General features: G+C 44.6%; 3 protein-coding genes, 1 long non-coding RNA gene and 2 other non-coding genes across 12 annotated transcripts; 4 read left to right on the top strand and 2 right to left on the bottom strand.

Moving 5' to 3' along the window:
• Positions 1–9784: 9784 nt before the first annotated feature.
• On the top strand, positions 9785–27810 carry LOC139182124 (uncharacterized). The gene is made up of 2 exons (XR_011565689.1): positions 9785–10226; positions 22288–27810. It is a non-coding gene; the product is annotated as an uncharacterized lncRNA (long non-coding RNA).
• A 15906-nt stretch (positions 27811–43716) lies between these two features.
• CGN (cingulin) lies at positions 43717–68981 on the top strand. 2 transcript variants are annotated; one of them, XM_070785681.1, is made up of 21 exons: positions 43717–43817; positions 50334–51208; positions 51950–52050; positions 52194–52263; positions 52367–52456; positions 54133–54260; positions 54887–55019; positions 55583–55795; positions 56230–56378; positions 56617–56749; positions 59814–60014; positions 60346–60552; positions 61311–61568; positions 62576–62746; positions 63829–63990; positions 65332–65421; positions 65894–65977; positions 66091–66209; positions 66540–66648; positions 67033–67196; positions 67476–68981. In XM_070785681.1, the coding sequence occupies exons 2-21, from the start codon at positions 50348–50350 to the stop codon at positions 67615–67617; spliced, it is 3585 nt and encodes a 1194-aa protein (XP_070641782.1). In that variant the 5' UTR covers positions 43717–43817; positions 50334–50347; the 3' UTR covers positions 67618–68981. The 2 variants fall into 2 exon arrangements, with proteins under 2 accessions (XP_070641782.1, XP_070641783.1); XM_070785682.1 differs by lacking the exon at positions 43717–43817 and adding an exon at positions 46155–46460.
• Positions 68982–70319: 1338 nt separating this feature from the next.
• Positions 70320–121424, top strand: TUFT1 (tuftelin 1). 6 transcript variants are annotated; one of them, XM_019955508.2, is made up of 13 exons: positions 70320–70466; positions 95134–95208; positions 95619–95720; positions 102705–102791; positions 103346–103435; positions 105350–105415; positions 109825–109938; positions 113955–114083; positions 114837–114931; positions 117019–117124; positions 117965–118048; positions 118973–119073; positions 119893–121424. In XM_019955508.2, the coding sequence occupies exons 1-13, from the start codon at positions 70407–70409 to the stop codon at positions 119954–119956; spliced, it is 1173 nt and encodes a 390-aa protein (XP_019811067.2). In that variant the 5' UTR covers positions 70320–70406; the 3' UTR covers positions 119957–121424. The 6 variants fall into 6 exon arrangements, with proteins under 6 accessions (XP_019811067.2, XP_019811076.2, XP_019811081.2 ...); XM_019955517.2 differs by lacking the exon at positions 95134–95208; XM_019955522.2 differs by lacking the exon at positions 103346–103435.
• Positions 72700–72830, top strand: LOC139182398 (small nucleolar RNA SNORA11). Its single transcript, XR_011566062.1, has one exon. It is a non-coding gene; the product is annotated as a small nucleolar RNA SNORA11 (small nucleolar RNA).
• LOC109554962 (calponin-3) lies at positions 98886–100372 on the bottom strand. The gene has a single exon (XM_019955530.2). It carries the CDS (start codon positions 100181–100183, stop codon positions 99194–99196), a length of 990 nt encoding a protein of 329 aa, XP_019811089.2. The 5' UTR covers positions 100184–100372; the 3' UTR covers positions 98886–99193.
• Positions 108417–108488, bottom strand: TRNAG-CCC (transfer RNA glycine (anticodon CCC)). Its single transcript has one exon. It is a non-coding gene; the product is annotated as a tRNA-Gly (tRNA).
• Positions 121425–121977: the final 553 nt, after the last annotated feature.

The raw sequence follows: 121977 nt of genomic DNA, 5'->3' as shown, positions 1-121977 counted from the left end.
GCAGATTGTACCCTCTCCCACTGATCAGTAACCATTAGAGCACCTTACTGAAAATGCATCTATGCATCCATTCATTTATTCAGCAAATATTTATTGAGTACCTGCTATATGCCAGGCACTGTTCTAGGTGCTGGGAATGCAATAACAAAGAAAATCCTTGAATTCATGAAACTTTAGTGAGGAGAGACATACAATATACATGTAAATTGTTCCAATATCTATTATAGAATAACAAATGGTTGCAAAACTTGGTGGCTTAGCACAACAGTTTTATTATTATCCCTCACAGTTCTGGGAGGTCATTAGACTAAGCTAAACAGTTCTCACTTGGAGTCTCATGCAGTGGCTGAGGCTGAAGTCATCCCAAAAGCTTCCTCAAAAGTTCAGAAGTTGATAATGACTGTTGGCTTGGACTGCATGTAGGGCTGTTGGTCAGAACAGTCACCAGTTGGCCTCTCCACGTGGCCTAGGCTTCCTCATATCATAATGGCTGAGTTCCAAGATTGAGGGTCCCAAGAGGACCAGGCAGAAGGTGTATGGGTTTTTGTGACCTAGCCTCAGAGGTCACTGAGGCTAGCATCACTTCCATCACGGTTACAGACCCACCTTGGTTCAAGAGGGATGGGAAACATCTCTCAAAGGAAGTAGTAGAAGCATCACATTGTAAGAAAAGTGTGTGGAATGTGAAATCTTGTTGTGGTCATCTTGAAGAATACAATCTACCACACAAATAAATGAATATATAATAGTGATATGGTGTAAGTGCTAGGGGTGAGGAAAAAGGAAGACAAGGAACTGGGGGTGTAGTGCAACGGTAGGGGTGGTTGGAGGAGGCTTCGTCATTAAAGTGACATTTGAGCACAGACCTGAAGAAGGTGAATTCAAGTTCAGGTTTTATTCTTAGTGAAAGTGAAGTCATGGGAGGATTTTTAGCCAAGGAGTGACATGGCCTGACTAACATTTTTAAAGGACCACTCTGGCCACTTGGAGAGAATAACTGGTAGGGGCAAGGTTAGCGAGCTATTGCAATTTGCAGGTAAGAGATGATGGTGGCCTGGATCAGGGTGGAACTGTGGAGCTGTGCTTCAGTTGAGTAAGTTCTGGAGTATGTTGTTTACTTCTCAGTGACCTATTTTTCTGTAATTTAGTTTGCGCCCTGGGAGACAGTTTTGACCCATAATGGCTAACAAAATGTGTGTGAGTGATGGTACTATGCCTGCCACAAAGAAATAAAGGAAGAACATTCTGCTGAATGATAAAATGGGAGTTTTGCAGGGGCTGGGGACACCTTTGAGGAAAGAATTCAGGAAACAAGGATAAAGATCAACAGATCATCACAGGATGGAGTAAGTTCTTTGACACCGGAAAAGATATTCTAGCTCTGCCACAGCCTGGGGGGATTGATCAACAGTTGAATTACTTATAGTTGGAAGAAATCAGAGGTAGAGGCATCTATAACCTCAGAGCATTTGAAGAAAACTCTAAACCTTGCAACAGCAGAGCAGCATCTTGAAAAAAACTATATAGTTAGCATTTCCATTTCCAGAAATGTATTCCCCTAGCTAAAGAGGGAAAACCTGTATTAATTTGGACAGTCTTGGAACATTGTGTCATCAGCTAACACACAAGTTTCTAGAGTGAAATATTAATAATATAATTGATACTTATCATTCTCCTATATTTGAACTATCTTGATGATTACGGGAAAAACCAAAGCAGCAGAACAAATAGCCTGGATCAAATCCTTAAGAATGAATTCACATAGGCCTCTATAACATATTGGGGATGGGTCTGAAAGCCAGCCCAGTTTTCTGTATTGAAGAAATTGGGACCCTAATACTGCTGCTAAAAAGCTATCCCAGTCTTCAGTAACCAACTTAGAAAAATTGAATCCTCTCCATATGGGTTTCTAAGAAAGAAGGTCAAAAGTTAATGGAAGTCCCAAGTTGGGCATTTCACAGTTAGGTAGCAGGAGGGTGTTTCTTTTCAACAGTTTTTGGAAACACTTATTTGCTTCCTTGGCTTATGGTTTCTGCCACGAGTTGAAAATTGGAAACACCTGTAACTTGGAGCGTGTCAAGGCAGAGATACAAATGATTTCAACATGTCTTCAGAAGTAGTGAGCCTTGGGTGCCCCTCTGCTGTCATTCTGTTAATGTACTGACTGCTCAGGTTCAGTGTGTGGGTGACCGGTACGTGTCAGGGTGGGGATTGGAGAGAACTGTGAGGTCAGTCCAGGCAGAAGGCAGCTTCGTGGGGACCAATGCTAGTTTCCTTAAAAATGCGCATCCCATTCTTATAGAACACACTCAGGGTCGTCAAAGCCAAGAACTCAAAGGGAGCGCCTCATTTTGGAAAACAGTAGCAACATTTTTCACCATCTGAGCATCTCCCTGGAGAAGGCAATGGCACCCCACTCCAGTACTCTTGCTTGGAAAATCCCATGGACGGAGGAGCCTGGTAGGCTGCCATCTATGGGGTCGCACAGAATCGGACACGACTGAAGCGACTTAGCAGCAGCAGCAGAGCATCTCCCGGCTTGAAAAGATTGACAACTGATTGCACTGAACCTGGAAGTCTAAAGAAGTCAACATGTAGGAGGAGAAGGAGACACGAAATGTCTAGCTTGACAGGGAAATCATCGTGAAATAAAGGGCAAGTGAAGAGCTATATCTGACCGGTGTCAAATAAAAAATGGGGAACTTGGAGGCTGCTATAGATTGTACTTATGAATATTGTTTGGTAATTTCCTTATGTTTATAGGCTCTGAGGTCTTTCCTAGGGGCTCAGAAAATTCTCAGGAGGTGAGAAATAGCTGGAGGAAGTTTTCATATTGGGTTTCTCAAAGCAGAATTCCTCATTCTCTTCCAACAAGAAGCAATGGAATGTCTCTGTCTTCAAAATATAGTTCTCAAGACATGCATGAGCAGTAACTGCATCAGTCATGAAGACTTCTCTGTGAGCTGCTATATGATTTCATGGAAGATAATAACTTAGTTAAATTTAGAATTAAATTAACATTAGTTAAGAGATACCAAGAAGCAAAGCTATACTTGTTGCATCTAGGTTGTTGCTATGGAGGTGAGCAGGTCTAAGAATTGAGTAATTAAACTGATTCTATAAAACTTCATGGCAAAATGAATTGGATTACTTTATGGACACACTTGGTTTTTTTTGTTTGTTTTTTTAGTTTTACCAGTTTATTGCTACCAACCCATCTCCCTCCACCCTCATGCACACATGCTCAGTCATGTAACCCCATGGACTGCAACCCGCCAGGCTCCTCTGTCCGTGGACTTTCCCAGGCAAGAATACTGGAGTGGGTTGCCATCTCCTTCTCCACTTTATGGACACACTTGTTATGTGGCTTGTTCATTATAAAAGGTTGCAAAGCAAAATTTAATTTAAAAATGTTTTTGGTCTAAGATACATTATTTTTCTAATTTAGCAGTGTATGTTTTTTATTATAGTTGTAATAATTTCCAGACACAACTGTGGATGTTAAAAAAAAAACTTGAGTCATCCTTTTGAAGGACATGAGGATTTTTTTTTTTTTGACATGAGGATTAAAATAATTGTTTTACAGTTGAGGAGACTGAGGTAGCCTCCAGAATTAAGTTTAAAAATTTTCTGGTGTAGATAAGTGGTCAGATTTTTTTGGGTATCTTCTAGTTGTTGGTTATATACAGTAAGAGTTAGAGATAGCAAGGAGACCATCTCCTGTGATAGCCAAAGAGGCATTTTTAATGCCTTTCCCATTGCCTGAAACATAAAGGTAATAAAATTTGAAAATGTGAAAGTGCCAAGATTCACCAATTTAAAATCATTTTAAAGGAGGAAAATTATTTAACCTTCATTCAGCCAGGAAATAATTCTCACTTCTAGGTTTGCATGTAAATGCATTGGTGTGTTAGTACTATGAGTCAGGTGGGAATATGAATTTCCTCTTTCCTATGCACCTGCTTCCTGACAGCCTCTGATCTCTGCTTCTCCTATTTAGAAATCCTATTCCTAGTCTAGAAAAGTAAATGTTAATGTTTTATGTATTATGAAACTATTGAAAATCTCTATGAAAGCTATGGATAATCTCTACCAGAAAAACACACATTTGTGCATATACACAAAATTCTGCAAACACTTTGAGGTTTAAAGCCCATTCCCATGTCTGTACATGGTCCCCAGGGAAAGCACCTCAGGTCCAGGGTTCGTTGGACAAGATGCTTCACGTCCTATCTTCCCAGAGAAATGATAGCCTCTCGATAATTATATGAACACGTGTGCCCAAAGAACTATTATATAGTTCCTTCTTATTCTAAGTGGCTTATTATTATTGTTGTTGTTACTGTGATTTTATGTCTTCCTTTACCTTTGCCCCAAATGTTCTTCTGTATCTGTGAAAGTCCAAGCACCTCTAAAACCTGAAAGATGATCAGATAGTCTAACTACCTCAGCCAGCTGAACTTGATACCACTGGAACTGAGGAGGTTATCTCTGATTCACCAATCCCACAAATAAAGTGACCCTCTTGGTATGCCTGGCCCCACTCCACCTGATTCACTGGCTGTGGCTTATTGAATATTCATGTTCTCTCTGCATTTCTCAGGCTCCCTTGCAAGTGTTAGGTAGGGCCTCGAGATTGAGTCCTGGCAAATGGGAATACAGGTGTCAGGTGATGGGTGACTCCCAGCCCACTTAAAGACTGGTGTGGCTCTCCTCTTCCTACTTAGAGGAATGGTAGAAACATAATATAGAAACAGCCAGGATTCCTAAGTCACCCCAGGGAGAAGACCTGAACTACTGAGCTTTTCAAAATACATTGAGTTTTACCAGAACAACCACAAACCTTTATTGTGCTTAGCCTTTGCGATTCGATTAATTTGCTAATTCAGCATGGCCTAACTATACTGATAAATACATTGGTATAAAGAAATTGGATTAAAAAAAGAAGAAAGAAATTACCCCAGAACATTTTTATGGAATGGAAATAAGTATGGTTAACTTGATAGAGCTTGATATTCCCTACATCGCAGGGTTATTGTATTGTAGATATGACAGTATATAGAATGCCTAGGATGGCATCTGGGTTATGTTAGTTACTCTATAAATGGTGGCTTTTATTGTTAGTTCTTAAGATATCCTATCCCATAAGTATTTAATGGGACATGATAAAACTTGACTACACTCATGGATGATAGGCTCCATATTCTGATTCTTTCTCAGATTTCTTCCCTTTAGGGTATCTCTCCTAACTAGTTTGGGTGTGGGGCTCAAGCATCTTTTATAAGATTACTGCAAATCATAACTTCCAAGAAATAAACTGTATACTGTCTTTAATCCAATAAAAATAGAGTCAAATCCTGTTATTTCTTCCACATGTTAACTAACAAAACAGCATAACAGGCAAAATAATATCTCTAGGTGCTACTTCTTGTAGTCCAGACAATGAAAGAATATGACGTATAAAATAATGCTACATGAGGGACTTTCTTGGTGGTCCAGTGGCTAAGGCTCCATACTCTCAATGCAGGGGGCCCAGGTTTGATCCCTGGTCAGGGGACTAGATCCTGCATGCTGCAACTAAGACACGGCACAGCCTAAATAAATAATTTTTAAAAAATAAAGTAATGCTGCCGGAGACAGACAGTACACTCTGGGTTGGCAGGGAGGATAGCTCTATGCAGGCTCAAGTCTTCAGTGAAAACTTGAAAGAATTAGGGCTCAGATCTTGTCTTAAAGCATAGGTAGGATGTAGATAAGTGAAGGAAAGGAAAAACATTCCAAGTGGGCAATAGAATGATCAAGGTACTGATCAAACTCATGAAGGTTAAATATCAGGTTAAATCATATAAAATTATTGGGTTTTTTGGAAGGTAAAAAACAGTCAAATATGGGCAATTTCATATTGTTCAACCTAATAAAAGTGACATTTGTGGAGTGGTATACTGGAAGTTTCAACTGTATTGGTAATGTTTCTGTCTTTTGTACTGAGTGGTAGTAGATATATAATAAGTTCTTTACATGATTTCTTCTTTCTTAAATATTTCACAATTATTAAAATAATTAAAAGAAAAGCAAAAAAAAAGGAAAGTCTCATCAAATAATTTAAATAATTCCTTTAGGTAACACTTATTCTCTGGATGAAAATAACATTTCTCAGCAATCTCACATTTTTCTCAGCATTCTCACACCTTCACCCTCTTTCCCAGCATTTCTCCAAATGTACCAGCAGGGCTTATCAACCATATGACAAAGGAGAGAACCCGGAGAGCCCTCAAGCGTAGTGTCCATTGACTCCTCTGGCCTTGGGGGCCACGTCCCCCCTCCGCCTGGCCACACCTTGCCCTGTTGGTGTTTGCAGCTGAAATTCGTGGTTGGAGACCATACGGCTATGATCTGTGAGGTGGCCTTCCTCGGGGTGCTCAGGCCCTGTGGCCCTCCCTCAACCTTTTCTTAGCTCTCTGACTGTGGGTCTATGAGGCCCATGGCACCCTGGCCCAGGGTAGCGGAAGGGGGTGGTTCCCTCTGCAGTGTCCACTCCAGGGTCACCTTGCCCCGAAAGTTCACCCCTCCAGCCACCAGCCAGATAGTCAGTCACTGTGGCTTTCCCAGGAAAGCTAGATCTCCAGGCCTCCTGCCTGACCACACTTCTCCACGGTGTGACAGAGGGGAACAGGGCATCCTGGGCCTCCTGACGAGGGCCCAAGTAGGACCAGTCTCGGCCATTCCCTCCGATTCTATGATGCGCCCCTGCCATCTCTACACAGAAGCCTGGAGGGGAGAAATTGGGACACACATCTGACAGTTCCCCCCTTGTGCTTATTTCTTGTTCCCATCTTTCCACCATTCCCCCAGGATCAAAAGCATAGGCCTGCCTGCCTTCCTTGGCTTCATGTCCTTCTGCCACTGAGCAGCAGGCACTGGGCCTGGCAGTCATACCCTCTGGGAGAACTTCCTGAATTAAGTTCCCCAAGCGGGGCTCTTCAAGGAGGCACAGGAATTCTCTTTTTAAAAGGGAATTTAGGAAATCCTCTTTCAAGCCACTAACCTGGCTTATAAAGTTCTTGTCTTGCTATAAAATCCCATGTTGACTGTCAGAAGCCAAATATCTCAGTTATTTCCCCCTCATGCCTTCTGTAACAAATCCTTATTTCCCCTAGGCAGATGAATGTCAAGGGCCAACTGAGGATCAAGTCATTTTCTCAGAAAGGGAAAAAGGAAAGCATGTTATTCTTCAAAAGATTACTTTTCTAATTGCACAAAAATTCTCCCCATCCCCTGTTGCTCTCCCTCAAAGAGCTCCAACAACTCTCATGACCCTTAAATTTCAAACACCAAGATTTACTGGCAGGATTGGCCTCAAAATGTTGAACAACTAGCTGAATAGCAACCCTGACCCATGACGAACATGTACAGGAAATAAAACCAGTTAAGTAAGTTCACAGTGTTTGCTTTTCTTCTCTCCCAAAACACATCTGTGTACAGCTTTGTAAACAATTTACCCAGGGGCTCCCCTTCCTCCATCCACATTTGCAATGACCCTTTCTTGCCTGGTAAATAAAATCTGTGGTGCACTTCAGATGCCAGTTAACAAGGCCTGACTTACATAATCTATCTCATTGGTATCACAATTGCCTTTTAGGCAAGAGGTCTTTGGAGGAAAACACTCAGATTCCGTATTCAGTCAGTGAAAAAAAAATGAGAGACCAGGTAAGGAGTCCTGCCAATCACAAAGCAGCACATTACTTACCCTCATCTAAGCTCAGTTTCTTCAATTATGAGATAGGGTTATTAGGAGAATTCACTGACCCAATGCACGTAATTTGCTTAGCACAGCAAAGTGTTGAGAAATATGTGTTAATGATAATCATCATTATTATTTTATTGTTATTATTGGGCCAGTGGCCGACTATTGATGATGGAAGTGTTTCCCTGCCTTCAGCACCTTTACCCACACATACATGTGAGCCTTTTGATCCAAACGTTGAACTAATGAAAATGGCAGGAATGAAGTGAGTGTGTGTAATGCGGGCAAAAACAGAAATTTCAGTCGGAGACCATAGTCCTGATTAGCACAAAAGCAAGCTTCCCCCACTGAGAAGGGACAAAGTCAAATTCAAGCACTTCAGGCTCTCATATGACTTATATAGAGCAATAAAAATATTTTAATAAACAATGAGGGAAAAGAGAAAAATGTTTAAAGCAAACATATATTAAAAAACAGACCCACAGGAGTACGTGACCACACGATATTCTAGTAACCCAGGCTTTCAGCTCTGCACTTCCGACAGTGCTTCCCGACGTGGAACGTGTCCATGGCCCCGGGGTCACACGGTAATAGAAGAGCCACAGAGAAAAGAGGAGCTTGGCAGAATTCCCTTCATATTTTAAGCTACAGCTTTCTTTACTGAAATAATAGCTTTCAAGACACAAATTGTTCACAAACCATTAATAGTATATATTGAGATGGGAGGATAAGCAAGAAGAATAACTAAGTCTGGTCTATTCTTTAAATGGGGACTTCCCTGGTGGCTCAGACAGTGAAGAATATGCCTGCAATGCAAGAGACCCAGGTTCCATCCCTTGAAGATTCCCTGGAGAGGGGAATGGCAACCCACTCCAGTATTCTTGCCTGGAGAATTCCATGGACAGAGGAGCCTGGCAGGCTACAGACCATGGGGTCTCAAAGAGTTGGATAGGACTAAGCGACTAACACACACATTCTTCAAATGAAACACTGCCTAAGTATAGAGGAATGAAGTAGAGGACTTTTCAAACCTTTCTAGGTCTCTTAAAATAATTCCATTGTCTATTGCAGTGGTTTTTCAGACATTTTTTTGGCCACAACACACGGCAAGAAATATATTCTACTTCTTGATCCCGTACATGCAAACATGACACTGGTTTCATGAAAGAATACTGACTCTTAGTATGTAATGTTTTTCTATTCTTTTACTCCGGCTCCTTCCTTCCTTTCCCTTTGTTTCTCCCTCCCTTCCTTTCTAAAACTCCTTGCCAAACTGATTTTTGCCACTTATAATCTGAAAAAATACAGGCCTAGTGGGTTTTTCTAATCACTATATATTTCTGCAGGTGAGTTTACCCATCCAGAATATGGATAGAATTCAGCCAACTTCCCAGGACAGCCGTTTCTAGGTTTGACTTTTTTGTCTCTAGGATTTAAGAAGTCATTCCCAGGGGATCTTGTTTTCTCTATAGCTGAAGGTAAGGATTTAGGAGCCTGGGGGAAGAAGGGGTTCAGATGAGAATCAACAGAAAGAACTGCAAGGTCTGAAGACAAGAACCATTTATCTGGTGCAATATATTTTATGTTAATTTAAGAAAAACTCTTATCTTAAATATTTAGCATCATCAAGCACCTTTTACAGTTAACCCAGCAAACAAAGCTCTGGCTCGGAGGCCCAATCATTTATTTTCACGGCAGAGACCTCTTTTCTAAAAGCCAGGTCCCATCCCCCGCCCCCAGAGCCCCGACCCCTCCCAGGCCTCGGGTAACTTTTCCCTCCAGTTTGGTGGAAGGTTACATTAGAAGAAAATAGTCCCTACCGTCTAGAAACTTTTCAGGGGAAAAGAGGGCGTTTGACGTGTGGGTGGGTGTGCGGAAAGCGCCAGCAAGAGCAGCGGGAGCGGCGAACGCCGGGGGCTGGGCTGCAGAAGAGTGCGGAGGCGCCAGCGGCGGGGGCGGGACGGGGCGGGGGTAGCGGGGCGGGGGTAGCGGGGCGGGGGTAGCGGGGCGGGGGTAGCGGGGCGGGGCGCAGGGGAGAAGATAGCCCTGAAGTCTCCCAAAGGGCAGTGGCTGCCGGCTCTCCTCGGTTGAGCAGCTGCTGCCCGTGAGGGGGCGCTGGCGGCCGGGGAGTTAAGGATGGGGCCTTGGTCTCCCGAACCCAGTGAGTGGCTTGGGTTGTCAAGCCACTCGTCTTTTTTTTTTGATAATTTCTTTTTTGTCATGATGCTGTTTTGGCCTCCGACTCCGTGAAGGGAGCCATATTAAGAGTGCAGAAGAGGTGACCCGGAGGAAAAATTAAAAGGCGACTTTTAAACATAGAGTTTTTCTTTCTTTTCTCTCTCTCAAATTAATTTAGATGTAAATTACATTTGGAAAGATCAGGCTCGAAGGCTCTCATTTACCCTCACCAGATACTTAGAATAAGATTTCGGTGCGATAGTAATTTTGCCAATGGAGGCCGACTCTCTAAAACATCACCCTGGTAAGTAATGAACATTTCCATGGGTTATGACTTTGAGGTTTTGTTTTACTTCATTCTAATACATGGCCCTTCTAAAAGTGGTACGATCATAACTCAGCCCAGGTTTAATTAAGATTATTTTTGAAAAATCTCGATGGGTAGGTAATTTACCTAGTTTCTCATTCAGATTTAGGAAATTTTGCTTTATTGCTGCATGCATTTCTAATTATCTTTTCCCATGCTGTTCTTAGTATGGATGGAACACAGTCTCTCTCTTTCCTGCTTGGTATGTCAGCAAACATTTGAGGAGTGTTTAGTTCAGAATACTGTTGGGTATTATGGATTAAATAATCTGATATACCTGTCAATTTCATCAGAAACAGCATTTATGTATATACACATAGTCTATATCGGGCTTCCCAAGTGGCATAGTGGTAAAGAATCCGTCTGCCAGTCCAGGAGATGCAAGAGATGCAAGTTTGATACTTGGGTCAGGAAGATCCCTGGAGAAGGAAATGGCAACCCACTCCAGTATTCTTGCCTGGAAAATTACATGCACAAAGGAGCCTGGAAGACTACAGTCCTTGAGGTCAAAAAGAGTCAGATGCAACTGAGTACACACACACTCACACATCTATACCACGTTATACACCAGAACACACACACACACGCCTATACCATGCTATGCACCAGAAATCTTTGTGAAATGTAAACTCAAATTAGAGACCTTGTTTTATTTTGCAGTGAAATGGAGTTAATCTCATGGCAGTGTTGTGTATTTTAAGATACCTAGATTACAATAGGGACTCATTAACTGATAACTATTTATTATTTATCTAGATATGCTCCAAAGTGCTTTGCTCATGGCAAACAGTAAATACTGGTTGAATGAATGAACATGGCGTGTTCCTTACTATACACGTAGGGAAAACGCCAGGATGGGGATCCAGTAGCGCAATGACGTCATCAATGACGCTTAGCGTGGAGGTGTCTGCCCTAAACCTTTCACCAGATGCAGGCTCTCTCTTGACCTTGGAATGTGGATTACTTAAAATTTTAGGGGGAAAAAAATGTGTACCTAGTAGGCCCTCGCCTCTTGTTAGTATGGAGCTTGAGCAGTTTTCTTAAATGTGGAAAAGCTAAGCTTACTTGACACAAATCAGGGGGAAAAAAGGTTTCTACAAGTTATTCAAGTTATTCATGTCAAAAGCGATTAGTGGGCCCCAGCTTCCATTACATCATTCATTGGGAGAGGCTGGGAGCTCTGCAAGTCATATGATTCCATGGAGGAATTAAGGCTGAATTTTCTTTTGTGTTTCTGCCCTTAGCTATATTCAGTAGTAAGCATGTTTGGAAAAGGTTAAAACAGAACATGGAGCTCTAGTTTATTTTAATGCTGTCAGACTGCTAAGCAGTGGAAACTTGCTGAAGATATTTACCAAGCTGTTTCCTTAAAGACTTTAGTGAATTAATTAAAAGGGTTCTGAGAGATACAACATGCCAGACCCCTACTGGCTCATAAAATTGTTCTTTCTGATTGATGTGACTTGACAGCTAAGCACAGCGCATGTAAAGCTGCAGGGGAATAAAACAAGAGTAGTGCTGATGTGTTCAAAAGACATGTAAGTGTTCCACTTGAATTGGCTGTGACCGCAGAGTCAGCTGGACACTGTGCTCATTTCCTTTGGCTCAAGTACCCGAGCTCTGTAGAAGCACAGATTTGGCAAGGTGCTCAACTACTGAGTGAAAATGAAGTCACAGCTTCAGAAGAGATTCACAGATGGCGATGTGTAGGTATTCTGTTTCGCGTTTGCGTCATTGCCTTTAGAATGCCTGCTTTAAGATGGTCCTCAGTTATGGAACCATGCCTGTGCCACACGGTCTCCAGAGGGACTGAGCCACAAGTGAACTGTGTTCTTTAGTAGACAAATATCTAAGACAAGCAGATAGCTCGCAGAAGTATTCTAAAATTTTTAACCAAATTCTGGGCAATGTTGGGTCTAACTGATTTAGAAAACATACTCTTTTTCAGCCAACAGTGAAGCCGACATTGTTAACGATATGAACCAACACTGAAAGCCTTCATCAGTAATACATACCTGCAGTCAGAATTTGAATGTGACCTGGCCAAATGTATTTACTCATTCAATGCTTATTTAAATAAGTGGTAGGCCTTGGAGATACCTCAGTTCTTATATTCTTTCATAGTGCTGTTCAGTAGGAACATAAGGTGAGCCATATATGTAATTTAAAATTTTCTGGTAGCCCCATAAAGACATTCAAAAGAAACCAATAACATTAATTTTAATAATGTATTTTATGTCCACCAAATATATATATATACATTTTAATATGCAGCAATATAGAAATTATTAATATTTGCATTTTTTATTTTGAATTGTTATAATTCAGTGTGTATTTTACACTTAGAGCTCATCTCACATTGCACTGCTCAGATTCCACATATGACTAGTGATGTTGGGCAGCCCAAGTCTAGAAGGAAACACAGATGAGTAAAAAGGTAATTTCAGTAAGACGTAATAAAGGCAACGATGAGAGAAGTGTAAGGTACAATGAGAACACATAGAAGGGCTTAGTTCATTTATTCTTCCACCTGAAATTTCCATACTTCTCTCTGCTCCTCTATATTCTTCCTGCCTCCATGCTAATCCAAGCTGGCATCATCTCTCTCCTTGATTTCCACAACAGCCTCCAAAATTGTCTGCCTGCATTCACCCATGGCCCTCCCTGCAGCTACAGTGGTCTTTTAAAAATGACCATGTGGGACTTTCCTGGTGGTCCAGTGGCTAAGAATCTGACCGCCAATGCAGGAGACATGTGTTCGATCCCTGGTCCGGGAAGATACCACGTGCTGCAGAGCGACTAAGCCCATGCACTGCAACTGTTGAAGCCTGCTCGCCTACAGCCTGTGCTCTGCAATGAAGAGTAGCTCCTGCTCACAGCTAGAGAAAGCCTATGCACAGCAGGAAAGACCCAGCGTGGGCAAAAATAAATAAGTACCTTTTAAAAATGTCCATCTGATAATATCATTCCCCTGCTTCAAACCTTAACTGTATGATGAAGGCACATTGAACAAGTGTGGAATGATGCATATAAAACGCCTGGCACAAGGCTTCTGCTCACTCTTTGGTTCTCCCCACATCTCTCTTTCCCTGTCTTGTTTCTGTCATTTTCCTCTCTGGCTCTGGAAAAACCATCTGCCTCTCACTTCCTTCTTCCTCTTATTACTTCTTAGTCTCTTATCATCTGAATTTTCTTTTTTCTTTCTTGCTTTCCTCTTTCCTTTTCTCTCTCTCATGCTTTAGTTTATTACAATATAGAATTTAAACAGGCTTAAATTTTAGTGCTGTAGTGAGTTCCCTGGTGACCTAGTGGTTAGGATTCTGGTCGTGATTCTGGACTTTCACTACCGTGGCTTGGGATCAGTCCCTGGTCAGAGAACTGAGATCCTATCACGCAAGCGTCACAGCACAACTGACAAAAACAAACAAAAAAATGTGTGCTGTAGTTATGTACTTCAAGTTCTTCATTTTCTTTGTTTATTTGCTACTCGGCATGCGAGATCTTGGGCTTCCCGGGTGGCACTAGTGGTAAAGAACCCGCCTGCCAGTGCAGGAGACATAAGAGACACAGGTTCAATCCCTGGGTCAGGAAGGTCCCTTGGAGGAGGGCATGGCAACCCACTCCTATATTCCTCCCTGGAGAATCCCATGGACAGAGGAGCCTGGCAGGGTACAGTCCATAGGGTCACAAAAAGCTGGACATGACTGAAGTGACTTAGCACAAACGTACTCATGTGAGGTCTTAGTTCCCTGACCAGGCAATGAACCTACGCCCCTGCTCTGGAAGTAGAGTTTTAACCACTAGACCATCAAGGAAGTCCCAAGTTCTTCATTTTAAAACTTAGAAGAGATTGACCTTGTATCAGGATTAAATTGATATGCTTTTTATTTCAGCATGGCCTTCAGTTAACTCTTCTTATAGAGAACTTCTGTAGAAGCAAACGTATTCTCTCCTGGGAGGAAAGCAATCCCCTTTCATGTTTTGTAGAGGAGAAATGATGCAGCTATATACACAGTATCCTCCTCTAGTGATTTGAAACAAGTCAGAAGGAGAACCCAGGTACCTGCCCATAGCTGTGCCTTTCTTAGGTAGATTGCTGCTGCCTTCTGGCAGTAGGGCAGTGAGGCAAGTTAATTATTCAGTGTCAGAGGAGGTAAATAAATAAATGAATTACCTAATTAAATAAACCTTCGGGGTGCTAAAAGCTGGCAGTTTCCTCAACCACACACTTTTTTTTGAGAACTAGTCCTCTTGTATGAAGGAACAGCCAACCCAGGCATATGGGCTCTTCCCTTTTACCTCTGAGAAAGTGGATTTATGACCGTCTGTGTACTCATCTCTCTGTTTATGTCTCTGACATAGACCACTCTGCCAGTTGCCAGCACTCTTTCTACCTCCACTGAGAACATGGAGAGATTCTGCCACTACAGAAGGAGGAAAGAAAGTTATAATTCAAGAAGGACTTCCTGGGCTTCCCTGGTGGTCCAGTGGTTAAGAAGTTGCCTAGCAATGCAGGGGACAAGGGCTCGATCGCTGGTCCGGGAGGACCCCACACGACGCAATTACTAAAGCCCACCCGCCCTAGAGCCTGTGCTCCACAATGAGAAGCCACAGCAACGAGAAGTTCACACACCACAGCTGGAGAGTAGCCCTCACTCGCCACAACTAGTGAAACCCACATGGAGCAACAAAAACTCAGAGCAGGCATAAATAAACAGATATTAAAATGTAAAAAAAAGAAAGGACTTCCTGCTGTCAAGGCATGACAGACACCACCACAAAACAAGTGAGGGAGAATCTTAGCTGAGAAAAGATGTTTCTGTTATAGAAAATACCCCACCTCACCCCCTCCCCCATCCCAAGCCTCGCTTGAGGGAGGCTCTACTCTCGGAAGGGCTTGGGCGGTCGGAGTCAGAATCAGCAAGCTTTTGTTGAATAGACAGATACTGCATACAAGGCAGCTCCATGTACTTCTTTCTACTACACCCTTTTAATATTTGAACTTAAGAGAAACCCTCCAACTTTTTCCTAAGTGGAATTTTATTTTGAAATGAGATCCTGCAGCGTGAGGACCAACTACAGAAACACTTTAGTGTTAAGGGACCTCCACAGCCTGAAACATTTTTCCTAACTTGGACCACTGTTCCATGCGCATCCAGAGGCTATACTACATCCTACATTAACAGCTTGTTCTTAACCTCCCACTCCAAAGATTTACTGAGAATTTCTTTCTGAGCAGAGCTACTCTCGTAAAAGAAATAGTAGAAGCATGTTGTGTTAGGATAATTGCTATAATAGAAAGATCCAAGTAAAGAACATAGCTCACATACAGTAGTTTATTTCTTGCTTCTAGGGTTGTATAACTTTTGAACTGTGGTGTTGGAGACAACTCTTGAGAGTCCCTTGGACTCCAAGGAGATCAAATCCGTCAATCCTTAAGGAAATCAGTCCTGAATATTCATTGGAAGGTCTGATGCTGAAGCTGAAACTCCAATACTTTGGCCACCTGATGCGAAGAACTGGCTCATTGGAAAAGACCCTGATGCTAGGAGATATTGAAGGCAGGAGAAGGAGACAACAGAGGATGAGATGGTTGGATGGCATCACCGACTTGATGGACATGACTTTGAGCAAGCTCTGGGAGTTGGTGATGGACAGGGAAGCCTGGCATGCTGCAGTCCATGGGGTCTCGGTCAGACACGACTGAGCGACTGAACTGAGGGTTGCAGAGCAGCACTCCTCCATGTAGCCATTTAGGAACCCAGGTTAATGAAAGCCTGCAAAAGGCATGGAGGAAACAGGAGGTTTTTGTGAATCTAGAAGTAGGGCTGTTGTCATTTTTTGTGCTAAGTCATGTCTGACTTGGTGACCCCATGGACTGTAGCCCACCAGGCTCTTCTTGTCCACAGGATTTCCGAGGCAAGAATACTGGAGTGGGTTGCCAAAGAAAATTTTCATATATAGAGAGGACTGGGCCCCCAGGATGAGGGTGAGCATGTGGAGCGTATCCATCCTACTTTCATCAGTCTGGAGACCGCTGACGGCCATTGGCATTAGTTACCATCCAGAAGGATTTGACTGCTAAGGCCTGAAGGAAAAATGTTGTGTTTATTGACTGTGTTCATCTCTCACACTCAAACTTTTCTTTCCATTCTCCCAACTATGTCTTAATTCATCATTTCCTTTTTAAAAAAAAAAAATGCATGTATTTGGGGGCACTTGGTCTCAGCCACCGCTCACAGGATCTCTGATCTTTGTTGTAGCAATTGGGATCTTCAGCTGCAGCACGCTCAATCTTTTAGTTGTGGCATGCAAACTCTTAATTGCGACATGTGGAATCTAGTTCTTGACCAGGAATTGAACCCAGGCTCCCTGCATTAAGAGCTTGGAGTCTTAACCACTGGACCACCAGAGAAGTCCCCAGTTCATCATTTCTTAAACTATGTAAATAGCCTCCTAACAGAGGCCCCTACCTCTGTCCTCTCGCACCCTCAACCCCATCTAACATGTGACTCACCGTGTTATGCTTCAATGGTTCCTCGTCACTCACAGGCTTGAGTCAACTTTCGTGATAAAAAAACTGAATTCACATTCCAGTCCCTTCCTACCTCTTAGACCTCATCTCCTGGCATTGCACCCTGGGCATTCTGTGTCCAGCTTTGTCTTCCCCGCATACTCTATGTACTGACATGCCTCCTTGCCTGGGATGTGCCATCCTTCCTGGGCCCACTCCCACCTGTCCATCAGTTTTCTCTTTAATGTCACTCCATTGGTGAAACCTTTCTTGATTCTCCTCGGCTTGGTGATGCACCCCTTCTTCAAGAGAATCATAATTGATTGGTAAAGAATAGTTATCTCTCTAAACAATGTATTTTTCTCCTTTAGACTCTAAGCTAAATGAGGCCCTAGAACATGTGTTTTCATTGTGTATCTCAAGTGCTTCATATGGTTTCTGATGAAGAGCTGGTATTCAGTGAAGATTCGTCAAGTGAATGAATGAATGGTTTTTAACCCTTGGATCATTTAAGGATGAAGATGCTCTTTCTTGTCTGTCACCCACCTAAGAATAAAGGGTTTGGAACTTCCCTGATGATTCAGTGAGTAAGACTTCGTGCTCTCAATGCAGGGGACTCTGGTTCAGTCCCTGGTCAGGGACATCCCATATGCCACAGGTGAAAATCACACATGCCACAACAAAGACCTGGCACAGCCAAAAGAAGAAGAAAAAAAAAAAAAGAATAAAGGGTTTGAAGAAGACAGGACAGGAAGTTGACACAAAAGCAGAAGAAATGAAAGTTGGATCTCAGAAGACTGTTGAATGAGAGGTCTCTGACATGTCAGTGTGTAGGGTTGGATGGGGCATCTTAATGCTGTGAGAGAGGAGACTGGTCGTCAGTACCCAATCTTTCATGGCTCCTTACTGACAGAGAGCCCTTATATTATTCGAAGTGTCAATGCTGCTGCTAAGTCACTTCAGTCATGTCTGACTCTGTGTGACCCCATAGACGTCAGCCCACCAGGCTCCCCCACCCCTGGGATTCTCCAGGCAAGAACACTGGAGTGGGTTGCCATTTCCTAGCTTATTGGAGGGGGTTTCTTAGAACAACCTTTAAAGATGGTTGACTTCACTGGGAGGTCTCCCCTTTGCCTCAGCCTCATTGCTGCTGCTTAGAATGGATGTGGTATCTGCAGCTGCAAATCTTGTTACCAGGAGACAACCCTGAGGATGGAAGCCATGGGCTAAGGAGAGCGGAATAGAGATGTAGAAGGAGCCTGAGTCCCTAATAGGATGGAGTCACCCTACCAGGCCTGCTGTGCCTATTTTGAACTTCCCCATAAGAGAGAACTAAAGTTTCAATTTGTTTAAATCACTCTTACTCACATTTCCTGTTTTATGTGAAAGTGAAGTGAAAGTGTTACTCGCTCAGTTGTGTCTGACTCTTTGTGACCCTATGGATTGTAGCCTGCCAGGCTCCTCTGTCCACAGATTTTCCAGGCAAGAATACTGGAGTGGGTTGCCATTCCCTTCTCCAGGGGATCTTCCCCACCCAGGGATCAAACCTGAGTCTCCTGCATTGCAGGCAGATTCTTTACCATCTGAGCCACCAGGGAAGCCCAAACTAATCCCAGCTGATACAGAGGAGATATTTACAGAGTCCTCATACATCAGATGGAGAAGGCAATGGCAACCCACTCCAGTACTCTTGCCTGGAAAATCCCATGGATGGAGGAGCCTGGTGGGCTGCAGTCCATGGGGTCGCGACTGAGCGACTTTGGTTTCACTTTTCACTTTCACACATTGGAGAAGGAAAAGGCAACCCACTCCAGTGTTCTTGCCTGGAGAATCCCAGGGATGGTGGAGCCTGGTGGGCTGCCGTCTACGGGGTTGCACAGAGTCGGACACGACTGAAGTGACGCAGCAGCAGCAGCAGCATACATCAGATATTTCATGCATGTTACCTCTTCATAGCTTCATGATAGTGCTATAAAGGTTGGTCAGCCTGCTCCTTGTCTAGCTGTATGTTATTGGGAAAGTTACTTCACCTCTCTGCGCCTCTGTTTCCTCATCTGTAAGATGAAGACAACACAATAATAGCACCTCCTCATAGAGTTATGAAGATCGACAGTTCCTGTATGTAAAACGCTTAGAATTGTGCTTGGCGTGTAGTCAGTGCCTACTCTTGCATGCATGCTCAATCACATCCGACTCTGTGACCCTATGGACTGTAGCCCACCAGGCTTCTCTGTCCATGGGATTTTCCAGGTAAGAATACTGAATTGGGTTGCCATTTCCTTCTCCAGGGGAACTTCCTGACCCAGGGATAAAACCTGCGTCTCCTGTGTTGGCAGGCGTCTTTATCACTGAGCCACCAGGGAAGGTGGTGCCTACTCTTAGCAATTGCCATATTAGCAATAACATAATCACATTCAGATGCCTGACTATAGCTCAGAAAACTTCAGTAACTTGTCTAAGGTGACACAGTAAGTGGTAGAGCCAAGTTGCAAACACAGGCCTACATGAATCTTAAAACTATGCATTTCTCCATGCACTTTGGAAGGACCCAATGTGGGTAGGCTGCAGGGTGGAGGGCAGGAGATGGTCATGATCATGGCATCCAGTCCCATCACTTCTGGCAAATAGATGGGGAAAAGTGGAAGCAGTGACAGAGTTTATTTTCTTGGGCTCCAAAATCACTGCAAACAGTGACTGCAACCATGAAATTAAAAGATGCTTGCTCCTTGGAACGAAAACTATGACAAACATAGACAGTGTATTAAAAAGCAAAGATATCATTTTGCCGACAAAAGTCCATATAGTCATGGCTTTTCCAGTAGTCATGTATGGCTGTAAAAGTTGGACTATAAAGAAAGGCTGAGCACTGAACTGATGACTTCGAATTGTGGTGCTGGAGAAGACTCTTGAGAATCCCTTGGATAGCAAGGAGATCAAACCAGTCAATCCTAAAGGAAATCAACCCTGAATATTCACTGGAAGGACTATGCTGAAGCTGAAGCTCCAATACTTTGGCCACATGATGCAAAGAGCCCACTCATTGGAAAAGACTCTGATGCTGGGAAAGATTGAAGGCAAAAGGAGAAGAGGGCAGCAAAAGATGAGATGGTTAGTACCACCACCTCAATGGACATGAATCTGAGCAAACTCCAGGAGATAGTGAAGGACAGGGAAGCTTGTGTACTGTAGTTGCAGAATCAAGACACAATTTAGCAACTGAACAATAATACCACCTGGGCTTCCTAGGTGGTGCTAGTGGTAAAGAATCCTCTTGCAATGCAGTTGGCCAGGTTGGATCCCTAGGTCAGGAAGATCCCCTGGAGGAAGAAATTCAACCCACTCCAGTATTCTTGCCTGAAAAATTCCAGAAACAGTGGAGCCTGGCGGGCTACAGTCCAGGTGGCCACGAGGAACACACACGCATAATACCACCTACTTTATGAGATCATCGTGAAGATTAAATGAGGTAATATATGTAAAAGAATAGTGTCTGACATATAGAATAAATGCATAGTGTGAAAGTCACTCAGTTGTGTCCGACTCTTTATGACCCCATGGACTACACAGTCCATGGAATTGTCCAGGTCAGAATACTGAAGTGGGAAGCTGTTTCCTTCTCCAGGAGATCTTCCCAACCCAGGGATCAAACCCAGGTCTCTCACATTGTGGGAGGATTCTTTACCAGTTGAGCCACCAGGGAAGTCCATAAACACATGTGTTGTTTAAATAAATATATACAATTCGAGAGTTATAGATAACATATAAATGAAACACTCCTTTTGTAGTTTAGTGCCATAAAAATTCAAAAACAGGAAAAATCATAGGAGAAAAGAAATTTCACTTATTTTAGTAGAACCAAATAATGGACAGAGATGTGGGCTGGATCCAGGCAAAAGTATGGAGGATTCTTTACCAGTTGAGCCACCAGGGAAGTCCATAAACACATGTGTTGTTTAAATAAATATATACAATTCGAGAGTTATAGATAACATATAAATGAAACACTCCTTTTGTAGTTTAGTGCCATAAAAATTCAAAAACAGGAAAAATCATAGGAGAAAAGAAATTTCACTTATTTTAGTAGAACCAAATAATGGACAGAGATGTGGGCTGGATCCAGGCAAAAGTATGTGGCATGGTCAGTGCTACAGAAGAGGTGGGGGTGAGAAGGGATGGTCAGACAGTAGAACTGGGGAATAGGGAGAGATAAGGTTGAGGTCTGATTACATAAGACTCTGAAAGCTAGATTTGCTTTAATGGGCAATGACGAATGGTTGGAACATTTCATGATGAATGTGGCCTATTTGGAAGATTCATCTGGCAGATGAAGATTGGAGAAGAGAAAATTAGAAGGAAGGACAATTAGGAGGCAGTTACAAAAATTCTGGCTTGAGGCAGTGAGAACCTAATTTAATATTACATTAGACATGGAGGAGATGAGGGGAAATTTTGAGATATATGGTTTTATTTATTCTTTTAATTTTTATTTTATATTGAAGCATAGTTGATTAACAATGTTGTGTTAGTTTCAGGTATATATCAAAGTGATTCAGTTATACATGTATCTATTCCTTTTCAATTTTTTTCCCATTTAGGTTATTATAGAATATTCAGTGGAGTTCCTGTGCTATATGGTCAGTCTTTGTTGGTTGAGATATATGGTTTTTAATTTATTTTCAAAAAAATAAAGGTAAGATATACTTAAAGTTGAGCTTCCCTGGTAGCTCAGCTGGTAAAGAATCTGCCTGAGACCCCGGTTCAATGCAGGAGACCCCGGTTCAATTCCTGGGTAGGCAAGTTCCCTTGGAGAAGGGATAGGCTACCCACTCCAGTATTCTTGGGCTTCCCTGGTGGCTCAGATGGTAAAGAATCTGCTGCAATGCAGGAGACCTGGGTTTGATCCCTGGGTTGGGAAGGTTTCCTGGAGGAGGGCATGGCACTCCAGTATTCTTGCCTGGAGAATCCCCATGGGGAGAGGAGCCTGGTGGGTTACAGTCCATGGGATCACAAAGATTCACACATGACTGAGCGACTATGCACAGCACAGAACAGCATACTTAGAGTTAAAAAAATCGAATAGTACATAAAGGCATAAAATGAAAAACAAAATCTCCCGTCTCTTCCTCACCTCAAGTCTAGTTTCACAAAGGCAACCACTCTTTAACAGTTTCTTGTGTATCTCAGATGAGTTTTAAGCACATAGCTATCAATAAACAGTTGACTCTCTTTTATTTCAAGGAGGTTGCTTTCTATAATGTTGCCTCCAACGTTGAATTAGCAAATACCATTGCTCCTGGGGGGAAATACAGGGTAGGTTCTTGCAAGCCTATGATCAGAACATTTTCAACTAATAAATTCATAACTTTGTTTTGTGTTTCTGTCAAAAGACACCTTCTTTAATAACTGTTGTTTCATTAACTTGTGACTAACAGCCTTCTAAATCCTGCCTGAAGGAAGCTTATTTAACACCTGTTTTCTCTGTAGGGCACAGCTCAGCCTTCTTGCACCTGGAAGCACGTAAGCACTACCATTGGGGGCCGCTGAAAACAGTGAAATCACCCGCAAAAACAAACCTGAAAAACAGCACTAAGTAGACCGTGAATGGGACACTTGGCAGGATGAGAGCTGAAACAAGAGGCGGAGTGTTGCTGCTGGGCCTCAGCTGGGAACGTAACTGTCCCATGACTCAGATTGGTTGTTGCTCTGGATTTGTCTGGGATTGACCATGAAAACCTTATGAGTACTGATTGGGGAATTACAGATAAATTTTAGTAAGTAGGCAAATTGACAAATACAGAACTTGCAAATCATGAGGATGAACCAAATGTAGAGAGAGGACCAGTTTCTCAACTGTGTGACTTGTCCAGTCACAGATTGCATTCAGAAGGGCCTTGAGCTTGGTTTAATGCTCTGCTGTTGTTACTGTCCTGAAATTCCTAACTTAAAAAAAAAATTATAGTTGATTTATAATATTGTGTTAGTTTCAAATGTACAGCAAACTGATTGGGTTATATATATACTATACATAATTTTATATAAAATAAAATTAATAAAATGTTTATTTTATATAAAAATACAGATTATTTTCCATTATAGGTTATTATTAGATATAAAATATAGTTCCCTGTGCTATACAGTAAACCCTTGTTGCTTGTTTTTATCTATTTTATATATAGTAATGTGTATCTGTTAATCCCATACTCCTAATTTATCCCTTCCCCCCACCTTGAAATTCTTAACTTTTAAACAAGAGGCCTCATGTCATTTTCACTTTGCTGGTCTTGTAGCTGGTCTTGTCGCTGGTCGTGTCTTTATGTTTGTGTATGCATATTTAATTGCATAAATGAGATCATATTATAAATACCCTTCCTTTTTTCCTTCTTATAGTTTCCTTTTTTAAAAATTCAATCTTTGGTGGTATTTTTATATAGACATATATAAATCTACTTTCATCCTTTTAACGTCTGTGGTATAGATGTATCATGATTTATTTTTCAAGTCTCCAATTACTCTGGACAATACTTTGTTTATGAATTTTTACTTTTAGGAATTATGCCAAAAGAACTACCCTTGTTACACACACACACACACGCTTTGGCATATCATCCAATTATATTCATACACTACACTAGCAGTAGAATTGCTGCTACATTGAAGTATATTTGTATTTCAAATAATGATCATTATTGCCTTGTTGCTCTCTAAAAAGTTTGTACCAGTTCTCACTCATACCAAGAAAATTTGAGAATTTATGTTCTTAAATATAGCTTGCCAACTTCACAAATTTCCAAACTTAAAAAAAGTTGTCAATCTGGGCTTTCCTGGTGGCTCAGTGGTAAAGAATGGAAGATCCCCTGGAGAAGGAAATGGCAACCCACTCCAGTATTCTTGCCTGGGAAATCCCATGGACAGAGAAGCCTGTTGGGTTACAGTCCATGGAGTCGCAAAAGAGTTGGATACAACTTATTGACCAAACAACAACAATATCATTCTAAAAAAAAAATAGTGGAAAAAATATTTGCCAATCTGATCAGCTGAAGAGGTATTTTGAGCTTCCCTGGTGGCTCAGTGGTAAAGAATCTGCCTGCAATGCAGGAGACCTGGGTTCAATCCCTGGGTTGAGAAGATCTCCTGGAGAAGGAAATGGCAACCCACTCCAGTATTCTTGCCTGGAGAATTCCATGAACAGAGGAGCCTGGCTGGCTACAGTCCGTGGGGTTGCAAAGAGACATGACCAAGCAGCTAACATACTAAAGAGGTGTTTTGTAGTTATTTTAATTTGCATGTATTTAATCATGTGTGAAGCTGAACATTTTTTCTCATGTTTATTTATTAACCATTTTTTCTCTGTTTTTGCATCTCCTGTTGCTACCCTTTGTTCATTTTCCTATTCGGTTGTCTTTGTACTTTATATAAATTAAAGAAATTAACCCTTTGCTTGTTATATGAATTATAAATAATCCTGACTTATGAGTCTTTTGCTTTTATTTGCAGCATTGTTTTTTCCAAAACAGAAATGAAGATTTTTGTGTTATACACTGAAACTTCTAGATGAGAGATATTTTAAATTTCAAACAGCGAATTCCGTGGTGGTCCACTGATTAGGACTCTGTGCTTTCACTGCTGGGGTCTGGAGGGAGCTAAGATCCTGCAAGCTGAGTGGTGTAACCAAAAACAAACCTTTCTTAATCAATATTACTTGATGATAGCTCAGATGTAAAGGGCCTGGGAGAGGAAGACATCAAAGACAACAGCAGTGTTCCTAGGTTTGGGGAATAATAATAGTGTCTTTACCAGGTTTCTCCGACAGGGATTCTCTCAGTGATAGGTCCTTCACCATGAGCTTAGGGAGCTGAACTTTCAAAATCAAGAGTTCATTAGAGTTTACTGCTTTTATTTTTTAATAAATGATTTAGGATTAATTTTAGATTTACAGAAAAGTTGCAAAGATAGTAAGAGATGGTTCTCAGATACCTTATGCCCAATTTTTCCTATTATTAACGTATTACATTAACATGGCGTATTTATAGCAATTAATGAGCCAATATTGACATATTGCTATTGACAAAGTCCGTACTCTCTTCAGATTTCCTTGGTTTTTAGTTTCATATCTTTTTTCTATTCCAGGATAATGTCTTTTTTAGCTTCTTATTGGCTGTGACAATTGAGTTTCCTGATTTTTGTCACTGTCATTCCACATCAATTCACTAATGGGAGCAAAATCCTATCTGAGCTAGCCGTCCCAGGTTAGAGGATCAGCAGATAACCGACTCTAGATTCCTATCTTGCCTCTCTTCCTGCTTTAAATCCCCCTTTTCTGAGGCTGTGAGCCACCCTCCACTTCCTCTCCATTCACTCCCGTACCCTGCACATTCCTTCTTTGTCCTCTGACTTCAACCTAGTATTGGTTGTCTTCATTTGAAATCAAAGACTGTTTTCTAGATTCCTTTGCTAAGATTAGGATTAACCCCCACATCTTCCCATGAATTTGCTTTATTTATTTATATAATGGTTTGTTTATCCCCTGAATCAGGGTAGCTGGCTAGTTTTCTTAGCAGCTAGTCTCTAGTACAGTTCTAAGCCTGGAGTTGCTCCTGATACTGGAGAGAAGGAGGACTATAATTAGCAGAGGCAGGGAAGTTGGGAAGGAGAACTGTTTACTAAGGAATTTAGTGCACCTGGTTTGTATGTGTCCTAAGCAAAGGTGAGATGCACAAGTGCAGAAATCCTGGAGCAAGTTAGAAGTACAGATTTCGTACGCTGATGAGAGGTCAGTGTTTAAAACAGAGCTTGGAGAGATGTCTACTTTTGGAGGTGTCAGTAGGAAGCATGAGAGTGAGAGAGAAGAGTAGGGGGAGAGGAAAAAACCTTGTCCACAGTCAGGGGACGGGGAAGACACTCCCACGTAGGAGGCAGGGGAGGAGCTGGAGTAGTAGATCATGGACAGAGCATTGGTGTAGGAACCCAAGGAGAAAGGAATATGGAACACCAGGAAGCCATTCAGTGTAGGGAGGACTAAGAAAAGCCTTCAGTTTCTGAACTCACCTGCAGAGGAGGGACGAGAGGACTTGGAACCCTCGCATAAAATAAAGTGCTTGACTCAGACATAGTAAACAGAAAGGAAAGAAATAAGACAGCTTCAATCTTCAAAAGAATGGGGCTAAATTCCTCCTATACATCTTCAGGTCATAAGGAAGGTATCACAGGGAAGGATTATTGAAGATGATAGAGAAGAAAGGGAGGCTAGTGGAAATAAGATTCTAGCTTTTAGTTGTCCTACTTCACTTAGGATGTCAACTCATGAAGGCAGGGGTTTCTGTCTGTTTTGACTTCTTTAATATTCCAGGAGCCTAAAACAGTGTCTGGTACCTGGTGGGTTTTCAATAAATATTGCTGAATGGTGGAAAGGAACAGAAATTATTAAGTCTAGACACTAAGAGGAGAGGCTGGTTTTAGAATGAACGATAAATAAATATATCTTCGTCTAAGACCATGAGGAAAACTGAGGAGCCAGAGGGGAAGAAGGAACTTATACCCGAGGCCCTAAACTGAATAATAAGGTACCTGATGATGATGGACTGCAGGAAAGCAGATCTGGCAGGGAACTGAGGGCAACAATCCCTTTCTGCTCCCATGCAGGGAAGCCAAGAACTGGCTTGGGACACCAGCTGGGCACTCTTCCCAGCCCTTGCATTCCAGCCGAATACCCTACACAATGAAGAAAGGGGACTGACAGTGCAGTGACATGATTTAGGTTAATGAACTACTGATCGTCTGCCAAGTGGGTGGGAAGTTGTTTTTGTCTGCTTGCTTCTATGGAAAAAAATTGTTATGAATGATTCATCTTGTCTCATTACTCAAGAGCACAAATTGATAACAAGAGTTTAAAACCTAGGGAGAACATAGCTACCTCCACCCTATCCCACAGCCCAGTTTTTGGTGGATGGGTACGTTCACCCTCTCACTTTCTTGATTATGAGGGTTTCACAGACGTGTGTGTGTGTATGTATATATACATGTATATGTATATATATAGTCAAATTGTATATTTATATGTGTGCAGTTCACTGTGTGTCAATTATACCTCAATCAAGCTGTTTAGAAAAAGGAAAACAGAATCTTACATGTAAAATTATTTCAATCACAGAGTTTGGATTATATATAATATATATACACACATATATACACAGGGCTTCCCTGGTGGCTCAGATGGTAAAGAATCTGCCTGCAGTGTAGGAGACCCAGGTTTGATCCCTGGGTCAGGAAGATCCCCTGGAGAAGAGAATGGCAACCCACTCCCGTATTCTTGCCTGGAGAATCCCACGGACCAAGGAGCCTGGCAGGCTACAATTCATAGAGTCGCAAAGAGTCAGACACGACTGAGCAACTAACACACACACACACACACACACACATATATACATACATATATATATATTTACTTGCATATATAAATTCATCTAATTTATCTTTACAATCCAAGAGAAAGTCATTTTGAAATAAATTATTTGAGGGGAAAATAAAGGTCAATCTAGGGAGACAAGATACAAAGAGAACCACTAAGATTTCCAGCCACATCCCGGGATAAACTAAGGAATTCCTTCTCTCAGGGGGAAAACTGAAGAGGAGAAAGAAAGTTTTTGGTTAGCTGGTGGTGAGAGTGTTGTGTTCTTTTTGTAAACTTTTTGTAATTCTTCTTGAGGTCATGCTGTCCTTGTAATCTTCAACCTATAGAAGACCCTCTCTTCCACAGCCTGGAGAGAAAGATGGCTTTTTCCTAGGAAGGCCTGTTGCTCTGCCATTCTGCTGCTGCCAAGGGTCACATTTCTTCATCCTCCTGATACACTACAGAACTCGAGAGACACCGGTACAACTCACCACATAGATGGATCTGGGGCCTGAGCGGTGAACCAAATCCTGGCTGAGGCCGGTTTACTTTAAACTTTTCTGAAGAGGTTTTGTAAATCATTTCCAAAGGAATTAAATTTAATCGAGTAAGGACTGAAATTACTCCCACTGTGGTCTCTGCCATCACCTGGCAGTCTTAGGGGTTTTATGCCAGACAATATGCATGAAACAGTGCTGGGTGCTGTTCTTAACCCTAAAGAGGCAGGGTTGGTTCTTGATCTCAACTTGAAATTCAGAAAGCCTAAAGAATAAAAATCCCTGGGGTGGGGATAACAAATCAATATTTACTTTGTGAGTTGGAACTGGTCTGCTTAATAAAGCTCGTTCATAAGTGAGAAGGGTAAATATCAACTCACTTCTTGAACTAACAGGCCCCCCAATTCACCAAAAATCTCCAAAGGACTAAAGGGATAACAGCCAAGTGTGCTAGTAATTGCTTTCTAGTCCTTCAGGCTGTGCCTCCAAAGCCAGTTCCTGCTTTTGGTCAGATCACTCCCCAAACTTGTCACCATCATGATGCCCTTTAAAAATTGTCTTCATAGCACTTAACAGTGTTTCATCAATTAATTTATCTGTTTATTTTCTGTCTCTTCTACACTGGAAGAGAATCTCCATGGAAGCAGGGATCTTACCTCCTGTTTTCGACACTGTATTGCTACAATAATGTAGTATAATGGCTTCCCCAAAATGGGCTTCCCTTGTGGCTCAGTGGTAAAAAACCTGCCTACCAATGCAGGAGATGCAGGTTTGATCCCTGGTTGGGAATGTTAGGTTGTTAGAATAGGAAAAAGGAGTCCAAAATGGGGGTGGCTAAAAGACAAAAAGAGGAAAAAGTCCTTGAAAAGGGAGCAAAGGAAAAATTTATGGACCCAGAATGGGAATCTCAGGTGAAATAAACACTCCCCCTTCCTGATCATTGATAGGTGTTATGCTAGTCTTAATTTGCAAAGGGCAGGCTCAGGGGGAGGAGACAAAAGGTATAAAACGAGGGAGCCAAGACAGGCTGGAGCCTTTCCTTCCAGGGTTGGCCTGCCCTCATGCCTCCGGGGTGTATTATCCTTTGTTTACCAAATAAAACTCTGAGCTGTAACCCTGGTCCTTCGTTTCAAATCTTTGTTGTGGCAAGACTGAACAGAGGAAATTATGCAGTCTCCCTACAGGAAGATCCCCTAGAAAAGGAAATGGCAACCCACTCCAGTATTCTTGCCTGGAAAATCCCATGGACAGAGGAACCTGGTGGGCTACACTCCATGGGGTCGAAAAGAGTCAACCATGACTGAGTGCGACACGCACACACACACACACACACACACACACACACACACACACACGAAAGTCCCAGGGGGAGTGGTGGGCAGGGTTCTTTCCTTGCCTGTCTTGTTCAATACTGTATATCTGCAGTCCAAGGGTCACAAAAGAGTTTGATGCAAACTTAGTGACTAAACAACAAACAAAAGATGGCCACGTCCTAATTCTAGGAACTCCTGAGTATGCTACCTCATGTCATTAAAGGGACTTTGCAGATTTAAGGATGGAGATATAAAAGTAGGGAGAATATCCTGCATTTTCCAAGTGGGCCCAATGTAATCACGAGGGTCTTTATAAGAGGGAAAGAGGATCAGTGTCAGAGGACATATGGCAACAGAAGTAGCTGTCAGAAAGTGGGAGAGGGACTTGCAGGTCCTGTGCTGCTGGCTTTGAAGATGGAGGAAGGGGCCACGAGCTAAAGAATGTAGACAGCTCCTAGATGCTGGAAAAGACAGGGAAATAGATTCCCTACTAGCCTTTAGAAGGAATACAGCCCTGTGACAACATGATTTTAGGATTTCTAATCTCTAGAACTGTAAGATGATAAATTTGTATTGTTTTAAGCTGTTAAATCAGAGAAGACAATGGCAACCCACTCCAGTACTCTTGCCTGGAAAATCCCATGGACGGAGGAGCCTGGTGGGCTGCAGTCCATGGGGTCACTAAGAGTTGGGCTCGACTGAGCGACTTCACTTTCACTTCTCACTTTCCAGCATTGGAGAAGGAAATGGCAACCCACTCCAGTGTTCTTGCCTGGATAATCTTAGGGACAGAGGAGCCTGGTGGGCTGCCATCTATGGGGTCACACAGAGTCGGACACGACTGAAGCGACTTAGCAGCAGCAGCAAGCTGTTAAATTTGTGCTAATCTGTTACAGCACCCATGGAAAACTAACACAAATGATACCTGATGCATAACAGACTTTTAATAAACATTTATCGGTTGACCAACTTCCTTATATATGAGGCCCCAGCGAGCAATAGAAACAACACTTTGCAAACTTCATGGTGGTGTATAATAGCCAAGTGTGTTCATAATCCTAAATTCATTTTATTTTCACAATTATTATTCTTATATTACAGACAGGGAAATTAAAACTCAGTTGTCCAAGTTCCCATAGGTTTTAAGAGGCAGAAAGTATATTCAGAACCAATATTCTTCTTTTTTTTTTTCCAATATTCTTCTTATTTTCTCCTTATTTTTGTCTGATCTATAAACAATATTAACAATAAAGGACAGGTTTTAAAAAATTCATTTGCAATCCTATTACTCTAATAGATCAGTTTTATTTTTCTATGTTTTCTTCCAGGTTTTATCTATGTAAATGTAAAACATCTTTGTAATTATAGTATGTGATATATACATATGTAGTTTTAATTTTTCTTGTTAATATATTTTACTGCCTGGGTGTATTGGTTTGGGTCTTTTGGGAAACAGATGCTAAGACAAAGTTAATAATAGAAGAAGTTTATTGGGAGTAACACCTGAGAAAGATACAGAGCGAGGAAGCAGGATTGGGCAAGGAGAATTCCAAATCATGGTGCAGCTCTGACAATCTCAGCAGGCCCAGCAGGGAGATCTGGGACAAAGATGGCCAGTGAGAGGAGTCTATGGAGCAGAAGCTCCATGAAGCTGAAGCTCTAATACTTTGGCCAACTGATGTGAAGAGCTGACTCATTGGAAAAGACCCTGATGCTGGGAAAAATTGAAGGCAGGAGAAGAAGAGGATAACAGAGGATGAGATGGTTGGATGGCATTACTGATACGAGTTTGAGCAAGCTCCAAGAGATGGTGAAGGACAGGGAAGCCTGGAGTGCTGGAGTCCATGGGGGTGCAAAGATGCGGACACAACTGAGCGACTGAACAACATGGAGCAGAAATGGCCAGTCCTGGTACCCACACTGGGCTCAGTCATTCCTGGGGGCTGCCTGGGAAGAATCTGGTCTCAACTTGAATATAATCATGAATCCTACAGGTGCTGCAACTGGAAGCTGTGAGGTCATTGCATTCTGGCAGGTAAACACAAGGGCTTTCCTGAAAGGAATCCAAGTGGGGCAGCTCCAGGGCTACTACAGTCCACCTCTTACATCATGAGGATTCACTTCTCCCTACATATTGAGTAAGTGTTCCCTGGACCTCTCCTCCTCCGGAGAAACTTAGACAAGGGACGTTAGTGCAGTAACGTGCAGTCCCATTGCTGCAGCTGGTCTCACGGCTGCAACTTGTGCTCACCGTTTCCTTCCTCCACTCCAAATCCCCTTTGCTCTCAGCCGTCACCTCTACTGTTCTCAGTGGCTTACCCAGTGGCGCAGCCCAACCCCTAGCCCCTGAGGAGTGTGACGTACCTTCTCAGGTCAAAATTACTACATTTGTCCATTCAAGGTCAAAATTAGGCAAAATGTGCCCGGGTGGGTCACTGCACATATTCCTCCCTGCCCAAACTGGGTAGCAGCAGTTTACCTCTTCCCTAATCAGGGCCAATGACCCCCGACAACATGATCACTTTTCTTCTTGCCTGCTGCTCCCTGTGTATAAGGAATCCAAAGTGACCAGGCTGCAGCCATAGCATGAAACTCAATGTTACCCTTCTAGGAAGAATATAACCCTCTGGGGATTAGAACTTCAAACCCTGCAGAGCCCAGAGTTGTAGAAACAGTCAGTGCAAAGTCCCCGGTGAGTCACTGAGAGTGATGGTGAGTGGGTGCTATTGTCTGAATGTTTTCATCCCTCCAAAATTCATACGTTGAAATCCTCATGCCGGGTGTGATGGTGTTAGGAGAAGGAGTCTTTGGGAAGTGATTAGGTCAGGAGGGTAGAGCCCTCATGAATGGTATTAAGTGTCCTTATTAAAGAAGTCCAAGAGAGACGCCTCCCTGCTTCTGCCATGTGAGGACACAGTGAAAAGACAGCCATCTAAGAATCAGGAAGCCCTTACCAAATACTGAGATCCTGGGTTTCCCAGACTTCTGAATCATGAGAAATAAATGTTTGTTGTTTATTAGCTACCTGATATGTGGCATTTTGTTATAAACAGGGTGAGCTAAGATTTGGGGGCTACTCTTTTCCTGCTCTGGGCCCCATTCAGAGCTGGCAGTTTTTTGTCACCTAGTATGTGGGCCAGAGCACTATTACTAGTGTGGAAAGTATTGTCTTCACAAGCTGAAGAGGCCTCCCAGGTCTGTGATCCCTTTTTTGCGATAAGGCATGGAAGATGAAGTAGTATGTCTTTTCCTTTGGAAGGGATGTCCTGGCATGTCTCTTCAACACTGGAATCTTAAGAACTTGACTGATGTCATAGGCCCCTGCATTTCTGTAGGGATTATCTTCCGAGCTCTGGCGTGCATGTGTCTTCCTGAGGCTTTTAGTGTGCCAGCTCTTCTTGCTTATTCTGACCGATCAGCATGATGTCATCAATGCAGTAGACCAAAGGGTGCTCCGCAGGATGTCCACACAGTCCACATTGCTTCTGACTAGACAGAGTGGATCCACAGGACCCTGGACTTTGACTGGGACTGTACTTACCACCTGACTCACACAGGGTCCCACCCCAGCAGTGGGGTAAGGATGATGCTTTGGGTCTCCAGGTGTCGATGTCAACTGAGATTCTGTGTCCCACAGTCCTCAATACACCTGGGGGTTCTTTCCTATCTTTACAGTCACCTGAGTAAATAGTCATAAGTCCCTTTCTGGAAAGACTGGGGAATCACTACAATATATACTTACTGTGGTGTTGCCAGTCTTGGAGACATGGACATCTCTTTAATCAGTGAATTCTGGGTCTGGAAACTGACTGAGGCTGGGGAACTAGATAAGAGATCATGATTTCTTTTTTTTTAACTGGGACCTCCATCTTGAGTTTCTGCTCATCTATGTTTGCTTTCTTTTCATTACATATATTCGTAATACCCTTGTTTTGACTGCCCCTAGGGATGTCATGGAGAAGGCAATGGCAACCCACTCCAGTACTCTTGCCTGGAAAATCTCATGGACGGAGGAGCCTGGTGGGCTGCAGTCCATGGGGTCGCTAAGAGTCGGACACGACTGAGCGACTTCACTCTCACTTTTCACTTTCCTGCATTGGAGAAGGAAATGGCAACCCACTCCAGTGTTCTTGCCTGGAGAATCCCAGGGACGAGGGAGCCTCGTGGGATGACGAGTATGGGGTCACACAGAGTCGGACATGACTAAAGTGACTTAGCAGTAGCAGCAGGGATGCCATGTTCTATTACCCATCTACACAACTCCTTGTGTCAAGCTACTGGGCTGTCACTATGACTTTGCTAATCATTCATTATAACCCCCAACCCACTGGCAGTTAAATGTTGCCACTTGGCCTCTATTGCTTTGGGACCCCATTATCCCTTTTGCTGTTGGAGAGCCAGGCTGTGACAGCATCTTCTCTTGCTAGCTCTGGTTTGCAGAAGAAAACCAACATTGAGCTTCTTAGTAATGCGTCACTCCTCTCACCAGCACATTCCTGATGGCACTGGTAAATGGACTGTTCTAGCCCACTCCAGTATTCTTGCCTGGATAATCCCATGGACAGAGGAACCTGGTGGGTTATAGTCCACAGGGTCACAAAGAGTCTGACATGACTGAAGTGAATTAGCATCTACGTAGACCTTCCATGGAACATCCTTTGGTAGGGTTTCTGGCCTCTTATCATTGACTCTGGCATGATCATTTCACTGAGCCATTTAATCCTTTCTTCCCCCAATTGCTGTGGCAATCCAGGCAACTGAACTTGACTCAGCAAAGTTTATCACATCCTCCATGTTCCTAGGAGCCACTGAGGCAGGTCCTTAAGAGGAAGTTAAATTCTACCCCAGAAGAGGGTGGAGGGTGTCCCAGTCAATAAACTCTTCCCTACCCAGTCTTGTATTTCAGCCCCTTGATTAAGCACCATCAAAAATCCAATTCTATAGATATTCCCCAACTCTTACAGTTCATATTGGTCAGTTGTCACAGCTACTTTGGGGGTATGTCCTTTTCTTCTCTCATCAGGACCAGTATGTTTTCACTGGACTATGCTGTAACTTAACCCTAATAAGATCCTGGCAGTCAGGAGAGGAGGTGGAGACAAAGTCTGAGGGGGTAGGGGTGGGAGTGGCGGGAGGCCTCTGCAGTATCTTTCCACATGGAGGGAATGCTAGGTCCTAACAGGAAAGGGTGGGCCCCCTCTTAAGGCACTGAGGAGTTCAGAAGATTGTAGGGAGTCAAAAATCTTTGAAGGAACCCCCTAGATACCTCCATTCAGTGTGTCAGGGTCCTGGGTTTTCCTAACTAGGATCCTGACCTTGAGTACAGATCTGCCTCCCAGAATTCTCAAGTCCTGAGTTTGGTCTTCAGCATTTTTTCTTTTTTCTTTCCTCCCCCAATGCAATAGATAAGGGCCTCTTTGTAACCCATCAAAGAGGCTCTCTGGCCTTCACAGTCAATTTTCAATGTTTGGTAACTGCTCTCAGCTTTTCATTATCTCTTGGCAGGGCTCAACACTACTTAATAACAGTCAGCCCATTCCATTGTCCTTGGCTTCACTGCTATCCCTCCGCCTACCACATATATCTGAATTGTTGCACCATAGGAATATTTTCCTGCTTCACCATCAGTGAAAGTTTTAGCAACTGGATCGCCCTCTTGTCTCAGAGACTATCTATCTGTACCCCCACAAACTATCCAGGAGGGGTTGTTTTTTTAAGGTTCAGTGAGGCAAAATGGCAAAATGGTTGTCTGAGGAGGCCTTACAAATAACTGAGAAAAGAAGAGAAGCCAAAGGCAAAGGAGAAAAGGAAACATAAACCCATCTGAATGCAGAGTTCCAAAGAACAGCAAGGAGAGATAAGAAAGCCTTCCTCAGTGATCAGGGCAAAGAAATAGAGGAAAACAATAGAATGGGAAAGACTAGAGATCTCTTCAAGAAAATGAGAGATACCAAGGCAATATTTCATGCAAAGATGGGCACAATAAAGGAAAGAAATGGTATGGACCTAACAGAAGCAGAAGATATTAAGACGAGGTGGCAAGAATACACAGAAGAACTGTATTAAAAAGATCTTCACAACCCATATAATCACAATGGTATGATCACTCACCTAGAGCCAGACATCCCAGAATGTGAAGTCAAGTGGGCCTTAGGAAGCATCACTATGAACAAAGCTAGTGGAGGTGATGGAATTCCAGTGGAGCTATTTCAAATCCTGGAAGATGATGCTGTGAAAGTGCTGCACTCAGTATGCCAGGAAATTTGGAAAACTCAGCAGTGGCCACAGGACTGGAAAAGGTCAGTTTTCATTCCAATCCCAAAGAATGCTCAAACTAGCACACAATTGCACTCATGTCACACGCTAGTACAGAGAAGGCAATGGCAACCCACTCCAGTATTCTTGCCTGGAGAATCCCAGGGACGGTGGAGCCTGGTGGGCTGCCATCTATGTGGTCGCACAGAGTCGGACACAACTGAAGCCACTTAGCATCAGCAGCAGCAGCACATGCTAGTAAAGTGATGCTCAAAATTCTCCAAGCCAGGCTTCAGCAATATGTGAACTGCGAACTTCCAGATATTCAAGCTGGATTTAGAAAAGGCAGAGGAACCAGAGATCAAATTGCCAACATTCACTGGATCATCGAAAAAGCAAGAGAGTTCCAGAAAAACATCTATTTCTGCTTTATTGACTATGCCAAAGCCTTTGACTGTGTGGATCACAACAAACTGTGGAAAATTATTCAAGATATGGGAATACCAGACCACCTGGTCTGCCTCTTGAGAAATCTGTATGCAGGTCAGGAAGCAACAGTTAGAACTGGACTTGGAACAACAGACTGGTTCAAAATAGGGAAAGGAGTACGTCAAGGCTGTCTATTCTTACCCTGCTTATTTATCTTATATGCAGAGTACATCATGAGAAACGCTGGACTGGATGAAGCACAAACTGGAATCAAGATTGCCGGGAGAAATACCAATAATCTCAGATATGCAGATGATACCACCTGTATGGCAGCAAGCGAAGAAGAACTAAAGAGCCTCTTGATGAAAGTGAAAGAGGAGAGTGAAAAAGATCGCTTAAAACTCAACATTCAGAAAACTAAGATCATGGCCATCCAGTCTCATCACTTCATAGCAAATAGATGGGGAAACAGTGGAAACAGTGACAGACTTTATTTTCTTGGGCTACAAAATCACTGCAGATGGTGACCGCAGCCATGAAATTAAAAGATACTTACCCCTTGGAAGAAAAGCTATAACCAACATAGACAGCGTACTAAAAAGCAGAGACATTACTTTGCCAACAAAGATCCAAGAGTCTTGTTCAACACCACGGTTCAAAAGCATCAATTGTTTGGCACACAGCTTTCTTTATAGTCCAACTCTCACATCCATACATGACTATTGGAAAAACCATGCCTTTGACTAAATGGATCTTTGTTGGCAAAGTAATATCTCTGCTTTTTAATCTGCTATCTATACGTGTTTGCTGCTGCTGCTAAGTGGCTTCAGTTGTGTCCGACTCTGTGCGACCACATAGATGGCAGCCCACCAGGCTCCACCGTCCCTGGGATTCTCCAGGCAAGAACACTGGAGTGGGTTGCCATTGCCTTCTCTGTACTAGCGTGTGACATGAGTGCAATTGTGTGCTAGTTTGAGCATTCTTTGGGATTGGAATGAAAACTGACCTTTTCCAGTCCTGTGGCCACTGCTGAGTTTTCCAAATTTCCTGGCATACTGAGTGCAGCACTTTCACAGCATCATCTTCCAGGATTTGAAATAGCTCCACTGGAATTCCATCACCTCCACTAGCTTTGTTCATAGTGATGCTTCCTAAGGCCCACTTGACTTCACATTCTGGGATGTCTGGCTCTAGGTGAGTGATCATACCATTGTGATTATATGGGTTGTGAAGATCTTTTTAATACAGTTCTTCTGTGTATTCTTGCCACCTCATCTTAATATCTTCTGCTTCTGTTAGGTCCATACCATTTCTTTCCTTTATTGTGCCCATCTTTGCATGAAATATTGCCTTGGTATCTCTCATTTTCTTGAAGAGATCTCTAGTCTTTCCCATTCTATTGTTTTCCTCTATTTCTTTGCCCTGATCACTGAGGAAGGCTTTCTTACCTCTCCCTGCTGTTCTTTGGAACTCTGCATTCAGATGGGTTTATCTTTCCTTTTCTCCTTTGCTTTTTGCTTCTCCTCTTTTCAGAGCTATTCATCCCCAAGGAAAAGAAATGCAAAAAAGCAAAATGGCCATCTGAGGAAGCCTTACGAATAGCTGTGAAAAGAGGTGACTTTGCACAAAGGCACAATACCTGTGAAAGATATAGGGGAATGAAACACGAATGGGTAAGTAAAGTTTTCGGGTGGTGATACAGATGTGATAACTGAAAGAAAAGGAAGTAAGAAGGAAAATTGGGGAAAGAGAATCTCAAACCATGATGCAGACAGATCCTCCAAAGTTGCAGTTGACCCAATGGAAGGTTCTAGGGCTTAGAGAAAGGCTTAGAGAACACTGAACAGAAATGAGCAGTGAGCAGAGAACAGTGAGCAGAAACGGCCAAGTCCTAATGCACACATGGTGCCTAATCATAGGCTGAGAGCTGCTCACGGGGAGTGGGGCCCCAGCTCTACCACTTCGAGTGCAGTCGCTCGGTTGTGTCAGACTCTTTGCGACCTCATGGGCTGTAGCCCACCACTCTCCTCTGTCCATGTAATTTTCCAGGCAAGAATACTGGAGTGGGTTGCCATTTCCTTCTCTAGGAGTTCTTTCCAACCCAGGGGCTGAACCCAGGTCTCCTGCATTGCAGGTGGATTCTTTACTGTCTAAGTCACCTGGGAAGGTGATAGATCCTAAGATTATGTCACTGAAGGCTGACAGCTAACAGCACTCTGGCAGTTGAATGGCATGTTTTTCTTAAAGGGAGATCTGAGTTACATTTCTCTGTGGCTGCTGTATCAGGCGTTTGGTTTTCGAGTCCAGTGCTCTGTCTGTGTATCATCTCGCCTCTATTTGAGACATATACTTTGAAAATCATTCAGATAAAGAGCCTAAGTAAATCAACGTGAGACTCTGCTGAAATTCTCACAGTCCACAGTGGACTGTGAGAGAAAGTGGGGCTTCGGGAAAGTGTGTATAGGTTTAAGCTGTCTAGATTCTGCCTGCTTCACTGACGAGGAAAGGAAAGCAGGGTGGGAGGTAGAATCAGCTGTTGTTTGGGTGTGTGGAAGAAAGCTGGTTCTCTCCTCAGAATGGTGATTTACCAGCTCAGAAAAAAAAAAAAAAAGTATGCAGAAGGAATCTGTTCCATTTAATTTCCATTGGAATTGCAAGTATGTAGCCTTCTTGCTCTATTTTTCTTTTAAATGATACTCATATTTTGAACATATGCCAGAGACTGAACATACTGGAATTTCGTTGCTCAGAGCATTGGAAGCCGGGACTGATGAAAGGGTTTGAGGTTAAGGGGTCAACTCTCGAGCTGGGAGAGAAGTCTTTCCCTTATCAGGAAGTGACTCTGATTAGACCCAAAATGTTGCTTGGAATTCTTTGTCCCAAACAGTTACCTTGTTGTATATCAGATATTGTTACACATATTCATGTTTCCAGCTGATAATAAAAGGAGGAGCTGCAAGACCAACATGACTTTTTCCTCCCAAGGAGAGCAAAAGAAACAATATAATTAAGGAATCTGGAATTATCTTAATTTCTCAGAAGAAACTGAGCTCCAGATTTAGGAAATTTGGCTAGGATTATAGCTTTTTCAGACTCAAAATTAGAATACAGGTCTCTTGACTCCTGACTCATGCTCTGCCTCAGTGATGTCCACTAATAAAATCTCTGTGGACAGAGTGGAAGATGTGGGTTAGAAGAAGTGAAATATCTTTGGGGGACTCTTGGCAATCCTGAACCCCAAGACTGGAAGAGTGTATCAAGTGAGTATATAAAGTGGCCATTTCTTATCTTCCCTAACAACACCCATAATAGAAATTTTACTCAACCAGGAAAAGCCCTAAGCATGAGTGCAATGACATGTTGGTACTGCTGTTGAAGAGCAAAATATTTGTAATGAACTCTGTAAAGAAATGATGAATAATGTGCTAAAAGGACATTCCTCCCTTGGTCACTACTCTAGCGCAGGGCTTACCACCTCAATCAAGACTTGCCATTGCATTCATCATTCCAACCTAGGTTCACCTTCTGAAGTACACCTTCACTTTCTTGTTCAAAAATCTACAGTAGCTCTCTGTGATCTATCAATAAAGCCCACATTCCTTACCTTGATTTTCATAAAGAAAGTGAAAGTTGTTCAGCTGTGTCCGACTCTTTGTGACCCCATGGACTAACTCTCCAGGCCAGAATATTGGAGTGGGTAGCCTTTCCCTTCTCCTGGGGATCTTCCCAACCCAGGCACCAAACCCAGATCTCCCGCATTGCAGGTGGATTCTTTACCAGCTGAGCCACCAGGGAAACCCAGGAATACTGGAGTGGGTAGCCTTTCCCTTCTCCAGCAGATCTTCCTGACCCAGGAATCAAACTGGGGTCTCCTGCATTGCAGGCAGATTCTTTACCAACTGACCTATGAGGGAAGCAAGGCCTTGAATAATTTACCCTACAGTTTACCTTTCTGGTCTGTTTCTCAATACTCGCCTGTCTCTCTGCTCAGCCTGGAGGATCTCCTTCCAGTGTCCACAATAACCTCTGTGCCTTCCTGCTCCAAGGGCTCTCCCTACCCTTTCACCTACCTGTTTTTTTTTAAGGTCCACATTAGATACCTTCCCATTCTAGTTGAAAGGAAGACTTTTCAGTAGTATTTCACTTGTGCCATTCATTTGGCACTTTTCATACTCTTCCTTAGGCTTATGGGCAATTCCAACAGCTTCAAAACTTATTGACAAAGTCTCCAGCCCTCAGAATCACTCTCCTTGGGACTTCCCTGGTGGTCCAGTGGCTAGGACTCCGTGCCCCCAGTGTAGAGGAGCAGGTTCAGTCCCTGATGGGGGAACTATATCCCACGTGCCACAACTGGCAGTTCATGTTCCTCAGCTAACAGATCCTGCGTGCCTCAACTAAGACCCAGCACAGCAAATAAATAAACAAATAAATACGAAAATAATAATAACAATAAATAATTTAATTTCTCCATCAATCTGGTGGGCTACAGTTATCTGACTCAACTTCTGCAACTTCTTACCCCTTCATGTCTGGCCTTCCAATTTAAATTCCAGAACACAAAATTTACCTTTTCTTCTATGTCCAGGCTTTCACTGCTATTTCTTGAATCTTGCTCACTCTTCTGGCTTATTCTTAAAATACAACCAAGTCTCTCTTTCCTGAAAACAAAACCAACATAAAACTTCCCCTTTCTTTACCCTGTTTTTCTTTAAGCCAAGGTACATTTCCCTCTTTTCTTGATATACTTGTTATTGCAGTTTGCCCTAAGGGTCTGCCACTCTGCTGAAACCAACAACTAGAAGATCAACCATAATTTCTAAATCCCAAATTTCGGTCTCTTCTACTTAAACAACGTTCTTCTATGGACTTTTTCATCTACCTCTCTGCCTACTCCATCACTGGTTTTTATTTTTGCTTTTATCCACCTACTCCATACTTCTAAAGGTTTGTTCTTTGGTCCTGTTTAGAAACTTTCACATCTATGAGGATGATTCTTAGATCCGGTCTCTAGCGCTAACTTTAACTTCATTTCTAGTTGTTTGCTAGACTGCGTTTGTGTGTGAAGGAGTCTTTGGGCCTAGAAAAGAAAACAACAGTCTCAAAAGCCCTTGCTGAACCTTTAGGTCCCGTCCTGATGCTCCAGGCCGGTTGTATCTACCTGGGACTTATCAAGCCCTGCCCAGAAACCTTCCACCTCCTACATCTGTCAGGGACTTACCACCCCCTGCCCAACTACAAATGCCATCTCAATTAAAGAATACCCAAAACATCCCGCCTAACGTTTCCCTTGTTGCTTCCACAAACCTCCCTTTAAATATGAAGCCTCCCTGATCCCTCTTTTGCACTCAGTCTGGTCTTTGGCCAACTGTCGCCCCTCCTTGCCTAAATAAAGGTAACCTGCCTCCGTTGAGGTCGTCTCTCCTTCTTCTGCCTTGGCCTGAACTATACCTTATGGTGTGTGTGTCCCACCTCCCAAGATGGAATTTCGAAAGCTAATTTATTTTATTCTTCCTCTTTTAGGTTATCCCCAAATCCCTTCTGTCTCCTGTCCTTTTAAGCTCAGCCAGTGGCATCACTCCTTTTCAGTTATTTTAGTTCAGTTCAGTTCAGTCGCTCAGTCGTGTCCGACTCTTTGCGACCCCATGAATCGCAGCACGCTAGGCCTCCCTGTCCATCACCAACTCCTGGAGTTTACTCAAACTCATGTCCGTCGAGTCAGTGATGCCATCCAGCCATCTCATCCTCTGGTGTCCCCTTCTCCTCCTGCCCCCAATCCCTCCCAGCATCAGAGTCTTTTCCAATGAGTCAGCTCTTCACATGAGGTGGCCAAAGTACTGGAGTTTCAGTTATTTACTTATCTTTAATTACTCCTCCTGTGTAGCCTTCCTGCTGCTCCATTTAGGAACTGGGCATAGAATAATAGGTGATCCCCGGGACAAGGATTTCAGTAGAGTTGTTAGTGGTAGTGGTGACAGTCTTGGATAACTCAAGAACTGAGGAAAGAATTGTAGGATAAGAATTTGGCTCCAAATTCACTTTTCTATCATGAAGCCTTCTCCAGTTTACCTATATCATTCTCTTCTATTCCATGTCACAAAAGTAAAATTACCCTCTTGAATATACCAATGTAATTCATTTCTTCTTCCTGGATTCTATGTTTTGCTCTAATTTTCTGCCTTTGCTGTATTTATAAACTGGTAAATTCTGCCAAAGTGTAACATTTCTTAAGGAGAGAGAACATCAGATCAGATCAGATCAGTCGCTCAGTCGTGTCCGACTCTTTGCGACCCTGTGAATCGCAGCACGCCAGGCCTCCCTGTCCATCACCAACTCCAAAGGCCTCAGTGTCACCTTTGCCCCCTGTGTCTGGGAAGTGTCTCTCTGAGATTGTGTGCTTCCTTGAGGAACAGGTGACTATCGCTGTGACTCAGAGGCCTCCCAGTTTTTCCTTGTAATCTGTATTCAAAGGGTTGGGGTGGGTGTTTCCTTTGTCACTCTAACTTTACAAGTACACTAAGTAGCCTAACGATTGAGGCGTTACCTTAGGAGAGTTTAGGCATTTCCATTTCCCAATATTTAGGTCAGTTAAACAATCTTATATTTAAAAAAAAAAATCTCTTAAAAAACCACCCCAGGGGTTTGAAGGTACTTGGTCCTGAAGAGGCCCTTCCTTTTCTGATCCCCAACCCCCTTGCTTTTCTTTTCTTTTCTGTCCCACCCTGGGGCATGGGCCAGTTTGACGACTTTAATCCCTACCTAAAGCTTCCCTTGGAATGCAGATTTGCTTCCCAGCCTAGGAACCGGGAGATGGACTTTACTGTCCAGGACCTACACCTAGCCTTCGAAGCTTGGGGGAAGGGGAGGGAAATGAGCTCCCTCGAAAGCACTAGACTGTCAGCAGCATATAGGATTCCTTTTCAATGCCAAATAGGTACATAATCAATATTTGTTGAATAAATGCGAATATCGGAACCTAGCAACGCAAACTAAGTCTATCTCTTTTTCATATATCTCAACCATTGAAATCTCGGAAGTTAGCTTTCTCGCTGTTTAACTGCAGCTAGTTGATTAGCCGGCGTGTCTGCAGTTTGCGGAGCACCCCGACTTTACTCTTCAGGGTTCTGGGATCAATTTCCCCACTTCTTGAAAAGCTAAAGTCTAAAATGGATTTACAATCTGGGGTTGAGATCCTCTTCTGTTTAGAATGAAAGTCATTCGTATTCCATGTAAATTCACCCCGCCCCTTCCCATTCATTCACTCGACAAATATTTACTAAGCGCCTAACAGATGCCTGTCCCTGTTGTAGGCATTTGGGATAAACCAGAGAACAAAACAAGAGATTTTTGCTCTGGTGGAGCAAAAACGAGAGACAAACGACGAATACGAATTTTAGATTAAATCATATAATCTGGAAGGTGATACATACTATGAAGAAAAAGGTGCCAGGCTGAATGGAGGCCTGTTGTGGAGGCCAGGAGATTAGGGAGGAGAATCCAAGATTGGGATCCGGCTCAGGTTGGGAAAAAGGGAGACGGAGCTGAAGTGAAGGGGCTGCTGACGTCTGGGGACCGGGAAGGTATCTTCCGCAGGATGCCACGGAAGAGTATTCTGGTTTATGCGGAGATAGGGGAAGGGCAGAAAGGAGTCTGGACAGAGGTTCCGGCCGAGAACCCGGCAGCGGGGCACTGCTCAGCAGCTGAGGCGAGAAGATGCTCTGGCGGGCGGCTTCCAGTCCAGCGCCCGGGCAGGGGCCGGTCAAGGGCGGCCAGCCACTACGCCCCCAAAATGGCCTCCCAATGCCCCTCGCCGCCCCACCCCCGCCCCCGCGCCTCACCGCCAGCCGGCCCACGTGACCGCCGGCCCCTCCCGCCCACCCCGGCTGGCGACCCCAGGTCCCGGTCCCTGCGGCGGCGGCCCCGCCCCTCGCGGGAAACGGACCAACCGGAGGAAGGGTAGGGCGGGTCGGGTGGTGACGGCCAATGAAGGTGGAGCTCCGGAGGGGAGTAACAGGTTGGTGGGAGGGGGAGAAAGAAGGAGGGAGCGCGGAGGGACAGAGGGGGAGGGCCCGGGAGCCGATCGTGCAGCTCTCCCCGAGCCCGAGCCCGAGCCCGGGAGCGCCGAGCCCGGCTAGGGTGAGTGAACCGGGCGGGAGGCGAGGGCACCCAAGAGGCTGGCGAGCTCTCAGGTGTACCCTTGAGGGGCGGGAGTCAAGGCGATCAGAGATACCCAGGGCACAGGTGCTGTGTTGGCGAGAGGAGGAGGGGAGGTCAAGGTAGGGTGGGAGTACTACTGATAAAGAGCTGGCTTCTGCTCTAAGGTGCCAGACGCAGGTGCTTGGGAAGGTGCCAGGTGAGGGGCACCTGAGGCTGAGGCTATTCCCCGGGCATGAAAGCGTTTCAGGGCCAAGATATCTCTGGAGGTCAGACGCCAGTCCCTGGGGCAGAATTTCTCCTGGAGACCGGAATGGTAGGGGGAAGGAGTCAGTCTCGGTAGGGCAAAGGGGACTTGCTGTCTATGGTTCAGAGACGGAAAGGAGAGGGCGTGGAAAGGTGCTGTTTCTCTGAGGTTCTTTCCCCGACTGCCAGTCTGAGCCGTCCCTGATACCTCTCTTCTGGCTTTGAGATGGCTCTGAGGTGTGGAGTCTTTAACCTTTCACCTATGGGAGGAGACAGGTGCAATTAATAGACACTGAGAGGTAAAAGGAGAGGATACCCCCATCTCTTTGCTAGGTGTGAAACTAAGGCTTTCAACATTTGTCCTCCTTTGCTTTTTTGCCAGAGAGGATTTTTCCTTCTTCCTCTTGAGAGAGTGCTCTATGAGAGAGGGATTTGAGTAAGCACTGATCCCTAGGCTTACAAAATATGTAGAAATACTTTTTTCTAATGAGGCCTCTTTCTGGGAGCTAATGTCAAACCCTCCCTCCAAGCACACATACTTCTGGGGTTCTAGATGAAGCTGTTGGGTGAGGTTTGGGAGCCTAACAAATTTTCTCAATGCCTCTTGGAAATTCTCCATTATTCGCTGAGACCCCACCAGGCATCCCTAACAGCTGGACTGTGGTGGCTGTCAGACTGGCAGAAGACACTGGTGCAGGAAATAAGCAGGGCTCCTCAGGAGACCCCAGGACTAGGAGATTCAGCACCTCTAAGTCTTCAGGCTGGATGAGAGGTGCACATGAGGGCCTAGACTAAACTTCTGAGGCAGATTTCCTTGCCTTAGGCAGGTGAGGGAACCAGAGCCAGCCATAACTTGGCCCCTTTGATGCCCTGCCTGAGGAGTTGTTATAATTGGGAAATAATTAGCAACCGCTATGTAGTCGACAGGCTGCTTACACATGCCTCCATACCTCTTTTTTCATCCTGGGTATTTGGGAATGGGGGGCTGGCCCTAGGGGACTGCTAATCCAGAGATTTGCCTGACCCTAAGAGGATTCTGGCTTCCTAGAACCCTTCCTGCTTTCCCCAGGCTGACCTGCTTGCCACCACCCCTGTGGGAAGTGAGGAGAAGAGTAGGGCCGCTGGTTTTCTTCATGCTAGGCAAGGGGAGAACTAAGAGCCAGGGAGGTGGCCCAGGTTATGTGGGATCTGAAATGCAACCTTGGAAACTCTCAAGAGGGAGGGGTAGAGGGAGACAGTCTTCCTGTCGCACACTGGGCTGTCTCTCACTCACCAGGCTCATTGTGTATCTGTTCGTATCTCTGTTCCTCCTGCCTGTTCCTTTCCCACCTTCTGCCTTGGCATCTAAGCTGGACAGAGTCCCTGCCCCTGGTTTTGCCCCTCTGCCTCCTCTGTGGTGTGGAATTTCTCTGATCTGCTTCACAAACTGCCAGTGGAGTCTCCCTGGCCCTCCCCTTCCTCTTGCCTCTCAAACCTGTCCAGCCAGTTTGCAGGGGCCCAGTTCCTCATTGTGTTCCCCCCCCACCCGCCCCCACTGGCCCAGCAGCTCTAGCCTGGCGCTCAGGTTTGGCTGTTTCAGTGGACTGAACCAGGAGTACACTTGGGGGGTTCTTTTTGGATCCTCAGTCAACCTTATCTCATTAGCTGTATGAGAAAATAGGAGCCAAAAGATCAAGGTCACTGAGTGGTCCTTTTCTATTTTGTTTTCCTTGTTACCTCCAAGGGGAGTCTAATCAGTGTACCTCTACCCATTTTCTGCCTCTGCCAATTATATAGCATCTAGTATATTGCAAGGCCCTCTATATACCAGTTCTTCCTGGGCACACCCGAAACCACCCCACCCCCACTTCTGCCAGGAGTCCAGAGACCCTGTCACTCCTAGTTGGAAGCCAGACGCTTATGGCTGGGCCAGAGATGATGGAATTGGGGCAGGGCAGGCTAATGAGTAACTCAGGGAGAAGTGGCTGCCTGATACAGGTGCTGTGTCCGCCCCCTCCTCGCAGGCAGGAATGACAGGCAGACAGATGAAGCTGAATTAACTTGTGGTCTAGTCTTCTTCCCAAGTCCAGTTGGTGAAGAGCGCCCTGGGCACATGCCAGTGGTGGGAAAAGCAGGGTCAGGCATCTGGTGAGAGCAGAGGCTCTGGGCTCTCTGTTGCCTGGCACTCGATCACTGTTTACCTGCCTCTGGCGCTTACGCAAGACCTTGGAGCTGCCCTACTCCCTGGACCCCGCCCCGCTGTCCTCTGTAACTGAAGGCGGATAGGTTTCGGGTTTTCCATGTTGAATCATTTAGAGCCCTGCTTTCTGACCCACTCCAAAGATCCCTTCAGCCCTCCTGGCCCTGGATTCACATGTTCTGGGGCTGAAGAAGATTGAGGTATGGGAGTCCCTGGGACCTAGGGGTAGGCTTGGTTCCGCCTCTGAGCAACTTGATGCTCCTGGGTGGGCAAGGGGCTATGTATTCTCTGGGACTAGGCTGAGAACTCCTTGACCTGAATCTGGAAGATCAGTTGATATACTATCATGGTAGAGCCACATCATGACTTCTGATAGCTGGCAGTCTAGGCACATTTGGTTCCAAAATTATGACTGAAGAGGGCAGGGAGTCCAGGCCAGGAAGAGGTTCTGTTACTAGGGCAAACAAGAAATGGCTGTGTGGGATCCTTGGGAAATCTCCCCATGGCTGTGTGAGTTCTCCTTGGTTCAGGATACAACTTTTAATAGATTCATGTTTATGTCTACTATCTGCTAGGCCCTGGGGACACAGGAGTCAGCTGAGAGCAATGTTTGTTTCCCCTCCAGGAGCTTATAATCGAGTGGAGGAAACAGGAAACAAATTGTCCCTCGATAACTATATAATTGTGGTACATGTATACAATGGAATATTACTCAGCCATGAAAGGGAATGAATTTGAATCGGTTCTAGTGAGGTGGATAAACCTAGAGCCAGTTATATGGAGTGAAGTAAGTCAGGGAAAAATAGATATTGTATATTAATGCACACATGTGGAATCTGGAAAAATGGAACTGATGGACCTATTTGCAGGGCAGGAACAGACGTGGATGTAGAGAACAGACTTAGGGACATGGCTGGGGAAGAGGAGAGTGGGATGAATTGAGAGCGTAGCATGGAAACACATGTTACCATATGTAAAACAGATCACTCATGGGAAGTTGCTGTATAATTCAGGGAGCTCAACCTGGTCCTCTATGGCAACCTAGGGGAGTGGGATGGGGTAGGGGATGGGAGGTAGGGTCAAGAGGGAGGGGACATGTATATACTTAACGGCTGATTCATGTTGTTGTATGGCAGAAAGCAACACAACATTGTAAAGCAATCATTCTCCAATTAAAAATAAATTAAAAAAATAAACTGAGGCAAACTCATGAGGCCATCTGTGGAGTATATAATGTGCATCTGATCTAGTCTGTGGGAGGGAAGGATCAGGAAAGGCTTCTCTGAGGAAGTGACATCCTTCTGTAAACCAAATGAAGCCAAGAAGGCCCCCTTGAAAGGAGCAGCATATGTGCAGGATAACATTTGTTGACAACTTTGTGACAGGCTTTTGCTGCTAGGTGTGTTCATGTTTACTATCTTGTCATTTGCCCTCTTTTTATTGAAGTAGAATCTAAGTAAATAAAGGGCAAAAATCTTGTGTATAACTTAATAAATTTTTATAGTTGTATATACCCATATAATTGTTGTTGTCTAATTCTCTTGGGCAATTACCTACCTTGTGAAGTAGTATCATTATGCCCATCTTACAGATGAGGAAACAGGCTTAGAAAAGTTGTGGTTTGTCCAAGGTAATATACATTAAGTGAAGAGCAGAAACAAGGATTCCAGGTCAGATCCGGAGTCTAGTCCGGAGCCTTTTCTATCGGATGAGTGGCTTGGAGAACTTATACCTTTGCCTTGTAGCTTCTTTTCTGGTCCCATTTCTTTTCTTTTTAAAAAAGAATTATTTATTTATTTTTGGCCGTGCTGTGTCTTCATTGCTTCTTGAGCTTTTTTCTATTAGTGGTGCATGGGCTTCTCATTGGCTTTCTCATTCCCTTGTTGTGGAGGATGGGCTCCAGGGTGCCTGGGCTTTAGTAATTGTGGCTCCCAGGCTCTAGAGCACAGGCTAAGTAGTTGTAGCACATGGGCTTAGTTGCTCCACAGCATGTGGGATCTTCCCAGATCTCTGAATCTGTGTCTCCTGCCTTGGCAGGTGGATTGTTTATCATTGAGTCACCAGGGAATCCCTCTGGTCCTATTTCTTACTTGAATTCCAGCATAGGGTCCTACCAACTAAGTATCTTGCTGTCTTGGGTATCTGAGTCAGAGGTTGGTTGGTCCAGAGAGGTTGGTCCTCCCCATTGTCTGCACAGTGGAAGGATGGGGTCCTCGGGTTCACAGGTGGGCTTTGAGGACCTTTTGAGATGCTGTGCTAAAAGTCTGGGTGAGCTGTCACCTGGGGGAAGGGTGCATTGCTTTCATGTTTTCTCAAATACCAAAAAGGTGAAGAACCATTGCTGATAAGGGGTTCCTCCCCGCAGTATCTTCCTCTGGAGGGGAGGGACTGGGAATGTTAGGAATGCTCTTATTCCAAGCCCTGTCTCACCTAGAGCTCTGCCCCTCCTTTCCTTGCTCCCGCTGGTTCATGGGCTGCTTAGCCCTTCTACAGTCCCTGCCTGAAAGGGGCCTTGCCAAGTTTCCTTGGCCCAGAGCTCTTCTGGAGGGTTGAGTTAGGTATGTTTGTGTCTCTGGCACTTCAGAGGCTCCTCCTCCAGTTTGGTGCTAGGCCCTGGTGGAGGTTAGCAGAAGGGGCGGGGGAAGCGGGTTTTTTATTTGCTTAGAGGAGAAACTCTCCTCCCCAAGTTCCTGGAGCCAGCACATACCTGGACTACATTCCATCTGCTGACTCTGGGCTTAGGCAGTATGGACCCAGGGAGGCGACCTGCAGGTGGTCTTGGCTCTGGCCCTCAGATGGACAAGTCTGCCTGCCCTGGGGCCTCTTGGACTCATCCCACATGGCCTGCGGGATCTCAGTTCCCCAACCAGGGACTGAACTCTGGCCCCGGCAGTGAAAGCATGAACTTCTAACTACTGGACCACTGGGGAACTCCCTGGACTGGTACTCTTAAATGTTATTTAAATCTTTTCTTGAGTGGGCTTCCCTGGTGGCTCAGATAGTAAAGAATCCTCCTGCAGGGTGGGAGACCTGGGTTCCATCCCTGGGTCAGGAAGATCCCCTGGAGAAGGAAATGACAACCCACTCCAGTATTCTTGCCTGGAGAATCCCATGGACAGAGGAGCCTGGCTGGCTACAGTCCATGGGGTTGCAAAGAGTTGGACTTGACTGGGTGACTAACACTTACTTTTTTCTTGAGTAGGCAGTACTCAAAAGGGACCAGATTCAAAAGGGACCAAAAGGTACTTCCCTGGTGGTTCCAGTGGCTAAGACTACCTTCCTAATGTAGGGGACTGGGTTCGATTCCTGGTCAGGGAACTAGATCTCATGTGCCACAGCTAAGATCCTGCATGCCACAACTAGACCCGGCACAGCCCAGTAAATGAGTAAATAATATAAACAAACAAAAAACCCCAAAGGGACAAAAAGATGTCTAGGAGAGAGCCAGTCATTCTCCCAGCCCTGTCCCCTATCCTCAGTTCCCCCACCCCTGATGCCATCACTGCTGTTGGTTTCTTTGAGTATCCTCCCAGAAATGGGATGACATACCCTGGGGTCTGCTGTATTTAAAATGAGCTCTGGGAGCGGAGGCCCCAGTTCTCCACTGGGCTGGAGGCATCTGCATGTGGGGCTTGTGCCTTCCTTGGGGTTGGGGGAAGCATACGGTAGTGCTATATGTGTATGTGTGAAGATGAAGAAAAGTCTTTAAACTTTTGGCAAAGCCAAGCTCCTCAGGACTGTATTAGAGGAAAGAAGTCCTTCTGGGTCAGTGGGTCTCAAAGTGTGGAATCTGAATACGGCATCAGCATTTCCTGGGAACTTGTTAGAAATGTAAATCCACGCTTGGGGACTACCTCCTGAGTCTGATACTCTGCAGAGGGTCGGGGTGGGGAGGGGGTGGAGTCTGTGTTTTAACAAGTCCTCCAGATGCTGCTGCTCAGATGAAGGATGAGGACCACTATTTTATATAGAGGGAACTGGCAGGCAGTCAGCCTCGTAGAAGCTGGGCAAGTGGAGGTTTCTGGGTTTCTATTTCTAATCTCTCAGCTTAAGCTCTTTCCTTCATCTTCCAGGACCCCTCCTATCCATGGAGCAGGTGTCCACCATGGCCGAGCCCCGGGGCCCTGTTGACCATGGAGTCCAGATTCGCTTCATCACAGAGCCAGTGGGTGAGGCAGAGATAGGCACCCTACGTCGTGGTGGGCGACGGCCAGCTAAGGATGCAAGAGCCAGTACTTACGGGGTTGCTGTGCGCGTGCAGGGCATCGCTGGGCAGCCCTTTGTAGTGCTTAACAGTGGAGAGAAAGGCGGTGACTCCTTTGGGGTCCAGATCAAGGGGGCCAACAACCGAGGGGCGCCAGGGGCTCTGAGCTCTGACTCGGAACTTGCTGAGAGCCCCTACTCTCAGGCCAGGGAGTTGCCTGCCCCCTCGCAGGGCAGCACCTCAGATGAGGAGCCCGGGGCCCACTGGAATGGAAGGCTACTCCGCTCCCAGTCCCAGGCCTCCCTGGCAGGCCCTTCCCTGATGGATCCAGACAATAGGAGCACCAGCCTGCTGGAGCTGGCCCCGCAGAGGACTTCCCCTGGCAACACCATTGACACTGCCCCCCTGTCTTCGGTGGACTCACTCATCAACAAGTTTGACAGTCACCATGGGGGCCAGACCCGGGGCCGGACTGGCCGCCGCACGCGGATGCTGCCCCCTGAACAGCGCAAGCGGAGCCAGAGCCTGGACAACCGGCTGCCACGGGCCACCCTCCAGGAACGGGAGCGCCAGTCCCCTGATCACTGGATCCGTGGCACAAAGCATGACCAGCGCACGGGCAGCTCGAAACCATCAGCCCAGAGCTCTCTAGGCAGCTTTAGCCGTGCCCGTCAGACCCAGGACTGGGTCCTTCAGAGTTTTGAGGAGCCACGGGGGAGAGTACAGGACCCTGCAGTGCTACAGGTCAGACCCCATCCTTCTGTGGCTTCCAACCCCTGGCCCCTTCTCATCAGCCCCAACCCACCAGCCCTGGGCCCCCTAGTGGACTCAGATGGTCTATAGCAGAGTCTACATGTTGTCTTCCACTTTATCCATCTGCTTAACAGATGATATTCACATGTACAAGATACTTCCATGGGCAGAATTCTAAAGGAAGTGGAAGTAACTGTGAAATCACCATTCACAAGCCTGGAGAGCTAACTCGTTCTTGCCAGACCACTGTGTGTGCCTCAGTCACTGGCATTTGCTAGGGCTGCCACAGATGTGAAGCAGGCTTGGAGGATATGAGTGGCTCTCTGCTGCTCTGGCCAAAGCTCCCATCTTTGTCTCCCACTCAGGAATGTGAGTGAGTAGGGGAGTGACGTTACTCTGAGACAAAGTTAAATCTATTCTAAAAGTAAATCATTTACACATTCTAGTACATTAACTGCCATTAGTGACAAATAGCCTGTGACACAGCTCACAACTGGTTGAGAGCTGCCTGTCGAGCAAAATCTGGTTTGCAGCAATAGTGAGAGGTGGATCCTTCCTGGCCTGTTGCTCTGGCCTCAGAAGTATTGCCTCTGTACCCCCTTTTCAGGCTCGTTCTTCATGCTTGAAGGGCCTCATCTCCCAACTGCCACTTCTCTTCTACCTGCACCCCATACACGCTTCTGGCTTAATCTTCTCAACCTCCCGATTTCTTTGGGTTTACTTCTTGTGTAGTTCAAATCAACTCCAGACCTTCTCCGAGACCAGCAGGAGGCCGCCCCACCAGGCAGTATGGATCACGTGAAGGCCACCATCTATGGCATCCTGAGAGAGGGGTGAGTGGGGACCCCTCCCAACAGCAGAGTCACTTTCTTGTTCTAGCTTTGTTCCCCATCTTCCCTGCTCATAACCCTCCCTTCCCTCATCTCTTCCATCCCTTGCCTCCCCTTACCTTTGCATCTGTCCTTTCATCCTCCAGAAGCTCAGAAAGTGAAACCTCTGTGAGGAGGAAGGTCAGTTTGGTGCTGGAGCAGTTGCAGCCTCTGGTGGTGAGTGGCCTTCTCATGGTGGAGTGAGGGGGCAGGCTTAGGGCCTCATGCGCCTCAGGATCTGGATGTGGACTCACTTCTTTCCCCACTGTGTCTCTGGCAGATGGCTTCTCCTGGTTCTGCTAAGGCAGGGCAGGCTGAACTCACCCAAAAAGTGGAGGAGCTACAGAAAAAGCTGGATGAAGAGGTGAAGGTGAGGAGAGGATCAGAGGTGCAGGAGGGGTGAAGGACCACATGGGAGAAGAAACTTGGCCTGGATGGGCCCTTCCAAGCAGTGGGAAGAGCGCTTGTGTGTCCTGAGAGATGAGACAAGAGTGTGTGCTAGTCCCAGGAAGGACTTTGGGGGTTCTCCAGAGCCTGGAGAGGAAGAACACATTCATCAGGGGTCCAACTACTTTTCATTGTGTTCCTCTGGACAGTCCTGTCCCAGCTCTGCCCCTTGTGCTGTGCTTAGTCACTCAGCTGTATCCAACTCTTTGCAACCCCATGGACTGTAGCCCGCCAGGCTCCTCTGTCCATGGGATTCTCCAGACAAGAATACTGGAGTGGGTTGCCATGCCCTCCTCCAGGGGATCTTCCCAACCCAAGGATTGAACTCAGGTCTCCCACAATGCAGGCAGATTCTTTACCATCTGAGCCAGCAGGGAAGCCCAGCTCTACCACTTACTGACTGTATAAATCTTGAGCAAATTATTTACCTCAGTTCTTTTCATCATTATCATAATGATGGCAGTAATAGTAGCTGCCATTTACTGAGCTGAATTATTATAGTAGGTACTATCCCGAGTAATAGGTAATGATTATAGTGACCCTGTAAAGTAGGTATCCTGGACCCTTGTATGATAAGAAAGTTGAAGATCAGAAAGATGAAGTGAATTGCTCAAGGTGGTAAGTTGTAGAGGAATTTTAAAATTCAGGTCAGTTTTATGCTCAAGCCTTTGTACTCCTTTTTTTTTTTTTAAACACTGCTTCTACCTTGGCACAGTGGTAAAGAATCCGCCTGCCAGCACAGGCGGTGCAGGAGGTGGGGGTTCGATCCCTGGGTTGGGAAGATCCCTTGGAGTAGGAAATGGCAACCCACTCCAGTATTCGTGTCTGGAAAATTCCGTAGACAGAGGAGCCTGGTAGTCTACAGTCCATGGGTCACAAAGAGTCAGACACAACTGAGCACATACACACAGTTATTACTGTGTAATAAATTACCTCAAAACAAACATCGCCCAGTATCAGAGTGTCCAAGGTCTGGAAGCCACTTAACTGGGTAGTTGTGGCTCAGGGCCTGTAATGAGCTTCCAGTCAAGATATTGGCTGGGGGTCTCGTCATTAGGATACTTGACCGGAGTTGCAGGATTTACTTCTAGCATGGCTTACTCAATGGTGGTTAGCTGGAGGCCTCAGTTCCTTGCTACGTGGACCTCTTCATAGGGCTGCTTGAGTGTCTTCATAGTGTGGTAACTACCTTCCCTCAGAGTGAGTGATTCAAGAGAGAAACTTAGAAGGAAGCTGCAGTGCCTTTTTATGACCTAGTCTTAGAAGTGACACATCACTTCCTCCTTTTTCTGTTTGTTAGAAGAGATGGCCTATACTCCAGGGGAGTCTATACTAAGTCCAGCCTCTGCACAAGGGGAGAGGTTTCACCTTTTTAAAGGAATGGCAAAGAATCTGTGGACATATTTTAAACCATTACAAGTATAAGGACTATTACAAGGTTTCATCTGAGGCTTAAATGCAGATAATACACATAAGATTCCTAGTTCAGCGCCTGTCACATAGTGAATATCAATAGGTGTTAGACATTTCCATTATTCCTGGTCCTTCTGAGAGGCTTGACCTACCCTTCACCTGTTTCATTCTCCTTTCCTTTTCCAGAAACGGCAGAAGCTAGAGCCATCCCAGGTGGCCCTGGAACGGCAGCTGGAGGAGAAGGCAGAAGAGTGCAGCCGATTGCAGGAGCTGCTGGAGAGGAGGAAGGGGGAGGCCCAGCAGAGTACCAAGGAGTGAGTGCAGCTGCTAGTGCACGCAGGGCCATGTGGGGACCTCAGCCAGATTCAGAGACTCCCCCAGCGCTGGGGGAGACAGGGAAATCTCCGGAAGCTGAAAGGAGCAAACAGAGATGGTTAAAGATGGGACCTTTCTCTTTACCTTTTCTATCAGATATGCTCATAGTGCATGAGTTAGGCTGCCTGGGTTTGCCTCTGTGCATCAAGTTCTTAATCTGTAAAATGGGCTTAATAATAATACCTGCCTTACCAGATTGTTGTGAGGATTCAATCATTCATGTAGCAGAAGTTTTGTGATCAGTATTATATAGTAGGTACTGATCTAGATTCCTGTGGTTCATCAGTGAACCATAAAGCAAAGTTTCTAGTGAGGAAAAACAGACAGTAAACAATAAGCATATTATGTAAGTAAATGTGTAACATGTGAGAAGGTGGTAAGTTAAAGAACCTTAGGAGGGCTGGGTTGTAGGGGAGCAGGTTATAGTATTAAATCAAACAGGGGAGACATTGTTTAGATTTGAACAAATGCTTGAAGGAAGTTTAAAGGAATTACTATAAGTAAAGTGTTTAGAAAATGGACTGACACTTAATGCTCAGTAATGTTGTCTGTGATTGATTATTAGGCTCCAGAACATGAAGCTTCTCCTGGACCAGGGTGAAAGGGTACGGCATGGACTGGAGACCCAGGTGATGGAGCTGCAGGACAAGCTGAAACAGGCCCACGGTCCTGAAGCTGCTAAGGAGGTGCTAATGAAGGTAGGGAGGAGGGTGTGTGTATTAATTGCTTCAGTCATATCCAACTCTGTGGCCCCATGGACTGCAGCCCCCGCCAGGCTCCTCTGTCCATGGAATTCTCCAGTCAAGAATACTAGAGTGGGTTGCCATTCCCTTCTCCAGGGGAATCTTCCCAACCCAGGGATCAAACCCAGGTCTCCTGCTTTGCAGATTCTTTATCATCTGACACCAGGGAAAGCCCAGGGAGTAGGATGGGGTACTCTCATCTCTGCTCCCTTTCAGCAAGAGCATCCTCAAGTCTGCTCATCTGTTGTTTCCCCAAAGTATGGGGAGGAGGTAGCTGACTGTCTCTTTAGGGTGCTTTCAGGCAGGCTCAGTGGTGGGGTGATCCCAGAGACAGAATGGTGGATTTCCTTTAGCCTAACTAGGCATTGTAGAGGGCAGAAAGCACCTGTTCACGTGCCTAACAGATCAGACGTGCTCAATACATATTTTTTGACTGACTGGATTAATGAATGAATGAATTAACAGACAGGTGGATTCTAATATGGTCACCTCTGTACTTCCACCTTCACTTTCCCCAGGACCTGATAGAGACCCGGGAGCTTTTGGAGGAGGTCTTGGAGGGGAAACAGCGGGTGGAGGAGCAGCTGAGGCTGCGGGAGCGGGAGCTGACGGCCCTGAAGGGCGCCCTGAAGGAGGAGGTGGCCTCCCGGGACCAAGAGGTGGAGCACGTGAGGCAGCAGTACCAGCGGGACACCGAACAGCTTCGCCGGAGCATGCAGGACGCGACCCAGGCATGTGACAAGAGCAGGGCTGGGAAAAGAGGGCATCCCAGGGAAGGGGGCTGCCTTGAGGTCTTGGTATCTGGGGATTTTTTTTCCTGGTCATCACTGGAACTCCTGCTAAAAGACACGTGTGAGATGTAATGAAAACCTCCGTCAGGAAACCTGTAAGGGTGGAGAGAAGGAGTGCGGGCCAGAAGTCCCAGGAGGGTGTGTGATTGAAGTCCCATGGGGAAATAATGAAGGAGACTCTCTCTAGATGACAGGCAGACTGTGTCTTAGGAAGAGAGCCTTGTACTAGCGCTGCGCCAGGCTCCCTGGGTGTCAGGGTGTGCAGCTGGCACAGTGCCTCTGGATCTGAGCTTTACCATCTGCACTCTCACACTTTGCTCTGGAGTTAGCTCTCGCCTATGAACCTCCTGGCCCCTGACTCTCCTCTTCACTAGGACCACGCAGCATTAGAAGCTGAGAAGCAGAAGATGTCAGCCCTGGTGCGGGGGCTGCAGAAGGAGCTGGAGGAGACCTCAGAGGAGACAGGGCATTGGCAGAACATGTTTCAGAAGAACAAGGAGGAGCTTAGAGCCACCAAGCAGCAGTAAGGATAGTCCCCCCCCAGGAAGCTTGTCCAGGATTCTTCTATCCCTGCTCTTCTCCGTCAGCGCTGTGCTCTTTTCTCAAACTGCCCTTCTCTGTATCCACCTTCCTCCCTCCTGAGGGCGGGGGCCCAGTGTATTAACCTCCACGGAGGTGGTTTTCATTGTTCTTCTAGCCTCTCCCCAGCAGGTGGCCTCACTCTGTTTCCCTTCCCTTTTATCTCACCTTGCTGGGCTCAGACTCCTGCAGCTGCGTATGGAGAAGGACGAGCTGGAAGAGGAACTTGGGGAGAAGATAGAGGCCTTGCAGAGGGAACTAGGGCAGGCCCGAACTGGTGCTGGAGATACTCGCCAGGTGGAGGAGCTCAAGAAGGTACTTGGAAGCTGTGGGGCAGAAGGGCAGGTTAGGGTGATGGGCACATGCCTCACCCATCCACGAGGGCCTTCATGCTGTCTCCTACTGCTTTGTTTTCAGACTTCCTCCTGCCTGCTCAGCCTTATCTCTTCGCAGCACACACTCCGGCAGGACTGGTCTCCTCATTCACTGTAGACATTTCTAATGGAAAGAACTCGCCATGGCCAGCTTGGGTTATAGCCAGAGGCTGCTGGCTGCCTCCCAAGAGACCTCATGGGTAGCAACATTGAGGTGAATTTGTGAAACTCCAGGCTCATTTTTGCAAGCTTGGAAACCTCATTTGGTCATCATAGCAAGGGTTACTTCATCTTTTAGAGGGGACTCATTAACTACACTTATGAAACCAACATTTACAATTAGAACACTGGTTTATTAACTTACAATGAGCAGTGTTGTCACATGGATTGGAACACTTGCAGTACACGGCCAGCTGACCTACATGGGAAGCCAAATTGTAATTTGAAGGCTACTGCAGAATCTAGACCCAGGGAACTAAATGTTTTTATCATGCGTGGATATTTTATAAACAATCTCATAAAATTGAAATTAACACAAATAATTTCTTCATATTCCTGGTATTAGTTTATGAAGGACAAGAAAGCAGTGCTTTATTTCAAATGATTTGAAAGTTAGAAAATATTTTCATTAATTATAATTATGGAGAATTGGCATTTACAGCCTCTTGAGAATCCTTCTGGGTCTACATTTCTTTGATTGTCTATGCTTGGTATGTAGTAGGTAATCAGTTAACAAGTATTAATTAATCAATGCTTATTGATCATGCATTTACTATAAGGCTACCTAACTGTAATCAGTAAGCATTGTATTTTTAAATGAGTAAAGAAATATACCTCTGAATGATGATTTCCCAGAAAAATAAAAGCTTGAGCTTATAAAAAAATTTTTGGTGGAGAAAAAGATAATAAGTGTTAACCAAATATACTTTGGTGGTTGTCAAATCAGAAGTACTCCTAGTTTTTACTGTATTGTTATTAAGTTAACAAATAAAGATAGTCTGAAGTTTGTTCATTATATTAGCTGACATAGGCAACTTGGACATTCCTCTGGACAATCTCAATTGATTTATTATGCTAGGTAAAGCTAAAAAGTAATAACTACTGTTTCATTTATCTCATATATTAAGTACATTTTATTAAATATTTAATCAGCCTATAACATATACATGGAGAAGGCAATGGCACCCCACTCCAGTACTCTTGCCTGGAAAATCCCATGGATGGAGGAGCCTGGTAGGCTGCAGTCCATGGGGTCGCTAGGAGTCGGACACGACTGAGCAACTTCACTTTCACTTTTCACTTTAATGCATTGGAGATGGAAATGGCAACCCACTCCAGTGTTCTTGCCTGGAGAATCCCAGGGACGGGGGAGCCTGGTGGGCTGCCGTCTATGGGGTCGCACAGAGTCGGACACGACTGAAGTGACTTAGCATAGCATAGCATAACATATACATTAGGAAAACAGACTAACCCAGTCCACTGTAAACCACACACTGTGGTAGTTTTCTTTTTCTTTGTAGTTAGTGTCTTATATAGAAGACTCACTATATATATATAAACAACCTTTCAGCCTAATTATGATACTTTCTGAATTTCAGAAGTAGCTACTAGATAATTAGAACCAGAAATCATATTTTAATATTTAAAAAAAAAATCAGATCAGCAAATCACACGAATATTTATTGTGTCACATACTTTGGTTTTTAGCATTTGAAAAAAAATAGCTATTTTTATTTTATTCATACACTCATCTGTTCTTATTCCACATAGTTTTTTTAAAGTAGAGATTTAGTTCATGTACCATAAAAGTCACCCTTTTAAAGAATACAGTTTAGTGGGGTTTTGTACACTCACAGAGTTTTACAACCATCACCACTATCTAATTATAGGATATTCTAATTACCCCAAAAAAGAACCCTGTATCCATTAGCAGTCACTCTTCTCATTCCCAGGAGCCACTAATCTACTTTCTCTCTCTATGGATTTGCCTATTCTGGACATTTCATATAATCGGACTCCTATTATATCGAGCCTTTTGTGTGTCTGGCTTCTTTCATCTAGTATGTTTCTCACGGTTTATCTGTGTTGTACCAAGTAACAGTATTTCGTTACTTTTTATGGCTGAATAATATTCCACTGTATGGATATACCACATTTGTTTCTCTTCATCAGTTTTTAAACATTTTAAAATTTATTTATGGCTGTGCTGGATCTTCATTGCTTTCCTTGGTCTTTCTCTAGTTGTGGCAAGTGGAGCCTACTCTTTGTTGTGGTGTGTAGGCTTCTCATTGCGGTGGCTTCTCTTATTGTGGAACATTGGCTCTAGGCAAGTGGGCTTCAATGTTGCAGCACACGAGCTTAGCACTTGTGATGCATGGGCTTAATTACTCTGTGGCATGTGGAATCTTCCTGGACCAGGAATTGAACCTGTGTCCCCTGCACTGGCAGGTGGATTCTCAGCCACTGTGCCACCAGGGAAGTCTTATCTGTTCATCAGCTGATGGACACTTGGGTCATTTCTATATTTAGCTATAATGAATATTGCCACAATGAACTTTTACTTACAGGTTTTTTTGTGATCATATGCTTATATAGTTCTCTTGGGTATATACCTAGGAGTGGAATTGCTGGGTCATATGGTCACTTTATGGTTAACTCTTTGAAAGTGGAAGTCATTCATTCGTGTCTGACTCTTTGTGACTTCATGGACTATACAGTCCATGGAATTCTCCAGGCCAGAATACTGGAGTGGGGAGCCATTCCCTTCTCCAGGGAATCTGCCCAATCCAGGGATCGAACACAGGTCTCCCCCGTTGTAGACAGATTCTTTACCTGCTGAGCCACAAGAGAAGCCCAAGAACTCTTTGAGACATTGCCAAATTATTTTCCAAAGTGGCCATACCATTTCACACTCTCACCAGCAATGTATGAGAGTTTCCGTTTCTCCACTCTCTGGTATCCCAAGCTGGTTCTCTCTGCCCTGTCACCATTTCTCTTCCTTCTAGGAGCTGCGTCGGACACAGGAGGAACTTAAGGAGCTGCAGGAAGAGCAGCAGAGCCAGGAGGTGGCAGGGCGGCACCGGGAGCGGGAGTTGGAGAAGCAGCTGAGGGTCGAGGCTGAACGGAGCCGGGGGCTGGAAGAGCAGAACCTCCAGCTACAAAAGACCCTCCAGCAACTGAGACAAGACTGTGAAGAGGCTTCCAAGGCAAGGGGAGTGGGCATAGGGCTTAGGAGGTGGAGGCTGAGGGGTCTGGAGGGCTGAGGAGCCAGAGGGCATGGAAAATTACCTATCATGGGTATGTATAGACCAAATACCACAGTCCTAGGTGTGTGCTTAAACGTAGCCAGGATGTGGCTGGGGAGGCCGGGCTGTACCTTGTGACACCCACTGCTTCTCTGTAGGGTGGGGTTCTCAGGGAAGCCTCTGGCTGGCGGTACCACCCCTCTTTCAGTCGCTCTCTGTGGGGTGGTTTTCCTGGGAGTCGTCGGCGATCTTGAGCCCCGGGGTCTGAGCCACCTCTCTGAACCGGCCTCAGGCTCAGATGGCAGCAGAGACAGAAGCGGCAGTGCTGGGGCAGCGTCGAACAGCAGTGGAGACGACGCTTCGGGAGACCCAGGAAGAAAACGACGAATTCCGACGGCGCATCCTGGGTCTGGAGCAGCAGCTGAAGGAGGCACGAGGCTTGGCGGAGGGTGGGGAAGTGGCGGAGGCTCGGCTTCGGGACAAGGTGCAGCGGCTAGAGGTTAGTGCTTTCGCTAACATCTTTGGCTTCCTCCCTGTCCTCTGTCCTCTCATCCCTGGCTACATACTGGTAGCTTAGACGGTAAAGAAACTGCCTGCAATGCAGGAGACCTGAGTTCAGTCCCTGGGTCAGGAAGATGCCCTGGAGAAGGAAATGGCACCCACTCCAGTATTCTTGCCTGGAAAATTCCATGGATAGAGGTATAGTCCATGGGTCGCGACGAGTCAGACACGACTGAGAGACTAATATTTTTACTCTCATGGCTCAGATGGTAAAGAATCTGCCTGTAATGCAGGAGACCTGGGTTTGATCCTGGGGTCGGGAAGATCCTCTGGAGAAGGGAATGGCAGCTCACTCCAGTATTCTTGCCTGGAGAATCCCATGGACAGAGGAGCCTGGTGGGCTATAGCCCACGGGGTCACAAAGAGTCAGACATAACTGAGCGACTAACATGAACATGGGAATACTCAGCCATCACTTTTATTTTGCCTGTAATGTGTTTCTATTTGCCTCCCTAGCCCTCTGTTAACCTTGGGTTTGTTTCTGGAGTGTGCTTTGGTGTGAATGTCTTAGCCTTTGCCCTAGTGTTTTTGTCCATCTCCCACTCTACATGGTCTCTGATCTTGGAGCCTGTTTTCATTGTCCACCTTTTTCAGAAATATCTCTTCCTCCTCCCTCCCAGCTGCTCACCTCCAAATGGCTTGAGCCTGAGCTTTGCATCCTCTTGGTCCAACATCACTCACCTTCTCCTCTCCCAGGCAGAGAAACAGCGGCTACAGGAGGCCTTAAATGCAGCTCAGGAAGAGGAGGGGAGCCTGGCAGCAGCCAAGCGGGCACTGGAGGCACGGCTAGAGGAGGCCCAGCGGGGGTTGACCCGCCTGGGGCAGGAGCAGCAGGCGCTGAACCGGGCGCTGGAGGAGGAGGGGAAGCAGCGGGAGGTGCTCAGGCGCAGCAAGGCCGAGCTGGAGGAGCAGAAGCGCTTACTGGACAGGACTGTGGACCGGCTGAACAAGGAGGTAGGCACGGGCTGGCCCAGGCTCAGGAAGAGGCTCAGCTCATACAGAAGCTTGCCTGGAGCAGTGGACAGGGGAGGGAATGGGGTCACAGCGTGTGGTGTTTGCTTTCCTCAAGTTCATTGTCGGGGAAGCCAAGGCCAAAGAGGCAGAGTGGCATCCTTCCTGTGTCCCCTGAGTGTTTTTGCTCACTCCTGCCATCCCATTCCTTTACGGTCTAATCCTTGGAGACCGTCTGTCTCCTGGAGTTCCTTTTAGAAGTCTATGAGACCTAAACATAGGAATCTTCATTGACAGAACTTTATATTTAGGGGAAGGGGAAAAAAAGGCCTATGGTCCCTCCTTAGACATCTGTAAGACCTTAAAACAGGAATTTTCATTGGTAGAATTTCATATTCAGGGGAGGGAAGGAGAAAGGAAGAAAAGGAAATAAATTGCTTTTTTTTCGAGTAAGGTCATCCACCTAGACTCTTATTTATAAAACTGGAGCAAACACCTATTTCATCAGTTCTAAAATGTACATTGTATCATCTCTGGAATTGATTTGTCTTATAATTGATGGTATGTTATAGTTCAGTTGGCAACTTTTTCTTTCAGTGGTATACCTTATAATAATCATTGGTATCATGGGTTTGGTAAAATATGGTCATTTCAGGCTTACTTTGTATCAGGCACTGCTGTGAGTACGTATATAATTAATTAACATAATTCTCACAACAACCGTGTGATGTACTATTATTATCCCATTTTACAGATAAGGAACTGAGACAGAGAGGATAAGTAACTTGCCTGTGGTTGCACAGCTAAGTGGTAGAGCAGGATTTGAATCCAGGAGGTCTGTATATTACTCCCAGCCATACTAGGGACCTAGGTCCAGGAGAGAGCAAGAGAGGGCTGTTGGGGCAGGAAGGAGGCTCTGGGAGAACCTTGGGAGTCTGGGCCTAGAGAAGGGACAGAGGCAACTGTTAAAGAGTTGCAGGGTTGAAAAAGCTCCTCTCTCTGTGTCTCAGCTGGAACAGATTGGGGACGACTCAAAGCAAGCCCTGCAGCAGCTCCAGGCCCAGCTGGAGGATTACAAGGAAAAGGCTCGGCGGGAGGTGGCAGATGCCCAGCGCCAGGCCAAGGAGTGGGCCAGTGAAGCTGAGAAGACCTCTGGGGGGCTAAGCCGGCTTCAGGATGAGGTAGAAGCCTAAATGGCAGGATACTGGGAACCCTCCCAGTATTCTTATATTGAAGGTCATTCATTGCCTCTTAATTAAGTGTGTCTGACTCTTTGAGACCCCATGGACTACACAGTCCATGGAATTCTCCAGGCTAGAATACTGGAGTGGGTAGCTGTTCCCTTCTCCAGGGGATCTTCCTGACTCAGGGATCGAACCAGGGTCTCCTGCATTGCAGGCATACTCTCTAACTTCTGAGCCACCAAGGAAGTGAAGTGAAAGTTGCTCAGTCGTGTCCGACTCTTTGCGACCCCACAGACTACACAGTCCATGGAATTCTCCAGGCTAGAATACTGGAGTGGGTAGCCGTTCCCTTCTCCAGGGGATCTTCCCAATCCAGGGATTGAACCCAGGTCTCCCACATTGTAGGCGGATTCTTTACCAGCTGAGCCATGAGGGAAGCCTGCCTCTTAATTAAAGCTGTTGCCAGAGGATCCTAGGATCTGCGTTTAGGTCTAATCATTTAGGCGGGGGAGGATGGAGGGAGTTGTCCACCCTAGATGCAGACAGAGGATGCATTCCCCAGTGGCTCAGCAGTAGAGAATCCGCCTACAATGCAGGAGACATAGGAGATGCAGGTTAGATCCCTAGATTGGGAAGATCCCCTGGAGGAGGAAATGGCCACTCACTCCAGTGTTCTTGCCTGGAGAATCGCATGGACTGAGGAGCCTGGCGGGCTGTAGTCCATAGGGTCATAAAGAATCAGACATGACTGAATCAGCTGAGCACGCATGCACTTAGGTGGGGCTGTACACTGTAGCGGTGCACTTACGTCACTCCTGTACAGACAACACATCCTCTACTGATGCGTTTTCAAACCCTGCTGCACATTAGGGGCACCTGGGGAGATTTTTAAAAATCTCAATACCCAGGATGCATCTTGTCCACTTAAATCATACACCCTGAGGCTTGGTTTCAGTATCAGTTGTCTAAAAACTCAGGTGATTTAAAGTGTTGAAGAATTTTCCCCTGCAGGGTGGACTGCTCCCACCCCGCCTCCACCTCACTTTATCTGAGCTGTTGCATTTTTCTCTTCTGACCAGACTCAGAGGCTGCGGCAGGCCCTGCAGGCATCCCAGGCTGATCGGGACACAGCCCGGCTGGACAAAGAGCTGCTGGTCCAGCGACTGCAGGGGCTGGAACAAGAGGCAGAGAACAAAAAACGTTCTCAGGATGACAAGAGCCGGCAACTCAAGAGCCTTGAGGTGAGGGGTTGACGTGTAGAGGCAGGGTGGGGGAAGGTGGGGGGAGGTCTGGATCCTGGCACAGGTGGGACTTCTGTGGGAAAAGCCAGGGCACTCCCAGCCTCTTTCTGTATTAGGGGTAGAAAACTGGCAGCCCACAGCTGATGGGTTTTGTTTGACTACAGTGCTTTAAGCAACTTTGAATTAATTGCCACTGTTTAGAAATTTAAAGACGTCAAATAAAATTTTGGATTTCTGGCCTCTTGTTTACCTTTGAAAAATATAACAACGAGGGGCTTTGAGTCCCGAGTTTTCTGCATGGTAATCGTTGGCTGGAGCTGAGCAGCAGCTTCTCCCCTTTAGAGTCAACAGTGGTTTTCAATTTGCGGTGTTTGGCAATAACGACAACAGTAATAATAGCAGCAAATGCTTAATATATTGTGCTATGTGCCAAGTATTTAAGAATCATGTAAACTTGAGCAACGCAGGAGACCCGGGTTTGATCCCTGGGCCTGGAAGATCCAATGGAGAAGTGAATGGCAACCCACTCCAGCATTCTTGCCTGGAGAATCCCAGGGACAGAGGAACCTGGTGGGCTACGGTCCATGGGGTCACAAAGAGTCAGATATGACTGATCAGCTCCTCAGTCCTGAGAATAGCCCTTTGGAATGGGTAGTTTTGTTTTGTCCATTTTACAGATGTGGAAAACAGATGCGGAGAGGCTAAGCCACTTGTCCTTGGCCCCTGTGCTAGGAAGTGGTGAAGTGAAATGAAGTGAAAGTCGCTCACTCATGTCCGAGTCTTTGCAACCCCATGGACTATACAGTTTATGGAATTCTCCAGGCCAGAATACTGGAGTGGGCAGCCTTTCCCTTCTCCAAGGGATCTTCCCAACCGAGGGATTGAACTGGGGTTTCCTGCATTGCAGGCGGATTCTTTACCCGCTGAACTACCAGGGAAGGAAGTGGTAGATCTGATTTTTAAACCCAGGCAGTCTGGCTCTGGTGCCCACACTCTTAGTCTCTATGTGGTACTGCCTGGCTTGAGTTTAGAAGCTTTGGTTTCTATTTTCCCATTAGGGAAATAGGGCTGCCCCAGTGAGAAACAGATTCTGGGGTTTGTCCTCCTGCCAAGGGGTCAGGATCAAAGTGGGCCCGCTCCTTCCTCTTGATGCCTCACTTGGGCAGCAGAGGGCGCTAGCTCCATGGTGGCTCTGGGCAGGGGGAGGGACCAACGGATTGTGGGATGGGGAGAGACAAGAATCTCTGGAGGCTGGGGTCTGAGAGCGTCCAGGTGAGAGTGGCATTGTGGTGTCTAGCATTTGGGACACAATTAACCCAAATTGTTGTCCCTCTGCCACAGGAAAAAGTCTCACGGCTGGAGGCAGAGTTAGATGAGGAGAAGAGCACGGTGGAGCTGCTGACCGACCGGATGAATCGTGGCCGAGATCAGGTAGCCCCTTCCTGACCCCTCATCTATGTTTATGCCTGACGACAGAGCCTCTCAGCCCTTTCAAAAACAACCCTACCTTCCCATCTTTCATGTCTGGAGAGATCTGGCTGCAGAATTGGTGCGTGACTAGTTCTACTGCAGAGTCTCATCTGCTTTCGGGAGGGGTTGGCAGGTTTCCTCAAGTGGAAAGAAGCCAGGAATTGAATGGAGGAAGGAATCCTGGTGGCCTGGGTTACTGACCTGAGTCTGGGCCATCTCCATTCAGAAGGGATTCTGGTTCCTGGTGAGACTGAGGAGGCCTTGTTTCAATCTTTATGGCTCCTCTCATTTGAGTAGGCTGTGATTTCTTAGTTGCCTGGGAATTTGGGGGATTCAGAGAGCACCCTCCATTTACTCTGCCCAGCTTGGTTTCAGCTTGCTGGTTCATCATCAGTCCTCCCCAAGTCCAGTTCCTCTGGCCTATCCCTGCTAGGTGGACCAGCTGAGGACAGAGCTCATGCAGGAGAGGTCAGCCCGGCAAGACCTGGAGTGTGACAAAATCTCCTTGGAGAGACAGGTGAGGGGGTGGGGTGGGCAGTCTCAGGGAGAGACCTTGGGAGGTGGATAGAATGACCATGAAAGCTATTGGAAGTAGAGTGCAAATCAAGGAGGCTTCCTGTCCCCTCTCAGAACAAGGACTTGAAGAGCCGGTTGGCCAGCTCAGAAGGCTTCCAGAAGCCCAGCGCCAGCCTCTCGCAGCTTGAGTCCCAGAATCGGGAGTTGCAGGAGCGGCTGCAGGCAGAAGAGAGGTGACATGAGCCATCCTTTCTCTCTCCCTTTGGACTTTTCTCCTCTGCCCCCACCCCCCCGCCACCCCGATCTTCTGCCTCAGTCATGGCAATCTGGCTTGATCTTTCGGGAGCCCTCTTCTCTTGATAGGGAGAAGAGAGAATTATGGAAATTCTGAAATGTGAATGGCCTCTGTCTACCCAGTTCTTTGGATCTGCCCTGGATCCTCCCCAGCCTAATGGTGGGGCTTGTGGCTGAGCCCTTAGAGTCCTTGGAGGCAGTATGGGGCCAAGTAGCAACTTCTTTAGAAATGGCAACAGCCTAGACATCCCCCTACCCCGCCCTTTCAGGGAGAAGACAGTTCTGCAGTCTACCAACCGAAAACTGGAGCGGAGAGTTAAAGAGCTGTCCATCCAGATTGATGATGAAAGGCAGCATGTGAATGACCAGAAAGACCAGGTAAGGATGGCAGCTAGGGCCAGTCAACCATAGGGCAAGTATATACTATGCATTTTCTTGAAGGCCAGGGGAGGGCCTACCTCTTATGTGTTCTATCTTAGACTTTTTTTCTATAAGGACAGAGAAATTAGAGCAAAAGGACTAGATTAGTGCATAGTAAGCATAGGTACTGAGTACTTACGATACACTGGGTACCTTTTCTAAGTGATGTATTAACTCATTTAATCCCCAAGACAAACCTATGACGTTAGGGAACTTGCCTATGGTCACAACATTTTTCTAGGGGCAACTACATATACCTTGTCAAGATTGCTACAGGGGAGGGTCTCAGGCCTTGGTAGCAGCAGATGCATTTCTAATGGGGGGACTTGATATCCTGCCTAGCTAAGCCTGAGGGTGAAGGCTTTGAAGCGGCAGGTGGATGAAGCCGAAGAGGAAATTGAGCGACTGGACAGCCTGAGGAAGAAAGCCCAGCGTGAGCTGGAGGAACAGCATGAGGTCAATGAACAGCTCCAGGCCCGGATCAAAGCCCTGGAGAAGGACTCCTGGTATGGGCTGCTCTTCTGCCCCCTGCTCCGTTGGGAATGAGCTCTCCTGAGCTGGGTGGGGAAAAGGGGACTTCGTGGGCATTCATTCCTGGATGAAAGCCAGGATGGATGTCTTTTAGGAGCTCAGTATCCATCCGGTACCCCATCTCCCCTACTTCTTAGGGGAATCTTATGGGTAGTTTTAGGCTTTAGGAGAACTGAGTTTCCTTAGCATGAGAAGGGAGGCTGTTTTAATCTTTCTGTCATCTCCCCTGACTGGTATTCCTCTCTTTGACTCAGGCGCAAAGCTTCCCGCTCAGCTGCTGAGTCAACCCTCCAGCACGAAGGACTGAGCTCAGATGAGGAATTTGACAGTGTCTACGATCCTTCCTCCATCGCCTCACTGCTTACAGAGAGCAACCTGCAGACTAGCTCTTGTTAGCTTGTGGTTCACAAGGGCCCATAAACCACACCTGAGGCCTGGTCAGTTCTGCTCTGCTCTGCCCAGCTTCAGATTCCTCATCTCTGGCAGGGATCCAGTTATTAAAGACCTAAGATGGGGAGGGGTTTGAGTGATGGTGATAAAAAAAAATGCATCTGCGCTAAACCGGTAGAGGGACATTCCCCTTCCTCTGGGGGGAGTGGGCTCTTTAGGCCAACTGAGCCCCCTCCTTAAGTGCCGATAACCCCCTCCTCTGCTCCCTCATAAGAGCAGGCTGGTCAGGGGGATTGAGTGGGCTAGGAAGGGATAGAAATTGCCATGTATATAAAGCTTGCTTTCTTTAGCTCTTAACCCTAGGCTCAGGGAAATACCCTATGTGATTCTGCCCCCTTGACTCCTGCAATTCATTTCCTTCCTATTCTGGAGTGGGGTTAGGGGAGCATTATGGGTAATGGACATGCTGGCGTGACTCTGCCCACTTCTCACATGCTCTTCTTTGCACAGTCATGGGGCCCATGTGGTAGTCCCCACCTGTCTCCATTACATATTTTTTGTCTTCCCTAGGCTAGGATCCAAGGGACCCTTTCTCCTTCTCTTCCCATCTTTACCATTTCTATGTTCCTTCTTCTCGGTGCCTTAGCCAGGGTGAGGAGATATGGATGCTCTTCTTGCCTTTTATTACCTGCACATTCATACCTCTCCAAAGATCACCTTTTCCCCACCTGGGGCCCTCTGCCTTCCCTGCTGCCCCAGTGACTGGTCAAGAGATCTGCCGGCTTCTCTGCCTATGAGCCCCTGTGAGAGGGGCTTAGGTAGGGCTGTAATAAAGTGGTGGAGCCTGCTTCTGCTCAGGGTTTCCATCCTTCCTCCTCTCTCTCTGGACTATGATGTGTTTATAAGATGGTTGGACCTGGGAACCCTGACAACTGTCTACACAAGTTTGAAAAGCAAACAATTTTGGTCTCTATGGCCATACTTGTGGTTTCTCTTATCAGAGGTGCCCAAGCCCTGTAGGGAACTGAGGGACCCTCATTATCTCAGGAGCCTGGACCTGATACAGAGGGGCTAGAAGCTGACTCTTGGTAGAAATGGGAAGAGGCAATGGAGGATTTGTTCCTCTTTTGGGATTTGGGGAGAGCCAAGTTCTGGTGGGGAGGAGGTGAGGAAGATGATTCACCTCTCTTATTTCCTAAGCAGGCTCTGTAAGGAGCCTAGAGGAGGGAGAAGCCTGTTCTCATCAATGACTTGTAATTTCATGATTTAGAAAAATTCCTCTATTCTGAAAATCATATATTCTCTCCCAATCCAATCGAGCATTGAATTTTTATTTTAAATTAAATAAAAATTATATATCTATACTGAAATCCTTGACTTCTCATTCATTTTCCTGATTTATTTGGAGATCTAAATTATATGAAGAAGGCATATTACTGTGCAACTTAGAGGCTGAAACTGGAGTTTTCTTACCTCACTTTTAGAGGTCTTTTACAACAGATCAGATGGGGTCTAGAGAGACTAGAAGTTTATAGCAGCTCCATTCTTTCCTGGGAATAGCAAGACCAGTAAATGCCTTCTTTGAGAATTAAAGAAGACAGGTGAGAACTGAGTTTTATTCCTATGGGGCATAAGGATACCCTAAATATTTGCCTTCCAGGTGCAAAGATACCATCCATTCCTACATTGCATGTGACCCAGTTCCTACCTGGGAAGTTTGTCATCCCTGCTCTTGTGTTCCCTTGAAGAGGGGGTGAGGTGTTCACCAAAGTCTATTGCCAGATTCAGAAGTTCTGCCCACTCAAGAATGGGTCAGACCTCCTCCTGTCTGATGTCCATGAAGATCATAGCCCCATTGAGAAGCCACCTGCCAAGAGCGGTTGGGCTGGAAGAAGCTCCAAGGTCCTGCTTGACCAACCTCTCTTATGGGCCCTTAAGATGCTAACCTGGGCTTAGGGAGCAAATGCCACTGGAAAAATTGAGATTTATCCCTTCCCAAGAATACAAATTCCTTTTAAGGCAATGTGTCCCGCCTCTCCCTTCTATATAAGGGCAGCTTCGATATAATAGCTTCTGCCAAACAAGCCCCACCCATAGCCAAGCTGGCATTGACTTTGGCCTGGGCTTCCTGCCAGGGAAGGGCACTTGCCAGACTGGCTTAGGCCAGTCTGAGTGAGCTGGTCCTGGAAGTCTGTAAGGTTTGCTCAGCTCCACAAACCCTACAGGCTGGCCTATATGTAGGAACAGGAGAATGGAAGACTTTCCCAACTCCTCATCCGCTAGGGGCTGGCAGGGTGATTCTATCTTACAAACACTGGTCTTGGAATTGAAAGGTGAAGCCAAGACTAATGTTTGAGGTACAGCCCATACACGCATATGTGCTTAGTCGCTCAGTCATGTCCTACTCTTTGCGACACTCTGGACTGTAACCCATCAGGCTCCTCTGTCCATGGGATTTTTCAGGCAAGAATACTGCAGTGGGTTGCCATTTCTTCATATAGGCATAAAATGCTATGCAAAACTTCAGTTAAGCAAATAAATTGCTCCCAAGCCATAATCCCCACCTCTACGTAAATCAGAGCGAGCTCAGATGGGCGTGTCCTGATACATCTAGACCACGCCTATTGCACAGTTTCGCCCACTCGTTGGCCAATGGCGTCTTAGGGGCGTGTCCTGTCTTGCTCCCGCCCTGACGCAACAATACAAGGTGGGGCGGTTCGGCGCGCGCCCGTTTAGTAGGAGCCGGACTGCAGGGCTGAGGGTTGGGCTTTGTGCTGCGACCCCCGCAGGAGAAGATGAACGGGACGCGTAACTGGTGTACCTTGGTGGACGTTCACCCGGAGGGGCAGACCGCGGTAAGTAAAAGCGTTCGCGCTGCCTACCTAGCTTGGTATTCTCGTTTTCGAATTCTTCATTTCCAGTGCCCCGCGAGGAGTTCGCTGACATCACCTGATGCCGCGCTCGGTGTGGTCAGCTCCTCGCGGCGCTTCTCTTTCTTCTACCACTTTGCGGCGGGTAGTGGGGTCAGCAGGATAAAGACTCTTCTGAGGCTCGAGGACACGGGGCTTCCCTGCCCTTTGGGAGGACACTGCGGCTCCTGCCCGGGCCTCGGCGCTGGTCGCCGGTGCGCGCTGCTCAGGGGTCCTATGGGCTGTTAGGTTGTGTCGTAGGAGAATGAGCTCCAGGGACGGGATCCCTGTGGTCTTTTGGACTTCGGTTCCTATCGAGGGGGATTAGGCCTTTCTGTGGGTTCTGGTGACTTCAGGGGCTCTTCAAAGAACTTCGTAGTGCTTTGGGCGAGCAGTAGCAAGACAAAGGATACAAAGTGAAATTCTAGGGCTCGGACTGGAGGGTGGGGTGGTAGAACTCCAAGTACGCGGAGATTGGCCAAGGACTCTTACCTTTTGCTAGGAGGCTGTCTGCTTGGGGTCACCTCTCTGCTATGATTTCTGCTCTTTCCCCCATGCAGGTTTTCCTGCTCCCCTCCTCCCATCGGTCAGCCGATAGCTTCCTGGGACTTTTGGTTGGTTTTGCTTCCGTCTTCAAGCACGGAGCAAGCAGATGGAAGGGATGCCAGAACCTGGGCTGAGAAGGGGAGGGAAGTGACCTGCACGAGTTTCTAGACGGAGTGAGAGTGGGGGAGCGAGGACCCCTTCCCATCTGCTCCAGTGCTAAGCGATCTGCCCAGCTCCCCTCACTCCCTTGGTCTCCTCCCCACCACAGCAGACCGTATGATTTTTCCTCGTACCCTCAGAGGAGGGTAGCTTGTGGCTCTGCTGGGAAACCTAACCCAGAATGAATGTGTGCTATTTCATCAGTTTTCAAGCTATTCTGGAGGAGAATGAAACGGGAGCTAAGGTGATAGGGAGTTTGTATCCCTCCCTTTCCCCCACTGCACTCTGATTCCGTTCTGTCTTCCTGTCTCAGCATGCTCTTGAGATAGAGCTAATCCATCTGCACCTGGATTATGGCTTTTCAAAGTATATTTCAAGTTGAGGGTATAGATGATCACTTAATTCGGCTCACAGTCCCCTCTCCATTTCTGTCCAGGCTGTGAGTGTCTATCACATTACAATTCAAGTATTGCTACTGCCCAACCCCAATACCCCCATCCCTGTCTTCTGTTATTTGCCACTCCCCCAGCTCTGGGACACAGAAGAGATGAGAAGAAAAATCCATCCTCTATTGTGTTAGACCCAAGTCCTTTTCCACATGCTTGCTCATTGTTTTGGAATGGCTGAGGCAAGGAACAGGATATGAGGGAAATAAAGGAGAGGGATGACTAGAGTTTTTGCTTGTTGTAGAAAAGAGATTCAGAGAAGTCTTAAATCTAAGGCATTGGCAGTGTTGAGAATGAATTGACACTCTATCCCTTGATGTTTTGCTGCTCGTCTGGTGGGGCAGAAAGAGTGGATTGGAAAATAGCAAGAAATTCAGACAGTCTCCAGCCGTAGATTAGTTTGAAGCTAATCAGAGGCCTCTAGAACAAGAGAGAGACAGAAATTCTCTTTTATTCCTTCTTACCAGGCTGAACTTGAAAGTTATTTGACTTCAAAGGTGGGAATGAAATCACTATTGCCCATATCTGGTGTTGGAGACATTCCTGAGCTCTTACGGAAGAGGAGATGGTAAACAATCAATCAGTCAGGAGACAGGCTTTGTCCTGGATTCCTTTCCTCTGAGCCATCTTGAAGACAGAATTTATGGCTCTGGACAGTCCCCAGGAACCTCTCATATATTCACATTGTTGAATGAGTGCTCAGTGCATGTGCAAAGTGAGTGAGTGAATAAATGAAAGAAGAAGTTGTTTCTTTTGCTGTCAGCAGTGCAGACAATTTAATTTTCTGGTGTGTCCTGCTGAGTGTCAGGACCCTGGGACTGTGTTGGTGTTTCTCCAACAACCAGGCCATGTGCCTCAGTACACCACACATGGTCACTGGAAATACGGCTGCTGCATTCTCTGGGTTGTTTTTATTGTTGGAGGCAGTTGCAGTAGGTACAAGGAGCCAGTGCTTTCCAACTGCTGATCGTAATCACATAGTCACTAAAAATCAACTTAATGGGTCAGAACCAGCCTTAAAAAAGAAATAGATGTGCTCAGAGCAGGAGGCCTGAAGAAATGGCCCCTGTATTTGTAACACACCCTAACAGGGATCTGGGTTCATTGTAACAAGAGGCGCAAAACTTGTGGCCTTCCTGTGAATAAATACCTTACACATGTCCGCCTGCACCTCCACTGGGCAGGGACAGTGGGACAGGGCTCAGTATTGGAAGAAAAGTTGCAGTATTTAGTGGAAGAGCTTGCTACCTACAGCCTGTCTAGCCCGTGCATGGGTGAGCCATGAATGGTCTTATAGTTATAAAAGCTTTGAACCTCTCTTTTCAGGAAAAAAAAAAGAAATTCCAACTGTATGCTCTTCTGGAAATGGTAAAACCATAGAGACAATAAAAAGATCAATGGATGCCAGGAATTTGGGAGGAGAGTGCAGATGAATACACAGAATACAGAAGTTTTTTAGGGCAGTGAAAATACTTTGATAGTATAATGATGGATATATGTCATTATACATTTGTCCAAACCCATGGAAGGTGTAACATACTCACTTGACATAGAGTGAATCTTAAGATGATCTGTGGATCCTGGGTGGTTATGATGTATCAATATACGTTCATCTTTGGTTAAAAAGTACCATTCTGGTGAATGATGCTGATAATGGCTATGCATGTGTGTGGGGAGGGGGAAATTTCTATATCTTCCTGTCAATTTTGTTACAAACCTTAAACTGCTCTAAAAAACAACAAACTTCTTATTTCTTAAAATAAGAAATAAGAGTTAACAGGCTCAGAGTGTTAGGGTAGACATTTTTGGTGAAACTTTTGTTTCAGTTATATCTTTGTTTACATATTACATATGTGTATGTGTATTTATTTGATTGTGATGTAAAATGTGTTTTTTAAGGCCAAAAAGCTTTGCAAGCCACTGTACTAAATTGTACTGGCAAATAAAAGCACAGATGAACTTCATATTCATTTTTTAAAAGACATTTCCAATAAGTTCTCTTATTATAAACAACAGAGAGTGGCTTCAACTAACTTAAGCAAAAGAGGAATTTATTAGAAGGAAATAGGCAGCTCACAGAATTTAAGCTTAAAAAGTCCAAACCAAGGGAGTCCTGGGGGCTGGGTAAATGAAAGGAGAGAATGGAGGGTTTCTAGTTCTGGGTGCACTGTTTCCAGCTGTGTTAGGTCTTTTTGCCATTCTGTTCAAGATTCCAGGGAGAAAGTGTCATTGGCCCCTTCCCCACTTGGCCAGGGCTTGGGGTTCCTTGATTAACAGGCCCACCAAATTACCCAGTAAAGGAGGGAGATTCTCTGAAACAAAACTCAAGTGCTGTTATCAGTGGAGGAGGATGAAAATTGGTAACAAGAGCAGCAATAGACTTAATTTAAATGATCTCTGATTGTCTTTCTTTTCCTTTTTAAATCATTTTTAATCAAAGGAATGTATGTGTATGATTTTAAAAAGATCTAGTAATATCAAAGGCCTTTAAAAAAAAATAGTGAGCAATTCCCTACCTAAGGCTGGCTGAGCAGTAAAAAATCTGCCTGCTGAGGCAGGAGATGCAGATTGTATCCCTGGGTAGAGAAGATCCCCTGGAGAAGGAAATGGCAACCCACTGCAGTATTCTTGCCTGGGAAATCCCATGGACAGAGGAGCCTGGCAGGCTATAGTCCATGGGGTCACAAAGAGTCAGACACGACTTATACTTAGCGACTAAAACAACAGCCACCCAAAACCACCCAAAGTGGAAGTTAGCACTCTTAACTCTTAGTTCTGTCTAGTGTTTATAGCCATGTTTCTAAATAGTTTGCTTATGATTTATCAGTTTTAGACATTGTTGATTTCCTGTTGTAGGAATTATAGGAAGGTTTATAATGGCACCTCTTACATGCTTCCTTTCCCTTCTCCCTTCTTCCCAACGAAATTGTATCACAGTTTTTGACTAAATTGTGGTTCTATTCATAACATTGCAGTTAAGAGCCTGGTTCTGGGAGTCTGATCCATTGGACTAAGTCAGAGCTTCAGTGTTTGCTTTGCCCAAGATCACTTTGATAGACTATTTTATCTCTTTAGTCTCAGTTTCCTCATTTGTAAAATGGGGATAATAATTACATCGTTTTCATAAGGTTGTGAAGAATGCATATGAAATATGAAGTACAATGCCTGGCGCATGGTAAGTGCTGAGATGTTAGTCATTATTTTCTCTTTGTTACTTACAGTGAGACTGTTTTAACTCCCCCTGGTCAAGGGATGGAGAAAGAACACTCTGGTCTGGTTAAGTTTTGCTCCTTCTCATTATGTTGATGTCTGGTCTTACCTGTTCCTTTCCCCTTTCCTCTGCCAGTGGAGGATCTTGAGGGTCAAAAAGGACATCTAGATAGACCCAGAGTGAAGACCTGAATAAGCTTGTCTAGTGTCGACTTAGCTGGGACTGTCTTAGAGTGATAGTCAGGGTTCACGTTTTAGCATCCTGTTCTGGGCTGTTTTCCTCCTTCTCCTTTTTCCGAAATCATGGCCAAGGCAGCTGGTGTCCCCTGATGCTCTGGACTCTGATAAGGTCCCTTTAAGCATCCTATCAGTGTTACCCTTCCTTAGAATATTTTCTCCCCACCTCCACCCCCGGACTTCCCTGGTGGCTCAGATGGTAAAGAATCTGCCTGCAATGTGGGAGACCCAAGTTCAGTCCCTGGGTTGGGAAGATCCCTTGGAGAAGGGAATGGCTACCCACTCCACAATTCTTGCCTAGAGAATTCCATGGACAGAGGCTATAGTCTGTGGGGTTGCAGACAGTTGGCCAGGATTGAGCAACTAACACTCCCCTCCACCAGCACCCAGTCCTCTCTACATTTTTTATATTGGTCAGTCTAGCTAGAGAGGTTTTCTCAATATCTAAGTGGATTTGAAATTTTACATCAGCTGCAGTCTGAACCTTTGTCTTTACCCTGAAATTGGTGTCATTCCTTTAGGACTTCAGAATCTGCATTAGTTTAATGCCAAGTCTTTCCTAACTTAGACTTTTTTTTTTTTTCCATAAAGTTCTGATTTACTGAAGGCTCACTATAGGCCTCATTTTCATTTTCTTTTTATAATAGCTTTATTGAGGTATAATTCACATGCCATACATATCACTCATTCCATATACAATTCAATGGGTTTTAGTGTAATGACAGAGTTGTACAGTCATCAACACAGCTGATTTCAGAACATATTTCATCACCCCATAAAGAAATCCTGACCCATTAGCAATCACTCCCCATTTTCCTCCAGTAGTCCCTGACCCCAACTAGCAGTCTACTTTCTTTCTCTATGATTTGCCTATTCTAGATACTTTATCTAAATGTAATCATATAATATGTGATCCTTTGTGACTGGCTTCCTCTAGTTAGCATGTTTTTGACCCATGTTGCAACGTGAATCAGCATTTCATTCCTTTTTATGACTGAATGATAAATATTACATTGTACGAAAATATTTTGACATGTTCATCATGGATAAATGTCAATGGGCTTTTGGGTTGTTTCTTTAAAAAAAAATGTTTTGAAATTGGAGTATAGTTGATTTACAGTGCTGTGTTTGTTTCAGGTGTATGGCAAAGCAAATCGCTTATACATATATAAGCGATTTTTTAGAATCACTCTTTTTTAGAATCTTTTCCTATATAGGCCATAACAGAGTATCGAGTGGAGTTCCCTGTATGACACAATAGCTTCTTACTGGGTTGGTTGTTTCTTCTTTTCTTTTTTTTATGAATAATGCTCTTATGAACATTTGTTGACAAGTTTTTATGTGGACTTATGTTTTAATATCTCTTGGCAAGAAATACCTAGGTTTGGAATTGCTGGGTCAGAATATTTGCATTTTAAAAGAGGATTCTTCTGGAGCCATTGACGTTTACTCCAAAGGAATGAATGAATTCTAAGCCGGTGGCAGCCCTGGCTCTGTGACACCTGGGTGGGGAAAGAAACTCTGGGGCAGAGGAACCACTCAAGTTCTGTGACTGCCTGTTCCTTTCACTCATGAGCTCTGCCACAAGCTCAGCCCGTAAATTCCTCCCCACATCATTCTGTGTCCCCCATTCGTTGCCAGGTTCTCACCTTTAGGAGCACTACGGCTGATGATGTCTCCAAGCCTGCCTGGAATTTGGGGAATGCTGGGCTCTGTGGGAGGATTTGAGAGGGGAGGCTTATGGAGCCACCAGGCATTGGGCGCCGGCGTTTGCCCATACTTCTCGCAGGTGGGAGTGGTGGGGTGGAGTGTGCACCCAGATGGTTTCGGTTCCATACATGTGTACTCAGAGCAGGTGGGACAAGCTTCCTCGCCTGCTGATAATTATGGTATGTGCCTCTTTGGGTCACGATTCAGTCTTGTGAAATACCTTTGTCTCCTAGGGGTGGGGAGGTTTAGTGGAGGGAACAGGTATGTGCCGGGGAGACGCTTGGCCCAGATTGAAGCCTGGCCAACAGGGGCAGGAAGAGGAAAAGAAAATAGAGAGGAAGGAAAAGGAAATGGTTTTCTAGGGCTTGGGGGCAAAGAAAGCAAAAATCACAAAGCAAGGTAATCAGAGACTGGAGAAGGGGAAGGGGTGCCCGGGAACTGGGGATTCCAGGCTGGCTGGGCACGAGGTGGGTTTCCTAAATGAAGATTGGCCAAGCAAAAGGGTGTCTTCCTCAGAGTTGAGAGTTCTGGAGCCCACCTCCCTCTCACTGCTGGCCCCTGTGTTTTGCTGTGCCAGCGGTCCAGAGAATGAGAACAGCTGCCCCAATTTAGGGTGCCACCCTAAATCCCTTTTTCTCATTTCACCTCCTAATCACCTTGGTTAGCTCTCTGCGTAGAGCTTGTCCAGCCCATGCCTTTGGGCAGGGAACCAGACAAAAAGCAAACACCTGTTTTGTTGGTTACTCTGTGGGGAGGAGCAGGAATGCAACAAAGGGCCAGCTCTGACCGAGAGAGCCCTGCAAGAGGCAGGACCAAGAGTGCCCTGTGAGACCTGTGAGCCCAGTGGGTTAGGAGTCTCAGCCAAGAGAGAGTGGTCCCCCAATCACTGCACCTAGCCTCTTTGACTTTTCTGGGGCTTTCCTCGACCTGACCTCTTGGGAACCGTTGTTTCAAGAGGCTGGCTATTTCCATTTCTCAGAAGGGAAAAATTGAGGTGGCTGCTTCAGAGACCACGGACATTCCAAGTGGAAACAGGGAACAGGATCAAGGGACAAGATGGTGGAGGAGTGTATTTTAGGGTACGGGTAAATTAAGGATGCTGGTTTTCAGCTGAGGGGCAATCTTACTCAGAGGCCCTTGACTCTCATCTGCCATTCAGTCCTCATGGCCCTCATAGCAGCCTGGGGAGTGGGAGCTGGGGAGACATATTTTTCCATGGATCTTTCCACTATTCACGTGAGCCTGAGGTGTGGGAACCTCTGGGGCCTCCCTGTTTATCTCCCTATCACTGTTCCTTAGCGTCTTGATCTCTAAGCCCTTAGCTATGTGTTTACCCCATCCCCGCTCTGAGGAGTGAGTCACAGCTGGAGATTTGTTTGAACAGAGTGGAGAGGTTGCCTATAATTTAGAGGTGGCTGGGCTTCTCCCCAGGAATGTTTATGATGTTAGAGGCTGCTTACCTTGTGATTAGCTCTGTTCCTTTTTCCCTAGAGAAGATGGCTCCCCTTCCTATCTTGCAGTTCAGAGAGTCCCCAGAGGGGACCCCCCTGCTAGATATTTTGGGGTATTCCTAAAGCTCCCTGAAGCCCGCTCACAGCCCTGGGGTCCCTCCAGCCCCAGAAACCAGTGGCACCAAATAGAGAGGGGCCTGGGTTTTCCTCCTTGGCTATGGTTTGGGGTTATGGGGTGAAGTCTGTGGCCTTACAGAGTGGATCGTCTGGTTCTGGAGGATGAAGTGCCAGAAAGAACCCTAGATTTATTCATAGGCTCCTTTTATTTTTTTATGTATTGAAGGTGCACGGGCTTAGTTGCTCCATGGCGTGTGGGATCTTCCTGGACCAGGGGTAGAACCCGAGTCTCCTGCATTGGCAGGCGGATTCTTTACCATTGAGCCACCAGGGAAGCCCTCACAGGCTCCTTTTAGACAGTTGGTTTCACATACTCCCCTCCCTTGAAGTTTTCCTAGAGCTCCTTGGGAAAGTCAATGCTGCCTGACTTTTGGGAAGTGATTTATGGTTTGCAAAGTGCTTTCACACTGTTCCTAAATATCTACTGCCTACTTGCCTACAGTACAGGCAAGGTAGGTATTATTACCCCCTATTTTGCAGATGGGAAATTGCCCAGAGAGATAAAATGATTTGCTCAAGGATTAGTAGGTGCCATTTGTACTCAAACCCCACCTCTGTCTCGAAGTTTAGTACTTTTTCTTTCCGTCTCTTTCTTTTATATATTTTATATAGGAATGTCACACAAATGCATTTTTGTTGCAGACATTTCAAACACTGTAGAAATATTGATATATGACCTGAAAGTCCCTTTACTCCTCTGACTTCTTCTGTGTGTTCAGTCGTGTCCAACTCTTTGCGACCCCACGGACTGTGGCCTGCCAGGTTCCTCTGTCCATGGGAGTTTTCAAGCAAGGATATTGGAGACGGTTGCCATTTCCTCCTCCAGGGGATCTTCCCAACCCAGAGATCAAACCCGAATCTCCTGTGTTGCAGGCAGATTCTTTACTGCTGAGTAGACTTTTTCTAGCTTAGTGTGTATGAGTTCAGTGCTTTTCTGTTGTGGTTACTTTCAAGAAATGCCAGTGTGGCATGGTGGTTAGGAGTATAGACTCTGGAATCACAGGGCCTGGGTTTGAATCCTGACTCCTCTCCTTATTAATTATGTGACCTTGGGCAAGATACTTATATGACTCAGTTTTCTCATCTGTAAAATGGGGATTTATACCTAGCATATAGTTGTCTTGTGAGGATTAAATGAGTTAATACATATAAAGCACTTAGAACAGGACCCGTAGGGCTCAGCACGTAGTATTCGCTTTATTTAGGAGCTGACAATTACTAATTCTCTGAACATATATATGCACTTAAATAAATAAGAGGTCATATTTTATGAATTAAATTGTGACTTGCGTTTTTCACTTAATATACCTTTTTAATATTTATGTGGCTGCATCTGGTCTTAGTCGTAGCGCGGGATCTTCACTGCATCATGTGGGATCTTTGGTGCACAGCCCCTCTATTGCAGCGCGTGCAGTCTCTGTGTGTGGCATGCAGCCTTTCTAGTTGTGGCACTTGGGCTCCAGAGCACATGGGCTTCAATAGTTGCAGTGTACAGACTTGGTTGCTTCACGGCATGGGATCTTAGTACCCCGACCAGGGATCTAACCTGCATCCTCTGCATTGCAAGGTGGATTCTTAGCTACTGGACCACCAGGGAAATCCCTCACTTAATATATCTTGGAGGTCTTTTCCTGTCAACTTGCAGAGGTTTACTTATCAGCAGTGTAGTATCTCATAGCATGGATATTACTATACTTAATTCACTCCCTCGAGACTACTTATGCTGTTTCCAGGCCTTTAAGTATTGTTAAGAGGATTGCAGTTAACATTTTTACACATATATCTTTGGGTAAATGTGCATGGATTTTCATAGGGCATATTCCTAAAAGTGGAATTAGTCAAAGGGTTTAAAAAAGTATGCACTCTTAATATTGGCCAAATTGACTTCTAAAAATACTTGTGTAATCTCTGATGATACGCATTTGAAATTAGTCTTTTTTCCTGCATCCTCACCAATCCTAGGTATTATCAGTATCTTTAAAATTTGCCATTCACTTGATCTAAAAATGATATTTCTGCAGGATTTACATGAAGTAACTCACTCACTTTACTGAAAAGCAAGGAAGGATACCTTTGTATATGGGAAGTTGTTTTTTTTTTCCTGTCACACCATGTGGCATGCGGGATTTTAATTCCCTGATGCCCAGGGATCGAACCCATGCCCGTGCCCCTGCAGTGGAAGCACAGAGTCTTCATCACTAGTTCACCAGAAAAGTCCCTATACGGGAAGTTTTAAAACATAGCAAATAAAATGGTCACCTGTGTACTGAACAGCCACCTTAAGAAACAGAACATTAGCAATACTTTGAAGCTCCCTGGGGTCTCTTATGGATCATAACCCTTCTGCTTCCTCCACAGAACTTTGGAATTTTGTGTTTTTATTTTTTTTGTTTTTTATTATACTTTTACTACATACTCAAGTAATGTATTGCTTAGTCTGACGTGTTTTGAACTTTGTGTACATGGCGTCATCTGTATTCTACTGCTTACTTTTTTGCATAATATTAATTTTGAGATTCTTTCATGTCGATGCATGTAGCTGTAGTTCATTTATTTTCACAGCTGAATATACTGGTTCATTGTATTACTGTGACAGAGTTTATTCACCCGTTTCCTTGTCAGTGCACCATTCGGGTTGTTCCCAGTGTTTTCCCACTGCAAGCAGTGCTGCCGTGAGCGTACTTCTACGTGTCTTATCTGACACTTTTCAAATCAAAATTTAATGAAATTCCCCCAAATGATAACTCATTATTATTTTAATTTTTGCATTTCCTTTATTACTGGTAATGTTGGGCATCTTTTATATGTTTTTTAGCCATTTGTATTTCTGTTTTAAATTCATTCATTCATTCATTCATTCCTTTATTGGCTGTGCCGGGTCTTCATTGCTGCCTGTGGGCTTTCTCTAGTTGCGGCAAGCAGGGGCTACTCTTCGGTTGTGTGCATGGCTTCTCCTTGCAGTGGCTTCTCCTGTGGCAGAGCACAGGCTCTTGGGTGCCTGGGCTCAGTAGTTGCCGTACACAGGCTTCAGGAGTTGTGGTTCGTGGGCTCTAGAGCACGGGCTCAGTAGTTGTGGTGCACGGGCTAAGTTGCTCTGCAACATGTGGAATCTTCCCGGACTAGGGATTGAACCCATGTCTTCTGCATTGGCAGGCTGATTCTTAACCATTAGACCACAAGAGTAGTCCCTGTAGTTTTTCTTAGTGTTGCCTTTCTTGGTCTTTGCTCATTTTTTTTCTTGTTTCCCCCCTTTTCATGTCTGCTTTTTTCCAGTGTTCTATACCGCTTCTCTAAACTGAGGAGTCTAATGTTCTCAAAAGAAAAGGAATTGGGAAGATCCCAGATGACATTACCTGGAATTCACGCAACACATATTCTTTGACATGCCTACTCTAAGCAAGGCACCGTGCTAAATAAGCCATCAAGTCTTCAGGAGCTTATGATTTTATCGGGGAGAAGAGCAAATAAGTAGTTATGAAGGAATGGGGCCTGTGTTACAGTTAGGGTATGTAGGATGCAGTGGGTGCAGGAGCAGGCTATGACAGAGGGGTGCTGGCATAGGATTGTTCGAGCAGAGCCTTAAGGTTGAGTGCAATTCTCCAAGGAGGCAAGGGAGGGGAAGGGAATCTCAGAGGAGAGAACAACAGGGACACCTTTGGGGAGGTGGAAACGTGTATTGCATTGGAAGGCTCATCAACAGAAATTTGGATTTGGGTGCTTTGCTACAGTTGGATCAGGAAAGTTTGGAATAGCTCGTGTCGGGTACAGGTGAGGTCCTGGTGGGAGTCAAGACATTATGTGATCCGGACAGTGATAATAGGTCTGATCATAAGGGAATTTTAATGCTATGATAAACAGTTTTTAATTTTTTTTTTTTGCTTTAAAAAAAGGCATACATTTATGTATGTATGCAGTAACATACATTCATAAATGTACAATCAAGCAATTTTCACACACTGGACACTAACCATCACCCAGATCAAGAAACAAATCATTACCAGTATCAGGGAGTCCCCTTTTGTCCCCTTCTAGTTATTATCTACCCTCTATCCTCACGGGTAACCACAATCCTGACTTCTGAAAGCATTCTTTATTTTGCTTGTTTTTATACTTTTTGTAGAAATGGAATCATATGGTATGCTTTATTGTCTGACTTCTTTTGCTTAACCTATCTAAAAACATATCCATAACATATCCATGTTGCATGTCCATTAGTTCATTCTTTTCCATTGTTGTACAGTGTTCTGTTATGCGGATGGCTATATCACAATTAATCCATTCTACTCCAAAACATTGCTAATTTTGGCTATTGTGAAAAATGCTACTATGAACATACTAGTGTGTGTTTTTTATGGGGAAAATACATATGCATTTCTATTGAGTAGATAACCAGGGGTAGAATTGCTGTGTTATAAGATGCTTATACGGAGAAGGCAATGGCACCTCACTCCAGTACTCTTGCCTGGAAAATCCCATGGATGGAGGAGCCTGGTAGGCTACAGTCCACGGGGTCCCGAAGAGTCAGACACGACTGAGTGACTTCACTTTCACTTTTCACTTTCATGCATTGGAGAAGGAAATGGCAACCCACTCCAGTGTTCTTGCCTGGAGAATCCCAGGCAAGATTCTGGGGGAGCCTGGTGGGCTGCCGTCTATGGGGTCGCACAGAGTCGAACATGACTGAAGCAACTTAGCAGCAGCAGCAGCAGGATGCTTATAGGATTGAAGGCAGGAGAAGGGGACGACAGAGGATAAGATGGTTGGATGGCATCACCGACTCGATGGACGTGAGTTTGAGTGAGCTCCGGGAGTTGGTGATGGACAGGGAGGCCTGGCATGCTGCAGTCCACGGGGTTGCAGAGAGTCGGACACGACTGAGCTACTGGACTGAGGGGGTGTCACTCATGTGTTCATCTGTGGTAGATACTTCCAAAGTGACTGTGATTGATTGTGATAATGAGTAAACCCTCCATCAGTGTATGAGAGTTCTGATTGTTCTACAGCCCCTAACACTTGGTTGTTTTTTTTTAACCCTTCATTCTGATGGGTATTTTGTGGTATTGCCTTATGGGGTTAGTTCCTAGTTCTTTGATGACATGGCTAATGAAATAGAACCCTTTTCATATGTTTTATTGGCTATGTGAATATCCTCTTATGTGATGATTCTATTGAAGTGTTTTGCTCATTTTTCTGTTGGGCACCACTCTCTCTCCCTCTCATGTTCCCTCCCTCCCCTTCTTTCTTCCTTTAAATATGCTCTTTATTTTGAAATAATTTTAGGTTTACAGAAAAGTTGCAAAGATAATACTCATATACTCTTCACTCAATTTTCTCCAATGCTAGCATCTTATATACCCATGGCACATTTGTCATAACTAAGAAATTTTTAATGGATATAATACTGGTTAACTAAATTGTAGACTTTAATTGGATTTCACCAGATTTTTCACTAATATCCTTTTTCTGATCCAGGATTCAGTCCAGGATATCATGTTGTTTTTTGTCTTACAGAAATTCTTAATGTATTCTGAATATCCTTTGTCAGATATTCATAGAATGGATATCTTCTACTCTGTGGGTTGTCATGCACTCTCTTAATGGTGCCTTCTGATGAATGAAAGTTCAAAATTTTAATATAGTCCAATTTAACAATTTTTTACGAGAAGGACTTTTTTATGATGTGTTTAAGAAAAATTTTGCCTTTGTCAAGGCCGTAAAAATGTTCTGAAAGATAGAAAGTGAAGTTGCTCAGTTGTGTCCAACTCTTTGTGACCCCATAGACTACAGCCTGCCGTCCATGGGATTTTCCAGGTAAGAATACTGGAGTGGGTTGCCATTTCCTTCTCCAGGAGATCTTCCTGACCCAAGGATCCAACCCAGGTCTCCCTCATTGCAGGCAGACTCTTTATCATCTGAGCCACTAGGGAATCCAAAAAAAATATTCTATAAAAACCCTTATTTTTCTGGGAATTCCCTGATGGTTCAGTGGCTAAGACTCTGCTCTCCCGATACAGGGGGACTGGGTTTGATCCCTGGTCAGGAAACTAGATCCCATGTTTCACAACTAAGACCCAATGCAGCCAAAAAAAAAATTAAAAACTTTTATTTTTCTGCTTTTCACATTTACATCTGCAATCCACTCAGAATTAATGCTTATATATAGTATGAAGTAGGAATTAATATGTATTTTCTCCCATAACAAGGCATGTTTATTTTAACCTGTATGCTTATGGAAAATATTTTAAAGAGGAGCATTGTCAAATTTTGAGGAACTGGCATTTTTGTATGTCTGTGTATATTAGTCACTGTGTTCTCACTGAAATGTTGTACTGTCCATCTTACCAGCTAGTAAAGTAAGGCTGAGGGAGAGTAAAATTAATACACACAACAAATGAAAGTCAGAGCTAATGTTTGGGCCAAGGTCTAACTGTTCTAAATGCTGTTCTTTTTCTGCAAAGAAGGTAGAAAATCAGTCTGGGCTTGAGGGATAATGGACCAGGCAACAGACCTGGTGGTGATTTGGGAACTACTTGTTATGTATCATCTCATTCTATGGAAATAAAATATGCTTTCTAAAATAAAAAATAAGTATATGAAAAATAAAATGAAAGAAGTTGATCATATCCTACACTGAAGTTGTGGGTCAGTTAGGCTGAATAAATTAGTCTGATCTATTCATGGAGTATTAGTACTGCTGCTGCTGCTGCTAGGTCGCTTCAATAGTGTCCGACTCTGCATGACCCCATAGACGGCAGCCCACCAGGCCCTACTGTCCCTGGGATTCTCCAGGCAAGAACACTGGAGTGGGTTGCCGTTTCCTCCTCCAATGCTTGAAAGTGAAAGTGAAGTCGCTCAGTCGTGTCCGACTCTTTGCAACCCCATGGACTGCAGCTACCAGGCTCCTCCATCCATGGGATTTACCAGGCAAGAGTACTGGAGTGGATGCTTAATGTGATGAAAATTAATGATGAAATATTAAAGGGGGAAAGCAAGTATATAAGTGTATATAGTAGTATGCCTTTCAAAAATGTGCATAGAAAAAATTGTAAGGAATACATTTTAGTAGTGGCTATTTTAGAGTAGTAGGATAATAATTACTTATTTCCTTTATTATTTCTTTAATTTTTATCTCTGTAGGTATTTTTTTAACACAGTTGTAGATTCACATGCAGTTAAAAGAAATAATAGAGATCTTTTGCATTTACTTAGCATTTCACTTTGACTTTTCACTTTCATGCATTGGAGAAGGAAATGGCAGCCCACTCCAGTGTTCCTGCCTGGAGAATCCCAGGGACGGGGGAGCCTGGTGGGCTGCCGTCTATGGGGTCGCACAGAGTCAGACACGACTAAAGAGACTTAGCAGCAGCAGCAGCAGCAGCATTCCTCAGTGGTAACATCTTACAAAACCATAATGCGCTGTCACAACCAGGATAGTGACATCAATACAGTCAAGATATAGACTGTTTCCATCACTACAAAGATTCTTCAGCTTCCCATTTTAGAGTCACACCCACTTCCTTTCCACCTCCTTCTTCTCCCTAACTCTGGAACCCCTTTGCCTGTGCTCTGTTTCTGTAATTTTGTCCTTTCAAGACTATTAGATACATGGAATCATATAGTATGTAACCTTTTGTGATTGGCTTCTTTCATTAAGCTTAATTCTTGGGAAATTGATGTTGCATGCGTCAGTAATTAGTTCCTTTTTATTGCTGAATAGTAAGCATTCCATGTTTAATCATTCACTTACTGAAGGGCATCCAGGTTGTTTCTGGTTTTGGGGTATTACAAGTAAAGCTGCTATAAGCATTAGCGTGCAAGTTTTTAAAAAATGTTTATGTATTTTTAAGTGGAGGATAATTGCTTTACAATACTGTGTTGGTTTCTGCCATACATAACATGAATCAGCCATTGGTATACATATGTCCCCTGCCTCTTGAACCTTCCTCCCACCTTCCACCTCAAGTGTGCAATTTTTTGTGTGAATGTAAGTCTACATTTCTTTGTGATAAATGCCCAGGAGTATAATTCCTGGGTCATATGGTGATTGTATGTTTAGTTTTTAAAGAAATTCCAAACTATTTTTCAGAGTGGCTGTGTCACTTTATATTCCCACCAGCAACGTGTGAGTGATCCAGTTTCTCTGCATCCTTGCCAGCATTTGGTGCTGTGGTCTTTGTTTTAGCCATTCTAATAAGTGTGTAATGATATCTCACTGTGGTTTTAATTTGCCTTTCTTTAATGACTAATGATGTTGAACATCTTTTTACATGCTTATTTGCCACCCGTATATTTTCTTCAGTGAAATATCTTTTCATGTCTTTTACCCATGTTCTAACAAAACGTTAGGGAATAAAATCTTTGTATTTATGAGAGATATTAGTTTGTAGTTTTTTGGGTTTTGTTTTCTTTTCAAAATTGTCTTTGGTCTTGGTGCCACAATAAGAATAGCTTTCATAAATGAATTTGAAAGTGTCCTTCCTCTTATTTTCTGGATGAGATTATGTAGAAATAGTATTGGTGCTAATTTTTAAAATACTTCATAGAATTCTCCAGTGGAGTCATCTGGGCCTGGATATTTCTTCTTAGGGAATTTTTTTTTTTTTTTTTTTGGCTCTGCCACATGGCTTGTGGGATGTCAGTTCCCCAGCCAGGGACTGAACCCAGGCCATGGCAGTGAAAGCCTGGAATCCTAATGACTAGGTCACCATGGAACTCCTCTGAGAATTTTAAAATTATGATTTAAATTTCCTTAATAGTTATAAGGCTATTCATATTACCTATGTCATATTAGATGAAGAACTTCAGTAGTTCATATTTTTTTGAATAATTGATTCGTTTTTCTAAATTGTCAAATTTATGCTCATAGAGTTGTTCATAGTATTACCTTATACTTTTAATACCTCCAAGTTCTGTAGAAATATTGTGTTTCATTCCTGATATTGGTATTTATGTCTCTCTGTTTTCTTCTTTGTCAGTCTTATTTGAAGTTATGAATTTCATTGATCCTTTCAAAGAATAGCTCTTTGTTTCATTGGTTTTTTTCTATTGTTGTTCTGTGTTAAATATTATTTATCCATGCTCTTATTTTTATTAAGACCTTTTCCCTGCTTGCTTTGAGTTTTGTTTTTTTTTTCCCTAAATTCTTGTAGTGGGAGCTTAAATTATTGATTTGAGACTTTCTTTTCATCTAATACATACATTTAGTGCTATGAATTTCCCTCTCTTTAAAGGGAGTTTCTCTTGCTTTCCCTCTCTAAAGAACTACTTTAGCTATATCCCACAAATGTTGATGTTTTGGTTTTTCATTTTCATTCAGTTCAGCGATTTTTAAAAATTTCCTTTGACAGTGTCTTTTTGACCCAAAGATTATTTAGAAGTATGTTGTTCAGTTGCCTAGTGTTTGGAAAATTTCCCATTATCCTTCTGCTATTTATTTCTGGTTTGAATCCATTGTGGTCATATAACGTCCTCTGTATGATTTCAGTTCTTTCAAATTTGTTGAGCTTTTTCATAGTCCAGATTATGGTCTGTCTTAGTATGTGTTCCATAGATCCATGAAAACAATGTGTATTCTGCTGCTGTTGGGTGGAGTATTCTGTAAATGTTGATTAGATCTTGCTGGTTGATGGTGTTGTTGAGTTCTTATATATTCTCGCTAATTTCCCCCACCCCAATTGCTCTGTCAGTTGTTGAGGGATAGGTATTGAAGTCTCTAACTATAATTGTGGATTTGTTCTATTAGGTTTTGTTTCACATATTTTGCAGCTTGGTGTTTGGTGAATATACATTTGGGATTGCTCTGTCTTCTGTGTGGATTACATTACGTAACGTCGTTTTCTATTTATGGTAATTCTCTTTGCTCTGAAGTCTACTTCTATCTACTTCATCTGATATTAACATAGCACTCCTGCTTTCCTTTGATTAATATTTGCATGATATATCTTTTCCCATTCTTTTACTTCAACCAGTCTATATTTTTATATTTAAAGTATTGAATATGTTTCTTATAGACAGCATGTAATGAGTCATTTTAAAAAATCTATTCTGCCAACCTGCTTTTTATTTTTTGGTTGTGGTTGTACAGCTTACTGGATCTTAGTTTCCCAGTCAGGGGTCTAGCCTGGGGGAAAGTATGGAGTCCTAACCATCGGACCAGCAGGGAATTCCTGCCAATCTGTATTTAAGTGATGTATTTAGACTGTGTACATTTAGTGTAATTATTGGTATGGTAAGCCTGCTATTTTATTTTTGTTTGTTGTTTGTTTTCTTTGTCTTTCAGCCATTATTTCTTTCAGCAAGTTGAGTACTTCTTCAACTTTCTTTCTTGTCTCCAACTGAGATTCTGATGACACAAATAGAGATGACCTCTCAAGGCCCAAATCCAGGCTAGTCTGTGCTCTTCCAGTTAAAATGCCATGGCTGAACCCAGGATGTGGCAGTGAAAGCATCAAATCCTAACCATTGGACCATCAGGGAACTCCCGAGACTATGCTTTAATCAAAGTGCATGCCTGTGTACTGCGGAAAAGAGTTAGCAGCCACTTTGGCTATTTTGGGCTTCACTGGTGGTTGAGTTGGTAAAGAATCCGCCTGCAATGCAGGATACCTGGGTTCGATCCCTGGGTTGGGAAAATCCCCTGGAGAAGGGAATGGCTACCCACTCCAGTATTCTGGCCTGGAGAATTCCATGGACTGTATACTCCTTGGGGTCACAAAGTTGGACACAAGTGAGTGACTTTCACTTTCACTTGGCTATTTTGAAATCATTTCTTCTTTTTTTTGTAATGTTCTCTTGACCTAGATGTCGTGGAACACTCACTATGCATTCAGATAAGGCTTACCTTTGTTAGGGGCTGTGGCAGACAGCTGCCCACAAGGAGTTAACAGTTAGAAGATCACATGGCTCACAAATAAGTGAGAGGCACTTGCCACCAGAGGCCTTGTGAAGCAGAGGGAGCAAAGGGAAGAGAGTATGTGTTTCCCGCAGGATGTAGGGAAGTGTCATGGAAGATGTGGCAGTTGAATGCAAACTCTTGAGGGACTCACAGGTGCCCCTGGTGAAAATAAGAAGAAAGAACAGTTAGGCAAAGGAAATTAAGAGAGTGAAGTTACTAAAGTAGGAAAGCATGGGGCATTTTGGACCAGGGGCAGTGAAGACCAGTGACAGCAGAGGCGAATTGACTCAGATTGTAGAGAGCCTTAAAAGCCACACTAAGGGTCTGGGTTTTATTTGATAGGAATTAAGGACTTCCGTGGTGGCTTAGATGGTAAAGCGTCTGTCTACAATGAGGGAGATCCGGGTTTGATCCCTGGGTCAGGAAGATACTCTGGAGAAGGAAATGGCAACCCACTCCAATACTATTGCCTGGAAAATCCCATGGACGGAGGAGCCTGATAGACTACAGTCCATGGGGTTGCAAAGAATCGGACATGACTGAGCGACTTCACTCACTCACTCAAGTGTTTCTGTAAAAGCTAGCTACGTTGCCAGGTTTGGTAAGCCTTAAGGGCCATATGGGAGTGTCTTCAAACTTTCTTGTATTGGGGCTTGTTCCAAGAACTGGGAAGAGGCTAATATTTGAATACTTTCCTCTTATGTGGCTTCCCCAATGGCTCTGCTGGTAAAGAATCTACCTGCAGTACAGCAGACACAAGAGACTTGGGCTCCATCCCTGGGTTAGCAAGGTACCTGGAGAAGGAACTAGCAACCCACTCCAGTATTCTTGTCTGGAGAATCCCATGGACAGAGGAGCCTAGCAGGCTACAGTCCATGGGGTCTCAAGGAGTCAGACATGACTGAGTGACTAAGCATACACTCTTAAGTGGCAGAGAACAACCTCCATATATTTTCAGTTAATCTTAAACAAAAAAGCTAGTAGTTGGATGGTAGTGTTTCCATTTTATAGGGTGAACACAGGGTATCTGATTACAGAGGCTGATTACTTCTCCACCCATTTGTTCTTTCTTGTGGAGGAAGATCTGTTGCCTCCCAGAGAAGCTTCTCCCAGCTTTCTGGGCAGAGTCTATTCTTTCTTCCTCCTGTCACTCCATCAGATATTTGGAAGGTTAGGAGGATTCCTCAAAACTGTTAAGAGTTCAGTTAAGTTGATTTGCTCAGTCATGTCTGACTCTTTGTGACCCCATGAACCACAGCACACCATGCTTCCCTGTCCATCACCAACTCCCAGAATTTACCCAAACTCATGTCCATTGAGTTGGTGATGCCATCTAACCATCTCATCCTCGGTCGTCCCCTTCTCCTCCTGCCCTCAATCTTTCCCAACATCAGGGTCTTTTCAAATGAGTCAGCTCTTTGCATCAGGTGGCCAAAATATTGGAGTTTCAGCTTCAACATCAGTCCTTCCAATGAACACCCAGGACTGATTTCCTTTAGGATGAACTGGGTGGATCTCCTTGCAGTCCAAGGGACTCTCAAGAGTCTTCTCCAACACCACAGTTCAAAAGCATCAATTCTTCGGTGCTCAGCTTTCTTTATAGTCCAACTCTCACATCCATACATGACTAGAGGAAAAACCATAGCCTTGACTAGATGGACCTTTGTTGACAAAGTAGTCTCTGCTTTTTAATATGTTGTCTAGGTTGATCATAACTTTCCTTCCAAGGAGTAAGCGTCTTTTAATTTCATGGCTGCAATCACCATCTGCAGTGGTTTTGGAGCCCCCAAAATATAAAGTCAGCCACGGTTTCTACTGTTTCCCCATCTATTTCCCATGAAGTGATGAGACTAGATGCCATGATCTTAGTTTTCTGAATGTTGAGCTTTAAGCCAACTTTTTCACTCTCTTCTTTCACTTTCATCAAGAGGTTCTTTAGTTCTTCTTCACTTTCTGCCATAACGGTGGTGTCATCTGCATATCTGAGGTTATTGATATTTCTCCTGGCAATCTTGATTCCAGCTTGTGCTTCTTCCAGCCCAGCATTTCTCATGATGTACTCTGCATATAAGTTAAATAAGCAGAGTGACAATATACAGCCTTGACATACTCCTTTTCCTATTTGGAACCAGTCTGTTGTTCCATGTCCAGTTCTAACTGTTGCTTCCTGACCTGCATATAGGTTTCTCAAGAGGCAAGTCAGGTGGTCTGGTATTCCCATCTCTTTCAGAATTTTCCACAGTTTATTGTGATCCACACAGTCAAAGGCTTTGGCATAGTCAATAAAGCAGAAATAGATGTTTTTCTGGAACTCACTTGCGTTTTCCATGATCCAGTGGATGTTGGCAGTTTGATCTCTGGTTCCTCTGCCTTTTCTCAAACCAGCTTGAATATCAGGAAGTTCACGGTTCACATATTGCTGAAGCCTGACTTGGAGAATTTTGAGCATTACTTTACTAGCGTGTAAAATTAGTGCAATTGTGTGGTAGTTTGAGCATTCTTTGGCATTGCCTTTCTTTGGGATTGGAATGAAAACTGACCTTTTCCAGTCCTGTGGTCACTGCTGAGTTTTCCAAATTTGCTGGCATATTGAGTGCAGCACTTTCACAGCATCATCTTTTAGGATTTGAAATAGCTCAACTGGAATTCCATCACCTCCACTAGCTTTGTAGTGATGCTTCCTAAGGCCCACTTGACTTCACATTCCAGGATGTCTGGCTCTAGGTGAGTGATCACACCATCGTGATTATCTGGATCATGAAGATCTTTTTTGTACAGTTCTTCTGTGTATTCTTGCCACCTCTTCTTAATATCTTCAGCTTCTGTTAGGTCCATACCATTTCTGTCCTTTATTGAGCCCATCTTTACATGAAATGTTCCCCTGTTATCTCTAATTTTCTTGAAGAGATCTCTAGTCTTTCCTAGTCTATTGTTTTCCTCTATTTCTTTGCATTGATCACTGAAGAAGGCTTTCTTATCTCTCCTTGCTATTCTTTGGAACTCTGTATTCAAATGGGTATGCTGCTGCTGCTGCTAAGTCACTTCAGTTATGTCCGACTCTGTGTGACCCCATAGACGGCAGCCCATCAGGCTCCCCCGTCCCTGAGATCCTCCAGGCAAGAACACTGGAGTGGGTCGCCATTGCCTTCTCCAATGCGTGAAAGTGAAGAGTGAAAGTGAAGTCGCTCAGTCATGTCTGACTCTTCAGGACCCCATGGACTGCAGCCCACCAGGCTCCTCTGTCCATGGGATTTTCCAGGCAAGAGTACTGGAGTGTGGTGCCATTGCCTTCTCCATCAAATGGGTATTTCTTTCCTTTTCTCCTTTGCTTTTCGCTTTTCTTCTTTTCACAGCTATTTGTAAGGCCTCCTCAGACAACCATTTTGCTGTTTCTCATTTCTTTTTCTTGGGGATGGTCTTGATCCCTGTCTCCTGTACAATGTCATGAATCTCTGTCCGTAGTTCATCAGGCACTCTGTCTATGAGATCTAGTCCCTTAAATCTTTTTCTCACTTCCACTGTATAATCATAAGGGATTTGATTTAGGTCATACCTGAATGATCTAGTGGTTTTCCCCACTTTCTTCAGTTTAAGTCTGAATTTGGCAATAAGGAGTTCATGATCTGAGCCACAGTCAGCTCCTGATCTTATTTTTGCTGAGTGTATAGAGCCTCTCCACCTTTGGTTGCAAAGAATATAATCACTCTGATTTCGGTGTTGACCATCTGGTGATGTCCATGTGTAGCGTCTTCTCTTGTGTTGTTGGAAGAGGGTGTTTGCTATGACCAGTGCATTCTCTTGGCAAAACTCTTATTAGCCTTTGCCCTGCTTCATTCTGTACTCCAAGGCCAAATTTGCCTGTTACCCCAGGTATTTCTTGACTTCCTACTTTTGCATTCCAGTCCCCTATAATGAAAAGGACATCTTTTTTGGGTGTTAGTTCTAAAAGGTCTTGTAAGTCTTCATAGAACCATTCAACTTCAGCTTCTTCAGCATTACTGATCGGGGCATAGACTTGGATTACCGTGTTATTGAATGGTTTGCCTTGGAAATGAACAGAGATCATTCTGTCATTTTTGAGATTGCATCCAAGTACTGCATTTTGGACTCTTTTTTGACTATGATGGCTACTCCATTTCTTCTAAGGGATTCCTGCCCACAGTAGTAGATATAATGGTCATCTGAGTTAAATTCACCCTTTCCAGTCCAACTTAGTTTGCTGATTCCTAGAATTTCGATGTTCACTCTTGCCATCTCCTGTTTGACCACTTCCATATTGCCTTGATTCATGGACCTGACATTCCAGGTTCCTATGCAATATTGCTCTTTACAGCATCGGACCTTGCTTCTATCACCAGTCACATCCACAACTGGGTATTGTTTTTGCTTTGGCTCCATCCCTTCCTTCTTTCTGGAGTTATTTATCCACTGATCTCCAGTAGCATATTGGGCTCCTACTGACCTGGGGAGTTCCTCTTTCAGTATCCTATCATTTTGCCTTTTCATACTGTTCATGGGGTTCTCAAGGCAAGAATACTGAAGTGGTTTGCCATTCCCTTCTCCAGTGGACCGCATTCTGTCAGACCTCTCCACCATGACCCATCCATCTTGGGTGGCCCCACACAGCATGGCTTAGTTTCCTTGAGTTTGACAAACTGTGGTCCGTGTGATCAGATTGGCTAGTTGTCTGTGATTGTGGTTTCAGTCTGTCTGCCCTCTGATGCGCTCTCTCAGCGCCTACCGTCTTACTGGGGTTTCTCTTACCTTGGACGTGGGGTGTCTCTTCACAGCTGCTCCAGCAAAGCGCTGCTGCTGCTCCATTCTTTCTTCCTCCTGTCGCTCCATCAGATATTTGAAAGGTTAGGAGGATTCCTCAAAACTGTTAAGAGTAAGATGATATTTATACTTCTGGACCTCATGGCAGGGTATGACCAGATGACCTGAAAGTCACTTTTGTCTTGGCTAGTTCAGCACCCATCTTCCCATCATTAGCTGCGAGAGGCATGTACTCCTCTTTATGCTGTTATAATATCAAATATGGAAGGAGCCTTAGAGATACTTAGTTCAACCCTTATTTTTCTAGTGAGATACACGGATCCGGAGTTGCTAAGCCTCTTGTCTACTTGTACGTGTTACACGGGTTACTGGCAGGGTTTGGTGCATTCTGCCTTGCTGATCCTCTCTCAATGTTGTTATCTCCCCAGATCTCCAGCCCCCCACTTTTCCCTCTTCTTGCATGTTTTCCCCCTCAGGTTTTCTATTTTCCTCACAATGAAAAGGAGGTTTTTAAACCTTCTTTAAGTTACGAAAGAACACCTGCTTCTTCCTTTGAAATTAGGCTGATCTACTGTATCGCCTGCTTTCTTCTGGATAATTTCTGTGTGGCTCATAGAAATAGGGGTTTGGATTCAGGTACCTTCCTATGATTTGGTTCAGGAAAGATATCCTAGTCTTGTAAAGGGAATCAGTAACTTCCTGGGTGGATGTCAGGTGCAGAAGTTCTGAACTGGGGATGACCAATCCAGGGATGCCTTCTGAACAGTGGGGAAAGGAGAACGCACACAATGTGCTGTGTGAAGAACACTGTCAGAGTCCCTGGAGACATCCTCATCACCCAAGAGTGAACTGACCTTGGGCAAGCTGATGTACCTCTCCGACCTCAGCTTTTCTTGTCTATGAAATGGCAATAATAAAACCCACTCTACAGGACTGGCAAAAGTGCATGTGTACTGGTAGTAGACTGTAAAGTGAGAGATTATTGTTGCTGTGATTGTCATTATTAGGGCAGCGTGGACGTGCTCAGGCTGACTCTCCAGAGTGAACTGACAGGAGATGAACTTGAACGCATAGCCCAGAAGGTATCGAGATTGCTGGTGGAGCGAGGCCTCCTCGTCTCCGCCAGTTCTCCTTCCTTGCTGCTGACCCCTCAGCCCAGTGCTGGCTGGAACCGTCTCCTCTGCTGCCTGGGAGCATCTCCTTTCAGACAAAGCCAGCCGACCTCAGCATCGTGCCTTGCTTTGGGGATGTAGAGGCCCCCATTACAATTAAAACTAACCTGCAATTTCAACTAATTCTCCCATCCTGTGTTCTTGCTGCTGCTGCATTCATCCTGTGGCTTCGGGTTGAGGTTCTGAAATAAATCTTTGCAGGGAAACATTGGACTAACCCTTCAAGTCTTTTGAGCAGCAGTTCTGCATTGGTTGAGGGGCAGAAGTTCAGTGCTGGTCGTATGGTTTCTGATCCACTTTTCTTTCCCTCTCTCTGGCAGGCGGGCAGGAAGACCTATGCCATGGTGTCCAGCCGCTCAACTAGTCATTCTCTGGCCTCAGAACTGGTGGAGTCCAATGATGGACACGAAGAGATCATTAAGGTAGGCTTAGTTCACTTTCATGGTTTCTCCCTCCTCTCTTTCTCCCTGCAGACACAGGAGAGGAAACGGCTGCCTTCACCAAAGGGCCTTGTGGTTTGACTGGGAAGAACCAGATCTGTGATACTAGTTCTTAGCTGTCTGTCTCCTGGAAAGATCTTAATTAACACCAGGAGATCACAATCAGGCTATGGTGGCTCTAGTGCCACCTGGCACTCGGCAGGGGAATGGATGAGATGGCCTTTCCAGGTGCTTATCTACTGTCTGTATTCATGTCAGCTGCTGAAAACTGTGGAGACAGGTAAAAAGTGTGTTTACGGAACTTATTTTTTTTTTTAATTGAAATAATTTTTGTTTAATTAAGGCAATTAAAACAATTTAAAAAAATTAAAAGTTTCTTTTCTAAAAACAACTTTTTGAGATGTAATTCACATACCATACAATTAACTCAGTTAAAGTGTACAATTCAGTAGTTTTTGATATATTCATACAGTTGTGCAGCCATCACCACTATTAATTTCAGAACTTTTTCAGTCACTCCTTCTAGCCCCTGGTGATCACCACAGTTCTATCAGTACCTTCTGTCTCTATGGATTTGTCCTTTCTAGACATTTTATATGGAGAAGGAAATGGCAACCCACTCCAGTGTTCTTGCCTGGAGAATCCCATGGACGGAGAAGCCTGGTGGGCTGCAGTCAATGGGGTCGCACAGAGTCGGACACAGCTGAAGTGACTTAGCAGCAGCAGACATTTCATATGGGCTTCCCTGGTGGCTCAGAGGTTAAAGCATCTGCCTGCAATATGGGAGACCTGGGTTCAATCCCTGGGTCGGAAAGATCCGCTGGAGAAGGAAATGGCAACCCACTCCAGTATTCTTGCCTGGAGAATTGCATGGATGGAGGAGCCTGGTGGGCTACAGTCCATGGGGTTGCAAAGAGTTGGACACAACTGAGTGACTTCACTTCACTTCAGACATTTTATATAAATGGACTCACAACACAGCATGTGGCCTTTTGTGTCTGGCTTCTTTCATTTAGCAGAGTATTTTCAGGGATCAGCCATATTGTAACATACATCAGTACTCACTGCTTTTAATGGCTGAATCATATTCCCTTGAATGAATATATTATATTTTGTTACCCATTCATCAATTGATGGGCATTTGGGTTGTTTCTACTCTCTTGCTTTTATGAATGATGCTGCTTTGAATATTCATGTACAAGTTTTTAGGTGAACATGTGTTTTCAATTCTCTTGGTATATACCTAGCAGTAGTGAAATTGCTAGGTCATATGGTAATTCTATATTTATATTTAATCTTTTGAGAAACTACCAGACATTTTTCCAAAGCATTTGCTCTATTTTGTATTCCCACCAGTTATATATGTGGGTTTCAATTTCTGTATATCCTCATTAACACTTGTTATTATCCATTTTTTTTTGATTATTGCCATCCTAGTGGATGTGAAGTGGTGTCCTATGGTGGTTTTAATTTGCATTTCCCTAATGACATCTTTTCATATGCTTATTGCCTGTTTGTATATCTTCGTTGGAAAAATATTTGTTCAAATCCTTTGCTCTTTAAAAATCCAATTGTGCTTTAATTGTTACAGTGTAAGTGTTCTTTTATATATTCCAGATAGTAAGTGCTTATCAGATAAATGTTCTGGAAAAAATTTTTAATTTTTTCCCATTCTGTGGTTTTTTTTTTTTTTTTTCTTTCTTGATGATGTCCTTTGAAACAAAAATTTTTAATTTGTTGAAATCCAATTTATATATATTTTTTCTTTTGTTACTGTGCTTTTTTTAAAAATTATTTTATTGAAGTATATATAGTTGATTGACAGTGTTTTGTTAATTTCTAGCATACAGCATGATCTTTTAAATTTTTCCTCCCTTTTCGTAAAGGACAGAGCAGAGAAGTATCTGATCCCTTTATGTATGTATGTATCCATGTATATATGCATTTGTGTACTTATGTGTTTATTTGATTATTCTTGTGCCACCTAATCACTTTTTGGCTTTTCTTGGAGCTTTCATGCGTAACCCTCTTTAGCTGGAAGCTAATAACGTCCAGCAAGTCATTTCCAGCAACATTAAAAAAAAAAATCCAGTAAGAATGCAAGAGTCTGATGCTACTTGCAGCAAGTAACTATTTCTCTGTTAATTATGCTGTTCTAATCTTTTTTTTAAAATTTTTTTTAATTTAATTTTATTTTTAAAACTTTACATAATTGTATTAGTTTTGCCAAATATCAAAATGAATCCACCACAGGTATACATGTGTTCCCCATCCTGAACCCTCCTCCCTCCTCCCTCCCCATACCATCCCTCTGGGTTGTCCCAGTGCACTAGCCCCAAGCATCCAGTATCGTGCATTGAACCTGGACTGGCATCTCGTTTCATACATGATATTTTACATGTTTCAATGCCATTCTCCCAAATCTTACCACCCTCTCCCTCTCCCACAGAGTCCATAAGACTGTTCTATACATCAGTGTCTCTTTTGCTGTCTCGTACACAGGGTTATTGTTACCATCTTTCTAAATTCCATATATATGCATTAGTATACTGTATTGGTGTTTTTCCTTCTGGCTTACTTCACTCTGTATAATAGGCTCCAGTTTCATCCACCTCATTAGAACTGATTCAAATGTATTCTTTTTAATGGCTGAGTAATACTCCATTGTGTATATGTACTATAGCTTTCTTATCTATTCATCCGCCGATGGACATCTAGGTTGCTTCCATGTCCTGGCTATTATAAACAGTGCTGCGATGAACATTGTTACTGTGCTTTTGGTATTGTATCTAAGGAGACTTTGCCTAACCAAAGGTCACAAAGACTTATCCCCATACTTTCTTCAGAGAGTTATAGTTTTAGCTCTTATGCATAGGTCTATGATCCATTTGGGTTAGTTTTTGTGTATGATGTGACTTCATTTTTTTTTTTTTTTTTTTGCACACTGATCAGGACTTTATTTAAAAATTAGCAAACAATACTGTAGAAACATTGATATGTAAATTTCTAAAACGCTGCATCTTAAATTTAGTTGGCAAAGACCACATTTAGCTATAAGCATGTTTAGTCTTCCATGTAGAAACAAGATACTAAACTGTAAAAAAAAAAAAAGCTTCCTATTGTTTGAAAATACCAGTTTAAGTAGAGGACTGTAAAAATGCATAGATTTTTAATGAAAGAATTGACTGTACAAGAGTACTCCCCTTTCACAGTATTCCTTTTTACTTCATATGTGAGTTATTGGTTATGCTGTAGGATTTAACTGTCACAGCACTAAAAGGCAACTATTTAGGGAAGAGGCAGAAAAAGGAAAAAGGAATGTATGTAAGGCAATAGTTCCTTTAGGTACAATAAGCATAATAGTGTTTTAGGAAGACAAGATAAAAATTACTCAAGGCTAGCTTGGTTCTCACTGAATAAAAACAATGGGCTAAATACTGAGCTCCTCTGTGAATCTAATAATCAATGCCTTGGTCACCATACTGGTAATCTCTGGGGTAGTCATCTTGGTACTCGCCATGATATTCATCGGGGTATTCTGCCTGATAATCACTATCACTGATTTCTGACCCATTGGTTCCTGTTCCTTGGCTTCCGTTGTGAATGACAGGTTCTGTGGGAGCAGCACAGTATTTGGGATCATACACTTGCCGCCCAAGCCCATACACACTCATTCCTTTCTGGGAAGCGACTTTGTTGGTACCCATCTGTAGGGAAATCGTCGAGTTGTCCACGGGTTGTAATGTTAGCTTCTGATCGTAGATGTCTCTTCGGGTACCCGGTGCTAACATTCCCGCCTGGCTGGCTCCTTTGTTGGTGCCCATTTGCAGGCTAATTGTGGTCTGATCAAAAGGTTTGTCAGTTTGCATTTTGGGATCATAAAGGTGCCTCCTCGTCCCATAGGCTGTCATACCTGCTTGGCTGGCGCATTTGTTGGTTCCCATCTGCAAACCAATTACACTCTGGCCAGCTTTTAATTTTCCTTCATCAAAACGTCTTGTTTGTTTTTCTGCATACTTAACTCCAATGTCAATGGTTGTATGGAATCCTTTTGTTTTAGCCAGACCTGCTAGGGCCACCAACGTAGTCTGAACCTGGGTCATGTTTCCATTCTCAAAAAGATCATTTGCTTCAAATATGTCATGTGGCTTCATGCCATAAGCCTGAATAGCTTTAATAAAGTTGCCGATATTCTCCAACTGAGGCCAGTTTAATGAGGACTCATTGACCTTCTTCACTGGGCCTGGCTGTAGCTTGTTTATGAGTTCGCAGAGGATAATGCCATCTTTCAAGCCCAGCTGGAAGTTGGCGCCAATGCTCATGCCTGTCACCTCTTCTATCCAATTGCGGAGATCTTCTTCTGCCTGATGATCATACTTGGAAGCAATCTTGTTCTTGACCTCGGCCGAAAGCCCATAGGAAGGGCCCTTGTTGAAGTGGGTCATGATGATTCGCGCGGCGGGAAGAGGTTGAGTTCGGGTCCGGGGGTTTCTTGCACTCGGTTTCCCCGCTCCTGACCCCGAAGAGTGGCCGCACTACAAGATGCTCGGAGCTCGCTCTCCTGGGCGGCGCAGGAGTCGCCGGGAAGCGGCGGCGGGACGCGGGCGGTGCCTCGGCTACTCGGTCGAACGAGGTCCCCCAGACGCTCCCGCTCGGCTCTGGAGTCCCGCACGAACTCAACTTCATTTTTTTGCACATGATGTCTGTTTTTACCAGCCTCGGTTGTTGAAAAGACTGTTACTTGGCACACTTGTCAAAAATCAGTTGACAAAAATCAAAGTATGTAATTATTACTTCTGGACATTTTGTATACCATTGATCTATGTGTTTATCCTATATCAGCCCCATGCTGTCTTGACTTCTGTAGCTTTGTAGTAATTTCCATATGAATTTTAGGATTAGTTTGTCAGTTTCTGCAAAGAAACCAGCTTGGATCTTCATAAGAATTGTGTTGAATTTGTAGTTCAGTTTGGGGAGTATTGCCATCTTAGCAATATTAAGTTTTCTAATCCATGAAAATAGGATGTTTGTTCACTTTTTAAGGTCTTCTCTTATTTCCTGTTCTGTAATTTCTTGCCTCTGTTATGTTCTATAATTTTAAGAATGCAGGTTTTGAACTTTGTTAAATTTATTTCTAGATTTTTTTCTTTTGGATTGTTCATTGCTATTAATAGTGTATAGAAATATAACTTTTTTTCATATATTGTACTTGTATCCTACAACCTTGCTGAATTCATTTATTTGTTCTAACAGTTTCTTATTGAATTCCTTAGGTTATTCTGTATGCAAGATCTTGTTATTTATGAATAGTTTTACCCTATCCAACCTGTATACTTTTCAATTAATTTTTTTTATTCAAAGTCATTACATGGCCTTTACGTGGCCATTACATTACCACCCCCTAATTCTATTAATATAATCATTGTTAACATTTTATTGTGTATCCTCTCAGACATTTTCCTATACGTTTGTATTTTTAAAAAATTGTATTATATATTTATACTACAATTTGCTTGCCTCCCTTTAATGGGAGTTTATAATATCTTCTGTATCCATAAATGACTTCATAGTATTCTATTATACACATACCCTATAATTTCTTTAATCCCCTATTGTTGAACATTTTGTCTATTTCTACTTTTTGCAGCCATAAATGATATTTTGTCAAGTATATATATTACTAACTTGTGTATGTTTTATAGTATAAATAATAAAGAAATATTTTCTCAGTTGTAAAAAAGTCAAGCATGGTGTACAGAGAAAAATGTGTAAATCCCCTTTACAATTCCCTTTTCATCAGTTTACATGTATATATGTAAGTATCTATACTAGTTTTTAGCTCAATTTATTTCATTAGGATAAATTTCCAGAAATAGCTTTGGTAGGTCAAAGAGTAAATATAGTTTTAAGTCTTCTGATCAGAACCACCAAATTACCACCCAGAAAGGCGGTGACAATTTACCCTCCCACCAGCAGTGTAAGGGTCGGACACGTCTGAGCCACTGAACTGAACAGCAGTGTATGAGGCTACCTGTGTGGAGTTAATTTAACTGGAGGTTTCTTTTCTTTTTCTAAAATTTTTATTGAAGTATAGCTGATTTACAATGATGTGTTAGTTTCAGCAAAGTGATTCAGTTACAGATATCTTTTTCAGGTTCTTTTCCCTTATAGATTATTACAAAATATTGAGCATAGCTCCCTGTGCTGTATCGTAGGTCCTTGTTGTTTATCTATTTTATATACACTAGTGTGTATATGTTAATCCCAACCTCCTAGTTTATCCTTCCCCCCTTCTCCTTTGCTAACCATCAGTTTGTTTTCTGTCTGCAGGTCAATTTCTATATTGTATATAAATTCATTTGTATCATTTTATTTTTCTAATTTTCACCTGTAAGTGATCTCATGTGATATTTTTCTGGCTTACTGCACTTAATATGATAATCTCTGGGTTCATCCATGTTGTTGCAAATGGCATTACTTCATTCTTTTTTATGACTGAGTCATATTTTAGTGTGTGTGTGTATGTACCTACCACCTCCTTTTCCCCCCAGTTTTTGTGTATTTATTTAGTTTTGGCTGTGCTGGGTCTTTGTTGCTTGGGCTTTTCTGTAGTCGTGGCAGGCAGGGGCTACTCTCTAGCTGCGGTGCGTGGGATTCTCACTGTGGTGTCTTCTCTTGTCGTGGAGCACAGGCTCTAGTATGTGAGGGCTTCAGTAGTTGTGGCACGTGGGCTCTAGGGCACAGGCTCAGTAGTTGTGGCACATGAGCTTAGTTGCTCCATGGCATGTGGGATCGTCCCAGATCAGGAATTAAACCTGTGTCTCCTGAATTAGCAGGCAGATTCTTTACCACTGAGCCACCAGGGAAGCCCCTGTACCACATCTTCTGTATCTGTTCATCTGTCAATGGACATTTAGGTTACTTCCACTGGAGATTTCTTAATTAGTGTTGTTTTCCTTATTTCAGGTGTACTTGAAGGGGAGGTCTGGAGATAAGATGATCCATGAGAAGAATATTAACCAGCTGAAGAGTGAGGTCCAGTATATCCAGGAGGTGGGCACCCCTTCCCTTTGTGGAAATGACCAAAGTCGTTTCTCTAAACCTCACATTTTTTGGCTCCCTTCTTTCATAGGTTCTGATTTTCTCCCTTCTGCTTCCTTCATATCTCCAAAGTGCCACCATGCCCCCTCATGTGTTAATATCATTTCTGACCCTTCCATTAATCAATAAATACTTATTAAGCACCATACACCTAGCGCTGTCCCCCAGTCATCCTATCTAAAGTGCCAGCCTTGCTTCCTCACTTTTCTTAAGCCTTAACCTGTCTCGTATTTCTTCTTGGCACTTGTGGCCGTAACATATCACATTGGGTTGTGTGTCTCCCCAACTGGAAAGTTAAATACACCAAGACAGGATTTTTTTATTATTTTGTTGCTTCTGTAGGAGAGACTGGACTCCAGCCCCACTTGAGTAGAGTCTCTGCTTTCCCAGCCAGCCCTGAGAACAGTACTTGACTCATCAGAGTATGGGCTGGGAAAGGGCGCAGAGGTGGGTGAGTTGTTGTGCTCTCTTTCCCGAAGCTAAAGCCTCTTGCCCTCTCCTCCCAGGCCAGGAACTGCTTGCAGAAGCTCCGGGAGGATATAAGTAGCAAACTTGACAGAGATCCAGGAGATTCTGTCCATAAACAGGAGATACAGGTAATAAGAAATGGTCCACAGTCGGGTCCAAACTGAGGAGGTGGAGTTGTGCCATTTACCAGTCACCCATTGGTTACCAAATCTAATGCCAGTACTGGGAAAGTTGAGAATACAGGTGATGCTGGCTTCTCTGAGCATTCATACCTTGTTAGGGCTCTCCAGAAGATAGACACTTGTATTCACACATGTCAGCCTATATATAAGCATACCTGTCCCTAAAATATGTACAAAAGAAATTGAATTTATATCAATAAAATTATCATTCAATTAATGGCAAGCCATCTTGTCCCTTCCCCCTATAAATCCAAACTTCTTGTAAGTTGATCTTGCTTAATTTGGCGATGCTTGTGGTATAAATTGGAAGTCTTGGTCCTGGCCTGTTACTGTGTGTGTCTAGAGCTATCTCTACCCTAGCACAGGAAGCTTCTCCAGGTGAGAGTTCATTCTCGCACCCTCGTCTCTGTGCCCACACCCCAGTCCAGGGTCTGGGATGCACAAAGTGAAAACAGCTCAGTCATGTCTGACTCTTTGCAACCCCATGGCCTGTACAGTCCATGGAATTCTCCAGCCCAGAATACTGGAGCGGGTAGCTGTTCCCTTCTCGAGGGGATCTTCCCAACCCAGGGATCGAACCCACGTCTCCCACATTGCAGGCGGATTCTTTGCCAGCTGAGCCACCAGGGATGCACAAGGTCATCAGTAAATGTTTGTTGGACCACACTGATTGGAGAATCCTTCTTGGCATGGATGATCCTGGGATCCTGCTTTTTAGTCCTTCAAAAATTTGAGGATAGAAATATCCCCAGGAGAGCAGAACTGTCTCTTCCATGAGTTCACCCTCATCCTCTCTTAGATTCCGGGCAGTGTCTCCTTCGTCTGCTTTCAGTTTGGGTGGGGTGGTTCTTCTCCAGTAGCCCCTGCCTTCGTTCTCCTAAGGGGAACAAGTGACCTAGAGCCAGCACAGTTACCCTTCACCTTGGGCACGTGCCAGGCTCGTGTGGTGGACACCCCCTAATTCACTTTGCTTTGGCTCCAGGTAAGACTTTCACTGCCTGAGCTCACATCTGGCTGGTGGGAGGTGCTTTGTTTTGTGATTGAAGAGCCTAATGTGCGCAGAGCCCAGAAGTCCAGGGCCCTTGTTTATATAAACCAGCAGTCATATGATGACTAATTAGGCTTTGGGTTGGAAAGAATGGCAGCAAGCTCCGCTTCCCCGTTTGATTTATGTTTTGTCAAACCTTGTCTGGATCCCCGAGGGGCAAGGGAAACTCTGTTTATGGCAGGCAGCTGCTTGTGTTTCCTGGGCTTCGGGGAATGGGCCGGCACATTTTCCAGTCTGCTGAAAGGTTTTAGCCTGGGGTTTCCTTCCTCCTCCTGATGAGGCTCAGGTATTTTCTCTCAAGGCTGTGTGTGTTTCTCCACTCCCTCTTTTCTCCATTTTCCTACAGAGCACTAGACGTCTTTTCTTTTCTTTCCTCCCTTCTTTTTCTTTCCCTCTTCCTCTCCCCCCACTCCTCCTTTTCCCTTTTAATCTTTCTAAGATTTGAACTCTTAGAAAAATAATATTTCAAGATATCACGTAATATGGTTTATATGGAATCTTTAAAAAGTGATACAAATAAACTTATATACAAAATAGAAATAGACCCACAGACATATAGAACAAACTTATGGTTACAAAAGGGGAAAGGAGAGGAGGAATACATTAGAAGTTTGGGATTACACACATACACACTACTCTATATCCCTGGAGCGGAGGACATGGCAACCCACTCCAGTATTCTTGCCTGGAGAATCCTATAGACAGAGGAGCCTGCTGGGCTGCAGTCCATGGGGTCGCAAAGACTTGGCCATAACTGAGTGACTAAACAACAACAGCTATTTTCACTACCAATTTGATTTTTCTTTGAACAGGTGGTGCTAGAAAAGCCCAATGGCCTTAGTGAAGGTCCCCTGACCACGTATAGCAGCCCACCCGAGGTAGGTAACAGGGAAAGTAGTGGCAACTACTGGTTAGCCAAGAGGCAGGAAATACACCTTCCTTATCTTTTTGTTTATTGCTTGCTCTCTCTGTCTCACTAAATATGAAAGTGATGTTTACTGGCTGTAAATACGCAAACAAAGGAGAAACATATGAAGCAGAAATTCTGCTTCCCCAGTTCCACTCCTTGTAAATACCCATGGTTAACAGAAGTGGGTAGGTCCTTTTATTTATTTATTTTTTTGGCTGTACTGCATGGCTTATGGGATCTTCGTTCTCTGACCAGGGATCAAACCTGCGCCCTCCTCAGTGAAAGTGCAGAGTCCTAATTGGACCGTCAGGGAATTCCCATGGGTGGGTCCCTTTAGAGCAGTGCTCACCGTTTGTTATTATGATGGCCTTGGGAGCTTTAAAGGATGCAGTACCTGTGTGCCGTCCCTAGAGACTGTAATTTTTTTTTTTTTTTTTTTTTTTTAGCTTTTCTTCCAAGTAGTTTTTATTTTTATTTTTATTTTTAATTTTTTTTAATTTTATTTTATTTTTAAACTTTACATAATTGTATTAGTTTTGACAAATATCAAAATGAATCCACCACAGGTATACATGTGTTCCCCATCCTGAACCCTCCTCCCTCCTCCCTCCCCATACCATCCCTCTGGGTCGTCCCAGTGCACCAGCCCCAAGCATCCAGTATCGTGGATCGAACCTGGACTGGCAACTCGTTTCTTACATGATATTTTACATGTTACAATGTCATTCTCCCAAATCTTCCCACCCTCTCCCTCTCCCACAGAGTCCATAAGACTGTTCTATACATCAGTGTCTCTTTTGCTGTCTCGTACACAGGATTATTGTTACCATCTTTCTAAATTCCATATATATGCGTTAGAATACTGTATTTATGTTTTTCCTTCTGGCTTACTTCACTCTGTATAATAGGCTTCAGTTTCATCCACCTCATTAGAACTGATTCAAATGTATTCTTTTTAATGGCTGAGTAATACTCCATTGTGTATATGTACCACAGCTTGCTTATCCATTCATCTGCTGATGGACATCTAGGTTGCTTCCATGTCTTGGCTATTATAAACAGTGCTGCGATGAACATTGGGGTACACGTGTCTCTTTCCCTTCTGGTTTCCTCAGTGTGTATGCCCAGCAGTGGGATTGCTGGATCATAAGGCAGTTCTATTTCCAGTTTTTTAAGGAATCTCCACACTGTTCTCCATAGTGGCTGTACTAGTTTGCATTCCCACCAACAGTGTAAGAGGGTTCCCTTTTCTCCACACCCTCTCCAGCATTTATTATTTGTAGACTTTTGGATCGCAGCCATTCTGACTGGTGTGAAATGGTACCTCATAGTGGTTTTGATTTGCATTTCTCTGATAATGAGTGATGTTGAGCATCTTTTCATGTGTTTGTTAGCCAGAGACTGTAATTTGACGGATCTGAGATGTGGCCTATGCATCAGGACTTAAAAAAATTTTTTTTGACCATGCATGCCACGTAGCATGCAGGATCTTAGTTCCTGACCAGGGATCAAAACTTCACCCCCTCAGTGGAAGCAGGGAATCTTAACCATTGGACCCCCAGGGAAGTTCTACATTAGGACTTTTAAAAGCTCTTCACTTGATTCTAATATTTAGCCTGTTCTATTAGTTCTAATATTTCTAGTTTAAAGTTCTAGAGTGTTTTTCTGTATATAGGCATCCATATTTAAGAGCTATATGTGTTTGTGTGTGTGTGTGTGTATGTGTATACACTAATATATAGACATGCATCATATATATATATATATAAATATATGTATATAATATGCACATGCTTTTTACAAATACGGGATTGTGATAAATAATACATTATTTCTTCTTGTTTTTTAATTTTTTTTAAACTGAAGAGTGTAGCCTACTTTCCATGTTAGTACATGTAAATCTAGGGCTTCCCTAATGACTCAGAGGTAAAGAATCTGCCTGCAATGCAGGAGACACAGGTTTGATCCTTGGGTTGGGAAGATCCCCTGGAGAAGGAAAAGGCACCCCACTCCAGTACTCTTGCCTGGGAAATCCCATGGACAGTGGAGCCTGGCAGGCTACAGTCCGCGGGGTTGCAAAGAGCTGGACACGACTGAGCAAGTAAACAACAACGATACACAAATCTGTCTCATTCTTTTCAATAACAACATAGTATTTTTAATCTCCCCCCAGCTTTATTAAAGTATAATTGACAAACACATGGCTATACTTTTTTAGAAAATGACTTTTGTTGTTATATTTTTTGTGATTATGTAATAATACAAGACATGCATACTGTAGAAAATTAGGGAAATTCAGAAACATAGAAAAAGTTGAAAGAAGAAAAAGATACCAACTGTAATCTACCCAGAGAAAAATCAGTTTGGTGAACTTGCCTTTGTTTTCCCTTCAGTGCAAATATATATTTACGATATTGAGATTAGACCATCTGTAGCAGTTCTTTGTTCTTGTTTCTTGGGCGGTTATTTTTTGTGTTGGGTGTATTTGGCTCTCAAGTGCAGAGCTGACTCAGACCTTCCCTTCAGTTCAGAGCTCGTTATCATCACTGGGCCCACAGAGGCCTCTCACTGCTTCAGCTTTTTTTTTTTTTTGGTCTACCTGACCGAAAGGTGCTCACTCTAACATATTTAATATATAATTTAAATATGCCTATTAAGTATGTTTTTAATTTTCAGAATAGACTTGCGCTCTATTTGTTTTTTCCTTTTTCATCCAACACCATATGTTTTAGGGTTCTGTTTACATTGCTGTGTTAAAATCAGTTTTCTTGTCTTTAGCTCCTACATGTAAAATTGTATAACTCCCTTTTATTCTCTTCATACTGTATCATGAAATTTTTCCATGTCATCAAAGAGTCTTACAAGAATGACATTTGGATGAATCTTTTTTTAATGAATTTTTTTAGCTGCCCCAAGTCTTGATTTTATTTGCTGCATGCAAACTCTTACTTGTGACATGTGAGATCTAGTTCCCTGACCAGGGATTAAACCTGGGCCCCTGCATTGGGAGCACAGAGTCTTAGCCACTGGACCACCAGGGAAGTCACTCATGGCTGGATTGGGAATGTTGTGATTCTAGCCACTCACTTTAGATGTGCAGTTTGGATTTTTTCCTTCCCCTGAGTCACCATATTTGGCAAATATGCTGTTAGCAACAAGTTATAGTAACACCTGGCACTATCTGTTCAGCCTTTCTTCTTCCAAGCTCCAAGATATTATCTGACTTAGTTTTGAGGCAGCCTTGAAGGCAGGGTGTGGTAAGGAGTCTTCTCCATTTCCCAGTTAGAGAAGCAAGGCCCACAGGACTCAGTGATAACACACCGCCTGGGACACTGTCCTCTCTTCCCCGCTGAGCTCTGTGCTCTGGTTTGAAGGTGCTGCTGCCTCCCACTGTGCAAGGCAGGGAGAGACTCTTCTGCCAGACTCGAGGGAGCTGGTAACTGAAGTGTGGCAGAAATGGAGGCGAGCTCCTACACGCCAACTCAGCCCTAACCACCCCCAGTTTGGGTGTGTCTGGGGGAGACAGTAACCTCAATGAGACACCTTTTCCTACACCGCATCTGATTCCCGGATTCACTGGGTCTTTTGCCCTAAGCTGCCCATCTGTCAGTAACCCTTAATCTGCTGATCTCTGTGCTCAGCACAGAGAACCACAAAAGATATGGCTCTTGGGCTGTGCCCCTCTTGACCAGCACGGCACAGCCCTTGCCCTTGGGGACTGAAGTCTAAAGAGGATCATGGTCCCTGCTCTCAGAGGGCTCTAGTCTGGTGGAAAAGTAGGACACACACGTGAAGATGGCATAAACATACCTGGTCATCAGTCCATTGACAAGTATATAAAAGCTACTGTAGTGTGTCCTAAAATAATGAGGTGACTGGAAGCTGCTGCTGCTAAGTCGCTTCAGTCGTGTCTGGCTCTGTGCGACCCCAAAGACGGCAGCCCACCAGGCTTCCCCGTCCCTGGGATTCTCCAGGCAAGAACACTGGAGGGGGTTGCCATTTCCTTCTCCAGTGCAGGAAAGTGAAAAGTGAAAGTGAAGTTGCTCAGTCGTGTCCGACTCCTAGCGACCCCATGGACTGCAGCCTACCAGGCTCCTCCATCCATGGGATTTTCCAGGCAAGAGTACTGGAGTGGGGTGCCATTGCCTTCTCAGGATTGGAAGCTAGTTGAGTTCTTTAGGGTACGAGTGTGTTTTCATATGAATAACTTAGAATGCTTGGGTGCCTAAGACTGACTAACTTTACTCCCTTATGCGATGTAAATTCCTTCATGAGGGTGGTCTGGGCCAGTCGGTCTAACAAGTGTTTATTATGGGGCGACCTTGTCTTACCAAGTCACATAGTGGCTTCACCTTCTCGTCCCTCTCCTGGCTATAGGTGGACACCCATATAAATGAAGATGTTGAGAGCTTGAGGAAGACGGTTCAGGACTTGCTTGTCAAGCTGCAGGAAGCTGAGCGGCAGCACCAGTCAGACTGTTCGGCTTTTAAGGTGAGATTTGGGATTTGAGGAGAAAGTGCCCTGAGGGCAGGGCCACTGGCTGCAGGTGCAGATGAATTTCCTCCTGGCTGGCGTGCCATCAATCAACTGGAAAGGCTGGGTTTGGTGGCCCGGGGCACTTCCTGTCAGCTTTGCCCTTTCTTGGATATTTATAGTTTTTGCTGTCCGAAGCTAGCCCATAGTTTGAAGGTCAGCTTTTGAGTCTCTGCTCTACTGGAGTGGCACTGATTTAGGAGAGCAGGTAATTCAGAAGTCCTTTCTGTCAATCCGTGGTAAGAACTGCTGGGCTGGATGTGCCATGCAGGCAAGGATTGTTGCTGTAAAGTTCACCACTGCGTCCCCAGTGTCTGGGACAATTCTAGGCATCGGGTGGGTGCCTCTTAAGTGTGAATGGGATGCATGGATGGATTGGTGTGGTCTTAAGAAGAAATGTGCCTGTGGAATCAGGAAACTTTAGATCAAGTCTTGGCTTTACTACACAGAGCTCTGTGATTTTTTTTTTTTAATTGAAGTATAATTTATTAACAGTGTTTTAAGTGAAAGCGAAGTCACTCAGTCGTGTCTGACTCTTTGTGACCCCGTGGATAGTAGCCTATGAGGTTCCTCCATCCATGGGATTTTCTAGGCAAGAATACTGGAGTACGTTGTCATTTCCTTCTCCAGCAGATCTTCCCCACCCAGGGATTGAAGTTGGGTCTCCAGCATTGCAAGCAGACGATTTTACTGTCTGAGTCACCAGGGAAGCTCCCCAGTAGTGTTTTAAGTGTACAGCAAAGTGATTCAGTTACACACACACACACACATATATATTCTTTTTCAGCTTCTTTTCTATTATAGGTTATTATAAGATATTGAATGTTCCTGTGCTATATAGTAGGCCCTTGTTTATCTGTTTTATATATAGTTAGTGTGTATCTGTTAATCTCAAATTCATCCTTCTCCCCACCCAGAGCTCTGTAAGCTTGAGTATCTCAATTATTGTTATAAAAGGTTATTATAGAAGATTTTAAAAATACAGAAGTCTATATTTATAAAACCCCTTCCTCAACTATTGAAAGTGTGTGAGGTGTTCCATGCTTTCCAGAAAATTCCTGGGGTAAAAGATGAGGTACGCAAGACGAACGCAGAGAACTTTTCCTAGCGCTCTGGGTGAGAGGAACCATTCCGTATCAGTCATAAATAAGTAATGATAGGATTCTGCCCTGCCCAGGCTTGCCTGGGGCTGACGGAAGGAGAACTCCCAGCCTGAACTCTTTTCTTCCATGGACTAAAGAGAGAGAAGTTTTGAGAGATGTTTTGAGGGTGTGGACCTAAGGTAGTGAGAGTGATTAACTGCCTCAAGAGTAGTTAAAGTCTTATCTGGGTAATTTAACCTCCCTAACCATCAGTTTCAACTTTCGTAAAAAGGGGTCATGAGTCGTGATTATTTAGGAATATAGTATATGATGGAGGTGTCCTTTTAAACCAACAGAGATAGATGAGAATATTCAATAAATGAAAATGGAATTAATTAACTAGTATTAAAAATAAACAACATAGATCTTTAATACGTCACTGTTTACAAAAATAGAATTCAATTGGATTAAAGAGTAAATGCAGAAAAATAAGATTCTGAAGATATTAAAACATATATATAAGGACATATTTTTTTTTTAAAGGGTCATGAAATATACCTCGCAAGTTTGGTGCATTGATTGAGTGAGGTAATATTTGTAAATATATTTATTACTTGAAAGAGTTTTAGAAATAATAAATATTCCACATTTTTCTTAGTCATCAGTTTAACAGGTGGGTTTTCCTATCCTAAATAAATTAGACTTAGGGTCCCCAGTGGCTCAGTGATAAAGAATCCATTTGCCAATCCAAGAGAAGGGGGCTCAGCCCCTGGGTTGGAAAGATCCCCTGGAAATGGAAATGGCAACCCACTCCAGTATTCCTGTCTAGGAAATCCCACGGACAGAGGAGCTGAGGGCTATAGTCCATGGGGTCGCAAAGAGTGAGCACGATTTAGTGACTAAATAACGACGACAACAACAGGGTAATACTAAGATTAATTTGGTCTCAGAACAAAGTAGCTGTGTGGTAAAGGAGTTTATTGAATCTATTTCAGATTCTACAGTTTGGATAATTCAGTCGATAATGAATCAGTTCAGTGACCCTTTCTTACTTTCCTAGAATAGAACAGGAGGAAGGGGAGGCTGAGGCTGTAGCACTGACCAGGCTGTAAATGTTGGAAAGAAATTTCTACATTGAGAAACACTGTGAAGTACCAGTTGGTTTTGGCAGCAAACGGGAGAGCTCTGCTAACCCTGGGTTTCAAAACTTGAGCAAAAGTATCCTCAGTAGAAGCCCAAGGCTGGAAGGCCTCTGACTGCTGTTAACCACACACTCATGGCTTCTTACAAGGGGCTGCCCTTTAACCCCATGACATGTGGCACAGATCTACAGTAGGAGATGCTCCTTGGGTTACTCCCACTACTGGGGTAGGTCCCCACACCCTCTCATGATTAAGGGGTTCCCTTAGGGCAGGGCTGGCTGGAACTGTGGGGCCGATGTAGCAGAGTGTGGCTTTTTTGCTTTGTGATTTTACAGCTGTGTGTGAGGATCATCTGTGGCCCATTGGTGCTGTGCTCCGAGCACACAGCAACTGGGGTGCAATGTTTGTGTACAGAAATGAGAGGCCTTCTTTTTACACTTCTGCCCAAGGGGCTGGCCTGTTTCAGGCTATTATGGGACATTGGAAGGCTTTTCTCAGTTTCTCCCGGTGGATTAGACTCTCTGGTCTGTTTTTCTGAAGCTGGCGGGCAAGAAGGGCAAGATTGTCTATTGCCATGAAGATAACCTGTCAAGAAGCGTGGGTTTCCCGTTCTACTGGCTCCTGGCTGTCATGAAGGATTTACTCTGGATGGGGCTGTGTACAATGTGGACAAGTCCCATCACACATCATCCTTTGCTTTGCTTTCTTCTCCTTGATTCTGACTTCGGGAGGAGCCAGACAAACTGGTTGCTGGTGTTTCGTTTTACCAGGCTTTCCAGAGGTTACCCGATTCTTTTTTAGTCTCTCATTGGAGAGTCAGAGTGGGGTACCTGGAAAGCATTGAAATTGATGATGAAGCAACTGAGTTTACTGTCATTTACTGGCTGTGTAATCTTGAATAGGTCATTTTTCCTTTAGTTGTGAAGGGAGAGGGTTGGACTAGATGATCATCCAGTCCATTCATGATGTTGCAGAGCACTGGCTGTGTGCTCAGTGCTGTGCTAAGCTCTGGAAAGGCAGTGATGCCCAGCGTCTCTGCTGTCATGAAGCTGATGGTCTCCTGGGGGGTGCGCACAAGCGACCAGGCAAAATCTGCTCAGTGCAGAAGAGGGAAAGTTTGTGTGTCCTCTGTAGACACACAAAGGACACACACCTCATCTGAGCTCCAGCTCCCTGGAAGAAGGGGTGTCTAAGCTGAGAGCTGAAAGATGATCAGGAGTTGGCAAAATTGCACACAGGAGGAAAGGAGGCAAGTTCTTATTTTACTTTTTCACTCTAAATTCCACTTCTGTCCTTTCCATATTGGAAAATTCTTCCTGGTGCTAGTAACGCTTCTGGGTGCTGTTTTGGCCTTTCCAGATTGTTGGAAGTGAGGATGAGGAAGAGTGGGAGACAGAAGGAGGGACACAGAGATTCCTCCATTGGATTCTTTGTATTAGGAAGAAAGTCATAATACTGGTTTAAGCTTGGGTGACCCTGGAGGGCTGGTGGGGATGCTGAAGACGTCAGCTATCTGGAAAGCGGAGCTTGTGGGTTCCAGGTGTCACTCTGATTATGTGACAGTTATCCTTGGGAGTGGAGTTAATCTGCTGGTCTCCTTAGTGGTCCTGGAACAGTGATGGGGAGACGACGGTGTGCCCATCAGGGTTGCCTCCTCCTTCCATCCCTGCACCCACATTTCTGGTTTTTTTCCTTTTTATCCATGTTTGTCCTTCCACACAGTTCACACAGTCCCCATCCTGTGTCCCAGGTCACACTCAGCCAGTACCAGAGAGAAGCCAAGCAGAGTCAGGTGGCCCTTCAGAGAGCGGAGGACAGAGCGGAGCAGAAGGAGGCAGAAGTCGGGGAGCTGCAGAGGCGCTTGCAGGGAATGGAGACGGTAACTGCTGGGGTCTTGCTCTTTAGCACCCATACTCCTGGGCTGGAAGGTGCAGGTGGACTGACTGAGATGGTTGCAGAGACCTTCCTTTTCTGAGTGGTTGCAGAAAAGCGCATTTCACAGCTTTGTTTGGAGTACTGTTTAGCCCTTAAGGAATGGGAAGGTTGTTTTTTTTTTAATCTTTTATTTATGTATTTGGCTGTACTGGGTCTTAATTGCAACGTGTGGGATCTTTAGTTGTGGCATGCAGGATCTAGTTCCCCAACCAGGTATCGAACCTGGATCTCCTACATTGGGAGCACAGAGTCTTAGCCACTGGGCCACCAGGGAAGTCCCAGAGAAGGTCTTTCTTTATCTAACTTAGCCCTTGGTAACTTGACTTGAACTGATTTCCCTTTTAGGTGGGTTCTGGTAGAGCTGCCCTTTGGCCTTTGAAGACAGTTCTTCAGGAGCCACTCAGCCTAGTTTCCTGGGGATTGGTAGCCAGAGCTGGCAGGTGGACCCAGCTGATGCAGGGCCAGATTCTCCCTTTGGGCAGCTGGGCGAGGCTGAGAAGTTTCTATGTGCTGAGGGTGGGAAGGGTTATCCCTGTCAGGGGAGAGAACCCCATCAAACCAGCTTGACCTGCTGCTCCCTGGCAGCTGTCCCAGGCCCCGCAGGGGCTGAGTCGCAGCCCTTGGTGCCCATCTTACCCCGAACACAGACACCGTCACCGTTTCCTCATTGTAGATTTTCTTTCCTTTGGCCCACCAGGAGTATCAGGCCATACTGGCGAAGGTCAGGGAAGGGGAGACAGCCCTGGAGGAACTTCGGAGTAAGAACGTTGACTGCCAAGCAGAACAAGAAAAGTAAGGGCCCTGGCTCACCGTGAGGTTGCGGTGTGGGGAGGAGAGGGTGCCAACCTGGGGAGGAAGCTGGTGCTGATGTCAGGTCTTCCAGCTCTGACTCACTGTGTGCCTGCTCGGGGTGGGGCCCTGCCCAGGGAGATACTGTGGGGAGGCTGCCATGTCTGAGGCGCTCATTTTCCAATACCCTGAAGAAAAGGCTTCTGTGGTTGTATGGACAGGGGCAGGCGGGAGCTGGTGAAGTGTCTACCGTTGCGGCATGTCATTCTGAGATTCTGAGGTTGTTACACTGGATGTGTTACTAGATTGCACCACAGCCTACTCCTCCCTAAACAAAGTGTTAGTTGCTCAGTCGTGTCTGACTCTTTGTGACCCCATGGACTGTAGCCCACCAGGCTCCTTTGTCCATGAGATTCTCCAGGCAAGAATACTGGAGTGGGTTGCCATGCCCTTCTCCAGGGGAATCTTCCTGATGCAGGGTTCGAACCCACATCTCTTACATCTCCTGCATTGGCAGATGGGTTCTTTACCACTTGCGCCACCTGGGAAGATCACAAATGGTAAATCAAATTTAACATTAGCATATTGGGGGACTTCCCTGGTGGTCTAGTGGCTAAGACTCCACGCTCCCAATGCAGGGGGCCCAGGTTCAATCCCTGATTGGAGAACTAGATTGCACATTCTGCAACTAAGATTTCACATGCCACAACTAAAGATCCCGCATGCTGCAATGAAGATTGAAGATCCCAAGTGCTGCAACTGAGACTTGATGCAGTCAAATAAATAATTAAAAACCTGGACCTTTCTAAGCTCAACAGATATTACCTGAAGGGCCTTCCAAGTCATTCCAAGATGAACAGACACAATCCTTGCCTTCTTGGACCCCCTCGGTCTGCTAGGGTCATCTTCTCTCCTTTGGGATAACCTTGGTCTAGGCCTGCCTGACATGGTAAATACAGACATCTTATTGTAACCTTCTTTCAGACTTCATAGCAGAATTGCTTTAAATTACTCAGCACTCCCTCACCACTCCTGTGGTGGAGATGCTCACAGGCAGGAGCCTGAGTGGAAGGAGCAGGAGAGACAAAGAAGACCAGATAACCGAGATTTGGGGATGGCAAGTGACAGTTGCACATCAGAAACACTGATTTTCTAAATAAAAGGAGACCAAGGAATAGAGCGCTGCAGAGCTGAGGGTGGGAACTTTGAATGTTTGAACTTAGGAAGAGTGAGTTGGGCTCAGATTGCATTGTCCCCCACTCCTAGAGCTGTCCATCTTCTAGCAATGGGCTCTTGTCTGCTTCCTCAGGCAGACCCAGAGAATAATGGGTATTAGCAATTCTTAAATGCCCTGAACGCCTGGGCACTCTCCCCAGCCGCCTGACCTTTGGAGATCTTGACCCAGTTTGCTTAGAAGATGCAAAGGAATCAGCAGTGTCTGGGAGTCAAGAGACTTAGACTTGGAACTTCCCTCGTGGTCCAGTGGTTATGACTTCTCACTCCCAGTGCTCTGCACTGGGCATGGGTTTGATCCCTGGTCAGGGGACTAAAATCCCACATACAGCCCGGCACAGCTGAAAAACAAAACCAAACCAGACTTCTGTGAAGACACGTTAAGGGTCCTCAAATCTTATCTCCCTGTTGGTATAAAATCCCTGCTAACAGCTTGATGGTCTTGGGTATCGTAATCCCAGCTTGTACATGAATCTTTCCAGGAATAAGGAGCTCATTAGACATGAGGCAGTCCACTTTCTGACAACTTTAATACTGAGAATGTCTTTCCTATGTTATTAAATAACATAAGAACTGCTACCTTGGTACATCTACCTATTGGCTCTAGTTTTACTGGTGAAACTATCCAGAATGATTTATCCTTTCTAACCTTTCTGAGCCTCAGTTCCCTTGTTTGGACTGGGTGATCTCTAGAGATGCCTCTGATGATGTATGTTCCCACTGCCTCCTCTTTGCAGCAGAGCTGGGGTGGAAGCAAGCACACCTGATTGGAACCCCCTGAGCTCAAGGTCCTTACTGTGATCAGGTGGAGAAAGCATCTTTTCCTCTTACCTCAGCCTTTCGGTCTTAATTCCCAGGGCTGCTAACCTGGAAAAGGAAGTGGCTGGGTTGCGGGAGAAGATCCACCACTTGGATGACATGCTCAAGAGCCAGCAGCGCAAAGTCCGGCAAATGATAGAGCAGGTACGTGGGTGACCCCTGCTCCGGGGGCCACTCTGGGAGTCTCTGCGTTGTGTCTGGCCCTGTTTTCCTGTCAAGCCTACACCTTTATTTACTTATTCTCCCGGGTGTCTTGTCTTATATTCTTGAGTGTCCCATAAAACACTTAAGTCTGCCTATTAAATTAGGGTGATTGGGATTTGCTTTTCTTCCATCTTTCCCCTACTTTTTTTGTCACTTGCCTTGTGGTTTTCCATGGGAAAAGAAGGAAAAGGTTAGTCTTCCTTGCACGTTAAAAAGTGCTGGTAAATGAGTAATTAAGTCCCAATAAACTCATTTATCTGTGTGTAGATTTTCAACCTTTGCACCTCATGATGTATTTTCTGCTTTTCCTTGCCTGAGCTTTCGGTGGTCAGAATGTGCTGTTTTGTGGAATTGTTCCGAGAATTTCAGAGCCCCTAGTTGGGGGGGCATAGCTGTGGCCTCCCAGCTCCATGTGCGCTAGGATTTCTTCCGTCTTGTTCACTGCTGTTTCCCATCGTCTAAAATAGGGACTGTCATATAGTCTGGCATTCAGTATCCCTTTCTTGAACCAATACATCATTTGTGTTTCCCAAAGGCAAATGAAATGGTTTTTGAGCCATTCATTATTTTGGATTATGAGGGTGGTGTTCCCCCTCACCCCCCTCACGCAAATCAGGATAATCAAGCGTTTAATGTTTACTGAAAAGCTAAGGAAGTCACGTGAGAGGTGCAGTACTCTGCCCTTTGTCTCCGCTCGCTCCCCCAGCAGCCGGGCAAAGTTGGATGAGTGTGTCATGAGTCATTTCAGAGTGAGCCCTAGTGTCTCCCGCATCTTTGCAGCTCCAGAATTCAAAAGCTGTGATCCAGTCCAAGGATACCACCATCCAGGAGCTCAAGGAGAAGATTGCCTACCTGGAAGCCGAGGTGTGTGTTCCGGGCAGCCCTGGGAAGGGAACAGACTCTTGAAGAAGAAACTGGACACGGGGAGGGGGAGATTCTGGAGGGGACTTGGTCGTGTCTTGCTGCTGCTCAGAAGTGAGTATTTGCGGTGTTTGGTTGATCTCCAGCTTTTCTGCTGGCTGAACGTTTTCTGAGACTCTTCAGGGACTGCGGGCAATGGTAAGACCTGTCCCCACTCTGAAGGGATAGTCCTTGTGGTCCCACCCCTGTGCCACAGCAGCATGAAGGCCAGCCCTTCATTCTGATTCTGTGGGCTTAGCAGAGGAGCTGACAGTGGAGCTGAGCCTTGAAGGAGAACACATCCTATAGATGGAGTCTTCTCCATGGCTAAGGTGATGGGCTCGACTGGCTAAGGAATTCTTCTTGGTCTGATGTCCACCGTACTTCAGAGGGCTTCCTGTCCATTGGCTGACTCCCTGAGATTGCTTTGCAGCCATTGTGTGAGGATGACTCAGATAGAGGGGGAGATCAAAAGAAATAGGAGACAGAGTTGTTTATCTCCAGGGAGTCTGCAGTCTAGATTTAGAGATAAAATCCATTAAAAATATACCTAAGGATACTTTATAGAAAAGCATATTAGCAAATGCAAGTAAATATCTCAACAGATTCTAGGAGATTATATGTAGGAAATGTATAGAGGGGGAGTACAGGAGATGATCAGTGTTTAATAGTTATCGAGAGAACACATCCTCAGGGGAGGAGGCTGGAGCAAGTACTGGGAGGAGAGGGCAACCTGGAGTGGTGACGATGAGGGCTTCCTGGTGGTGGCAGGCCCAATGGGGGTGGGGTGACAGCAGCACCCAGAGGTGGAGACCAGGATGAGCTGGTTAAATGTGGCCCACGGCAAACCGGAAGGACCAATTCTAATCTCGTAAACTTGTGTTACAGAATTTAGAGATGCACGACCGGATGGAACACCTGATAGAAAAACAAATCAGTCATGGCAACTTCAGCACCCAGAACCGGGCCAAGACCGAGAACCTGGGCAGGTGAGTGAGCGCACATGGAGCGGGGCCCCAGTAGGAAGTGAAGGAAGGAGGGGCAGAGCCACACGAAAGACACCTTTAGTACCAAGGCCAGGACGAGGCTCTTCAAAGTCTAGTTTCGTTCTCTCTGTCTCTCATCTGACCCATTCTCCACCTGAACCACTTTCTAACCAGGTTAGAGTAGAGCCTGATACCACAACCCCAGGGAGGCCCATGAACAACACTAGAGGCATATGAACCCCTAAAATTGGATGCAAAAATTATGACTGTGTAGCAAGGGCATATGGAGCTTCCCAGGTGGTACAGTGATAAAGAACCCGCCTGCTAATGCAGGAGGTGCAAGGAGACGCAGGTTCGATCCCTGGGTTAAGAAGATCCCCTGGAGTAGGAAATAGAAACCCACTCTAGTATTCTTGCCTGGAAAATTCCATGGACAAAGGAGCTTGGTGGGGGACAGTCTGTGGGGTCACAGAGTCGGATGTGATTGAGCACCCACATACATAGCAAGGGCATATATCTAGGGAGAGGGCTTTTTGTTTCTGAGAGATTCATAGAAAGGTCTAAAACTTTGAAAAAAAAAATCAGGAATCACAGTCATCCCGCTCCTTAGGTGTTCAGCTGCACCCTCTGTGTTCCCCACCCCTGTCATGAGATAAAAGCACCAGTCCCCTGGCCACTTAGCACTGACAGTGATGGTTTCAGCACATTAGAACCAAGAGATCAGTGGGCCCTGCAGGGTGGGACCTGGAGGCAAGCCGGAGGGGTGGCTCTGGGAAGGCTGGGCCATGACAGGGCACTCAGCATTTCTGACTTTCTTTTCAGCATCAGGATATCCAAGCCCCCCAGCCCAAAGCCCATGCCTCTCATCCGAGTGGTTGAAACATGAGCCCGAGGAGATGGACGTTGCTGCCGCCTCTGGCCTGCGGAGGAGCCCACCACCCCTGGAGGCCGCCAGCCCTGACTTTGACTTCCCAACTGCTCCCTGGCTGTGCTCAGGCTCGGGCTTCATGGTTCTGTACGCTGGGCAGACAGAGGACTAGCGCCCCTCTGGACACTGTGGCCTCTGAAGGCTGGTACCCTGCCTGCAGGAGCCAGGGCAGTAGCCTTGTTCCCGTAATTACTATTTCTCTCTGTAGCAGAGCCTCCCTTCTGATGTAGATTGGAGTTCAGCTGCCCCAGAAGCAGGCCCTCCGCGGGTCAGGTCGGGAGAGGTGATGAGATCTGCCCTAGGAGCTGGAGTCCTGGGGGAACAGAGTTCCTTCCATAAACATAGCTCAGTTCTTAACAACAAACTGTTTGTTTTTCTACTTGCTCCACCCTCAGCCCATGCTGAGCAGGGCCTCCTGCAGACAGACTATGGGGCTACCTGTCATCGCCTGGTCAGAGCCAGTGAACCTCAACTTTGACCGGGTGGTCTTGTCTTTGGGGGAGGGGAAATGTCCTTCAAGGCGTAGCTGTGAGCAGAAAGGTTCTGTGAGGCCACAGACAGTTATGGGCAACTTCTCTCTGCTGTGAAGTCTCCCAGAACCTCTTAGGGTTTCCCCCTAAGTGGAGGTGCAAGATACACCTCATTCTTCTTGACTCAGAGCCTAAAAACTGTTTTCACTGGGTTACATCAATCTCAGCGAAGAAACTCTTCTGGTATTTATTTTGCTAAGTTATTGGTGTTTTTCCTTCCATCTCACAACTGATTTAATCCCAGAGTTCTGCAGTCTTCTCTTGCGGTGTTTGGATTTACTTGACAGAGGGAAAGGAGCATTTTCAATGGACTCATCGATTTCAGAATGACGTTATAAGTCTTTTCCTCTCTTTCCTCTACCTGCTGCCTTTCCCTTCCTCCTCCAAACCTCAGGAAGGCAAGTATATTTACCCTGAGGCCATCAGGGTTTGCTTGTCTGTTGTTTGGGGGAAGACAGCAGTCAGGAGGGATTGAATCCCTCTCTTAACCCTGCTGTGCCCTGGTGCTCCACCATCAGTTTGTTATCCCGGCTCTGAATGAACCTGCCACTCGTCTGTGTTTTCTTTAGGGCTCTTCCTGCAGCTTTAAGAAGGAGTTAAGCAGCAGAATGTGGTACTCTAGGACACAGAAAAAATGAAAAATAAACAAAGTCTCTTTAGGTTCTACTTGGCTCAAAACCAGAAGCCTTAAGTCTGTGGTTTCTGTGCGTTGGGGCTGAGCTCCCATGCTAGCTTTGTTCATTGTGGTGTTCTGGTGTTCTTCACACCATTCCCGTTTGTACAATGAGGGGGTTGCACCAGATAATTTCCATGGGTCCTTCCAGTTCTGATACTCTTTCCCATGGCATATTCTTTGTATGGTGAGTTTAATAAATTATGTTAATGTGTCTCTTTGAGCTCCTGGTGTGGTTTCTTTTCACTTTTCGGGGAGGATGAAAGAACATAATTCTAATGCTTCTTGCAGGTGGGCCCCCTGTTGCCCATATCTGGAAGGTGTGGCGACATCCCCAGTACTATGATTTGGGGACTTAGAGGCATTCAGAGGAGTTAGAGTGCCTCTGTTAAGCAGCTCAGCTCCATGGTCTGAGTCCTTGCTGTAGGAGGTAGCCCCTAACTTTTGCTCTGACCCGTCTGGGGTGGTGGCCTTGTGGGATCCCTAAGCTTGGCCAGTTGGAAAAGAGCTGCTTGCAGATAGAGGTCTCATGATTATTCAGAGATTTACTGATCTCAAAACTTAGAGATTTATTTGCAGACAGAGGTCCTGTGATTACTTAGAGTTTTACCAATCTCAAAACAGAGATTTACCAATCAGCACTGGAGAGAGGTGACTAACGCCACATCCTTCGCAGAAATGAAAAGCTGACTGCAGCTGTTTGAGGCTTTAGGTTTTGGCATCCCTAGGTATTGCATTCAGTTAATCCAATGATCATCTTTTTCTTTCTGCCAAAA

Source organism: Bos indicus, chromosome 3 (assembly GCF_029378745.1).
Source record: "Bos indicus isolate NIAB-ARS_2022 breed Sahiwal x Tharparkar chromosome 3, NIAB-ARS_B.indTharparkar_mat_pri_1.0, whole genome shotgun sequence".
NCBI lineage: Eukaryota > Metazoa > Chordata > Mammalia > Artiodactyla > Bovidae > Bos > Bos indicus.
This window is presented reverse-complemented; position numbering and strand designations above follow the sequence as displayed.

Coding starts and splice junctions, on each gene's coding strand:
- LOC109554962 (XM_019955530.2), bottom strand. CDS start 100,183: ATGACCCACTTCAACAAGGGCCCTTCCTATGGGCTTTCGGCCGAGGTC.
- CGN (XM_070785681.1), top strand. CDS start 50,348: ATGGAGCAGGTGTCCACCATGGCCGAGCCCCGGGGCCCTGTTGACCAT. Junction 56,379..56,616: donor CTTAGAGCCACCAAGCAGCA/GTAAGGATAGTC, acceptor TGCTGGGCTCAG/ACTCCTGCAGCTGCGTATGG. Junction 62,747..63,828: donor TAAGCCGGCTTCAGGATGAG/GTAGAAGCCTAA, acceptor TCTTCTGACCAG/ACTCAGAGGCTGCGGCAGGC.
- TUFT1 (XM_019955508.2), top strand. CDS start 70,407: ATGAACGGGACGCGTAACTGGTGTACCTTGGTGGACGTTCACCCGGAG. Junction 102,792..103,345: donor AGGTCCAGTATATCCAGGAG/GTGGGCACCCCT, acceptor CTCTCCTCCCAG/GCCAGGAACTGCTTGCAGAA. Junction 117,125..117,964: donor TCCGGCAAATGATAGAGCAG/GTACGTGGGTGA, acceptor GCATCTTTGCAG/CTCCAGAATTCAAAAGCTGT.